The sequence below is a fragment of the Benincasa hispida genome, chromosome 4 (genome assembly GCF_009727055.1).
Source record: "Benincasa hispida cultivar B227 chromosome 4, ASM972705v1, whole genome shotgun sequence".
Classification (NCBI taxonomy): Eukaryota; Viridiplantae; Streptophyta; class Magnoliopsida; order Cucurbitales; family Cucurbitaceae; genus Benincasa; species Benincasa hispida.
The window spans coordinates 23,270,299-23,414,477 of record NC_052352.1 but is presented as its reverse complement, the minus strand read 5'-3'; the positions used below and the strand labels follow the sequence as shown (position 1 = coordinate 23,414,477).

The following is a 144,179-nucleotide window of genomic DNA, read 5'->3' as shown; positions in this document are numbered from 1 at the left end:
CTACAACTTTGCCTGAATTTTTCAGGAATGACTTCGATCCACCTACATGGTCAAACGATAATTTCTCTCTATTCTTCCGGTTCGTCACAGACATTTCCTACATTTGAAGAAAAAAAAATATGTCAATAGTGTGATGTATTAGTAAATGCAGCAAATGATACACGCCATAAATATTGTACCTGAAACGCTTCACTCTCGAAGCGGTCACACAAAAAGTACCAATATTCTGGCCTATTTTTAAACCAACTAGGAAAACTGGCACGTGCTTGCTTAGGATCTCCACATTTTCTGTAATGTCTGTGCAAATCTGCTCTAAATTCTTTGAATGAGTTTTGCATTTAATGTTCTATGAAATGGTTAAGTCGTTGACTGGACAGATCAAGTTCAAAATGAGCCTACAAAAGAGGGAGGGAAGAACTAGCATAGATGATGTTCATAACTGTAAAATAATAAACTTATAATTACTTACCAATAATTGGCTTTTAGCCAATTCTATGAACTCGTTTGGAACCTCAGCAAAAGTACGACAATGTACTGGAAATGCAGATCTCATGGCGACACTGATCGCATTACTAAATCGTACTGAATGTTGAGATATCGGTTTCATCTCCCTCTCATTTATCATGATTGTGATTCTCCCATGTTTTTTGATGTATTTTTCCAACTCGATGTTCCGCGAATGCTCTCGTTTCTTCCGATTAGATGCTGAGCCACTATCCGAAGAATAAAAAATTTAAAACAGTTTATGATGTATTTCAGTTAACAAAATATATTTCAAAATATACTAACCTGAAGTATCACCTACATAAGATATCATGTTGCCTAGATATAACTCCTGGAATTCTTCATTAGCCTCCCGTTGCCTATTAGGGGTTGACATCGTATCTATACAAACACAAAAAAGAGAAAACAATATTAAATTAACAATAAATACGTGTAAGTTAGAGAAAAAGAGAATTGAGTAGATACATCATTACTCATCATCGTAATCTAATTCAAATTATTCATCAGCACTTGAACTGTTATTGGGAGATAATTGTTCTTCATCATCATCATTTATGAAGTCATGATCGCCATGCATAGTAATTGGTCTTTCCACAACTGTAGGATCAACGTCAACTCTATATGAAGTAACCTCTTCAATGGTTTCATCCACTCGGACGCCACCGACAATTTCTAGTAAATCTAGTTGTGCGTTTTCAACATCATCCACTTCCAGTACATCCCATATTCATTTATTTTGGACTACTTGAACAACTTTTCAATTGCTACCATGTTTGATATCATCAATGTAAAAGACTTGTTGTGCTTGGATAGCAAAGATGAAAGGCTCGTCGACGTACCATAAGTGTGATGTATTGATCGATTTGTATCCTAAATCCACATGTGTCCTATTACTTTTGTTGTTATCTATGTCAAACCATCTACACTTCAACAAGAAAACACGTCTTCTGTTCGCATATTGGAAATCTAATACTTCATCTACAACACTGTAGTAATTGTTATCAACACTTGTGTTCTCACTAATCTCCCTGGTCACTAGGACTCCACTATTTTGTGTAGCTCGACGATTATCACACTCTACAGTGTGAAATCGTACCCCATTAACAATGCATCCATTGTAAGAGGGCACCTCAGACGAAGGTCCCATTGCAAGTGAAAAGAAATCATCGGAGATATCTTCTCTCTCGCGCCGTTATAGAACCTGATAATTACTTATGCATTAAAAATGCATACGAAAAATGAATCATCCCTCAACTGTTGCCTATAAAATGACTATGTATACCTGAGATTTGAACCAATCGGGAAATTTGCGTTGATGTTTTATATATAAGTTAGAGGCGCTTTGAGCTTCACGACGAATTAACCTCAAATGTTGCCTACAAATTGATCATTTAACTGTTATATCAAAGGAGATACCCTAGAATTTAGAAAAGGGAAAAGTTTGAAACATACTTGCGATAGTCTGTTATTTCTTTACAATTTTTTAGAATGTACCAATGTGCAATACGCTTTTCCTCCACTGATAGCGTCCGTAAAGTTGACGCCCCTAATGGTCGTACCCTCTGCCTAAATAATTCAAATTCACCAAATATCTCATGATCGGGAATGTTATCATTATTTCGCTCATCTTTATTGAATCTTGTTTCAATCCCACTTAGATATTTCAAGTAGAAGTTCCATGATTCATTCATTGCATATGCTTCCGCTATAGACCCCTCGGGACATGCTTTGTTCCGTACAAATTGTTTTAATGTTTGTAAACTTCTTTCAATAGGATACATCCAACTGTAACTAACTGGACCCACCACTTTGGTTTTATATGGTACATGAACTGCAAGGTGTACCATTACATCGAAAAAGGCAGGTGGGAATATTCTCTCCAATTTACAAAGTATGACTATGATGTCTGCTTGTAGTCTGTTCAAATCACTTATACATATTGTCTTTGCACATAAGTCGCGAAAGAATATACAAAACTCAACAATAGCAGTGGATACGTTCTTCGGTAGGTATGCTCGAATACNTACCCTAGAATTTAGAAAAGGGAAAAGTTTGAAACATACTTGCGATAGTCTGTTATTTCTTTACAATTTTTTAGAATGTACCAATGTGCAATACGCTTTTCCTCCACTGATAGCGTCCGTAAAGTTGACGCCCCTAATGGTCGTACCCTCTGCCTAAATAATTCAAATTCACCAAATATCTCATGATCGGGAATGTTATCATTATTTCGCTCATCTTTATTGAATCTTGTTTCAATCCCACTTAGATATTTCAAGTAGAAGTTCCATGATTCATTCATTGCATATGCTTCCGCTATAGACCCCTCGGGACATGCTTTGTTCCGTACAAATTGTTTTAATGTTTGTAAACTTCTTTCAATAGGATACATCCAACTGTAACTAACTGGACCCACCACTTTGGTTTTATATGGTACATGAACTGCAAGGTGTACCATTACATCGAAAAAGGCAGGTGGGAATATTCTCTCCAATTTACAAAGTATGACTATGATGTCTGCTTGTAGTCTGTTCAAATCACTTATACATATTGTCTTTGCACATAAGTCGCGAAAGAATATACAAAACTCAACAATAGCAGTGGATACGTTCTTCGGTAGGTATGCTCGAATACCAATAGGGAGAAGTCTGTGAAGCAACACATGACAGTCGTGTGTTTTCAGCCCCGATATTTTTCCATCTTTGTCATTGACACATCGTGATATGTTAGATACGAATCCATCAGGGAATTTCACTGAGTTCAAATACTTACAAAACGAAATCCGTTCACCATTTGTTAATGTGTATGCTGCGTGTGGTTTTACAAATCTGTTCTCGACCTGTATCAAGTGTAGGTCCGTTCTTATCTTCAAATCTTGTAAGTCTAATCGAGCGTTCATTGTATCCTGTCTTTCCTTCAATATTTAACAATGTGTCTACCAAATTGTCTATTTTTTTCAATATGCATTACATCCAATTTATGTCGTAACAATAGTCTGGACCAATATGGAAGTTGGAAAAAAAATACTTTTTTTAGTCCAGTTTAGAATTCGCTTTCTTTTTTTTATCTTACTTCGATAGATGTTTGCTAAGCATAGAAAAATTTAGCGTATTTATTTGTTGTAATATCTCTTCTCCATTCATTACAACTGGTGGAAGTCTACATTCAACTTTTCCATCATGTTGTCTACTTCGACGCCAACTATGATTCTTTGGAAGATAACATCGATGTCCCATAAATGATATTTTCCCTCTTATCCCGAAGGACGAGTTATCTTCTTTGCATATTGAACATGCTTGATAACCTTTTGTACTCCACCTAGATAAGTCACTGTACGTAGGGAAGTCATTAATCGTCCATAATAAGGTAGCATATAGTTGAAAAAACTCACCAGGAACAGAATCATAAGTTCGCACACCAATTGTCCACAACTCTTTCAACTCTTCAATCAACAGTTTCAAGTAAACATCAATTTCCTTTCCAGGAGATTTTGGACTAGGTATGAGCAAAGACATGAAGAAGTTTGTTTCCTTCATGCATTTCCAAGGGGGCAAATTATAAGGAATTATCACCACAGGCCACATAGTATAAGAAGTGCTCATATTTTCAAACGAATTGAAGCCATCTAAAGCTAATCCCAAACGAACATTTCGAGGATCTAAAGCGAAATGAGGGAATACACGATCAAAATGTTTCCACCCCCCTACATCAGCTAGATGTCACAATACATCATCCGTTTCAACTCGCTTATCTTTATGCCATCTCATGTCAGAAGCACCTTCTTTTGATGCAAACAATCGTTTTAATCTCGGTATCAATGGAAAATGGTGCAATACCTTATATGGTATTTTATTACCCTTGCCATCATTAACTTTGTACCAAGACTCACCACAAATAGGGCATTGTTGCAAATTTGCAAACTCTTTCCAATACAATACACAATCATATTTGCACGCATGAATAGGCTCATAACCTAGGCCTAAATCATGCAATTTTCGCTTGGCTTCATAAAAGGAAGTAGGTATAGAGGTGCCAGCTGGAAATGCTGCTTTTAACAATTCCAGCAACATGTCAAACGATTTGTTACTCCAGCTGTTCAAAACTTTGATATGCATCAATTTCACTAAAAAGTTTAAGGACGAACATTGCGAACACCCAGGGTATAATTCATTACGTGCTTGGGTCATTAAATTCTCGAATAAGTTCATGATATCTTTTTCTTGATCATTAAACAACATTTTATTATTCTCAATCCTTCCTCCATTTGCATTTTTGTTTTCAATTAGAACTTGTAAATCGTTTATAAGATTCAACATCTCATTTTCTTCGACAACATTACTCTCTATACTATCTACTTCAACATCCTGTATTGAATGACTTGTATGACTTCTAGATAAGTTTACTGGCTCTCCATGATATACCATTCACAATATGAGGGAGATATTCCATATGTTAATAGATGTCGTTCCACAATATCTATCTTTCTCAAAATGAATTCATACAATTCTTGCATGGATATCTTATTCGTCCGGAGATGGGATCCTTGTTTGATCTTATTAATATCCTCTTTCCTTGCCGGTTGGAATGCCAAGTGGCTCGAGATTCTGGGTTGCCGCCCATTAATATGAAACCTTGCCATATCGAAGAACTGTGATACTTCTTCTCTATATTCCACTGATAACTTATTCCTTAGTTTAATCCATTCTTTATTCATCCTTAAAAATAAATATTTTCTGACCAACTTGTAATCCAAAACAATAACCTGGATTAGAGGACAAAACACAAAGTATTATTAAGCATTGAGTTCCATAATTTTCATTTCTTAAGGCAAAATAAACACATAGTCCCTAGACCACTTAAATTGTCTTAAACAACTTTCAAATGTTTTATTTAGTACGTCTCCAAGCTTTCAATTTTGTGTCTAATATAGGTCTTTCATCTATTCAACATCTTATAAAATTTACAAGCCTATTGGACACAAAATTTAAAGTTCAATTAGACACAAAATTTATTTTTATGTCTAGTAGATTCTTTAAACTTTTTTTAAAATATTAAATGCGTTAAGTACCAAATTAGAGGTTTAAAGATTTATTTTATGTTTTTTAGATTAATATAGGCCTTTCATTTATTCAACATCTTCGAAATGTTAAAAATTTTAGATAAGATTTTAATGGGCATAATATTGATGGGCATGATTTGTACAACAATTTCAGAAAATTAACAAAAACAAATACAATATTTAACATATTTTAATGGGCATTTCACATATGATTTAAATAAATATACAAGATAAAATAAAACGAGAAAATTATCCGTGAGGAGACGACGGCGGCGGTGGGCAGTTGACTTAATATATGACGGTGACGGCAGCGACAAAAATTGATGGAAGAAAAGGGAGAAATGGAAGAAGAATTTTATGGGAAAAAATGGAAAGTGTAAAAGGATGGAAGAAATGGGAGAAATGGAACAAAATTTGATTGAAAAAATGGAAGAAAAATTGAATGGGAAAAATGGAGAAAATGGGAGTTAAAGTGTAAAATGATGATAAAATGGGGAGAGGAAGGAAGAATGGTGAAGAAAAAAGAGGAAAATGGGAGAAAGAGGGAAAAAATTTAGAGGAAGAGGAAGATAAACGGGCGGCGGTGGTGGGGGTTAGTGTTTTTTGAGATAGAGAGATAAAAATTTTTGGCGGAGTGGGGAAGAAGAAGGGGTCTGGTTTAAACCAGACCCCTCTCCCGACGCCGCTTTAATGCGTCGGGAGTTACCCGGGAACTCCCGACGATCCTTTACTTCATCGGGAGAGACCGTCTCTCCCGACGACCTAACTCCCGATGCATTAAAACGGCGTCGGGAGTTCTCATTTTTCTTGTAGTGAAAACATATTTTATTCATCAATAAAAGTATTATTGAGTGTTTCATTCAATAAATTGTTATTGATATTGCATTCTATTATAAAAAATCAATAAACGAATGGCTATAATACGAATACTTTAACTTTATGTGGAGACATAAAAGTGAATTTAGTTTTAAATATATAGTCAAAATGGTCTATAGTATGTGAATGAGATTGGGTACCTCATTTGATGACACTATTGGATACGGCCCACTTTGTATATTGATACAAATGATGTGATCCCAACATCATTCATGTGGAGACATGCGAGTGAAGTCATTCTATGCAATGAGTTTGCATAAGACTGGATCTCGAAATAGTCACTTTTCTTTATAACATCCGTTTATTGTTAAAACTGACTATTTCAAATTCAATGACCTAGGGTAACTCGATCTTAATCCTGAGCCAACTATGAACTTCTATTTATTTAATGATTATCCTTTGATCTGCATAGGTGAGAGTAGTCCAACAACATTGCTCAATAAGCCTTCCATTTTGGGGATAAGACTAGATAGATAGCTGGGGACATAGTTCTGCAAGATGGAATTCACTCCTACCCGATTTAGGGTTAGCAGATAGGTTGTTCTCTTAAGTACTGATTTTTGGTCTTGAACAACAGAGCTCTACCCTCTCATGATTGAGAGGGTCATGGTTTATTAGTTGGACTATAAATCAATTGTTCAATAGAGGATCAGTGGGAGCTTAAGGAGCAAGATGTATTATAGAGGTAAAATGGTAATTTTGACCTAGTTGTAAATACGAACAATCTGTGAAAGATTGACTTACTGATTATGATTAAAGTAGAAAAAAATATATCTAAAGTGAGAAGAGTGCAACTATCAAGCTATAGTAGTGTGTCTCGGTAGTTAGCGAATATTTATTAATTCGGTCTAAAGAGTTTAGCCAATTAATCTCATATCATTGGAGCTCATGATCTGTAGATTCATAAGGTCCCTCTAATAAGTCGTTAAATTAAATCTTGGATTAGTAAATTGAGTAAATTTGAAATGTTCAAATCTAGAATTAGGGTTTGAATTTGAAGTATTTAAATTCAATTTAGGTTTTGATTAATTATATTCGATATAATTAAAACGTTTAATTTTTTAAATTGAACGAACTCAGAGAGATTTTAATATTTAAATATTGAATTACATGAATAAGATTTATGTATCAATTAGGTGTTTGATTCATTTAATATTTGATATTAAATTATTATTTAATTAATTAATTAAATTTATTTAATTAATTATCTAAATTAAATATTTTCCATTTTTATAATTCAAATTCAGATTTGAGTTTTATTAATTTTGATTTTGTTAAAATTAAAATTAATTGAAAAATAAAAATAATAAAAAAGAAAGAGCATAGTGGATCAATCCAACTTTTGTTGGATTAATCTACTAATTGAAACACCAAAGCCCATTGTCTTAATGCAATTTGAAATGTCAAATTGTGTTAAGGCCGAGTGCTTGCATGAATTGAGCACATAAAAGGTTCAATTTCTCAAGTTGAGGCAGTCATGCAAATTGAATTTTTGGAAATCCAAAAACTCTCCACTCTCTCTCAAACCCTCTTCATCCTCTTCACAAATTTGAGCTTAATCTGTGTTTCCACCACACAATATGAGTTAGAGGATAGTAGAAAGATCATTTTGGTGGTCTACTATCAATTTGAAGGCCAAATTCGTGAAGAGGAGCAAGAATTTGAATAGTTTTCATCAAAGGTAATATATTCATGAAACCCTATTTTGAATTCTATGTTCATGCATGCTTTTAAATTCAAATTAAGTGTAATTAGAGTGCTTATTAATTCTGATTTCTCCCTATGCGTGTTAGTTTTCTCTATCGATTGATATCATAGCATGATTTAAGCACTCAATTAACGTTAATTTGAGTTTGTTGGGTGAATTTCTACGAATGCATATTTGGTTAACTGATCTAGTTGAAATTCAGCTTTGGCATTAGTTTTCTCTTTGATTATAAATTTTAATTTGTAATTGGCTCTTGATTGATGAGCTTATATGTGTGCTCTAGAGTCTGTAATTTTATTAGAGTCAATAGAGTTGAAGGTTGTAATTGAAGATTGAAGCAAGCATGGACAGCTGCAAAAAAACTGGAGTTAAAGCTATTGCCAAACAGTATTGCAACGTTGCCAATAGAGCGTTGCAACGCTGCTCTTAATGAAGCCCATGGTGTTGCAATGCTGGGATGGAACGTTGCAACGTTGTTCATTCCAACCCAGAAAGGCGTGAGTTCATGAGTCGATTTGCACGGATTGAATTCGATTCGACCAGTTTTGATGGTTTCTAGTCTAGTTATGCCACCTTGGGTCCAGTTCAGCTCGTTTTAGATCGGTTCAACCTCATTTCGAGCATTTAAAGGCCGGTTCAGATGGTTCGGGTTGGTTCGAGTGGTCCAGTTACAACATGAGGCTGTTTTTGGGCTGTTTTTGTAATAATTTTTTTTTTTTTTTTTTACTTGCTTTAGATGCCAAAGTTGAACTATACTGGTGTTGTTTAAATATTTTATGTATGTGATGTATATTATAGTTAAATTAAACATGTTTGTATATATAGTATGCCATGTAGATATAAAATCCCACCATAGGAAAGCATGTTGCATGCATAATCATATATTATAAGTTAATTATAATATATAGTATGCATGATTAGGGTTTCTAACGTTTAATATAAGTGTTATATTAAAGTTTGAATGCCTTTGATGTTTGATGAATACAAAGCATGTCTATATTTTATAATTTGTTATAAAATTGGATTAGACATTTAAAATTCATAACAAAGATAAGAAGCATGCTCATTTAGTTAACAACTTGTTTTAATAGTTAAAATAGGTCATTTTCTTATAAAATTCGGTTACAAACTCAATCGGACCATAATCCTGTCTAAGGATGGAGGTATTTAAGTTAACGGTTTACATAACAACTTCTACCTGGGGATTATAGCTGAAAAGTTGAGCATTGTTAACAGGTTTTATGAGCTTGCACGAGTGGTGTGAGGTAAGAAAATGGTTTTATCACCTAGACATCGTAGATTAAATCTAAATATAAGATTTATGTTTGAAAAATCACATAGATTTAGGATGTTTATTAGCCAAAATATACCTAAATAAAACAATACCCAAACACTGAGAACATTTCAATGAGAGATTAACAATATATACAATATATTGTTTTTAGCTCTCACGTCCCCAAGAGTTCACATCGTGAGATCCATGCTCGGCTTTGTGTCGCTTTTACCACGAATACTCCATTCAGAAAGTGTTTGCATGGGTCAATAACAAGGTGAATGGAGGAAGTAGTTCATAGTAAGTGGGTGAAGGAAACGTGTGAACATATCCTAAGGTCTTCTCAATTAGTTTGAACCGTGAGATTATTATGTTGTACCTACTATCGTTTTTAGGTGGCCCTAGCTAGTCGTTAACCACGAAAATCCCCTTAGAGGGTTGTAACATAAGATTGGGAACAACCTAAACTTTAGAAATGAACAGGGTTTCATAGTTCCGTCTTGAACATCGTCTTCCTTTCCAGGAGCATATTCATACCATTCTATGAAATCTGAAAATTGAGGGTCACATTTACAAAAATTTGAGGAGTTTTCATAAGAGATAATACATACATGAAACCCTATTTTGAATTTTATGTTCATGCATGCTTTTAAACTTAAATTAAGTGTAATTAGAGTGCTTATTAATTCCGATTTCTTCTGTTGCGTATTAATTTACTCTATCACCTACAACAGCAATATCGAGAGAAAAGTTTTAAACAATATTCTGAATTAATTTCATGTCTTCTCGTGGCCAAATAAAATAACGAATTATTGATGAAAAATCATGAATCTTGACCAACTGGAATGACACCATTTTCTAAAGTGAATGCTGTGAATTTTAATAATAATCATGGTCGAGGTTGTGGTCACGGTCGTGATCGTGACCGTGGCATAGGAAGAAATAATTATTATTTTCATGGTGATCGCTTTAATCATTCAAATTTTAAAAGAACCACATAAAATAATGATCAAAGAAAAAGCTCCACAAGATAAGAGTTAAAAAAGTATTGAAAATAAATGCTTTCGATGCAGAATGACTTGGTCATGTACCTTTCGTACGTCAAAACACTTAGTTGACCTCTATTAAGCCTCTCTAAAGGAAAAAAAAAGGGAAATTGTGGAAGCAAATTTTGCATACTAGGATAATGATACATTTGACCCATTCCATATGAAAAAATTGGATGTGGTAGACTTCTTTGAATCTCCTGAAGAGAAGATTGGAGCAGTTGATTAACATCAATTTTTTTTTTATTTTGAGAATATTTAGAATTAATGTTGTTGTTTTCTTTTATCTATCTTTATGTTTTTTTAGTAACTTTTCTATATTTTAAGTGTTTTTTTCTTATTTTAATTATTTTATTTTAATGAAGAAACATGGATCATTTTCATATGTTGGGTGTTTAAAAAATGAGCAAAGAAGATCTATGTTTGGAAGATAGTGCAACTACACACACAATACTTACAAATAAAAAATAATTTTTCAAATTGACAATGCTGAAAGCAAAAGTAAATATAATATCAGGTTCTGCAAACTTGATCGAAGGTTTTGAAAAAGAAAATATTATTTTGCCTAGAGGAACAAAATTTACAATTGAGAATGCATTGTTCTCTAGTCAATCAAAGAGAAATCTTCTAGGTTTTAAAGATATATGTTGCAATGGTTATCATATTGAGACTGATAATAAGAATAATATGAAATATCTATATGTTATCTCTACCGTCTCAAATGAAAAATATATATTGAAAAATTTGTTTGCTTTATCTTCTAGATTGTATTATACTTACATACAAGTAATTGAAATATATGCAACAATGATAATGATAAGGAGAATTATTGAGAATTCAAATAGACACCCATTGAAAAACCAGAAGATTCTTCAATCTAATGAATTATCATGTGATTTTTGCTCTCAAGACAAATTAATAATTAGACTATCACTAGCTAAAGCGAAGACTAAATCACTGTATTTTTAGAACAAATTCATGGTAATATATGTGGACCTATTAATCCAGCAAGTGGACCATTTAGATGTTTTATGGTATTAATAGATGCATCCAGTTGATGGTTACACATATGCTTATTACCAAGTCAAAATCTCGCATTTGTAAGATTACTTGCACAAATAATTAAATTAAGTGCACAATTTTCGATTATACAATTAAGACCATTCGTCTTTCTAATGTTGATGAATTTACATTCCAAGCTTTTGATAATTATTGTATGTCGATTAGGATAAGTGTTGAACATCCTGTAGCTCATGTTCATACACAAAATGGTTTAGCAAAATCATTTATAAAACGTTTGCAATTAATTTTAAGACCATTACTTATGACAACTAAGCTTCCTTCATCTGTATGGGGACATACTATTTTGCATACATCGTCACTTGTACGCATTAGGCCAGTAGCTTATCATAAGTACTCGCTATTACAATTAGCTTATGGTCATGTGCCAAATAATTCCTATCTGAGAATTTTTTTAATGTTCAGTATATGTTCCAATTGCTCCACCACAATGCACTAAGATGACTCAAAGAAGGTTAGGAATTTATGTTGGATATGATTCCCCATCAATTATTAAATATCTTGAACCCCTGACGAATGATTCATTTACTACATGATTTGTTGATTGTCATTTTAATGAGACAAGTTTCCAACATCAGAGGGAGGAATTAAGAAACTGGAAAAAGAAATAATATGGAATGCATTGTTGTTGTCTCATTTAGATCCCCATACAGATCAATGTGGATTTGAAGTTTAGAAAATAATTCATTTGAAAAATATAGAAAATCAATTACCATATGCATTTATAAATGCAAAGAAAGTAACTAAGTCACATATACCAGCTGCAAATGTTCCATAAAAAATTGATATCCCAACATAACAAGTTGTCACAACGAACACAATAAATGGCCAACAACACCTCGAACCCAATCGAGTCACACTCGATTCACGAAATGAGTGAGGACACCACCACAATGGTTACCTTGGTATTCTCGATGTGAGAATCCAGAAGTTGTGGGCTCTATATGATCTTAGTTGAGGAAGAGACTGGAGGACAACGATCGTGTAAACGATCGAGCAAGTGGGAGATAAGATGTTGTCTATCGTATAGACGAAGTGCTCGATCGTTTAGTCAACGACAACCTATCATATAGACTTAGCCACACAATCGTGTAGCTACGATCAGCTAAATGACTATCGTATAGTCAAAGCTCCACGATCGTTTAGTCTTTACACAGGTATTGCTTAATGAAACTATTTCACTTGATAGCTTATCCATGAGTTCTTTTTGAATGAGGTAACCACTAATTATAGGAAAATATTTTTTCTTTTATCTCACGGTTACCATAAAACCACCAATAACCTCCCATTCATTTTGTTATTAGAAAAAAATTAATTAATTATCATATAATTTATTATAAATAAATATGATAACTAACTTACCATATTATATTTATAACCTATAGTTTTTAATATTTCATCTCATGAAACATACAAACCATAGTTCTTTTTCGATTTTATGGTACTTAATATACATCATATTTACATTAATCCTCCAAGTAATGTATCTCATACATCACACCAAATATATCACATATAATTGAATTTCCTCTTGTTAATTTGAACACTTCAAACTAACCCCAAGAACTGATTCTCAACTTGAATCTATTGAGCTACCAATGCGCCTTATGGACCTGTAGCTTGAAGCTCCAACGATACGTGAATAACTGACTAAACTCTTTAGTCACGGAATCTACCATCCGTTAACTGTCCGGCACTCCACTAAAGAGCGACAGCTGCACTCTTCTCACTACAGATATATTTCTGTGTCCATATCAACCAATCAACAGTGTGATAACCCTTCACAGATCGTTCGTAAGTACAGTCGGGCTAATTTACTGTTTCACCCCTGTAGTTACATCTAACTCCTTAAGTACCACTGATTCCTATAATAAACAATAAGTCATAGTCCTATTATGACTGGGTCCCCTCTTCCAAAGAGAGGATGTGACCATTATGTTTAAGACCTAGAATCAGCACTTAAGGGAGCAATCTAACTATTTACCCCTGCTTCAAGGAAGAAGTGAATTCTATTTTGTGCAACTGAGTTCCTAGCTCCCCAATCAGACAAATCCCTAAAAATGTAGGCTTGTTGAGTTGGCAATCTGACCACTCTCACCCATACTAATCAAAGAACTGTCCTCATAGGCAGGAGTTCCCAAAATACTCACGATTAAGGTCATGTCATCTATGGTCGTTTAAGTGAGATGTAAGTCTCAAGTATCAACGGCGTTATATAAAAAGACTAATCATCTTGTGGTCCAGTCTTATACAAACTCTTTGTATAGGACACCCCCGCTCGCATGTCTCCACATGAATGGCCAGGATCAGACCATCTGTTGTTCACAACACTTGTAAACCTCTACAAAGCGGGTCGTATCCGTAGTGTCACCAGGATAAGGTATCCCTCCTTTATCGTTATACTATAGACCTTTTAGGTTATTACTTAAGGCATGATCCACTTATATATCTCATATGCATGCTTAAGTTTACATAAAATAACCACGGATCTTTGTTTATTGGATATGAGTAAATGCAAATAAAATAACTCTTATTTTATTAATAACAATATGTACAAAGTTTACAAACTACGAGACTCCGAGAGAATTAGGACACCAATCTCAACAATTTCCTACTTGTCCTAATGCCTCGAGAGACTAATGTACAATACATGAAAAAAAACAAATATAATATATAATAAACTAGGGCATACTTTATACCCTAGTATCATCTCCCACTTGCCCTAGACAAGATGCCACATGTTCCATAGACTCAGACTTTTCAGATGACCCTCGAACACTTTAGCCGTGAGAGCCTTTGTAAACGGATCAACAACATTATGGTCTGACATGATCTTCATGACTATCACATCACTGCGATGCACAATCTCCCTGATCAAATGATATTTCTGTTCTATACGCTTGCCTCTAAGTTGACTCTGATGTTCCTTTGAATTTGTCACATCCCCACTATTATTAAAATAGAGAGTGAATGCCAAATACATATTTGGAACAACTTCCAAATCTGTAAGGAACTTCCTTAGCCAAATAGCCTTTTTAGCTGCTTCACAAGCGGCTACGTATTTGACTTCCTTAGTGAAGTCTGTGATGTATCCTTCCTTGATGCTTCGAAAAACCACAGCCCCTCCATTCATAGTGAACACTAACCCTGATGTCGATTTCCGAGAATCTCTATCAATCTAAAATTCAGAGTCTATGTATCCTGTAAGGATAAATCCTTATCTCCATACACGAGCATGTAGTCCCTCATTTTCTGAAGATACTTGAAGATCGTCTTGACTACCGTCTAGTGGTCTAATCCTGGATTGGATTGATAACGATCGGCAGTCCTTACTGCATAGCAAATGTCAGGTCTAGTGCATAATATTGCATACATTAAACTTCCAACAACCGAAACATAAGGAATCTTTCTCATGTCCTCAACCTCTTGAGGTGTCTTAGGACACTGATCCTTAGACAAAACAATTCCATGTCGAAAGGGTAATAAACCCTTCTTGGAATCCTGCATCATGTACCTGATCAACATTTGATCAATGTATGACGCCTAAGACAAGGCCAATCACTTGTTCTTACGATCCTAAATGATCTGGATCCTTAGAACATACTGCACCTCTCCCTGTAACGCTCCAAATTTTCAGGTAAAATTTTGTTTAAATTGGAGTTTGTTTTGGTTGAGATTTTGTTTTCCTTAGAATCTAGTTAAATTTTTTCTTTCTTTTTTTGGGAATTAATAAAGCCTGGGGAGTTAGGGTTAAAAGAAATAAATTGTATATATTTATATATAATTACTTAGGGTTATTGGAAAGTGTGCCAAAGGAAAAAGAAAGATAGAAGAAACCCATCCCCTTGTTCCAATCGTGTGACACCATCCCTTCCTCCTTTTTTTGATTTTGCTCGCGCCGTTGTGAAGCTCGGCCATCGATGACTCGCAGCTGCGCCTCCCTACGGTTCGACGTCCACCACATGTCAGATCTCTCCCTCCTCTCAGTTCCATGCGTTCCACCGCAGGTCCCAGCCGCGCGCCTAGCCAGCCGTCTGCATAAGTCAGCACTGCTCGACTCCACCTCCAACAGTCGCGCCGCACGCTAATGCCTCCACTAGCCTCGCCTTGCTAAGTTCGCCAGCCGTCGGCCTAACCCAAGCATCGTTCACCAATTCTAACGTGGATAGTTTCGATTGTTGTCGGAACGTGGTTGGTTCTGTCTGATTCTTCTATTTGGTGTAAGTTTCGGGTTCTTTTGCTAGGCTCATTGTCATTAGTTGTATTGGGCTAAAGCTATTTTTTTACCCATGAAATTTTTTGTGGTTGATTTTAGAATCTAGTCGTGGTGAAAGAAGTTTCCAAGTGGAGTGAAGGTTTATTTGGATCAGTTCAGTACCTTAGGTAAGTGGATGCAGTTTCACTGCATTTTTTGGGAGGGGTTATGCTGCAGTGTTTTATTTCAAACCATTGACATTGTTGTGCGGATAGGTTGGATAGCTTTTTTTGAAGTGTTGGGAGTTGGCTTCGAGTGTGTAGGTTTTCGTGGCTATCGTGTTTGAATTGAACTACCTGGTTGTGTCAAAAACTTAGGTAAGTGATTTACTACCGGTTCGCCCTCAAACCCAAGCATGTATTACATATTGGTCCCTACGTTGTATGAGATGTCTCGATATGCCTGTTGGTCAGTTGAAAATTTTGGTAACTTATGCTTATGTCATGGAATGTTGATGCTATATGTTGTGATAGTGTTTTGCGTATGGATTAATTGTGAACTGTTATGTGATCTTAGCATGATTTAAGACCTCAATTGTATGCTTATGACTTTATGAGATTGCAGTGATGGTTGGCACTTCTATTGGGCTATGCACATCACATGTGAGCCTTCGGGCTCACACTTTATGCTTATGTACGGTGACCCCTTGGGACCACCACTTATGTTTATGTTTGTGCCTTTCGGGATCACTACTTATCAAAGCGTACCTTCAGGTTCACCTCTTATGCCTATGCCTATGCCTACGCCTATGATGCCCTTATGCATTTCTGTCCTAATGGAAAGGCTAACAGATCACTGAGTGGGCCCAGTAGTAGGTTGTTTACTGAGTATATTTTTATACTCATCATTTTTCTTTCATGCTTTTTTTTCAGGTAAGGGTAAAGATAGACTGGCGCATGACAAGAGAGATCCATGACTTGGCCATTTGGATGGATTATTGCTTCTGCACTTATGTTTCAAGTATCTGTGTCTGGTTTAGGAGTCAGGCATTTTAAAATCTTATGAAATATTCCTTGATTTTATTTAACTGTTATTTATTTTAAAGAATGGTTAAGGGTACCCCAAATGGTTTTTTTTTTTTTTTTAGGTTTTCTCTTCTTTGCTTATTTGAGCATTATTTAATAAATAAAAATTTTATCTCTTTTATTTAATTACTCTTTGAGAAAATGTATTGCTAAGCCTATGCATGCATAAAGTAGTGTCCTAGAAAAACTAGAAATTTGGGTCGTTACAGTTGGTATCAGAGCCTAAGTTTTAGGTTCTGTAGACTGACTTACATCGTGAGTCCAAACATTTTCTTATGGCCACGAAGGGATCTCTCATCATCGTCAGGTATGTCGTTTAAAGTTCTTTAGGGAATTATGTATGAAATCTTACCTGTTGTGTAGTCGGTTGATGGTTTACCCTGCTAGCATTTATTAAAGCATTACGTGTGGTTATAAGGTATGGCACCACGAACTAGAGGAAGGGGCAGTCGAGGTAAGAAAGTAGTTGAGGAGCAGGACCTGACATACAAGACTCTGAGGTGCAGAGCCAAGAAGTGTAAGACCCGCCACCTCATGACCCTTCTGGGTTAGCCTGGCAAAGGGTTAGGCCAAGAAGCGAGCCTCGAACTTCAACTGTGCCCCCACCAGATTCGTCATCCTCTGAAATTTCAGTAGAGTATATGGCCATGGCTGCAGCTATTGGGAATGTCGTTACACAGGCCGCAGTAGGACCGCTAAGGGATATGGTGGCTGAGCAGATAGCTCAGCATGCACAGTCGCAGCAAGCACCATCCTCGTCGGTGTCATAACCACAGGTTCAGAATCAAGATAGGGCCACGAACCGGATTGTGGTAGGCCCTTCCTTGGAGGCCGGATATCTATGGGACTTCCAGAAATATGATCCCTGACATTTAACGGGTCCCCGAAAGACCCCACAAATGCAGAGTTATGGTTGTCAACCGTGGAGGGGATTTTTCAGTACATGAGATATCCAGTGGGGGCTAAGCCATATGGGACCACTTCAAGGAGCGGTCTTACGAGAAGTACTTCTCTGCTCACATGAGGTACAACAAGCAGGTTGAGTTTACGAATCTGAAGTAAGGGACCGCGACAGTAGAGGAGTATGAAGAGGAGTTTGACAGGTTGTCTTGCTTTGCCCTTGATCTGGTGTCTACTGAAGCAAAGATGGCTAAAATATTTGTGCAAGGACTCCAAGACGGGAAGCGAGTATTGTGAAAGCTCTGGAGCCTCCCACCTATGTCGCAGCATTCTGAGTGGCAGCACGTGTGGGTTGTTCTTCAGGGATAGAGTTCCTGAAGTCCTTGACGGAGGAACCTGCCCCAGCCTAGAAGAGGAAAACTGAGCAGAAATCTCCGGGACCTCCGCAGAAGGTTCAGAGTATAGACAGGTTGGTAGGGCACGTCTAGCGGCAAGCTACTGCTTCAGGAGGAGTTTGAAGGGAAAGACCGGTGTGCAAGTCGTGCGGGAAACGTCATTGGGGACGCTGTTTGATTGGCACGGGGACTTGTTTCAGATGTAAGCAGGCAGGGCATACGGCAGACCAATGCCCTAGTAGTGGTTCCAAAAGTGCAGGGGGTCAGCCCTCGAGTTCGCTTCAAGGTAGTTCAAACCGACAACAAGAGCAGGGTCGAGTCTATGCCACCAGCCATCGGGAAGCTGAGCATTTAGGAATAGTAGTGACAGGTACGCTCCCAATCTTGGGGCACTATGCCTTGGCATTATTTGACTCTGCCTCATCTCTTTCTTTCATTTCATTTTTATTCGTAAAACGTGCTATATTAGTTTTAGAACTCTTGGGTTATGTTTTATCAGTATCTAGACCATCAGGAGAAATTATGATAGTAAGTGAAAAGATAAAAGCGTGTCAGTTAGAAATAATGAATCGTTCCCTTGATGTGACTCTAATAGTGTTAGACATGCGTGACTTTGATGTAATCCTGGGCATGGATTGGTTGGCTGCCAACCATGCTAGCATAGACTGTTCTCGTGAGGAGGTGATTTTTAACCTTCCTAGGGAAGCCAATTTTAAGTTCAAGGGGGCCAGGAGGGTAGTTTTGCCCAAGGTGATTTCAGTGATAAAGGCCAAAAGGTTGATTAACCAAGGTGTCTGGAATATCTTGCCTAGTGTAGTTGACACAAGAGAAACTGAGATTGCTCTAACCTCTAAGCCAATTGTGAGAGATTATCCCAATGTGTTTCTGAAAGAACTTCCAGGCTTGCCTCCACCAAGGGAGATTGATTTTGCGATCAAGTTGGAGCCGGGCACTATTCCCATATCCAAAACTTCATACAGAATGGCTCCGACCGAATTGATAGAACTAAAGGTTGAGTTGCAGGAACTACTTGATAAAGGGTTCATACGACCCAATGTTTCTCTGTGGGGTGCACCAGTGTTGTTTGTGAAGAAAAAAGATGGATCGTTACGTTTATGCATAGACTACAGAGAGTTGAATAAGGTGACCATCAAGAACAAGTACCTGCTTCCTAGGATCGATGACCTGTTTGATCAGCTACAGAATGCTACTGTATTTTCCAAAATTGACCTACGGTTAGGTTACCATTAGTTGAGGATCAGGGACTGTGATATCCCGAAGACTGCATTTGGATCCAGATACGGGCATTACGAGTTCATTGTAATGTCTTTTGGTTTGACCAATGCTCCAGCGGTATTCATAGATTTGATGAATACGGTGTTCAGGGATTTCCTGAACACATTTGTAATTGTTTTCATTGATGACATCTTGGTCTATTCCAAGACAGAGGCAGAACACGAGGAACATCTTCGTAAAGTCCTAGGAATCCTGAGGGAAAACAAACTGTATGCAAAGTTTTCTAAGTGCGAGTTCTGGCTACGAAAGGTGTCCTTTCTTGGGCATGTGGTGTTGAGGTACGGGGTTTCAGTAGATCCAACTAAGATTGAGGTCATTACAAATTGGCCCCACCCTACAATGGTCAGCAAGGTGCGCAGTTTCCTGGGGTTGGTTGGGTACTATCGTAGGTTTGTAGAGAACTTCTCTAGCATGGCCACACCATTGACTCAGCTAACCCAGAAGGGAGCTTCATTTGTTTGGAGCAAAGCTTGTGAGGATAGTTTTCAGGACCTCAAGCAAAGGTTGGTTTCAGCACCGATTCTCACAGTACTAGAGGGCTCCGGGAATTTCGTGATCTACAGTTATGCTTCTAAGAAGGGTTTGGGTTATGTGCTTATGAACATGGTAGAGTGGTCGTCTATGCCCCCCGTCAATTGAAAAACCATGAGTGAAACTATCCTACTCACGACTTGGAACTGGCAGCGGTGGTGTTTGCCCTGAAGATATAGAGGCACTACTTGTATGGGGAAAAGATCCAAGTTTTCATCGACCACAAGAGTCTGAAATACCCAGAAAGAGTTAAACATGAGGCAACACAGGTGGCTCGAGTTAGTAAAGGATTACGACTGCGAGATCCTCTACCACCCAGGTAAGGCGAATGTGGTAGTCGATGCCCTTATTCAGCCGCCTTGATCACTAAGCAGGTTCAGTTGTATAAGAATCTGGAGCGAGCAGAGATTGCGGTGGCAGTGGGTAAGTCACTTCACAGCTAGCTCAGATGACAATATGACCAACCTTGAGGCAGAGGATTATTGTTGCAAAGCAGGGTAATTCGGACCTGGTTCAGAAATGTCATCAGGTAGGGTCGGGCCAGGCCAGTAATTTTCTGTGTCGGTGGACCAAGGCCTTCTGTATCGAAGACGGTTATGCGTTCTGGCAGATGATGGCCTAAAGGGGGAATTGTTGACAGTAGCTCACAACTCTCCATTCTCAATGCACCCAGGTAGTACTAAAATATACCAAGATTTGAAGCGGTATTACTTGTGGCTCAATATGAAAAGGGAGATAGCCGACTATGTCAGCAAATGATTAGCCTGTCAACAGGTGAAGGCCCCAAGGCAGAAGATAGCAGGCTTGCTACAGCCATTGGATGTGCCAGAATGGAAATGGGAGAACGTGGCTATGGATTTCATTACGGGTTTACCTTGGACAGCGAAGGGCTTCTCAGTGATTTGGGTTTTTATAGACGGGCTCACCAAGATGGTGCATTTTATTCCAAGGAAGCCCACGTATACGGTGAGTAAATGGGCTCGGCTATATATGAAGGAGATAGTAAGATTGCATGGTGTGCCAGTGTCAATTGTGTCCGACAGGGACCCTCGTTTTATCTCCAGCTTTTGGAAGAGCCTCCAGGCAGCATTGGGGATGCAATTAAACTTCAGTAATGCCTTCTAACCCCATATGGATGGGCAAACAGAACGCTTGAATCAGACGTTGGAAGACATGTTGCGCATTGTGCGTTGGAGTTCTCAGGGAGTTGGGACTCTCATTTGCATTTGGCAAAGTTTGCTTATAATAATAGCTATCAGGCTACCATTAGCATGTCACAATTTGAAGCTCTTTACAGTAGAGGTTGAAGGTCTTCTGTTTGTTGGGGTGAGATTGGGGAGAGGAAATTGATGGGAACTAAGTTAATGGAGTTGACAAATGAAGCCATGCAGAAGATCAGGGCTTGAATGGTAGCAGCACAAAGTAGACAGAAAAGTTACACTGATGTTAGGTGTAAAGATCTTGAGTTCGAGGCAGGTGACAAAGTGTTCCTGAAAGTGGCACCAATGAAGGGTGTCCTGAGATTCGGAAAGAAGGGTAAGCTAAGTCCGCATTTTGTAGGGCCATTCGAGATCTTTGAGCGAGTCGGCCTTGTGGCTTACTATTTGGCTTTTCCATCGTCTCTCTCCGCGGTCCATAATGTTTTTCATGTCTCCATGTTGAGAAAGTATTTAACGGACCCGTCTCATGTGGTGGACTTTGATCCCTCGCAGCTGAATGAAAATTTAAGCTATGAAGAGAAGCCTACGCAAATTGTGGCCAGAGAGGTGAAAGTTTTGCGCAACAGGGAGGTGGCACTGGTGAAGGTTCTGTGGCAGAATCATCAGTTTGAGGAAGTAACTTGTGAGCGAGAGGACGAAATGAGAACACTGCATCCAGAGCTCTTCCAGGACTAGAACTTCCGAGGATGAAAGTTTCTTAAGGAGGGAAGGATGTAATGCTCCAAATTTTGGTAAAATTTTGTTTAAATTGGAGTTTGTTTTGGTTGAGATTTTGTTTTCCTTAGAATCTAGTTGAGTTTTTACTTTCTTTTTTTGGAAATTAATAAAGTTAGGGGAGTTATGGTTAAAAGAAATAAATTGTATATATTTATATATAATTACTTAGGGTTATTGGAAAGTGTGCCAGAGGAAAAAGAAAGAGAGAATAAACCCTTCCCCATGTTCCAGCCGTGCGACGCCATCCCCTCCTCCCTTTTTCGATTCCGTTCGTGCCACTGTGAAGCTCGGCCACAGGCAACTTGCAGCTGCGCCTCCCCACCGCCCGACGTCCACCGCACATCAGATCTCTCCCTCCCCCTCAATTCTATGTGTTCATCACAAGTCCCAACCGCACGTCTAGCCGGCCGTCCGCGCAGGTCAGCGCTGCTCGACTCTAACTCCAATCAATTACGTCGCACACCGACGCCTCCCTAGCCGCGCCTTTTCAAGTTCGTCAGCCGTTTGCCTAACCCAAGCGTCGTTCACCAGTTCTGATGTGGATAGTTTCGATTGTCGTCGGATTATTGTTGGTTCTTTTTTATTCTTCTGTTTGGGGTAAGTTTCGGGTTCTTTTGGTAGGCTCATTGTCATTGGTTTTATTGGGCCACAGATATTTTTTACCTATGAAATTTTTGGCTGTTGATTTCAGAATCTAGTAATGGTGAAGGAAGTTGCCAAGCAGAGTGAAGGTTCGTTTGGAATAGTTCAGTACCTTTGGGTAAGTGGATGCAGTTTCACTGGATTTTCCAGGGGTGTTATGCTGTTATGTTTTGTTTCAAACCATTGACACTATTGTGTGGGCAAGTTGGATAGCTTTTTTTTAAGTGTTGGGAGTTCGCTTCGAGTGGCAAGTTTTCGTGGCCGTCGTGCTTGAATTGAACTTCCTGGTTGTGTAAAAAACATAGGTAAGTGATTTACTACTGATTCGCTCTCGAACCCAAGCATGTATTACGTATTGGTCCCTACATTGTATGAGATGTCTCGATATGCCTATTGGTCAGTTGAAAATTTTGGTAACTTACGCTTATGTCGTGGAATGTTGATGTTATGTGTTGTGATTTTGTTTGGCGTATCGATGAATTGTGAACTGTTATATGATCTTAGCATGATTTAAGACCTCGATTGTATGCTTATGACTTTATGAGATTACAGTGATTGTTGGCACTTCTATTGGGCTATGCACATCACATGTTGTGAGCCTTCGGGCCCACACCTTATGCTTATGTATGGTGTCCTCTTGGGACCACCACTTATGTTTATGTTTGTGCCCTTCGAGGTCACTACTTATGAAAGCGTGCCTTCGTGTTCGCCCCTTACGCTTATGCCTATGCCTATGCCTATGCCTACTCCTATGATGCCCTTATGCACTTCTGTCCCTATGGAAAGGCTAACAGATCACTGAGTGGGCCCAGTAGTGGGTCGCTTACTGAGTATACTTTTATACTCATCATTTTCCTTTCATATTTTTTTTCAGGTAAGGGTAAAGATAGACCGGTGCATGACAAGAGAGATCCGTGACCTGGCCATTTGGACGGATTATTGCTTTCGCACTTAGGTTTCAAGTACTAGTGCCTGGTTTAGGAGTCAGACATTTTAAAGTCTTATGAAATATTCCTTGATTTATTTAACTATTATTTATTTTAAAGAATGGCTAGGGGTACCCCAAATTGTGTTTTTTTTTTTTTTAGGTTTTCTCTTCTTTGCTTATTTCAGCATTATTTAATTAAATAAAAATTTTTATCTCTTTTATTTAATTACTCTTTGAGAAAATTTATTTCCAAGCCTATGCATGCATAAAGTAGTGTCCTAGAAACATACTAGAAATTTGAGTCATTACACTCCCAAATCTTTCATTTGGAATTGGCCGGCTAGCCACTTCTTAATGTCAGTCAGAAAACCAACATCATTCCTAATGAGTAGGATATCATCCACATACAGTACCAAGAAAGCTATGAGTTGTTGATGATTTTCTTGTAAACACAAGGCTCATCAACATTTTGATCAAAGTCAAATGACTTGATTGCACTGTCAAATCTAATGTTCCACGATCTAGATGCTTGTTTCAACCCATAAATGGACTTATTAAGCTTGCAAGCTCTTTGCTTTTGATCTGGAACAACAAACCCCTCTTGTAGAGCCATGTAGATGGTCTCCTCAAGATTACCATTCAGAAAGGCAGTCTTGACGTCCATTTTCCATATCTCATAATCATAAAATGTGGCTATGGACATGAGCATCCTGATAGATTTGAGCATGACAACAGGTGAGAGAGTTTCCTTATAGTCCACTCCTTCGACCTGGGTATAACCCTTTGCCACGAGTCTAGCCTTAAAGGTTTACACCATTCCATCTACACCACGCTTTCACTTGTAGATCCATTTACACCCTATAGGTTTTACCCCATCAAGCTGATCCACAAGCTCCCAGACTTGATTGAAGTACATAGACTCCATCTTCTGGTTCATAGCTTAAACCACTCATCTGTGTCAACATCCTCCATTGCTTGCTTAAAAGATAATGGATCCTCGACCCCATCATTAAAAATGATGTCTTGAGCTTTAGTCAAACCCATGTAGCATTCTGTGGGTTCATAACCCTCCCAATACGACGAGGCAGTCTCAACTCTTAAAATGGTTGACTAGATGTACCGACATCAACAACTCTTGTTGATCTATTGGTCTGTTCAACAACCCTTGTTGAAATCTCATGTAAAACAAGCTTGCTTCATCGTTTATGATCCCTGATGTGGTCTTTTTCCAAGAAGATATATTGACACAGACACTTTATTCTCACTCGGATCATAGAAGTATCCACCCCTCGTTTCCTTAGGGTAACCTACAAGCACGTGGGTCGAACATCTGTAAATCCTGAAGTGGCGTAAACTACCTTTACGGCCTTTCCACAGCTCAAAAGGTTTTTCAGAAGCACTTTTTAAGGGAACGTTGTTCAAAATGTAACATGCAGTCTCCACTGCAAATCCCTAAAATTGTTGGATTTTATGTCCTAAAACTCGTAGTTTGTAATACCATATTCTTGTTCAATAAAGCTGTTATTGAAAATCTTTAGTAAATTTAAATTCTATATTCATGAATCCAATAAACTAAGGATCCAAGGCTATTAACTTTAAGTTTGAACTTTATGTAGTGACATAAATGTGGATCAAGTTCAAATATATATAGCCAAAATGGTCTTAGTACATGAATAAGGTTAGACGCCTTATTCTGGGGACACTATAGATGTGGCCCATTTTGTAGTTAGTACAAACGATGTGATCCTAAACCATTCACGTGGAGACATGAAAATGAGGGCATCCTATTTAAAGAGTTTACATAAGACTGAACCATAAAATAGTAATGTATAAAACTGACTATTTCGTTAATTGATGACCTAGGTAACTTAATCTTAATCCTGAGCTAACTATGAACTCCTGTTTACTCAGAATTATCCTTAGATCTGCATAGGTGAGGGCAACTCATTATGCTCCCAATAAGGCTCCCATTTTAGGGGTAAGATCAGGTGGATAGCTGGGAACATAGGGTGCAAGATGAAATTCACTCCTACCCGTTATAAGGATAGTAGATAGGTTGTTCCCTTTAGTACTGAATCTAGGTCTTGAACAAGGGGCTCCACCCTCTCATTGGCCCGAGAGGGGTTCGGTTTATAGGTTGGACCTTAAACAAATTGTTCATTAGACGATCAGTGGAACTTAAGGAATAAGATGTAGTTTCGGGGGTAAAACGGACACAAATATATCTATAGTGAGGGGAGTGCAACTACAAGACTATAGTGGAATGACCTGTTAGTTAACGAATGTTGATTAGATCCGTCTAAAGAGTTTAGCCAGTTAATCTTGGATCGTTGGAGCCCATGATCTATAGGTCCATTAGGTTCCCCTACTAGCTCATATGAAATAAACTTAGAACAGAATAATAGAATAATTCGAATTGTTCAAATTAGATGAAGAGAGAGAAACCGACAAGTATATGTGATATAGTGGTCGGTTTTTTCTATTTAGAGATACAGTTTTAATATTTAAATGTGATTTCATTATCAAGAATATGAATACGTTCATATTCGGAAGCTCGAAAATAATAGAAATGATCAAAGATGTAAAAAGTCAAAGAATTGACTTTTGACTTTGAAAAGTCAAACTTTGACCGACCTTATATTCAAATGTGATTTGAATTTTGAGAAAATTAATGCGGATTTATGCTTGGGAGGTCAAAATTAGTCAACACGAAAAAAATCATAAAAAGTCAAAATGTTGACTTTTTGGTCAAAGTTTGACTTTAACCAAATGACTATTTTGCCCTTTGACTAAAGTTAGTGGGAAAATCAAAAATTTTGTTGGATAATTCCACTAACAAAATAGTGGGCTAGGTGTTGGCTTATAGTGGAGATATTAAACCCACTAAGATAGTGGATTCTAGGTGTTGGGATTTTATGAAGTTATTTCATGCAATTTTGAATGGCCCTTTTCTATAAATATAGGCTTGTGTTTTTGGATTAAAAACTTTTGGATTTTTGCCAAAATAGTTTTCTAAAATTGGGCTAAAAAGAAAAACCCAAACCCGACCAAAAATCCCTTCTTCTATTTCCATCTTTTTTCTCTCTCAGGTTCTTCTTCCATCAGGTCACACAACCCAGTTTTGAGTCTAGAGAATAGTAGGTTGGCTCTAGTGGTGGTCCGTGTGTTCGGGTGGAGATAGACGAGTTTCGGAAGCTTCAAAGGTATTATTTCAAAATAACCCAAATTAATTCTTTTAGGGTTGCATGTCGACTTTTTCATCAAAAACGAGTTTGGAAGATGAGCATAACTCATCATAGACCGAACCATGTCCAATAGGGTTCTGTTTCTCCTTTCGGATACATCATTCTACTAAGGTGTACCTAGGATCGAGAGTTGGGACGTGATTCCATGTCCTATCATATAGTTTTGGAAGTCGAGGTCTATATACTCTCCACCACGATCAGATCATAGTTTTTTTATCTTCTTACCTAACAAGTTTTTAACTTCAGCCTTATACTCCTTGAACTTGTCAAGGACTTCAGACTTACATTGCATTAGGTATAGATACCCGTACCTTGAATAATCATCTATGAAAGAAATGAAATATTCATACCCATCTCAAGCTCTAACACTCATCGGACCACAAAGGTCTGAATGTATAAGCTCCAAGGTTTCCTTGGCTCTGTAACCTTTTCCAATAAAAGGTCGTTTGGTTATCTTAACTTCAAGGCATGATTCACACACCGGCAAGGAGTTTTCTTTTAAACTCTTTAGAAGTCCACATTTCACCAACTGCTCAATCCTATTCGAGTTGATGTGACCTAACCTTAGATGCCAAAGATGGGTGTTTTCCTTAGGAGAAACCTTTGGTCTTTTTGCAGTTGTTGTCATACTAAATATTTCAGTATTAAGCAAGGCTTTTATGACTAACGACCTTAGTACATATAAGTTATTTTCCATTGAACCAAAACCAATCTTATACCATTCTTGAAAATATACACTTTACTCTCAGAAAAGAAGACGGTATAGCCTTGTTCAATGAGACAAGAAACCGAGATTAAGTTTCTCTTGATATGAGGAACTCCAAAAACATTATCCAGTAACAGATAACGTTTCTTGTCCAAAAATTGTTGGGATTGGCATCCTAATTCTCTCGAAGTCTCGTAGTTTGTAAACTGTACACATTTTTATGAGTAAAATAAGAGTTATTTTATTTGGCATTTACTCATATCCAATAAACAAAGCTCCTTGGTTATCTTATGTGAACTTAAGCATGTATATGTGATATACAAGTGGATCATGACTTAAGTGATAACTTATATAGGTCTGTAGTATAAGGATTAAAGAGGGATACCTGATCCTGATGACACTACAGATACGGCCTGTTTTGTAGAGGTTTGAAAGTGTTGTGAACTACTACAAATGGTAGATCTTAACCATTCATGTGGAGACATGCAAGCGAGGGCATCCTATACAAAGAGTTTGTATAAGACTGGACCCAGACAAGATGTTGCATGTCCTGTAGATCCAGACTCTCCAGGTGACCCTTAAACACTTTAGCCATGAGAGCCTTTGTAAATGGATCGGTAACGTTGTGCTCCGACGCAATCTTCGTGACTATCACATCATCGCTATGCACAATCTCCCTGATCAAGTGGTATTTTTGTTCCATATGTTTGCCTCTACATGACTCTGAGGTTCCTTTGAATTTACCATAGTCCCGCTATTATCACAATAGAGAGTGATCGACAAATCCATATTTGGAATAACTTCCAAATCTGTAAGGAATTTCCTCAGCCAAACAGCTTTCTTAGTTGCTTCACAAGCGGCTACATATTAGGCTTCTATAATGGAGTCCGCGATGCATCCTTGCTTGATGCTTTGTCGTACTGCTATGGTTGGCAACGGGACCAGGGTGAGGCGAGGGGGTATCCCCCGTCCCCGGCCCCGTAGGGGAAATTTTCCCCCATCCCCGCCTCTATCCCCGCTATTTGAAGGCAGGGACGGGGGCAGGGATTCCCTATCGGGGAAATGGGGTCCTTGCGGCGCCTCATTCGTGGCAAACTTCAACAAAGGGGAGGGATGAGTGAGAGGAGAGGGATGAGCGAGAGCGATGTAGAGAGTGAGAGGGGAGGGAAGTTTTGTTGCAAATTGCAGAAAGCGAAAGGGGACTGGGGAGGGGATAAAAAAAAATATATATATATATATATAATCGAGGTAAAGGTCGGGGTCGGGGCAAGAATATTGTCCCCATCCTCGAATGGGGCCCCAAATAAATTCCCCGATTTGACCCCATCCCTGGTCAAACTGGGGAATCCCCACGAGGACCCGCCCCGTTGGGTTTTTTTGCCAACCCTAGCACTACAGCCCCTCCATTTAAAGTGAACACTGACTCTAATGTCGATTTGTGAGAATCTCTATCAATCTGAAAGTCAGAGTCTGTTTATCCTATAAGGATCAGATCGTTATCTCCATACACGTGCATGTAGTCCCTCGTTCTCCAAAGATACTAGGGTCGTCTTAACCGCAGTCCAGTGATCTAATCCTGGATTGGACTGATAACGACTAACAATCCCTACTGCATAGCAAATGTCAGGTCTAGTACACAATATTGCATACATTAAGCTTCCAACAGCTGAAGCATAGAGAATCTGTCTCATCTCCTCAACCTCTTGAGGTGTCTTAGAACATTGATCCTTAGACAAAATGATTCCATGCCTGAAGGGTAACAAACTCATCTTGGAATCTTACATCCTGTACCTGATCAACATTTGATCAATGTACGTTGCCTTAGACAAGGCTAACCTCTTGTTCTTACGATCTTGAATGATTTGGATCCCTCGAACATACTGTGCCTCACCCAAATCTTTCATTTGGATCAGGGAAGCTAGCCACTTTTTAATGCCAGTCAGTAACCCTACATCATTCCCAATGAGTAGGTTATCATCCACATACAGTACCAGGAAAGCTACTAAGCTGATTACGATCTTCTTGTAAACAAAAGGCTCACAACATTCTGATCAAAGCCAAACGACTTGATAGTAGTATCAAATCTGATGTTCCACGATCTAGACGTTTGTTTCAACCCATAAATGGATCTATTAAGCTTGCAAACTTTTTGCTCTTGATCGGGAACTACGAATCCCTCTGGTTGAGCCATGTAGATGGTCTCCTCAAGATTACCATTAAGGAAGACAGTCTTGACATCCATTTGCCATATCTCATAACCATAAAATGTGGCTATGGACAAAAGCATCCTGATAGATTTGAGTATGACAACAGGTGCGAAAGTTTCCTTATAGTCCACTCCCTCGACCTGGGTATAATCCTTTGCCACGAGTCTAGCCTTAAAGGTTTGCACCTTTCCATTTATACCTCGCTTTCGCTTGTAGTTCCACTTACACCCTATAGGTTTTACCCCATCAGGTTGATCCACAAGCTTCAGACTTGATTGAAGTACATAGACTCCATCTCCTGGTTCCTGGCCTTAATCCACTCATCTGTGTCAACATCCTCCATTGCTTGCTTAAAAGACAATGGATCCTCAACCCCATCATTAGAAATTATGTTTTGGGCTTCAGTCAAACCCATGTAGTGTTCCGGTGGGTTCATAACCCTCCCACTACATCAAGGTAGTCTCAACTCTTGAGATGGTTGACTAGATGTACCGACCTTAATAACTCTTGTTGATCTATCAGTCTGTTCAACAACTCTTGTTGAACCCTTAGTAGTCTTAGTCTTACTAGAAATCTCACGTAAAACAAGCTTACTTCGTGGTTTATGATCCCTTATATGGTATTCTTCTAAGAAGATAACATTTGTAGAAATAAGCACTTTATTTTTACTCGATTTATAAAAGTATCCACCCCTCGTTTCCCTGGGGTAGCCTACAAAGAGGCAAACTTTCGAACGCAGTTCCAACTTCTTCGGGTTAATCACAAGCACGTGGGTCGGACACCCCCAAATCCTAAAGTGGCATAAACTACCTTTACGGCCTCTCCACAACTCAAAAGGTGTTTCATAAACACTTTTTGAGGGAACGTTGTTCAGAATGTAGCATGCAGTCTCCACTGCAAAACCTTAAAAAAAGTCTGGAAGATGAACATAACTCATCATAGACCAAACTGTGTCCAACAAGATTCTGTTTCTCCTTTCTGATACATCATTCTGCTGAATTGTACCTAGGGCTAAGAGTTTGTACGTAATTCCATGTTTTATCATATAGTTCTAGAATTAGAGGTCCATATACTCTTTACCACGATCAGATCGTACTGCTTTTATCTTCTTACCTAACAATTTTTCAACTTCAGCCTTATACTCCTTGAACTTGTCCAAGGCTTCAGACTTAAGTTGCGTTAGGTAGAGATACTCGTACCTTGAATAATCATCTATGAAAGAGATGAAATATTCATATCCACCTCGAGCCCAAACACTCATCGGACCATAGAGGTCAGAATATACAAGCTCCAAGGCTTCCTGGGCTCTATAACCTTTTCCAGTAAAAGGTCGTTTGGTCATTTTGCCTTCGAGATATGATTCACACACCGATAAAGAGAACCTTTGGTTGTTTAGCTGTATTGAGGTTGATATGACCTAACCTTAGATACCAAAGATGGGTGTTTTCCTTAAGAGAACCTTTGGTTGTTTAGCTGTTGTCGCCCTACTGAACATTTCAGTATTAAACAAGGCTTTTATGACTAACGACCTTAGTACATATAAGTTATTTTCCATTGAACCAAAACCAATCTCTATTCCATTCTTGAAAATAAACACTTTACTCTCAGAAAAAGAGACGATATAACCTTATTCAATGAGACATGAAACCAAGATTAAGTTCCTTTTGATATGAGGAACTACGAAAACATTATCCAGTAATAGATAACGTTTCTTGTCCAAAAATAACTTCAGCCTGCCTAAAGCAACAGCTTAATTCACTAAAAGAAAAACGGGAACTCCCGACGTTGTTTTAAGGCGTCGGGATTTAGGTCGACGGGAGAGACGGTCTCGGAACTCCCGACGCCATAAAGGTTCATTGGGAGTTCGTAGGGAAATCCATAAGCATCCAAACTGACGTGGGAGTTCCCCGGGAACTCTCGACGGTCTCCCAAGCAGCGTTGGGAACCAGACCCCTCTTTTTCTCGTGCACATCGAAAGATTCTTTTCTTTCAAAAAAAACCCTAATAGATTTTGCCGCCCCATTTTCCTTCTTCCCTTCATGCCCCCGCCCCTCTTCACGCCTGCCCTTCCCCCTTCGTGCCATCGTCCACCATCTGTCGCCGCCCCTTTCATTGCTTGCAAATTTGTTGTTTATTTTTAAGCTTTCATCAAGGTTCGTGCACATCTATTTCATTTATTTTCTCATATTTTGCATCTTAATTTAAGCCATTGTTTTTAATTTCTAGAATGTTGGTAATGTTGGTAATGTTTAATTTTTAGCATGTTACTAATGTTGGTAATTAATGTTGCTAATGTTTAATTTCTAGCATGTTGGTAATCTAATGTGAATTATGAATTATGGATTGTTGATGTTATTGTGGATTGAGTTTTTTTTTCTTTTAATTCTTAAGGTTATGGATTACTTAATTTAGAAAAAAATATTGTACTTAACGCATTTAATATTTTAAAAAAGTTTAAAAAATCTACTAGACATAAAACTAAATTTTGTGTCTAATAAAAAATTGAACTTTAAAGTTTGTGTCCAATAGGCTTGTAAATTTTAGAAGATGTTGAATAGATGAAAGGCCTATATTAGACACAAAATTGAAAACTTGGAGACATACTAAATAAAACATTTGAAAGTTGTTAGACAATTTAAGTGGTCTAGGGACCTATGTGTTTATTTTGCCTTAAGAAATGAAAATTATGGAACTCAATGCTTCATAATACTTTGTACTTTGTCCTCTAATCCAGGTTATTGTTTTGGATTACAAGTTGGTCAGAAAATATTTATTTTTAAGGATGAATAAAGAATGGATTAAACTAAGAAATAAGTTATCGGTGGAGTATAGAGAAGGAGTATCACAATTCTTAGATATGGCAAGGTTTCATGTAAATGATTCCGAACGAATAAGATGTCCATGCAAGAATTGTATGAATTCAATTTGGGAAAAGATAGATATCGTGGAATGACATCTATTAACATATGGAATATCTCCCTCATATTGTGAATGGGTATATTATGGAGAGCCAGTAAACTTATCTAGAAGTCATACAAGTCATTCAATAGAGGATGTTGAAGTAGATAGTATAGAGAGTAATGCTATTGAAGAAAATGAGATGTTGAATCTTATAAACGATTTACAAGTTCCAATTGAAAACGAAAATGCAAATGAAGGAAGGATTAAGAATGAAATGTCCTTTAATGGTCAAGAAAGAGATACCACGAACTTATTTGAGGATTTAATGACTGAAGCACGTAATGAATTATACCCTGGGTGTTCGCAATTTTCGTCCTTAAACTTTTTAGTGAAGTTGATGCATATCAAAGTTCTGAACGGCTGGAGTAACAAATTGTTTGACATGTTGCTGGAATTTTTAAAAGAAGCGTTTCCAGCTGGCACCTCTATCCTACTTCCTTTTATGAAGCCAAGAGGAAAATTGCGTGATTTCGGCCTAGGTTATGAGTCTATTCATGCATGGAAATATGATTGTGTATTGTATTGGAAAGAGTTTGCAGATTTGCAACAATGCCCTATTTATGGTGAGTCTCGGTACAAAGTTAATGATGGCAAGGGTAAGAAAATACTACATAAGGTATTGCGCCATTTTCCATTGATACTAAGATTAAAACGATTGTTTGCATCAAAAGAAGGCGCTTCTGACATGAGATGGCATAAAGATAAGCGAGTTGAAACGGATGATGTATTACGACATCCAGCTAATGCAAAGGGTGGAAATATTTTGATCGTGAATTCCCTCATTTCGCTTTAGATCCTCGAAATGTTCATTTGGGATTAGCTTCAGATGGCTTCATTCCGTTTGGAAATACGAGCACTTCTTATAGTATGTGGCCTGTGGTGATAATTCCTTATAATTTGCCCCCTTGGAAATTCATGAAGGAAACAAACTTCTTCATGTCTTTGCTCGTACCTAGTCCAAAATCTCCTGGAAAGGAAATTGATGTTTACTTGCAACCGCTGATTGAAGAATTGAAAGAGTTGTGGACAATAGGTGTGCGAACTTATAATTCTGTTGCTGGTGAGTTTTTTCAACTATATGCTACCTTATTATGGACGATTAATGACTTCCCTGCATATAGTGACTTATCTGGATGGAGTACAAAAGGTTATTAAGCATGTCCAATATGCAAAGAAGATAACTCGTCCTTCGGGATAAGAGGGAAAATATCATTTATGGGGCATTGACGTTATCTTCCAGAGAATCATAGTTGGCGTCGAAGTAGACAACATGATGGAAAAGTTGAACGTAGACCTCCACCAGTTGTAACGAATGGAGAAGAGATACTACAACAAATAAATACACTAAACTTTTCTGTGCTTAGAAAACATCCATCGAAGCAAGATAAAAAAAGAAAGCGAATTCTAAACTGGACTAAAAAAAGTATTTTTTTTCCAACTTCCATATTGGTCCAGACTATTGTTACGACATAAATTGGAAGTAATGCATATTGAAAAAAACATATGCGAAAATTTGGTGGGCACTTTGTTAAATATTGAAGGAAAGACAAAGGATACAACGAACGCTCGATTGGACTTACAAGATTTGAAGATAAGAAAGGACCTACATTTGATACAGGTCAAGAACAAATTTGTAAAACCATACGCAGCATACACATTAACAAATGGTGAATGGATTTCGTTTTGTAAGTATTTGAAATCAGTGAAATTCCCTGATGGATTCGTATCTAACATATCACGATGTGTCAATGACAAAGATGGAAAAATATTGGGGTTGAAAACACACGACTGTCATGTGTTGCTTCACAGACTTCTCCCTATTGGTATTCGAGCATACCTACCGAAGAATGTATCCACTGCTATTGATGAGTTGTGTACATTCTTTCGCGACTTATGTGCAAAGACAATATGTGTAAGTGATTTGAACAGACTACAAGCAGACATCATAGTCATACTTTGTAAATTGGAGAGAATATTCCACCTGCCTTTTTCGATGTAATGGTACACCTTGCAATTCATCTACCATATGAAACCAAAGTCATGGGTCCAGTTAGTTACAGTTGGATGTATCCTACTGAAAGAAGTTTACGAACATTAAAACAATTTGTACAGAACAAAGCACGTCCCGAGGGGTCTATAGCAGAAGCATATGCAATGAATGAATCATGGAACTTCTGCTCGCGATATCTAAATGGGATTCAAACGAGATTCAATAGAGATGAATGAAATGATGATAACATTCCCGATCACGAGATATTTGGTGAATTTGAATTATTTAGGCAGAGGGTACGACCATTAGGGGTGTCAACTTTACGGACGCTATCAACGGAGGAAAAGCGTATTGCACATTGGTACATTCTCAACAATTGTAAAGAAATAACAGACTATCGCAAGTAGGTTTCAAACTTTTTCCTTTTCTAAATTCTACGGTATCTCCTTTGATATAACATTTAAATGATAAATATTGTAGGCAACATTTGAGGTTAATTCGTCATGAAGCTCAAAGCATCTCTGACTTATATATAAAACATCAACGCAAATTTCCCGATTGGTTCAAATCCCAAGTATACATAGTCATTTTATAGGCAACGGTTGAGGGATGATTCATTTTTCGTATTCATTTTTAATGTATACGTAATTATCACGTTCTATAATGGCGCGAGAGAGAAGATATCTCCGATAATTTCTTTTCACTTATAATGGGACCTTCGTCTGAGGTGCGCTCTTACAATGGATGCATTGTTAATGGGGTACGGTTTTACACTGTAGAGCGTGATAATCGTCGAGCTACATAAAATAGTTGAGTCCTAGTGGCCGGGGAGATCAGTGAGAACACAAGTGTGGTTAACAATTTCTACGGTGTTATAGATGAAGTATTAGATTTGCAATATGCAAACAGAAGACGCGTTTTCTTGTTGAAGTGTAGATGGTTTGACACAGATAACAACAAAAGTAATAGGACACATATGGATTTAGGATATAAATCGATCAATACATCACACTTTTGGTATGTCGACAAGCCTTTCATCTTTGCTATCCAAGCATAACAAGTCTTTTACATTGATGACATCAAACATAGTAGCAATTAGAAAGTTGTTCAAGTAGTCCAAAATAAACGAATATGGGATGTACCAGAAGTGGATGATGTTGAAAACGCACAACTAGATTTACTAGAAATTGTTGGTGGCGTCGGAGTGGATGAAACCATTAAGGAGGTTACTTTCTTTATGAAGAGTTGACGTTGATCCTACATTTGTGGAAAGACCAATTATTATACATGGCGATCATGACTTCATAAACGATGATGATGAAGAACAATTATCTCCCAATAACAGTTCAAGTGATGATGAATAATTTAAATTGTTAATTTAATATTGTTTTCTCTCTTTTGTGTTTGTATAGATACGATGTCAACCCCTAATAATAATTTAAATTATATTATGATGATGAGTAATGATGTTTCTACTAAATTCTTTTTTTCTTTAGCTTACACGTATTTATTGTTAATTTAATATTGTTTTCTCTCTTTTGTGTTTGTATAGATACGATGTCAACCCCTAATAATAATTTGAATTAGATTACGATGATGAGTAATGATGTATCTACTACATTCTCTTTTTCTCTAGCTTACACGTATTTATTGTTAATTTAATATTGTTTTCTCTCTTTTGTGTTTGTATCTCACTCTCTCCATGAATGTCACAACACATGTATAACTTCATTTAATCAGCTGCAGATTCAAATATTAGGCTTCAAAAGGGTGTCTTGCTCTGATTTGGTTGTAAATATGTGTCATTTAAAGCTTCAACACTCTCATACAAATTAGATACGCATCCCACCATGCCTTGATGTTTCAAAAGCCCAATCACAGTCCCTCAGTGTCGCTCTCTCCATGTATCTCTCTCTCTCTATATATCTCGCTCTTTCCATGAATCTCGCTCTTTCCATCAGTGTCGCTCTCTCCATATATCTCGCTCTCTCCATGTATCTCGCTTACAAAGATGCCCTCAGCAGCTTCACACCCTGATTGACATCCAAAGTAATAATCGATTCAAAAGGTTTCCATGCCTTGTCATGTCAATAAACTAAAGTTAGGTCACCCAAATCTTATTAGGTTTTTGTTTTTGTTTCTTTCCCCCTTCTAACAATATTTCTTTACTATTATTCTACCCTATTATCCTATGCATGCACTAATATTATTTTGAGATAAGCTAGCCCTTCTTACATAATTCTCATGCAAATTTAATTTTTACTAGATTCTAATCTAAAAGATCATATAGGACTTTTAAAAATTGAAAAATAGAGGAAATTGAATTGTTTATCCATATAACATTTCAATGGTTTTGTTTTTTTGTAGAATGCTGTTCGAAGATGAGCTAGGACAATTGTTGAAGATGCTATATTTGAGAAGTGTTCTAGATGTTGTTCTCATTTTACTTCTTTTATGTATTTCTGAATATAATGGACAAGTGTTCTAGAGTTGGAACAATATTTGGATATTGTAATTTTTTACTTGTTATAAAATGGACTTCATTTTCTTTTATGTGAATCTTTATTTGGTATAATATGTTTCACAGGATTTCAGATCAAATTTTAAAAAATTACAAACGATATATTAAATTTTATCCATGTAGGAAATTAAATTGTTTATCCATATAGGATCCCCCAACACGGCATCGGGAGTTAGGGGGAACTCCTAACGCGGTGTAGCCCGTCAGGAGTTCCAAGAACTACCGACGACGTATACTAAGCATCGGGATTTCCTTACTCCCGACGCCACATAGGCATCCGGATTTCCCCCTTAACTCCCGACGCCGTTCAAAAGTTCGTCGGGAGATCCTCTCCCGACGGATTTCTCCCGACCAAACTCCCGACAACCATTTATATGTCGAGAGATCATCTCCCGACGAAATATGACGTCGGGAGAAGCCAGAATTCCTTTAATTCCATAGAGGTCATAAAATACAAACTCCAAGGCTTCCTTGGCTCTGTAACCTTTTCCAGTAAAAGGTCGTTTGGTCATTTTGCCTTCGAGGCATGATTCACACACCGACAAGGAGTTTTCTTCTAAACTTTTTAGAAGTCCACATTTCATCAACTACTCAATCCTATTGAGGTTGATATGACCTAACCTTAGATACCAAAGATAGGTGTTTTCCTTAGGAGAACCTTTGGTCTTTTAGTTGTTGTCGCCCTACTGAACATTTCAGTATTAAATAAGGCTTTTATGACAAACGACCTTAGTACATATAAGTTATTTTCCATTGAACCAAAACCAATCTCCATTCCATTCTTGAAAATAAACACTTTACTCTCAGAAAAAGAGACGGTATAACCTTGTTCAATGAGACAAGAAACCAAGATTAAGTTCCTTTTGATACGAGAAACTACGAAAACATTATCTAGTAACAGATAACGTTTCTTGTCTAAAAATAACTTCAGCCTGCCTACAGCAACAGCTTAAACAACCTCACCAGTACCGACTCGAAGAGTCAACTCTCCCTATGGCAACATTTTCTAGGAACTAAATCCTTGGTAAGAGGAACAGACGTGATTAGTAACACCCAAATCAAGAATCTAGGCAGAATCATCATTCTCTACCAAACACGTCTCTAAGACCACTAAATCATATTTACTGTCTTTAGACATCCTCCTCTTTTGGAGAGTAGTGGGATCAGTATCAAAACCTAAATAAGCTCCAAGTTCCATTTCAGAGAACACTTCTCGTTGATGAACTTTAACAGAGTCAGCAACAATTGCTTTTTCTTCCTGGAGTTTAACTTGGGAACTGACACTTCTGGTATTTTCATCCATCCTTTTGTGCTCAAAAAATAAGAACTGGCGTTCAAACAATTCTTGCAACGAGTCCATGATCTCGCGTGCAATGACCATGTTCTCAATCATTTTGGCCCAAGCATCAGGTATGCTAGCCAATATGTCAAGTCGGGCCAATGAGTTAGCCTTCATCCACACCTCATATGCATTACGAACACTTCATGGTGCATCAAGGGTCGGGACTTGAGGAAAAATCCTCAACCATGACAAATTCGAGGTTCTTTACCACGAAATATGTTTTATAAGACTCTTTCCAATGTATGTAACCGGCCAAATTAGAGGCATTGAACATAAATCAAACATGTTGCTAAAAACAAAAACACATTGTTCTACATTAGGTTTTAAGCAAATACCCGTTGAAAAAACATACAACATCCCATACGGTTTAGAAAAACTAACATGAACCCCGTGTGACATCTAGTTTCACAATGACGCTTCAAAGGTTTAGGACAAAGCCGCTGAAGGGTGGTCAATTTATCCTCCTCTGAATTGATACATTATCAACCAATCATTAATACCAGAACAACTCTTGCTCCTATAACGGTAGCTGTCATTGATTTGGCCAAGAATCATAACTTACTTAATAATTTTCCGTAAGTGTGACCCATCATTTAGGCCCTAGAGTTCCACCTAAAGCAGCCAATTTAAAGGGAAAAAATACGATTGGGGCAAAAACTAAAGTGACCCTATCCATTTCTGGAGTTCAACCTTGATATTGACCAACTACACAAAATCCATCCGAGGGGACGCTCCCAGGGCACCACGAGGGAGTGCAAGAAGATCTCATGGTGTGAACCAATGAAGGAGACCACAGGATGTGTTGACACACACCTTTCACCCACTTATCATAAACACTCTCTCCGTCCACCTTGATATTGACTCATGTAAACACCATCCAAAAGGGGATGCTCCCAGGGCACCACGAAGCTAAGCATGAATCTCACAGTGTGAACATTCAGGGAGAAACGTGAGTGGAATCATTGACATATCATATACATCTCTTCCTCCCACTGAGTATTTTATAACCTAGGGTTTAGTTTACTTAGAAAAAAACACTACTAAGGATTTAACTAAGTGACTTTTTAGGTTTGCTCAAAAGTAACATTTACTTTGGAAAATTGAACAACTTTTGATCATCATTCATTCAAATCTTTAATGAAGTCTGTGATCAACTGTCGCATGCTTGCAGTAAATCTATCTAATTCACCTTTTCAGGTAGGTTCCCAGGTAGGGGTGCTCCGTTTCCATCAACTTAAGTACCCCAACCTAGACAGAACCCACCTTAGACAAAAGGTCCCTTGATAGATTTAATAAAAATTTAATTTTTTATTCCAATCAATTTAATCCTATTAAACTGATTTAAAAAGATTAACCTTAGGTATCTAATCACATTAGAACCTTGAACTTAGGTCTATCTCAATCCAATTTAAAAACCCTTTTAAAAAATGAGTTCGCCTAAGTCCGAATGTAACTCTTTCTTATCGATTTTAGTTCTAATTTTCATTATAACGATTACAACAAGAAACAACTAAAACTAACACAATGTGAAGCTACATATACAAGACATTCATAACTTTTAAAAATAAGCCTAAGCGTCATGCTTCATGCATTGTTCATTCATTGGTACTTTTATATGACACTTATACAACCAAGCAATGAACCAAGCATACATGCTTCCATACATCCTTATAGTATAATGCTTATAATATAAAGATGATGCATGAATATGCTTACTACATGTATAAATATAACTCTTATATTTTATGATGCATGCACATGCATTTTTGTAATTTCATCATGCCAGAAACTATATTATAACGTTCATAATATATGATGCATGAATAATTGCATAGCCTAAGGTGAGTTTTAACTCTATATGTCATACACCATGGCATATAAACAACATATATCCCATGTACATTAAATAAAAATTGATGAACCGGGATAATTAGCCTCAAATCCTCAAAAACCAAAGCTAACTATTACAAAGAATAATGAGTTTTCGGTTCAAACAAGTGAACTAGGTCCTGAACCTTCCGGGCGAAGAAACGCATCTCCTTGATCATGAACCAAATCCTTGGGATCGCCTACACGAGAGAGTAAATGCTTTACTCAATCGTTTACCACGCTTCTTGAGCTTAAACAATCGTTTAGCAACGATCGTGTAGCTTGACTATGCGATGAAGCATGAAGGCACGCGATCGTGCAGCGCACATTGTCCAATGCAAGCCTTAAATGATCATCTAAACGAGAACAATGCGGTGAAGCACAATTGTCTAAACGATCACTGAGCAAGAGTAAGGTATCGTATACCGCGTGATCGTGTAGTCAGTGACTATGCGATGAGACATGCTAACTACACGATCGTTTAGTGTGCGCACCTTTTATTAAACGATGATCATCAAATGCTCTATATGATCGTTTACCTCCAGCATCCACGCAATCGAGCAACCAACGCTACGCGATAGAGTAAACTCTTTACCCCATCGTTTCACATTAGCTACGATCGTTTAGTAAATACTACATGACCGTGCAAAACTTTTCTACACGACCATTTAGCCAAATATCAACGATCGTTTACCTTAGGCTACAAGATACGACCAACCTTTGGTCTTCTTCCTTAATGAGAACCGCATCTCTATGCTTCGAAACTTCATCATGAACGACTCAACAAACTCAAACACTTTGAATTACATACTTGATTGCTTGTTAATTGTGCCCCGCAAGGGCCCTTACAAATTAACACTTTGTAATCGAAAAGAAAGCTTTAAACAGAAGCAATTCTCCCGTAAACATTCTTCAACATATCCACAAACGCATTTAACATTTAAACACAATGCAGAAACCTTAAAACTCACCATGACTGTAAAAGAAGTTTAAAACAGAAGTGAAATTTGGAATATCATAACAACTTGGCTCTGATACCAATTGAAGGAAATCAAGCATGAGAATTTCCATGAGCAGCGAAAGAAATCGTTCCAAATTCCATTCGAGTGAACACAATCAATTACAGTCTAAGAACAGAAACTAACAGGTCATGCACAACAAGAAATTACAGCATGCTTTAAGATGATACAAGGGATAGAGGATGCATATCTTTGAAGAAACATTCTTCACGAATCCCTCGATCAATCTACAAGCGTCCAAGAATAGTAATGCTCGAACGCAACGACTGGTACACAGCACTAACACAATGAACACAATGAACGACCAACAGCTCCTCGAACCCAATCGAGTCACACTCGATTCACGAAACGAGTGAGGACACCACCACAATGGTTACCTTGGTATTTTTGGTGTGAGAATCCAGAAGTTGTTAGCTTTGTATGATCTTGGCTGGAGGAAGAGACTGGAGGACAACGATCGTGTAGACGATCGAGCAAGTGGGAAATAAGATGTTGTCTATCGTATAGAAGAAGTGCTCGATCGTTTAGTCAACAGAAACCTATCGTACAGACTTAGCCATGCGATCGTGTAGCTACGATCAACTGAATGACTATCATATAGTCAAAGCTCCACGATCGTTTAGTCTCTGCACAACTATCGCTTAGTGAAACTCTTTCACTTGATAGCTTATCCGTGAGTCCTTTCCAAATGATGCAACTACTAATTTTAGGAATCATTTTCCCTTTTATCTCACGGTTACCATAAAACCACCAATAACCTCCCACTCAATTGGTTATTAAAGAAAAAGAAATTAATTGTCATATAATTAATTTATTATAAATAAATATGATAACTAACTTAACATATTATATTTATAACCTATAGTTTTAATATTTCATCTCATGAAACATACAGACCATAGTTCTTTTTCTATTTTATGGTACTTAATGTAAATCATATTTACATTAATCCTCCAAGTAATGTATCTCATACATCACACTAATTATATCACATATAATTGAATTTCCTCTTGTTAATCTGAACACTTCAAACTAACCCCAAGAACTGATTCTCAACTTGAATCCATTGAGCTACCAAGGCGACCTTATGGACCTGTAGCTTGAAGCTCCAACGGTACGTGAATAACTAATTAAACTCTTTAGTCACGGGATCTACCATCCGTTAACTGTCGGACACTTCACTAAAGACTGACAGCTGCACTCTTCTCACTACAGATATATTTTTGTGTCCATATCAACCAATCAACAGGGCGATAACCCTTCACAGATCGCTCGTAAGTACAACTGGACCAATTTACTGTTTTGCCCCTGTAGTTACATCTAACTCCTTAAATACCACTGATTCCTTTAATGAACAATAAGTCATAGTCCTACTATGACTGGGTCCCCTCTTCCAAAGAGAGGATGTGACCAGTATGTTCAAGACCCAGAATCAGCCTTTAAGGGAGCAATCTATCTACTTACCCCTACTTTGGGAAAGGAATGAATTTCGTCTTGTGTAACTGAGTTCCCAGCTCTCCAATCAGACAAATCCCCAAAAACTTAGGCTTGTTGAGTTGGCAATCTAGCCAATCTCACACATACTAATCAAAGGACCACCCTCATAGGCAGAAGTTCCCAAAACACTCAGAATTAAAGTCATGTCATCTATGGTCGTTTAAGTGAGATGTAAGTCTCAAGTATCAATGGCATTATATAAAGAAACTAATCATCTCGTGGTCCGGTCTTATACAAACTCTTTGTATAGGACACCTCCACTTGCATGTCTCCACATGAATAGCCAAGATCAGACCATCTGTAGTAGTTCACAACACTCGTAAACCTCTACAAAGTGGATTGTATCCGTAGTGTCACCAGGATAAGGTATCCCTCTTTTATCCTTATACTACAGACCTTTTAGGTTATTACTTAAGGCATGATCCACTGTATACCTCATATACATGCTTAAGTTTACATAAAATAACCACGAATATTTGTTTATTGGATATGGGTAAATGCAAATAAAATAACTCTTATTTTATTAATAATAATGTGTGTAAAAAGTTTACAAACTACAAGACTCCGAGAGAATTAGGATATCAATCCTAACATAAGGCTAAGGTTAATGACTCAGCACATTCGTGAAACGTGTGGCTTGTCTTCTAATAAAAATCTTCCAACAATATTATACGAAGACAACACAACTTGCATAGCTCAAATCAAAGGATGATATATTAAAGGAGATAGAACAAAGCATATTTCACCGAAGCTTTTCTACACTTATGATCTTGAAGAAAATGGCGACGTCATTGTACAACAAATTTGTTCGAAGGATAACCTGACAGACTTATTTACGAAAGTATTACCAACCACAACTATTGAAAAATTGGTGCACAACATTGAAATGCGGCGACTCGGAGATCTTAAATGATGTTTTTGTGAGGGGGAGTATATATATTGTATTCTTTTAGGAGTATGTATTATATGAAATATGTACTTTTTTTCCTTCACTAGGGTTTTTTTTTCCATTAGATTTTTCCTTGTAAGGTTTTAACGAGGCATATTTCATATATATATATATATATGGGCATCTAAGGGGGAGTATTATAAATATCACAAAAATAGATGCTCAATGCTTAGTGTCCTAAACGCCATGTGACATTTTTCATGTTGTCCATGTACCTTGTAATAATTCATGCTTGGTGTCCATGTAAGTCTATATAAGTCCATATTCTACTTGCAACTTTGCCTATAAATAGTGGCATTTGATGGATCTTAAAATTACGCACATTGGTGAGAATAAAAAGAAATTTTCATATATTTCCTATTTCCATAAAATCATATTTTCTATTTGTATTATTCCTATTTCCGTAAAATTAAAATTTTAGTTATTTTTAATTTAGTTATATTTTATTATTATTATTTTATTTATTTATTTATTTATTTATTTATTTATTATTATTATTATTATTATTATTATTATTATTATTATTATTATTATTATATTTTCTCCATATCCGTTGTACTCCTCAATTTCACAATGAAAAATATTTAAATATTTTTGAGTTTTCAATTTCAATATTGTATGTGGTAAACATTAGGCACAATATTAAATGTATATAGGTTAGTTAGGCACACAACTATAAATTTTAAGGACTTGATAGAAAAATGTTAGTATATTTAGTAGGTAATCTGAAAACAAGGGATTCAACGAAAATAAAGTTATATTTCATGTTTTCAGATATGTGTTTGGTAGTAGATTCACAAAATTAAATTCCAACTTAAATAAAATTTCAAAATGTGATTGAAAATATATTAAGTTATTCACTAAATACTAGGTTGAATGTAAACCATTACTAATTAATCTTTAAACTTGTTTTATGTTAAACTTTTTGTATAATTATTATTTTGTAATATCATATAATATATATAATATATTACATATTTTAAATTTAACAAAAATAATTGATTTTATAACATGAAATAGTATAATTGTTATTTTTTTATCATTTTTAATATAATTCTGTATTATAAAATTTTTAATTCAAAATTTGGATACACTGAAAACTTAAAAATTTTGTTTTCTGAATTTACACTGTTTGGATCACAAAATTCGGAAACAATTTTCGGAAACAGAATTCAGGTTGCTAACCAAACACATATCATTCAACTCAGTGAATCTGAAAACATAAAACAAAATCTGAGTTGCCTACCAAATAAACCCTTATATTATAAAAATTTAATACATACAATTGAAAGCTAAATGACTAAAGTTGCAATTTGACCAATTAACATTTAACTCTAAAACCTTTACGTATTGACTTAGTGGTCATTGGGGTCAATGAATAAAAATCAAGGACTTATTGAAAATGTGACTAAAATCTTACATTGATTAGAAAAAGAGAAGATAACAAGCATACGTAAGTGAGAAACATCTCCATTCATACAAGGCCTTTTGGATAAAAAAAATAATAATAAAATAAAGTCATGAAAAATTATGCTTTAAATGGATATATCACAGCATTGTAGTGATATATGTAGATGAATTTATTAGTGACACATCTTTTCTTTCTTGTGTGGTGTTGTTCAAACATGATATTACATTTTACAAACCATATTGTCTTATCAATATGGAATAATGTATATAGAGATATTAAGAATTATGATTTATTTTTGGAGTTTCACACCATTTGGAATAGGGGCCATCCAACTTATCAAAACTGATCAAATTATATATATATATATATATATTCTTGTTGGCAGCGAGGCGAGGAAAGTGCTTGAGGAGATATAAGGACTACGATCTCTTAGAGCTATTTTTTTCTTATTAGAGGAGAAAAAGAAAAAAAATCCTTGGAAAAGCCGAGAGCCTTTAGAGGCCTCTCTTCCCATATATCTGACTGACAAAGGGAACAGAGCAACCATCTAATCCATTCCTTGACCTTAATTGATGGCGTAGCTGGAAAGCCACCCCCAATCATATTGCTAAGTTCTAGATTTACGCTAGGCACAGAAGTGAAGAGTTCCGAGTCTACTTGAGAGCGATGTAAATGAGTGATTTCGTACATTACATTAAAGGTAGGTTGGGGGAGTTTCGTGCATGATCACGAATTGAAAGATGGGAACACGTTGATCTTCTTCATTGATGCGGCCTCAAAAATCAGTGTGCTTGTCTTCCTAGCTAAATTTATTTTTCATTACACTGTGCATGTCCTCTTGGTTTTCTCAATTTCTATATTTTGTGCTCTCTCTCATAAGTATGGCTCAAGGATTCTACCACTGTGTTCTCTATTGCGATATTTCTTGATCTTTCTACTACTACGCCCTGTCTTATCTTATTTTGGGACCGCGGATTTCTTGACTTTCTTTTTGGGAACCTTCTCTTTTCCGGGATCGTCGAGATGGATAGCTGGTCATGGTAACCAAGGCGACACCTCTTCTGAGTGGTTTACTTATACAGAAGATTTTTCTTATACAGAAGAAGAATCGGCCAGTTCCGGGCGTAGTAGAAGTACCTCGTCGGTCAATCAATCAGAACAAGCTGGGCCTTCCAATGCCGTACCCGCCCCCCAACCCGCCGCTGCCCCAGCAGCTCAACAACGGAATCACCTGGATCAACCAAATGGTGAAGGTGGGAATCCATTGGATGCTGAAAGGGAGGCTAGGGCACAAGAAAAGGACACCCGTATCTATGCCGCGATTGAGGCTATCACGAACGCCTGCGAGAATGAGGAGGCGACCATGGTACGCCGAGCCCACAGGATCTTGCATGAGCGTGGGCTCAGGCTCGAAGATCCGAAGGATGTCAAGTGTGCTCTCTAGTTGGCTCTCCATGATGACTGAGAGCATGATATCGATGACCGTCTGTGCTCCAAGTGTAGTTGCCAGTGTAGCAGTAGTTCCTTTCTTTTCAAGCCTTGCTTGCAGAACTGAGATCCCTTCCAATAGCTACTGTGGCATTTCCATGTGCTCAGATGCGACTTTGAAACATCACGCTGTTCTCGATGGAATATTTTCATTAATGAGCTCAGGGGCTTGGGAAACCCGCAGGTCAACCCCCGACATTATATCGACTAGAAGTAGAAGACGGCCTCTCTCGGGAAACATGGCCTAATTTCTCTTCTTTTTTCGGGGGCCCAGAACGCTAAAAAGTGGGGGAGAAACAATTAGTCATCGGCCCTCTTCAAGCTATCGAATATAGATAGGAGATCCACTTCGATGTTCAAGGCTGGCAGTAAGTGTAAGTGCAATCGCAATCCCCATGAATTTCATTAATTAATATCTCTCCCCTTTGCTTTTCCTGTTAGAGAATGAGTTGTTAGCCTTACTGAATGCGTTGAACATCTATCATTCTATAGTCAGAATGTGGGCTCTCCCGCTGTTGGTGGTTTAGTTGTAGTAAGGGTGGTAGGATTAAGATTAGGAGATTGATTGAGTGAAGTAGGGTTCGATGAAATATTAAATAGAAGTAAAATATCCTTTATAAAGGAAAGTACGACAGCCAATCTAAAGTAAAGTATGCCAGAACTCGTAGCCTTGTTGAAAGAGTCTGGTCTGAATTCTGGCCCAGCTTGCCTGTCTGTTGCTAGGTCCGAGCAAGTGAGCTAATCGAAACTACTAGTAACGGGATTTGACTGATGAGATTGAGAGAGAGGCGGGGGATGATCAAATATGGTTAGACTTCTTTCCATACCCCAAAAGGAAGGCATTTCGGCACCTCAGTCCGTAGCTAAAGTTCTCAAACAAGAGTTCCATTCCGTCCTCTCATCAGGCAAATCCCGTTACTAGTAGTTCCGGTTAGCCAACTTGATCTGGCATGTACAGAATGAAAACTTCATTCTCAATTCTACGAGAATTTTTATGAAAGCCTTTCATTTGCTTCTCTTCGCTGGAAGTTTTATTTTCCTAGAATGTATCCTAATTTTTGGCCTACCATTCCTTTATTCACACAAACCCTTCGATGACTTATCGGCTACCGTGCCACGAGGCACGACCATGGAAGTAATGAAAAAGAAAAAGTTATTTAGTTGGACCATCTGCTCGAGATGTTCGAGTTTCGCTTCTCTAGAGAAATGAGACGCTAAAAATGAAAGTGTTCGGAACGCATACCGAAAAGATATATATATATATATTTATATAGAAAAATGTCAAACTATTTACAAAAATAGTAAAAAAAAAAACACTGAGAGACACTGATAGATTTCTATCAACGTTTATCAGTGATAGATTTGTATCAGTTTATATCACTATAGTATCAATGATAGACTTCTAATAGTTTCTATCACTGACAGACACTGATAGACTTCTATCAGCTTCTATCAATGAAAGATTTCTATCAATTTCTATCATTGATAGTATCAATGATAGATTTCTATTATTTCTATTACTAATAGACATGATAAACTTCTATCAGTTTTAACACCAAAACTTAATAGTGTTCAAGAATCAAACAAAATTAACCCAAAAGACCCAAAATCTTACCTCTAACGGCAAAAAAATCTGGCGAACTCTAGTGTTGGCGGCGACAAGGATTGGTTGCACGGATCTAAAAGTTGGAGGAAAAGGGAGAATGAATCGAGTAGAGAGAGAAAAATTGGCTCAGAAGCAGCGATGTACAACCAAATTTGCGATGCAAACCCAAACGACGATAGATCGACGGTTAGGCATGAGTGTGGTGGTTGCTTGATGTTACAGTGTGAGAGATCAAGATTGAAACGAAGAATAAAAAGAAAATGCATGGGTTAGAGAGAGATACTGAGATGAGACTGAAGAAGAAAAAGAAGAAAGGACGGAAGAGGGGAAGATGATTAATTTTTGGTACTTTGTGTAAATGGTTTCCCTTATTTTTATATTTTCTATAACCCCCTATATATGTGTGTGTATGTATATATGTGTATATATGTGTATATATGTATGTGTACTATATATATGTATATATGTGTGTATATATATGTGTATATGTATATAGGAGCATATGTGTGTATTAATTTTTTTTTTAAAAAAACATAAGTATAAAATCAAGTTCACTACGATCAACCCAAGCCCAACTTATTCTTGATTTATTATTATTATTTTTTGTTGTTGCCTAATTTCTAAATCCACTACATGATTTAAATTTTAAAAAGTTGCAAATTATGTTAACCTAACAATAACACTTAATCAATTCATCTTTCCTTTTTATTCACCTTGGCTTTGCTTGTAAAGGGAAAAAACCCTAAACTGACAAAACCGATCGATCGAACTGATCGACCGTCAATTGGATTTCACTTATTTTTTTTATTGATTTTCGGTGCCAATTTTCTCCCAAAATCGACACCGAAAAATCAATGCACACCTCTCATTTGGAGGGTGGTTTAAAAATCTATTCACCTAGTTGAAAGTCATTTTATGTTAGGTAAATCATCTTTTTCTTTTTTTTTTTTTTTTTGTCAAGTAGAAAGATGAAAGAGGTAGATGTAAATATAGTAATCAGACCCAAAGTATTAGTAGATATAACATAATAAAAAAAATTACAGATATGGCAAAATTTAAATGGCCTATCAGTGATAGACCATATCACTGATAAGAGTCTATCAGCGATAAATCGCTTGTAGACTTTGCTATACTTGTAATTTTTTTTTAAATGATATTATACATTTGGTTATTATCTCTAAAAATATTATACATTGCAATTATTCGAGATAAAAATAGAGAATGCACATGTAAAAACCACAAGCAAGTTTTTCACAGAAAGAGCCAACTAAAAAAGTGGACACAACAAGCTTAATTACCTATCAAAACATATATATTCTACAACCTCAAGCCATTGTCAATGTGTAAATAAGACATGTGAGTATTTGGGTTTAAACATATTTTTAATGACTATCATTTTTATGCTAATAGGTATTTAATGCTTACATTGCTAGATGCTAAGTAGATATAGACTTCAAAATGGAGAAACAAAACTTGTAATCTAACCCAAAGAGAATTGAATGGAGTAAATAAATGAAAAAATGGTAGGTGTTAGAGAAAATAGTATATATGAATTGAATATACTAGAAAACTGATTACATCTCAACTAGAAACAGTACACTCAATGTATAATATTCGAACTCAAACATAAGCCAGATGAAGTAACAAGGCTTAGATATAGAAATAATCAAAGACTTGAAAGAACCTCAAAACCTTTGGAGACTCGAAACATAGTCGAGGTACGCTTCTGATAAGTATTGTTCTGAACACAATTATTCACTCTGCACGGGCTGCAAGTAGACTACAGTGGTTGTCTCAACAGGATACAAGGACTAACTCCGGTAGAACTGCAACTTTGATCTGCTCAAATCTAGCAGAATTCTTGGACACTTGCTCTCAACTCAACTAAAGAACAAAAGAAAGAAGGAAAGAAAGAAAGGAGAGAACTCTCCAATTTGAAGTGGGATGCAACAAATGAAGAGACAAGTTACTATTTATAGGCTAGTAACTTAGTAACTCTGCAAAATTCAAAATAAATCAAATAAATACAAAAAATTGAAACATTTATCAAATTTAACTCTATTGAGTTATTACTTACAAAAATAAAACATAACTAATTCAAATTGAAGAAACTACAAATTTAACTTTAATACATGTTAAATTTGTACGTAAAACATCATCTTAATTTGAAGTTTCAATCCAATTTGAAAGTTTCTAAATAATGAATTTAATCTACACGATTAAATCCATTTTTATGTTTTAACATTCAATTGTTTTACTTTCTTTCACTATATATATATGTTACTGGATATAGTGTATGCTCTAGTTTATTGTATTGAGTACTTTACTTTGATTTATGCTTTGTATTGTACACCCCACTAACTTTAGGACAAGTAGGAGATTGTTGGGATTGGTACCCCAAAACTCATGGGTTTCATAGTTTGTAAATTTTTTGTACACAAATTATTTATTTAATAAAATAAGATGTTATTTTATTCAACATTTAGTTTGCATTAACTCAATCTAATAAACTAAGATTCATTGTTATTTTATGTAATTTATACATGTTTGTGGTTGACATACAAGTGGATCATGTTTAAATAATAACCTAAATGATCTGTAGTATATGGATAAGACTAGGTACCCTATCCTTGTGACACCACGGGTACGACCCATTTTGTAATTGTTACAATAGTTGTAAAGTATTACAAATAATTCGATCTAATCATTCATGTGGAGACATGTGAATGGGGGTACCCTATATAAAGAGTTTGTATAAGACTGAACTGTGAAATGATTAGTCTTTCTTTATAACGTCGTTACTTGAAGAGACTAACATTTCACTATGATGACCATAGATGACTCGACCTTAACACTGAGTTGTGAACTCCTGCTCATGAGAGTAATTCTTTGATCTGTATTGGTGAGAGTGGCCAGATCCGTCGACTCAATAAACCTACCATTGTGGAAATTTATCCGCGTGGGGAGTTGAGAACACAACTACACAAGATGAAATTCACTTCTTCTGAATTGCTCCCAAAATAACTGATTCCGGATCTTGAACAATGAGGCCTCACTTTCTCACTGGCCGAGAGGGATTAGTTTACAGTTGAACTATAAATTGTTCGTTCATTAGAGGGATCAATGGTATTTAAGGAGTTGGATGTAACTACAGGGATAAAATCGTAATTTGACTCATCTATACTTATGAACAACTCATGAAGGGTCGACTTACTGTTGATTGGTTATATCCATGGACACAAAATATATTTATAGTGCGAAGAATGAAAATGTGGGTCTTTAGTGAAGTAGCATGCAGTTAATTAATGTTGATTAATTTAATTAAAGAGTTTAATTAATTAATTTCGTATCATTGGAGCTTCTAATCTATAGATCCATAAGGTCTCCTTACTAGCTCACTAAGGATAAAACAATGAATAATTTTTTTTGGAATAATTTGAAATGTTAAAATTATTTAAGGGAATTAAAGGTATAATTATATTAATGTGATTAATATAAAGTATAATGTACAGTGATACATTATAGTATATAGTTAATTATAAATATAATTTATAATTAAAAAACTATATAATATATGAGAGATAAATATTTGAATAAGATTCAAATATTATTTAAATGAATGAGATTCATATAAATACTATAGGCTAAAATTTAATGTGAATATGATTCATATTAAAACTATAGATTAAAAGAGAGATTTGCATTTTAGTTAATTAATTATTTAAAGTATAGTGTATATTATATTATATGATAATACAATATTTTTATTTTTTTTAACTCCCCATTACGGAGGAATTATTCATTCACGTGGGTGGGAGTTATGTAACTCTCTCCCTCTTCCTCTTAGTTTATATTGGAGAATACAGAAGAAAAAAAAAATCAAAAATTGAATGTATTTTCAATGGAAAATTTTCTCTCTGAAAAAAAGGTTCTCTCTGCATTTTTTTTCTCTCCTTATCCAAAAACTCAAAAGAAGTCCCATCACTTAATTTCTTGCAAGAGAATAGCAAGGTCACTGTGTGGTAGTTTCTTTTCTTTTAGGTTTTGGTGTTTGTGTTTTTGGAGGCATTTCTGTAATCATGCAGAGGAGTGGTTTGTGATCGTGAGAAGAGAAATTTTGTGAAGAAAGTGTTCTACAAGTGTAAGTTCTTCTATTCTTCTTCCTCTCATGTAGATTTGCATGGTTATATAATTTAATTGTTTATCATGTAAAATTATATGTTCCTTCTCTATATTATGATTTTTTTAAAAAAAAATGATAATCAATTGCACGACGTTCACACGCTTCTGCAAGGAATTCCATTCCTTTACACAAGCACACACGCCCACAAAATCCCCCAATATTTCCATGCAAAGGAGAGTAAGGAGACATTGGAAAAACTCTGCAAAAATCTTCAGTTCAAATATTTTGTTCAAGCCCTCGTGAAATCTTGAGTGAAAGCTCAAGAGCTCTCTTAGAGCAGAAGGGAAGCCATATTCTTCAACACAATCCTCAAGAAGCGGTTGTTTAAAGAGTCAGAAGGAGCAAAAAACTGTCACCTACGGCTTGACTTTCTATCTCTATCTCTATATCTTCTTTTTACTATAGTTGTTCATATTGTGCAAAATGTTGAAAAACTCATTTTATCAATATGAATTCATTCATAGTTTATTATTCATCTAACTCTTCATCTTTATCCATGAGTAACTAATTTCTATATAGGTTGAGAATCATTGCAACTAACATGAACTAAATAAAGCTTAATCATGTGTTCAACAAGTTTTATGCATGCTTTGTAAGCTATTTGAATCAGTTAAGAGATTTCTTTAAATAGACTAGATCTATGCTTCAAAAAGTAAAGGATTTAGATTGCATAAAACAAGAAGAGATTACCTTTAGAAATAAAGAAATATCTCTTGCATTAAAAGTTCATCGCATGCATCCTAAAAATAGGACAATGTAGCTAAATACACTAAGAATGGTAGTTATGATTTGCGAGTAATTTGCTTGAACGCATGGTATGTGCATTTACTTAGGGAATGTTAGTGAATATGTGCCTCAACCCTAATTCATCCCTTAGAAAACTGCATCGTATTGGATAAGCAGCTTCTATTACGTTGTAATTTCCAGTGTATTCATCATCTTTCATTTCAACACTTAGGAACATAAACTCATCTCCTTTATTTAACGACAAGTTAGCACTAAAATCAAAACAATAGTGTCATCGCATCAATAGCAAGAAATCTCTGTGTTCGACCCTGGATTCACCAGGTGTCTAGTTAGATTTACACTTGGATTTAATTAGGCAAAACAATGCGTTCTTTATGACATCATTGAGCATTTGACCATCGCATATATCAAAATACATCAATGTAAGTCTCTTCTAGTAATGGTGTTATATAGAGGGACTATTCATTTCATGATCTGGTCTTATATAAACTCTTTATATAAAATATCCCCATTTGCATGTCTCCACATGAACGATCAGGATATGATCATTTGTAGCACTTTACAATAATTGTAACATCTACAAAACAGGTCGTATTCGTAGTGTCAGTAAGATAAGGTTCCTAGCCTTATCCATCTACTATAGACTATTTAGGTTATCACTTAAACATGGTCCACTTGTATGTCTCCACATACATGTTTAAGTTTCATAAAATAACTTTGGATCTTAGTTATTGGGTTGAATTAATGCAATCTAAACATCAATAAAATACCTCTATTTTATTAGATATGTGATTTGTGTTTACAAACATATCGGTCCCTAGGCTCCATTGCTAGAAAGGCTCAGCTACTATAAGACATATGAGATTTAGGACATCAATTGCAATAATCTCTCACTTGTCCTAAAGCGAGTGGGATATACAGTATCAAATACAATGCAGGAAGTGGAGTATAAAATATCAAATATCATAAGCGGGATGTACAATATCAAATATAATATAATAAACTAAGGCATATAATATACCCAACAACATCTCTCACTTTTCCTAAATTAGGTGACTCATATCTCGTAGACCCATGCTCTCCAGGTGACGCTAAAAAACTTTAGTCGTGAGAGCCTTTGTAAATGGATCAGTTGTTGGGTTTGATACCTTAAAATCTCGTATAGTCTTATAGTTTGTAAACCTTGTATGAACAAACTTGTATGTGATTAATAATATTGATATTTTATTCACTTTGTTTATGAAATATGTGATATTTTAGTGCCACAAACCAATAAACTAACATCAAAGGTTATCGTTGTAACTTAAACATGTATGTGGAGACATACAGGTGGATCATGTTTAAGTGATAACCTAAATGGTCTGTAGTATATGTATAAGGTTGAGTACCTTATCCTGATAGCACTACGAGTATGGCCCACTTTATAGATGTTACAAATCTTGTAAAGTGCTATAAATGATCTGATCCTAATCGTTCATGTATTAGACTTGCGAGCGGGGATATTTATACAAAGGAGTTTGTATAAGACTGGACAACGAAATATTTAGTCTCATTATATAACGTTGTTCATAATAGACTTTCATTTCACTAGGATGACCATGGGTAACATGACCTTAATCCTGAGTGAGTTGTGAACTCCTGCCTATGAGGGCGGTCCTTTGATTTGTATAGGTGAGAATGGCCAGATCGTCGACTCAACAAGCCAACCAATTTGAGGATTCGTATGATTGGGGAGTTGGGAACTCAACTACACAAGATGGAATTCACTCCTTCCCCAAGCAGGGGTAAGTAGATAAATTGCTCCTTTTAGGGCTGATTTCGGGTCTTGAACAATGTGGCACCACACCCTCTCCTGGCCGAAGAAGGGTTTAGTCATAGTAGGACTATGATCTATTGTTCATTAGAGCGATCAGTGGTACTTAAGGAGTTAGATGTAACTACATGGGCAAAACGATAATTTGGCACAACTGTACTTACGAGTCATTTATGAATGGTAATCGTACTGTTGATTGGTTATATCCAATGGACACATAAATATATCTGTAGTGCGAAGAATATAGTTGTCGGTCTTTAGTGGAGTGCCCGATAGTTAATGGATGGTGGATAATGTAATTAAATATTTTAATTAACTATTCACATACCATTGAAGCTTCAAGCTACAAGTCCATAAGGTCTCTTTAGTAGCTCAAAAGAATTTAGTTGAAAATCAGTTTTTGGGTTAATTTGAAATGTTCAAATTAATAAGAGGGAATTTAATTATATTGATTCAATTATATATGATATAATTGACATAATGTATTTGATACATTATAGTTTGATTGAAGGAATAAATATTTGAATGTGATTCAAATATATTTTCTATGAATAAGATTCATAGTTGTTAAATTTAATATAAATATGATTTATATTAAATGCCATAAAATAGAGAAAAAGAATTATAGTTTATATTGTATATGATGCAATATTAAAATTATAGGTTATAAATATAATATGATAAGTTGGTTATCATATTTACTTATATTATTTATTATTTTGAATAATAATCCTATTTTCTCTCCAACCATTTTAGTGGGTGGTTAGTTGATTTTCTATGGCAAAAGGAATAAAAAATACCAGTTTTATTTTTCCTTCAACACAATACATCTACACGACAAGGAAAAGAGAGACTACACGATTGAGAAGATTGATATACGATAGTTCTTTCTCAATCTTCTTCCTCCTTCAAACTCACAAAATCCCTCCTAACCAAAATAGTCAGAGCCTACAACTCCTAGGTTCTCACCCAAAGTATACCGAAGGTTCAAAGTGGTCATGTCTGCATTTTTGGTTCGTGATTTTCTTGAAGAGGGTCTTATTTAAAAGTTTATTGTTTGAAGAGTTCTTGACAGTTCAAGGGATTTACAAGAAGAAGTATTCTTCAAAGGTATAATCTCTTGAACTATATTTCTTGTTTAAAAAGCATGTTGTATTAGAATGCATAATCTGTATGTTTACTGTGAATTTGTGTTTTCAAACTAAATGGAATTTGGACGATCCGCTTCTACTCATGGATCTCTTTAAAATTGAGCTCTTTCATCGGTAATGTTGTGCTCTGAGGCAATCTGTGTGACAGTCACATCTCCCCGTTGTACAATCTTCTTAATGAGATTATACTTGCACTCAATGTGCTTTCCTCATTTGTGACTACGAGGCTCCTTAGAGTTTGCCATTGCACTAGTGTTATCATAATAAAGGGTGACAAGCAATGTCATATTTTGAAACACTTCCAAATCTACCAGAAAATTTCTAAGCTATATAGCTTCCTTAGCAGCTTTACAAGCAGCTACATACACAAACATATAGTTTCTCATTCACTTAAGATACTTGAGTATGGATTTAACCGTTGTCTAGTGATCGAGTCCTGGATTAGACTGATATCTAGTGACCACTCCTACTACATGGCTGATATCGGGTCTAGTACACAACATGGCATACATAAGGCTACCTACCGTAGATGCATAAGGAATCTGTCTCATCTCTTTAACGTCTTAAGGTGTCTTACGATGTTGTTTCTTAGATAGAATAATTTCATGCCTAAAAGATAATAAACCTTTCTTCGAATTCTACATCAAATACTTGACAAGCATTTTGTCAATATACGGTACCTGAAACAAGGCTAGCATTTTTTTTTTCTTACTATCTCTTATGATTTGGATCTTTAAAATATATTGTGCTTCACCCAAATCTTTCATTTAAAATTGAGCAGTTAACGATTCCTTAATTTTGGTCAGAAAACCTACATCATTCCTAATGAGTAGGATATTATCCACATACAATACCAAGAATGTTACTAAACTATTAATGATCTTCTTGTAAACATAAGGTTCATTAAAATTTTGATTAAAGCCATAGGTTTTTACCACAGCGTCAAACCTCATATTCCAAGATCGAGATGCTTGTTTCAATCCATAGATGGATCAATTTAGCTTGCAGACCTTTTTCTCTTTACCTTGTACTATGAATCTTTCTTGTTGAGTCATGTAGATTATCTCTTCAAGATTACCATTCAAAAAGACAGTCTTGACATCCATTTGCCATATCTCATAGTCATAATATGTGGTAATAGACAAGAGAATCTGAATAGATTTTATCATATCAACAGGTGAGAAGGTTTCTTCATAATTCACCCCCTCAACCTAGGTATAACCCTTTGCTACTAATTTACCTTGAAGGTTTGCACATTTCTATCTACACCTATTTTCCTCTTGTAGATCCACTTGCAACCTATAGGTTTTACCGCATCAGGTTGGTCTACAAGTTTCCAGACAGAATTGGAGTACATAAACTCTATTTCCAGATTCATGGCCTTAATCCATTCATCCTTGTCAACATCTTATATTGTCTTCTTGTAAGATAATGGATCCTCAACATTATCATCTTGTATGATACTTTGAGTTTCAGTTAAACCCAAATAGTGAGTGGGTTGAGTTCTAACCCTCCCACTACGTTGAGGATCCTTCAACTCTTAAGTAGGATGTGCTTCACTTGATGAAGCAATATCAACAACTCTTGTTGAATTGTTTCCTTCTTCAACAACTCTTGTTGAAGCTTCAGTGTTGTCTTTAATGAGTTCATCTAATCAATCATACTCCATGATTTATTCCCTCTAATTTGGTCTTCCTCCAAAAAGGTTATACTTGTTGATGCAAAGACCTTATTCTCTTTTGGATAAAAAACTTGTAACGTTCGGATCCTTACACATTATGATCCGACCGCTACGACAAGCATACTTAGACTTTTCTATCATGAGATGAGTTTTGGTGAAAATTTCAAAGAACATATCTAAATTTTATTAATTAGATAGAAATACTATATAAAAAGTTTATTTATCAAAACATCAGGATCCATAAAACATTAGCGTGGTAGTACAAAATGCATGTGCTTATAATAGTGAGTTTGATGGTTGGCCATTTGAGCGACGTCCAATTCTGCCATCTACGCTGTGTCCTTACCTACAAAGTCTATAAAAATATAGGATGAGTATATGATATACCCAGTAAGTAGTTCTCACGTAAGGGAGTGACCAAATGCATAATCACAAGCATCATGTCATGAAAACATATGGTTGAGACCGAAAATGTATAATAACATGTGGTGGTCGGTTATGCTTCCAACATAAATCTCTCCGCCCTGATAGGAAGATGAGGACCTAAGCGAAAACTAACCCATCTGATGATTAGCGGGTCATGTAGTCAGTAGGGCCAGAGTCGCATCCAACATCAACCATTAGCATAAACGTAATATTGGACTAGAGGGGTGCAACCATACATACCCTGCTAGTCCCTAACGTAAACATAACGTAAGGTTAGGCCTGAAGGGGTGCAACCATACATGCCCTGCCAGCCCTGGAAGCATAAATTTCTCCACCCTAATAGGAAGATGAGGACTTAAGCGGAAACTAACCCATCTGATGATTAGCGGGTCATGCAGTCAATAGGGTCAAAGTCGCATCCAACATCAACCATTAACATAAACGTAAGATTAGACTGGAAGCATAACTTACACCTAATTAAAACTTGATTTTAACGTAATCGTCAACAAACATAATGCATGGGGTCCCTTGTAGAGAAACATGTTCTAAACATGTAATGCAAATAATTGATCAGTAGAGCTTTCCCTTTTTAAACTAGAAGGAAATTTGGGAAGAATTTTGGGCAGCACCTTACCTGAGCTTTTCTCTTTTAACCTCACAGAACTTCCTCACTCACACTTACTTTTTCACACGATTCTTTGTTACTGAGATTTTTTTTTAGAATGGATTAAATCTTCAGGCAAAGGGTCCTATTTATAGTAGTTTTCAGCTCTTCTCAATGTGACAAATCATCCTACAGGTGGCTTCTTTAAAATTACTTAGGGTTTAAGGATTCCTCTCAATAAGACACCTAATCTTCGCTAACGTTTTCCCTTACGTCATCATTCTTTGTTTGCATTCAATTTTTGGGTTTTTCCATGTATAATCTATAAGATCGTGGCCAAATTCAACGCATAATCCACGCTTCTGTCCAAATCTCGCTCTCTTTGTTCTCAGAATCTCGCTCTCTCCAGCTTTCTCGCTGGTTTGGCTCTCGTGACTCTCGCTCTCGCTGGTCGTGCTCCTGCTCTCGCTCCCACTCTCGCTACCGCGTTCTCTCTCGCTTCCACGCTCGCTCTTGCTCCCACTCTCTCCCATTGTCTCGCTGAGAATCTCGCTCTCTTTACTCTCGCTCTCTCCAATTTTCTCTCCAATCTCGCTCTCTCCACTCTCGCTCTCTTCAATTTTCTCTCCAATCTCGCTAGTTTTCACGCATGGTTGCTTTCACTGCTTGTGGATTCCACTTCCTCTTTTTAACTCTTTCAAATTTTAAGAGTATATGAGCAATTAATTCACCTCCAATTCTTCCAATGAGTAGTGCCCAAACAAAAAGTTATCTACTGCCCGTTGTCTCCTGAATTAGCTAGCATCCAACTTCTAATTAATCCTCCCTGATTCTGCTCCCTTATTCATTATTTTTGGATAATGAATAAATTTTCTATTTTTTCCCTTCTAAATTTCCACCCCTTTAAATAAAATTTTGTCCTGCTTAATATTTAATTTCCTGTATGCGTACAAATCTGGGTTGTTACAAAACTAGACCACCTCTCATTTCCTTGGACTAGCCTACAAATAGGCATAATTTTGAACGTGATTCCAACTTCTTTGGGTTTGCCACAAGTACGTGTGCTGGACACCCCCAAATCCTAAGATTTCGTAAACTACTTTTACGACCTCTCCATAACTCAAAAGATGTTTCAGAAACACTCTTTGATGGAACTTGGTTCAAAAGGTATGTTGCAATCTCCATTGCATAACCTCAGAACGAGATGGAAAGAGAAGCTAACTTATCATGGAACGAACCATGTCTAATAGGATTCTGTTTCTCCTTACTGATGCACCATTTTGTTGAGGTGTACGGGACGTTGAGAGTTGATATGTGATTCTATGTTCTATCATATAGTTCTGGAATCCTACATCCATGTACTCTCCACCTCGATCTGATCGAAGTGTTTATATCCTTTTACCTAACAAATTCTCAACCTCAACCTTATACTTCTTGAACTATTCAAGTGTATCAGACTTGTGTTGTATTAGGTAAACATACCCGTATCTAGAATAATCGTCAGTGAAAGTGACAAAGTATTCAAAACCTTCCCGTGCTTTAACATTCATTAAACCACAAAGGTCTGAATGTATAAGCTCCAAGGGTTCTTTGGTTCTATAACATTTTCCAGTAAAAGGTCGTTTTGTCATTTTTCCTTCGAGACAAGACTCACATACCAGTACAGAATTTTCTTCTAACTCGTTTAGAAGTCCATTCTTAACCAATCTCTCAATCCTATTGAGATTAATGTGACCTAGTCTTAGATGCCAAAGATGAGCATTTTTTTTGGAGAAACTTTCCTTCTTTTGGTTTGGTTAGTTGCGGTGTTGAATATTTCAACATTATGGAGTATTTTAGATACTAATAACCTTATTACTTATAAGTGACTTTCATTTTTTGTTGAACATATTTCAACACCATCTTTAAATACAAATGTTTTATCATGAATTACCGACATATTATAAGAATGTTCCAGCAAACAAAATACATATTGTCCAACAATATGAATTTAGAATCAAAAAGTAACTTAATGCTTCTTACTTCTACATCTGAGACAATGTCGCCCGTTCCTACCCTGAGAGTCATCTCCCCAGTCTTAAGTTGCCTCCAAGAACTACTTTTCTGAAAAGAAGTACAAACATGGTCAGTGACTCCTTAATCAAGTATCCAGGTATTGTTATCATGTTCCACTAAGCACATTTCGAAAAAAAGTAAATCATATTTCCCTTCTTCTTCTCGGCCAAATAAACTGGGCAGTTCCGTTTCCAACCCATTCCGGTTGCAGTGGAAACAATTTCTTTTTACACCCTTTCTAGGTGGCAACAAATGGATTATCTTTATTCTTTCCTTTACCGCCATTCTTCTTCTTCCACTTCTTGGAGGAAGAGGAGGAAGGCACTGACTTGGTCCCAGAGATTGAACCTCTATAGAAATTTTTCGAGGAAGTGGCAACGTTTGCCTCTTTGTCATTTCCCTTGACTTTCATCAAGGACTCATAAGTCTGCAGCTCGTTTAGTAGAGTGTTAAGGTTGTATTGAATCTTATTCATAACCGCATTGCAGAACTGGAGATAACTCCTCGAAAAAGTCTCAAGTATAAAGCTAATTTGATTGGCTTTGTCTTTAATAGTGCCATTTATTTTTGCCACGTTGAAGTAGACCATCATGTCAAGGACATGCTCCCTAACAAACGCCCCTTCTAGCATACGGGCATTAAAAATGAACTTTAAAGTATCATGCCTAAGATGAGTGGTCGGTTGGCCAAATATCCCCCACAATAACTCCATAATCTCCCAAGCAGAAACCATGGCTTCATGCTTCTTAGCCAATACTTTAGATAACCTAGCCAGAATGTAGACCTTGGCCTTTTCATTGACCTTGGTCTACCTGTCATAACCCTCACGAATAGTTCGTGAGGCAGTAAGTCCGGGAGTTGGAGGGCATTCTTCCAACAAGACGAATTTCAAGTCATCAATCACCAAAACCGTATTGATTATATATTTTTCTATTGTGCATAGTTATCACCATTTAATTTAGCGGTTCCAAGCAAGGAGATTATTGCACTAGTCATATTTGTTGATATAAAACAAATCACTTATTTTAGACACTTATGCAAAAATCATTTTTCTTCAATCAGTTTAGCAAAAACTAAATAATGAACCTAAACCCTAAACCCTAAAACCCTAAACCCTAAAACCGTAAACCCCAAAACCTTAAACCTTGCAATGATACTTCAGTGAGGTAGAATAAGTTCTAACTCGGGGTGAACAATTACTCCTTTACTGAATTGAGACATTCTCAATCAAACATTACACCGGAATAACTCTTATTCCTATAATATTTTATTATCATTTATTTGGTCCAAAAATCATTAACTGCCTTAATTTTTTCTTGTAACTGTAACCCTTCATTTCAACCTTATAACCCCACCCCAACCAGTTTGTCTCAAGGAAGAAAATAATTGGTGCAATTAATTATAGCGATCTTATCCATTTTTGGAGTTTGATATGTCCCTTTCCATGCAAACACCTTCCTAAAGGGGATACTCCCAGGGCGCCACGAGGTCGAGCATAGAAATGACATTTCAAACCAATGAAGGAGATCACAGGATGTGCACGTCCTTCTCCCACTTACTATAGACACTTTCTCCAGACACCTTGATATTGACTCATGCGAATACTTAAGGGAGGGTGCGCCCAGGGCACCACGAGGTCAAGCATGAATCTCACCTTGTGAATTTTTAGGGAGTATGTGAGTGGAAAAACGACATATCATATATATCTTTTTCATCCCATTAAATGTTTTGCAAAAGATGGGTTTATTAACTTAGTAAAATCCGGGTAATTTATTTTAACTAAGTCCTTGTTAATTTGCTCAACATAACACTTATATTTATTATTTTAACAATATGTGATTTCATTTATTAAACTCTTTAAAAAATCAACCATTTATTGCATGCTTATAAGATATTTGCCCAATTCACCTTCTATGTCAGTATCCAGGTGGAGTGTTCCATTTTCGTCAACTAAAATACTCATTCCTAAACAGAACGTTCCTAAGATAAAGGTCCTTTATGGACAATTATTTTATAAATTTAATCTTTTAACGCAGTTCATTTTGATCCTATTAAAATAAATTGAAAGTTTAACTTATTTCTAATCTCATTAGAAATGCGTTGAACATAAGTCTAGGGAATTAACTTTAAACCATTTAAAATTAACTTGGACTTATATTTGCATGCAACTCTTGATTATAGATTTTAATTCTAACTTTATTATATTTATAACCATTATAAAATAATGAAAAATAAAATCTATAAATTTTCATTTTGTGACATTGATTAAATATAACATTTATATTAACCTAAGTAATGTCACGCTCAATGCAAAGTTCATTTTCATTTTGATTAAACAATATAACAATTATATTATCCCTAATGAAATCAATTCATGTGATATCTTACTATATAACAATTATATTCTAGTATGATGCATGAGCATGCTTAATTAATCATGCAACCATAATAAAACACTTATATTAAAAGGATGCATGAAACATGTTTTTCCTAATGTGGGATTTTAAATCTATATGCCATACAATATGCAACATATAAATCATATAATATAAACATACATCTCATGCCCATTCAATTATATAAAAAGTATTAATAGACTACTATTTGACACCATATAAATAATTAAATTAACATAATCGAATTATACTAATTTAATTATAAATAAATAACATCTAAAACTCTAGATTTAGAAAATTCTAAAACAAAACAGGGAAAAAAATCCTATTTCTGCTTGGCGACAACGGCGGACAACCAAAACTCAAAAAGAAGATCTAACCATTCAAAATGATACCTTAGGTGTCCTAAACATATTTACCAAATTTTAGCACGATCCAACGGTTAGAAATCTAAATATCAACAAATTTGTAAAAGTTGTCCCTGAAAAATCGAATTGCATTGCATATCTTCTCTCCGTTTTTTTTTTCGCCTTTGTTTCCCCAGGTTCTTTTCACAACAACTTTTTCCACGAACGACATAAATTTACAGACTCAATTTACAATAAAATTCCCAAAAACAACGAGTCCTTACAAGATCGAATAAAGTAAAATGAGTCTATATGCCAAATACCAAAAACATCCATTGAGCTAAAAATACCCAAATAAAATTTACAATACTCATCTCATGAAAACATTGTACAAAAGCACCCACTACGTTTATTTTTTTTCTAAAAACTAAAAAAAATATATACAAAAATTGACTCTGATACCAATTGAAGGGAATCAAATTCCCACGGAAGAGTGAGATCGCCTTTCATTTTGTTTTCCAATTTTTAAGAAAACAAAAAGGAAAAAGAAAACAAAAATAATAATGGATAAACATTATAGGAAGCATGCTTTAAAAGAAAGAAACAAAGGGATAAAGCAATAAATCTTTGTCGAATCTCGAACTCTTCACATTTTCCTCTATGTCTTCTCACGAACGTTTCTTCAGCGAACAAGGGACGCCAATACAACTGTAACCTTGTTATTCTCTAGGAATCCAAGGGTAGAAGAATAGTCTTTATCACCTTAGAGGAGGAGGAATAATAGAGAATGGTTGAAAGGAAAAGTTTGAGGGGAAATCTAGATTGGAGACTAGGGTTTTTCACAATAAAATTTGATCCCCTAAATTGTCTACAAAGGATATTTATATGGAAAAGGGTTTAACCCTTCTCCAAGTCTTTCCCAATTTACCCTTAAGCTCAATTAATTAAATAATATTTATTCAATTAATTAACATGCCAATTAAATAATCATATATATTAAATCTAGTTTAATATATATAGTTAATTAATTAATAAATAAACATCACATGTTTATTTGTCTTCACATCTCAAAATTAATTAATTCTTCTTCATGAATCTAACTCATAAGAATTTAATATTTGAATTTTAATCATATATTTTTCTCTTAATTATATATCACATCTATAATTAACCATATCATATTAATCTCATTAATATGTTATTCCATCAATTGACTTGAACAATTCAAATCATTCCTCTTATGTATCCTTTAATGAGCTAATAAAGAGACCTTATAAACCTACAGATTAGAAGCTCTAATGATATGAGATTAATTAATTAAACTCTTTAATTAAATTAATCGATCTTCATTAACTATCGGTCACTCCACTAAAGACCGATAGCTACACACTTTGTACTATAGATATATTTATGTATCCACGGATATAACCAATCAACTGTTGGTCGACCTTTCACAACTTTTTCATAACTATAGTTGGGTCATATTACCATTTTACTCCTATAGTTACCTCTAACTCCTTAAATACCACTGATTCCTCTAATGAATAAACAGTTTATAGTCCAACTATAAACTAACATCTCTCAGGCCGTTCAAGACCCCAGAATCAGCTACTAAGGGAACAATTTATCTATTTTTCCTAAGGACAGGAAAGAGTAAATTCCATTATAGTTATGTTCCTAGCTTCCTACTCGAACAGATCCCCAAAATGGTAGGCTTGTTGAGTCGGCTAACAAAGCCACTCTCACCCATGCAAATCAAATGACTGCCCTCATAAATAGGAGTTCACAAATTACTCAAGATTAAGTTCAAGTCACCTATGGTCATCCTAGTGAAATGTAAGTCTCTTCTAGTAACGGTGTTATATAGAGAGTTATTTATTTTGTGGTCCGGTTTTATACAAACTCTTTGTATAGAAAAATCCGCTCGCATGTCTCCACATGAACAATCAAGATCTGATCATTTGTAGCACTTTACAACAATTATAACATCTACAAAGTGGGTCGTATTCGTAGTGTCACCAGGATAAGGTATCCAGCCTTATCCATCTACTAGAGACCATTTAGGTTATCACTTAAACATCTTGTATGTCTTCACATACATGTTTAAGTTCCATTAAATAACCTTGGATCTTAGTTTATTAGATTGAATTAATGCAGACTAAACATCAATAAAATACCTCTTATTTTATTAGATATGTGATTCATATTTACAAACTACAAGACATGAGATTTAGGACATCAACTCCAACAGTAAACACATGAATGCATAGTAGGATTATTTGTTATGAATTTCATATCAACTTAACACATTTTCCTCTATATTTTCCTAATTATTTTGAAGAAAGAGATACAATAACTTGTATTTCTACAAGTTATCAGTTACATAGCCTATAAAAATACAGTCAATTATCTTAGTTCCAAGTTTGGTCCTTTTTGGTAAAGGAACTTGTACCTTTGTCAAACACCCCCACGCTTTCAACATTTTATATGCGAGTAATTTTCCATTCCACACTTCATAAGGTAACTCATTAGTCTTCTTATGTGTAATTTTATTTATTATAAAAAATTTTGTCAGCAAAGCTTCTCCCCACAAATTATGAGTAACCTGAACTATTTAACATGCAATTAACCCTGTCCTTTAAAGTTTGGTTCTTTCTTTCATCTACATTATTTTGTTGCGGTGTATAAGGTGTTGTAGTTTGATGGATTATACTATTAACTTCACATAACTCATAAAGTGATGATGATTCATTTCACCATCTTTATTTGATCTAAGCACCTTTACTTTCTTTTTAAGTTGATTTTCAGTTTCTGCCTTATATGTTTTAAAAACAATAAAAAGGTTTCATCTTTATTATGTAAGAATTATACATAATAATTTTACTACAGTCATCAATAAATGTGACAAAGTATCTCTTACCATCTCTTTTGGGAGTACTTTTCATGTCCCATACATCTCTGTGGATTAAATCAAGTAACTCATTACTTCTTTCCACGGATGAAAATAACTTTCTAGTAAACTTTGATTCAACACAAACTTCACATTTGTGTCTTTTATCAACGTTAAAATCCGACAATAGTCCTAAGCTTACCATTTTATTTAAAGAACAATAATTTGCTTAATCCAGAATGCCAAGCATCACACAACTCAGCAATATAAGCAAAAGAGTTGATTTTATTATTATTCTTTGACATTTTTACTAGTACATTCAGTTTGAACATGTCATCACTTAAATAGTCTTTTTCCACATACATACCCTCTTTTGTCAAAATAAATTTATCTGTCTCGAATACAAGTTTGAACCATTTTTGTTAAGTAGATTCCTAACACTAAATACTTTCGAATCTTTGGCATGCTACACATCATCGAGGGTAAGTATCTTTTCATAATTTCATTTCAGTAGAATCTTCCTTTTGCTTTCTACAGAGGCAGTTGAAGCATTTCCTTATGAACAATTTATCACTACTATCTAGCTTCTCATACATAATGACAAATGACTTGTCCTTACAAATGTGCCTAGTAACACCGGTATCAATCCACCGACTTTTGCTATCTGAAATCATATTTACATTAAAAATGACGACAACCAAATCGTCATTTTCCATGACGTTGGCCTCATATTGGAACTTTGTCTCTTCTCATATTTTCACATTGAAGCAGTATGTCCAATCTTACCTCAAACCCAATAATTTCCTCGATTGCGCTTTCTAGCATCATTTCTTGACCCATGATTCACATTTTTCTTTTTGAAATTATGTTTCTTGGGTTTATGTTTCGAAGCTTCAACAATGTGAATCTTGGCTTTAACTTCCAGTGGAATTTTATCTCCCTTTCTATTATCCTCCTCTACACAGAGTTTCACTGTAAGGATCTTCATGGATAAATCCTTTCGTTTGTGCTTGAGATAACATTTGAAATCCTTCCAGGAATGAGGTAGCTTCTCAATCACAGTAGCAACTTGGAATGGTTCACTAATTTCCACTTTGCAAATCATTGATGATAATTTGTAATTCTTCTATCTGATTGACTACCTAAAAATTTTCCCATAAGAAATTTCTTTATACCAGCATCTTCCAACTTGTACTTCTTGTCTAATTTCTCCCACAATAATTTTGATATATTGTAGGTATTGCAATAGACATTATAAAAGTGTCCTCAAGACCACTAAGTATATAATTACAGCATAATAAGTTTGAATGCATCCATGCCTGCTTCGCAACTTCTGTTTCTAAAGGTATAGCTTCTTGTGGGATAATTGGGAAATTCTCTTTTTGAATATGAGCAAGATTCGACGTGGTGAGGTAGAAGATCATCTTCTATCGCCATCTTTTGAAGTTGTCTCCTTTGAACTTTTCTGGTATTTCAGTTTGAGGTTTGACAATGAGCGGTCCCATCATGGCAGAAGTAGCGACATTGGTGGAAGAGTTTGTAGCCATCAGTTCATATATTAATTGTCTTCGGATTGTTGGAGAAAATGGTATATATGAACTGAACACACTAGCAAACTGATTACACCTCAACTAAAAACAGTACACTCAATGTATAATATTCAACCTCAAAATCTTTGGAGATTCAAAATGTAGTTGAGGCATGCTTCTGATAACCGTTATCTTGAAAATAATTATTTGCTCTACAAGGGCTACAAGCAGACTATGGCAATCATCTCAACAGGAGACAATGACTAAATCTGGTAGAACTGCAACCTCAAACTACTCATATCTAGCAGAACTCTTGGATACTTTCTCTCAACTCAACTCAAGAATAAGAGAAAAAAGAAAGAAAGAAAGAAAGAAAGAAAGAAATGAGAGAACTCTCCAATTTGAAGTCAGATGCAACAAATGAAGAAACAAGTTTCTATTTATAAACGTATTAGCAACTTAGTAACTCTCCAAAATACAAAATAAATCAAATAAATACAAAAATTGATACATTTATCAAATTTAACTCAATTGAGTTGTTACTTTGATAGGGATGTCACTCAAGAATATATTCATTGGTATAATAATATCACAAGGCGCTACGTCACTCGTCCGAGAGTAGCTGTGAGACAAAAATCAAACATAACTCATTCAAATTAAAGAAACTACTAATTTAAATTTCATACATGTTAAATTTGTACATGAAACAACATTTGAAGTTTCAATCCTATTTGAAAGTTTCTTAATAATGAATTAAACCTACACAATTAAATCCATTTTTATGTTTCAATATTCAATTGTTTCACTTTCTTTCACTATATATACATATATGTATAAGTTTAAATATTATTTTGGTATTTTTAGCTTTGGTTTATTTGGTCTATGCATTTTTAAAATATTCAGTTTGGTTTCTATATTTTCAATTTTAATTTATTTTGGTCCTTAGAATGTTTAACAAGTGATCAATGGTCCCTTAAAAATAAAATGAAAATGAAAATAAATTGAACAAAATGATTACTTTTTAAAAGGTCTACATCTAAAATAACATTTCAAAATATAGAAATGGTCCTAAACAATGTAAGGATATAGAGACCAATGTAAAGAAATAATTGTACAATAGAACCAATCTTAAACTCCAAAATAGTTATTGTCCCACTTTTTCAAACTTAAGAATTTTACCATCTTGCTTACATCATCATCAACCAAAATTTAAAAACTACCTTTAATTTTCTTTTTTTCTCTTCTTTTTCTTCTCAATTTTCCTTCCTCCATTTGTGTCAACCATTCTCAATTTTTTCTTTCTTCATTTGTCGTTGACTATCAAAATGTTGCATAATTTTCATTCCTTGCCATCGAAACGCTACTTGGAATGTCATGTATTGGAGCGAGAGAGTGAGAGAAGATCAACAGTGAGTGAGAAAGAGGAGACTAAGAAGTGAGAGTGAGAGCGAAACAACGAGAAAGAGAAGAGTGAGATAGCCTACCAACGAGAGAGGAGATTAAGAGAAATAGGAAATTGAGAGGGTGAGGAAAGCGAGATAATGAAGAGTGAGAGCATCGTGAAAGCCAATCTGTGTGTCGATGTTCCGTTTTTGATAATTTCATGCAAATATGACTTAAGCAAAAAGTCAAAACCCTTTAAGTAGGACATATTTTATTTTTTCTTCAATTTTAGGTCATCTATATGTTGTATCATACTCCAACATAATTTATAACAAAAAATATAGAATTAATATAATTCAAACTAATATTTAAACTTAGAGAATTATACTTTTTTTGTCCCTAGGTTTTTACTCTAGTTTCTATTTGGTCCCTAGGTTTAAAATGTTATAAGTTTAGTCCTTGAGTTTTGAATTTTGTTTCAATTTAGTTTCTAAATTTCAAAATATTTCAATTTTACCATTAAGATTTTAGTTTTGTTTCAATTTTGTCCATGGATTTCAAGATTTTATATTTTTAATCTTAATTTTTTATTAAATACTCGCTTTAATCATTAACGTCAATTTCTATTCATTAATTCAAAATAATTATGAAGTGGAATTTTAAAGTGATAAAAATCGTGAAACTTAATTAATTATAATTCTTCTAACATTTTTTTTTATTAACATAAATTAACTCTAAAGACAAAAAATGAATAGTTAGTGAAAAATTGAAATATAAATCTTAAAATATAGGAATCAAATTGAAAGCAAAACTCAAATGTCAAAGGTAAGATTATAGCATTTTTGAAACTAAGGACTAAATTAAAATAAAACTCAAAATTTAAGATAATGTCTACCATTTTGAAACCTAACGGACTAAATAGATACTTTTCTTTTCTTTTTTTTTATTGGACAATAGTATTTAAGCCTTTTAAAAACTTAAACTAGCGTGTGGTTCCAAGAAGAAGGGTAAAGAGAATAGAAGGTCAGAGTCAAACGAAGTGAAGAATGTAATGGAGAGGCAGTCGCATTAGGGCATCCCGTTCTTCCTTAGACCCACCGCTGCCGCCGCCGCCCTTTCTTCTTCAACGCGTAAATATAAGCTTCTGCGACCCCACCTTCTTCCTCTTTATATAAATTCATTTCTTTACTTCATCCATTACCATTACTTCACTTCTCAATTCTCCTAACTACTTTCTTCTTCTTCTTCCTCAATCTCAATTTCAGTCTGAAAATGGGTTTCAAGGGATTTGTCGAAGGAGGGATTGCTTCCATTGTTGCCGGATGCTCCACTCACCCACTTGATCTCATCAAAGTTCGGATGCAATTGGACGGCGAGAAACCGCCGCTTCCAAATCTCCGCCCCGCCCTAGCTTTCAATGCTTCTCGTTCCGTTGTCGCGCCGGAATCTTTCCACATCCCGCCGCCCCAACCTCCGCGTGTCGGACCCATCTCGGTTGGCGTTAGAATTGTCCAGTCCGAAGGTGTTACCGCGCTGTTTTCCGGCGTCTCTGCCACTGTTCTCCGGCAGACTCTTTACTCCACCACTCGGATGGGTCTCTACGACATCCTCAAGACTAAATGGTCCGACCCGAATTCTGGCAGCATGCCTCTGACCCGGAAAATCACGGCGGGGTTAATCGCCGGCGGGATTGGCGCGGCGGTGGGGAACCCGGCCGACGTCGCAATGGTGAGAATGCAGGCTGACGGCCGGCTTCCGATGGCCCAGCGGCGGAATTACGCCGGCGTGGTGGACGCCATCACAAGAATGTCGAAGCAAGAAGGGATTACTAGCCTCTGGCGCGGGTCGTCACTTACGGTGAACCGGGCGATGATTGTGACGGCGGCGCAGTTGGCATCGTACGATCAGATGAAAGAGACGATATTGGAAAAGGGTGTGATGAAGGACGGACTGGGGACTCACGTGACGGCGAGTTTCGCGGCGGGGTTTGTGGCAGCAGTGGCGTCGAATCCGGTGGATGTCATAAAGACGAGAGTTATGAATATGAAGGTGGAGGCCGGGGCGGCGCCGCCGTACAGTGGGGCGTTAGACTGTGCAATGAAGACGGTGAAGGCTGAAGGGCCGATGGCTCTTTACAAAGGATTTATTCCGACGATTTCACGGCAGGGGCCTTTCACGGTGGTCTTGTTTGTCACACTTGAACAAGTCCGAAAGATTTTCAACCAATTTTGACTTTTAATTTTACAAATTACAGATGAGAATTTAAAGTTTGTAATTCTTTTGATTTTATTAAAAGAAATGAGTGTAAAATAATTTAATGTCTATGAGAGAATTGAACCTCTCAATTCATCAGAGGTGCATATTTAGAAGTTTACACAAACAAAGATGAGAGAATTTGAAAAAAAATTTAAAAATATATACCATCTCAACTTTTAATCATAAGAAAAGTCTAAAAGGGCCCAAACAATCGATAAAATAGAAAAAGTAAAATTTTCAACTATTCAGGTTGGAAAATGAAAGGTGTTATTTCTGGCGATTTTTCTATTTTATATTATAAATTGTTCCCAAATTCTTTTCTATTCAATTTAATAAATATAATATTACATTTCAGAAACACTATTACATTTAAGGTGAATTAAATTACATAGTTTTAATTACCACGTATAGCTTGTTTCTTCTTCGCTTTCAGATGAATCGTAATATAACAGTTGGGACTGTTTTGATTCATATTTGTAAAAAATTAACATAAGCTTTTAATTAAAAAAAAACTTTTAATACAAATTTATGACTACATTTAAAAAAAAATTATTGAAGAAAAGTAATTTTAAAGAATCAATTGAAAAAAAAAAATAGAATAAAGGGACTACAATGAATAAAATAGAAAGAAGAAAGACCAATTATATGATATAATATCTTGCTTAACTAGTAAAGGCGAACACTAGTAGGATCAAATGGGTTTCCATTCTACTTATTGGAATCTCCCCTGTAGGCATATATATAAGTTCAAACAGTAACTTATAATTAATTTAAAATGGAATCTCACCTATGCTGAAGGCATAGCAACAATCCTTCTTCCTATACAAGCTTTGAGCTATTCACTGAACAAGAAAAAGAATTAGAAACCAACAATAAGTCAAATAATTCAGCAGTTTTGATCAAGAAACTGGCTCTTCATCTGTACATCTTGCCATTTTCATTCAGAAGTGAAGGATTCTTCACTCCACTGTTTGCAACCTCAGAATGAATATATCATCAAATCCCATCCATTTTCAAAAGGCCATAGTTTAGTAACTCACAACTCTTGAAGATTTTATCTTAAAACACCCCACCAGTATCATCTAGTAATCGTTCTTGGAGTCGCCCTGCCGCTATCCTGTCCAGTACCTTTTTCAGTATTAATGATCAGATGATTCTCTGATCTTCCTCTATCCAGAGTGTTCTGGCTTTGGCCTCCTGCTCTTGTTCCTTTATCTGCTTCTGATTTTCGAGGCTGGCTGGTGTTATCAGTTCCTGCTCTCTTATCTGAGTCCTGAATGGATTGGAGATTGTTGGCTACCCTACTTGTTTCTGGATTTCGCATCAATTGAACATCGAACGACCCTTGAGTCTCATCTGAATTTTGGAGTGAGCGTTGAGATTCAGGTCCTCTTCCCTTTTCCAAATTATCGAATGGCTGACTTGAAACTCGCCCACGATCCATATTCTGGAGTTCATTTGCTATCTGGCTGCGACGCTCTTTCAAAAAGTTGAGTCTGGTAGTCAGTTTCGTCAATGCTGAAGAAGTATGATTTGAACCCTGCAGTATATATTAGATGAGACATTAGAATAGCTACATCTGATCACATTTGTCTACAGAAAAAGTTATAGGGTATCTAACCATTATGAAAGAATAAATGATGTGACAAGGACATCAAGATAAATTGTTCGTGTTATGACCAAGGTCTTAAATTTCTACCAACATTTCGACAATTCAACTTCGACAATGAGGGGTGAATCGACTAATATTTGACATCATTCCTGCTATACACTAATCCAGCAAACACTTAAAAATTCAACTCGCACAAATGAGACTGTTATCATTATTTACAAAGCAATAATCGACTTATATAATGTGAGCAAAACAATCTTTATTTTGCAGAACAACGTACAAGGAACTATGTTTCAACTTTCAACGTGGCACTCCAAAGCCCCAAATGATTAAGTAATGATGGTAACACAAGAAGTTCTAAAAATGGGGCAACAGTAGACTTCACAACAACCTACCTCAACCCGCGCACCAGGCCTCTTAGGATTCGTTAGAGCCGTTGGCCTTGCTGGTAATGCCTCTGAAGCAGATAAATTGGTCGGCAACCCAACTGATCTGACACTGGCATTACGAGAATCTGGATGCTGGTTGAGAGAGGAATATTTACTAGCGGAAGATGATGATTCCATCTTCTTTTCATTGTCATTTTCCGCTTGACCTGAAAGAACGTCCTGCAAAAACACAACAGCAGACTTCATATGAACATCAATTTGTTGAAAAGCTAGATAGCATAAATTGATCCGAGCATCCTGCAATGCTCCTCGAGGCCCAAAATAGTAACTAAAATGCATGATTCTTGACTTCGGCATGATCAAAATAGTTATTATAATGCATACCCATGGTTCATGGCTTCAACAGGATCATAGCATTCTAGTGAAGAAACAAGGCATTATTAAAAATATGGAAATATAGCTATTGCACAATTGAATTCACATGAGGTGTCTAATAAAAAAAATTAGGAAAGTGAGGATTATCCTTTATCAGGTAAGTTCAATCTTGAAAGAAAGAAAGAAAGAAAATAAAAAGTGATTTACCTTATTTCTGGAGTGTTCAGAATGCAAAGGGGCAAAAGCTCCAGCATCCTTCTTCTTGTCCTTCCTGTACCCATTGAATCGTTAATCTCACATGCATTAATTACTATCCACATCAGAAAAGGTTGAAAAAGTTATGAACATTGACCTGTGCGAAAAATATTATTATGATATGATTATGCAAAAAACATTAACTTACAGAAAAGAGAAACCTACGATTTTGTTTGATGATTCTGTTCTTGTTGGGAGACATTACGTGCATCGGATGACAAATTATTTTTCTGATCACGTAGCCTATCAAGCTGTCCTCCAAAGTCATCCACCATGTTGTTTAAATTAGCAATGTCTTTCTCTGCTTGATCTATTTCTTCAAGATCTGCCTTTGTCTAAACGAATAGCTAACACATTATAGCATTGGTAATCTGTCACGTAATCTTATTAAATAAAATAGAGGCATTAGACAAACTGACCTTCACACTAATATTAGCTAAATTCGGTAAGGGACCTTGAGAAATTTTAAGTCCTGCTTCAAGAGCCATCCTCAGATCTCTCTCCTTTTGCAACTGTTCTTTTAGTCTTGCCACCTGAACATTCAATTCATAGTCATGATTAAGTGTTTATCTCATCAGTTGACTTTGCAACTTTGATAACCACTAATAAGTCCCATAAACATGCTAAACTTCTTGATATACAGTGAGTGTCCAAAATGTCCACCTTGAATAATCCACAGAACAAAAATTAGATCTAATAACATTTGAAATAATAAAAATCTCAATACTAATTATCTTTTATGCTGCCATAACTTGAATTATAGCCTTAAAGGGCACCCAAATTAACAACTTGGTTCTTCAACCATTGAGTAAACCTATGGTAGTTAGTAGAAACAAAGGCAAGGAAAATTATTATCTTAGATAGGTTACCATCATAACTTGAACTATACCGTAAAAGGCCTCCAAACTAACATGTTTTGTGGACTCTTGGATCCTAATTTGCACAAACGCAAGAATAAATTACATAATTAAATAAAGTGGCATTATTGCGAACCAAATAACAAAATGAAAGGTGGAACATTTTGAAAGAATCATAAGGGTTCCAATTTTCAGTTCCATCAACTTGGACACATTAACCACATTATGGAGAATGAAGAAAATAAAACTAAAAGCAGCGGGATTAATGGCCCATGAAGAGTTTACTTCTTGCTCGAGAGTTAGACGACGCTCCTGCAAGGCCTTCTTTCGGTTTTCCAGACTGGATTGCAAAGCTGCATTTTCTTTAGCCTGAATAAGAAACATAGAATTAATCTAAAGATCAAAGAACCAGAAATGAGACTCCTAGAGAAAAGGCACTGAGAACCTTTACCTCCTCCAAAATTTTATTTTGGAGTTCAGATTTAGTGGCCTCAAGTCTCTGGATTTCAACCCTGAAATAAGTACAAAATGTTGTCAAAGCAAATTTACAAGACACGGGATAATAAAAAAATGTGCAAAAATAATCATATACCTAAGTTCAAGGTCACGAAAACTGATACTGTAATTATTTGAAGAGATTAATTTAATATCTCATGATATAATAGATGATTTAGCAAATATATAAATACAAAGGAAAAATTTCGGAATATAAACACTCAATCCAAACGAAATCACCTGCCCCACAGCATTTTCAGTTCATATCTTTCGACTCGACTTAAAAAGTTCAGTTAACGAAGTCATTAAGAATTATAAGAATCTGTAAACCAGAAATGGAATAATCAGGAAGTTTCATGCACAGTCCTTAAATGGAAAACTATTCAAGAATAAATAAACCCAGGTTATTTTTTATTCAAACTATTTACAGGAAAATGTAAGCACCAATCCACATTCCTCAATTTGGTTTTTGATACTTGACAATAAACTTAAAACTGTTAAAAAACCGACCCATATAATCTTGATATTCACCCTATACCAAATTGCAAAATTTTCAATGGAAGAATTGACTGCAGTAACCATTTCCCTCTAGGTAAATAGGAAACAATCAATTTATTTAACCTCCATTTCAATATATTTTATTGTCCAAATGTAAAACTAGGGAGAAAAGGGAAAACAACATTAGTCCTCCACTTCCCTCTCAACCCATTTGGAAGTTTAGAGCACCAAAGAAGTCAAACTCTTCATTTGATCTGTGTTTTACAGAATCATTAATACGGTAGACGAGACCTGGTCTTCTATAATGGACTAACTGTGATTTAAAAGATTTGTTTCCACCAGAATCTCGACCATTGGCTGGCTTTGTGAGGCGCTTGGGGGGATTGTCTTTCAAAGGTAAAAGCTAATGTTCTTTAAAATTGTGCGGTTAGAGCTCTCCTTTGGCACCTACGGAAGGAACCAAATAATTTTTTTAAGATAAGTCAGTCATCTTTTGGCTCTTTTGTTGCCAATGTACAATATACTACTTCTTGGTGGTATCCAAAGGACAATTATTTTGTAATCATAGCCTCTTCATAATAGTCAATATTGGAAGATTCTTCTTTTGTACTTCCTCAAGTGGGAGTTTTCTTCCGCACCCCTTTAGATGTCTTCTCTTTTGTGATTAATATATTTCTCTGATTCTTTTTCCAATTTTTTTCAGGAAAAAAAAAAGGAAAAAAACCCTGCCCCATAGCGAAAAGAAATGGGAAAAAAAACAATCTAGGGAAGATTAATTATCACTTACTCTTCGTCGGAATCATAATCCATGGATTCCATGGAGAGGTTCTTCTTTGCCTGCGCTTGTATCAAAAAATAAAAGCTAGTTAAACTACCTGCTGCAGGAACATGAAAAAATAAAATGCCTACAATTAAAGAAAAAAATGAAGAAAAAAATTTATACAAAACTATTATGATGCACTTTTGAAGAAGATGATGAGGGTTAAGTGAAATTGAATGCAGAACGCTTGCCCGAAATGGGGAAGAAAAAAGAGAATTATTGTTAATGAAATGTTTTACTCACAGGTGTGCGTCCCCAAACGGTGAGACGCCTTGTCATGTGGTTACTTTTATTAGACGTAGTTGGAGAACCTTCAAAGCTTGAAGATGGACAAGGATCCAACTTGTTCATCATATTTGCTTCTTCAGATGCACATTCAACTTCACAAGGCTTTTCATCCTTGATTGGTGAATTACCTCTACCTGGATCTGCTTTGTCCTGAATGCTCTCCTTCCTTTGAACTTCTCCACGTTGAGGCAAAGAAGTTTTGGGGGAACTGGAGGAAAAGTTTGGCTTCGTTCCATTTACCGCACACACGTCAGAATTCTTCGAACTACCACTTGATACTTCAGAACCCTGTAGGGTAATAAGACCAAGTATTGACATCTTTTCCGGCTGGTACTTGAGTAAACTTTATCAATGGACCCAGCAAATTGGAAAATTTAAAAATTTTAAAATCCATGAACTCATTCTTAACCATTCTAAAATCAAGAGAGATTTCAAGACAGGACAAATTTAAATTTGGGATTGAATCATTATGCATCTGAATCAAGTTATTTTATATGATGAGTCAACTGAGCCTCTAGAGTGATTTACGGAGATTGGATTTTAAAACATTTCTCCCCCGACCCCTCGGGGGAATTTAAACAGAAGCACAATATTTGTATATTTCTTAAACGTTACCCCTAGACCCTCGGACAGTACACTTCATGTGTGATTATTAAAGAAAAGGTCTGACTGTCTTAAGAGGGAGCAGCGGATGAAGTGAGGTTTAAAAGGGCATTTCGGTCCTGTGCAGGAATGTTCTGAGTGTATCAATAAAGGAAACCAGTAGCCATGAAGGAAGGGGATTGGCTAGAAGGCTAGGTTTAAGGAAAATACTGAATAAAAATATCATGTAGTGAGGGAGAGAGGGATGTCGAAAACTAGTATGTGATGCGGGGCTCTTGAATTTCTTCCTTATTGTGCGTCTAATAAGATGTTCTGTCCTATTCTTAACAAAGAAATTGACAAAATTTCTAATTTGATTGTCCAGCATGGAACCTCCCCCAATGATAGAGCGGAAAATAAACGTTTGAATAAAACAAAAGATTGTCATGCAATATGGCCAGATAGGTCAATAGTACAAGAGGATTAAAGTGATATTACCATTTTGTCATATTTTTATAGGATGATGGCGATACTACCATTATATGAAATAAATACGTAACTCAATTGAGAAAGTACAGAGACATGCCTTATCATCATATACGCGCTCCTCAGAGTCAACACTCCCGCTACAGGTTCCAGTTGATTCAAGCTCATCATCTGTTACTACATCAGAACCAGTGGCATCATCTTGTTCTTCATCATCGTAAGACATATCATCATCAGTTGCCTCCTCGCTCTCACTTCCACTCTCTTCCGAATCCGAGTACATCATAGGAGACATAGAACCTTCCTGCAATCACACTAGTAACTTATGGATCTCAAATTACAAGGTAATTAATCTTCAAAGTGTTTTGAACTATGACAACGAAATCCATAATATTAAATTCCTCGGATAATTTCAAGTTTTTACTCTTTTTTTTTTTTTTTTTTTTTTTTTTTTTTGTCATGCATGTTGTTGTAAGGAAGAGAGAACATTTCTAAATAATATACCTAATTCTGAAAGAAGAAAAAGAATGCCCTCTTTGGAGCAACCATAAAAATCCTTAGTAGTCGGTAAATAAAACTCACAACTAGGGCAAGAGATATGCGCACAAACTCCTCATAACAGTCAAAAATCTAGTCAAAGTAGACTAAAAAGGGCCTTTTCTAGCTTTCTCAGCATGTGTGCATCATACTAGAAAATTTGAAATATAAGAACAAATATATAATAGTTACCCCAAAAATTTTGCCATACTCCTCCAGTAAAGTAATAACTATGGCTTGAGCATGGTTTGCTGCGGCAGCTGCACGAAGAAGTTGAATAGAACCATCGCCCCCCACGTCAAAATCAGTTTCAATTTCACAATCACCAGCTAAAAGAGGACGAAGGAGTAAGGGGGCCATGCAAGCTGCCACAGCTGAAGAGCTCATTCGATTCTCAGCTTTATGGGAAGCTACAGTTTGCATCATCATAAGAATTCTGTTGCAGGAATAAAAGAAAGAATTTTTAAATAAAAAAAAATGCAACTAAAAGCTAAAACAATAAAAAGGGTGGATGGAACAAAGAATAATGACTAAATTTCATTATGGGATATAAACATGTGGACATGCAATAGGGGCACGGTTAGAAGTATATTGTTGATCTCCAAAAAATAATAGGAGCGTGACACGAGACAATCATGAAGAAAATGCCCCACCAACATCTACCCAATGAAATCTTTAATATTTCAATGTCAATAGCATTGGTAATCAAGGATAGCAAAACATCCCTCTAAAAAATCATAATTGAAGAACGAATGGTCCTGGTCCTCGTGACCGTTGCAGCTTTTGACATCAGTATATCCCTTGTCATAACCTACTCCTCCAAAGATGCATTCAACAATACAATATCATAACCTTAATAGATCCCTTTTGTGTTCATGTACAATATACGGCCTCCATTTGGGGTGCCACCCACAAATCTTTTTCTATTATTCCCTTTCTTCTCATCAACCTAAATCGTAGGCTTTTGTTAATACATCTCCCCCTTAGGCTTAGAGATTCCACATCCCCAAGGCCGATGTCTCTTTTATCTCTGTATCTCTGTTTTTTAAAAAAAATAAATTAATTAATTAAAAACCATTGTAAGAGTCTCTTATGTGGTCAAAACTACAGGATTATTAAGTAGTTTTAGAACAATATACTTCCGAGCACTGCATGACTTGTGTATCACTCATCACCATCGTGTGTATCCAATGTTCAAGTTAATGCGCGATTGTACAAACTAACGTCACAACTAGTCTTGTCTGACAAATACTCTGTCAGAGAGAACTCGCAAGATGACTATACGTCATAAACCTAAACAATGTAAATAGTCGGCTCCAAATAAACTGCAATAGCTCTGGGCACTTGCTGATATATATTATAAAGTGGCACATAGACAATTGTTATTGAAAACACCATACGGTGGATTCAAACAAATTATAAATATAAGTTATACTGCTAATAATAAAAGTTGTTATTCATCACCAGGGTTGACTTCCTCTCTATCAACTTCTAAATTTAAAATAGAAAACAATTGCAAAATAGACAAAGCAGGGGATATAGCTACCTCTGCAGTAGACGGCGATTTGGTTCCGGAAAGGTTTCATATATTGCAGATCGCATGGCATTTACTCTGATACCTCGATCAGTTTCTAATATGCATACAAAAATAAGGGGGGGAAAGTAAATATTTTAAACAACTGTTTTTAAGAATTAAAAACAGAAAGGAGATGGTTAGGAAATACATAAACCTCATTGAAAAGATGATAGAAAATAAAGAATAGAGTATCCAAACTTACAAATAACCTACAGAGAGAGATATAGAGAGATTCCAAAGAAAACAAAAACAACACTAATAGACCTCTGATGACTAAAAATTACATTAGAAAGGGGAGAAAGAATAAGGATGCAACTCCTAGTCAGTTTTGGGTTAGTCAATAACTGTATAAAGATGATAATTGCAAGTGGGCTTATGCAGAATATATTTGGTGGGTGGGGGCCAAGGACAATTAGCTCAGTGTGGTCTATTTGGTGAGTTCTGCACTTCGGGAGAGAAGTTGACCTCTCAAATTGGCCTGCAGTATATACGTTGTAATCTTTGTGTTTATCGTGTTGTTGCCCTCTCTCCTATTCTATTGAAAGCATCCTTACCCTCCTAGTTGTAACTTTGTACAATCTGGTTTTATAGTTAATTCAAATTGTGCTTCTCATAGTGTGTGAGTACGTATGTGCTTGTGCACACCAGTGATTTGATCCACACAAGGCATATAATAAAATATCGGGAAAATTTCGAAAAATATGATCGACATTGTTTCCAGCTAGTTAGCTACTTCAATAGTTTAACATCACAAAGTGCCTTTATTTCAAGTTTTAGAAACTCATTTAGAAACAAACCCAAACTTCCTTTATTGTTGTAAAGTAATCTTCTTTTCCTCGTATCAGACTCAAGACCTCCAGCTTCATTAACTTCATCGGAACTCTCAAGTTTATGCAAACTCTAAATTTCACTGGAGGCTTTTTAGCTGCTCGGCACATTACCAAATCTTTAGATTGGAGCTTCTAAAAGGTAACTAAATACGACCAACTTCTAACACTTTTAACTTGAGCATACATACATGCTCATGCCGCCATTGAGGATCAGAACTTTTCCAACAAGATTCTAGCGAAGGAATAAAACAGTAATGATTATCGCTTGTATGATAGAACCTACTGGAGGAACATCCCAAGCTGAAATGCAAAGCTTCAAGGAAACTAGGAAAATGTGAAAATGTTAAGATGTGATTCTTTTAAGTCCATGTGCTTTACGGTTGGCAAATTCGTCCAATCACACCTCAACCACTAGAAATCTACCAATGCAACAAAAAACCACCTCCTTTCAGAAGTTGGACAAGGTAAAAGCAACTACTGGACAGATGAAGATCGCTCAAAGAAAGACCTCCAGGCCCAATTAACTTAGAAAAGCTTGAGAAACCACAGCCAGCCTAGGTGCAAATTTAGTGTAATTATGTTTGAAAAGAAAATTTGAGGGAGTCAATACCCACCTCAGTTTCTTAGAGCAACGTCAACTTCCTTGCCTTTTCTTCTCACCGATTTTTCGTGTAAATGTTTTTATGTTTTTGTTAGAAATAAGGGGCTTTGTTTATAGTTTATAACCTTGATGGTATTTTACCCTAGGTTTATGTCTTTTTTGTATTAGGACTTGCTAGAGTCTATAATTAAGGCTTCTTTTGTAACTTTTATTTTATGTTAAAATAATAAAAAAAAACTCTCTATCGTGGTTTTTTCTCCTTGTTCAAGGATTTTCCACGTAAACTTAGTGTTCTCTATTTTCTATCTTTTATCATGGTTTCAGAGCATGGTGACGAAATCCTAACCGCCATCGACGAGAACCAACCGGTGCAAGATAACCTTAGTTCTACACCAGCCCCACTTCTGCCACAACTGCCGACAGGGCCTCCGACCACCACCGCTAGTGCCGCCGCCGTCGACACCACCACTACTACAGCCGTCCAAGCCGCCGTTGATCGATATCTTCAGTCCTTGCATATCCGTCCAACTCTAACACCGCCGCAACTCTTTGATAGAAACCCTAGTGCCGCCGCCCTTTTTCACAATGATGTCAGTGTTCCCCCTTCGTTATCGAGTGTCACTGCTATCTATCTCTCCAAACTTGTTGCCAGTAGCCAAAACATACACCTTGAAGCCGAGATTGGTGAGTCATCCGCCTACCACAGAGGTACATTCCCTGCCGCGGCAACAAGCCCCTCGCAGCCACCGGGAATCCCCGGCTCCTTTCCCTTCCAGCCGCAAGCAATCTACCTGCAGTTGTCGAGCCTTCCTCATCATGCACCACCTAGTTATGAACATCAAGGTTCGATTGGTTTATCTCCGATAATGGTTCAACAATAGTTGGCTAATCTTCAGGCAAGTTTTCAGCAACAAATCGCCGCTCTTAGGGCAGCCTTAGGTGCTTCCACAAACTTAAATTCCAGTACAGTGACTTCTAATATTCCTTCCGGTCTACCGATGTATCCAGAGAATCCGGTAACCTCTTTCCCTGCTTTAACTACTACAAACTATTTGTCTGGATCTATGAAAAATTCCTCAGGGTCAATTGCAGGAGAAAAGTTAAATGGTCAGAACTATTTCTCCTGGTCTCAGTCCATTAAAATGGCTCTTGAGGGCCATCACAAGTTTGGGTATCTAACTGGTGAGATATCAAAACGTAGGCCAGGGGATCCTCAAGAGCGCATTTGGAAAGGAGAAGACTCCCTGCATCGATCACTGTTGATTAATAGTACGGAACCTCAGATAAGGAAACTGTTGTTGTATGTTGCGACTGCTCGAGATATCTGGGATGCAGTTCATAAATTATATTCTAAGAGGCAGAATGCATCTCGTCTTTACACTGTGCGTAAATAGGCTCACGAGTGCAAACAGGGGACGATGGATGTCACTTCATACTTTAACAAATTGTCCCTAATCTGGTAGGAGATGGACCTATGTCGTGAAATTATCTGGGATTGTCCTTGTAGAGGTGTCCAGTATCCCAAGATTGAGGAAGTCGATCGTGTTTATGATTTCCTAGCTGGTTTGAACTCCAAGTTCAATGTAGTACGGGGTCGTATACTAGGACAGAGGCATATACCTTCTCTTATGGAAGTGTGCTCTGAGGTTTGTCTAGAGAAAGACAGAGTCAGTGCTATGAATATCACAATTGTATTTGTTGTTGATTCTGCTGCTTTCAATGTGAAATTATCTCGTTCTAATAGTGACAAGCAAAATGAGAAACAAATCCCAATATGTGAACATTGCAAGAAACCCTAGCATACAAAAGATCAGTGCTGGAAGTTACATGGTAGACCACCGAATGGCAGAAGACGTCCTCCAACTGACAAGCCCAATCCTGGTCGGGCTCTTATGAAGGAATCTGCGAGTGCCTCCCAGTCACAACCTCAGGTGAATTGTCAAAGTGACCCTGGTGGCTCTTCTCTAAGGGTCGTTGCTCAATCAGGTACCTCTTAATCCTTACATTTCCTCAACATAAATGGTAAGAAGCCATGGATACTTGATTCAGGGGCTACAAATCATTTGGTTGGATCTTCTAATAATTTTCTATCATATCTTCCGAGCCCGCAGTAGGAGCAAAGGATCCATCTGCAATCCGGATTCATAACCAACACTCGAAAGATATGAATGTGTTGCATGTACCCAAAATATCTTACAATTTACTATCTATTAGTACGATAACTAGAGATCTGAATTGTTAAGTTGCCTTCTCACCAAATAATGTTTTCTTTCAAGACTTAAGCTTGGGAAAGACGATTGACACTGCCTGGCACAATAGGGGACTCTATTTCCTTGATGATGATGCTTCCTTTAGGAACTTTTATAGGACTAGTTTATTGTCTTCTTATTTTTTAACTTCAGAAAAAGGGTGTATGTTGTGGTATTTTTACCTTGGTCACCCAAATTTTCAATATATGAAATATTTATTTCCTCATTTATTCAGTAAAGTTGATGTCTCTTCTCTGTCTTGTGATGTGCACATTCATGCAAAACAGCATAGGTCACCTTTCCATCATAACCTTACAAACCTTCTTAGCCCTTCACCCTTATTCATAGTGATGTTTATGGTCCCTCGAGTATTACCACCTCATCGGGGAAACGTTGGTTTGTGACCTTTATTGATGATCATACCCGTCTTACATGGGTTTTTCTCCTTACTGATAAATTTGAGGTTTCATCGATATTTCAACAATTTTACACTACTGTTGAGACTCAGTTCAACACCAAAATTGTTATTCTTCGTAGTGATAATGGCCGTGAGTTCTTTAATCATACCTTTCGTGATTTTTTGTCCTCTAAAGGCATTATCCACCAAAGCTCGTGTGCTTATACCCCTCAACAGAATGGGATGGCTAAAAGGAAAAATCGTCACCTCCTCGAGGTTGCACGATCTCTCATGTTGTCTATTTCACTTCCATCTTACTTATAGGGGGATGCAGTTCTAATTGTAGCTCACCTTATTAATCGAATGTCTTCCCATGTCCTCCAACTTTAAATCCTTCTCGAATGCCTCAAGGAGTCATACCCTACCACGTGGCTTATTCCTGATGTCCCTCTCTGGGTTTTTGGGTGCACTACTTTTGTCCATAGTCATGGCCCTAACCAAACTAAGTTTACCCCTCGTGCTCAAAAATGTGTCTTCGTAGAGTATCCCCTTCACCAACGAGGTTATAAATGCTTCCACCCTTCTTCCCGAAAATACTTCATCTCTATGGATGTAACGTTCCTTGAAGATCAACCTTTCTTCCCCGTTAAGTCATCTTCAAAGGGAGAGTACTAGTGAAGAGACTAACTTGTCCACATCTTCAGTCCCATCTTCAATCCCTACTGACCTTCCTGAACTCCTTCCTGAACCCATCCTGAGTGCCCATGACTCAGTTCTACTCACTAAACAAGTCCCTTGGATAACTTGCTACAGAAAGAATCTCAAAAAGGAAATGGTGTCCCCTACTACTCCGCTGACTCCGATCCATGAATCTAAACCAACACAAGCTCAAGGTACTACTGGCTCTGATAATACTAACTTGTGTGTTGAGGATGATATTATTGATTTGGCTGAGAATGACAGGACTGATATGTTAGTTCCAAAGAATAACAAGGTTGCAAGCAGTGATGAGACTTCAACGGAAACACAAGGTGAGACTCTTCCACAAGCTGAAAAATGTAATCAAAATTGCATTATAGATGAGGATTCAGACAAACCAAGGGATTATGATATCTCTCTTGACATGCCCATTGCATTGAGAAAGAGCACCAGGTCCTGCACCAAGTACCACATGCATAACTTTCTATCTTATAGTAATCTGTCTTCTGAATTCTGGTGTCCACTGCCAACCTTGATACAGCAACAATATCGAAAAACATACATATGGCTATGGAAATTCCTGAGTGGAAGACTGTCGTCATGAAAGAAATGAGAGCTCTTGAAAAGAATAATACGTGGGACCTTGTAGCTCTTCCTAAAGGGTATAAAACAGTTAGGTGCAAGTGGGTGTTCACTCTGAAGTATAAATCAGATGGAACTCTAGATACAAGGCCAGACTTGTAGTAAAAGGGTTTACTCAAACTTATGGAATAAATCATTTTGAGACTTTCTCCCCTGTAGCGAAGTTAAACACGGTCCGGGTCCTTTCTGTTGCAGTTAATAAAGACTAATTTCTCCATCAACTTGATGTAAAAAATACATTTTTGAATAGTGAATTAGAAGAAGAGGTTTATATGAGTCCTCCCCCAGGTTTTGAAACTCAGTTTGATCATCAAGTTTGTAAACTCAGGAAGTCTTTATATGGTTTGAAACAGTCCCCGAGAGCGTGGTTCGACAAGTTTACTACCTTTGTTAAGTCCCAAGGTTTTTCACTCAAAGACACTCTAATCACACGTTGTTTACTAAAAGGTCAGTATCTGGGAATATTGTTATTCTAATTGTGTATGTAGATGATATTGTCTTGTCATGAGATGATACTGCTAAGATCACCAGGCTAAAAAAGAAAATGGCTGACAAGTTTGAGATCAAAGATCTAGGGAATCTAAAGTATTTCCTTGGAATGGAGGTGGCAAGATCAAGGGAAGGGATCTCTGTCTCACAACGAAAATACACTTTTGACCTATTAAAAGAAACAGGTATGACTAGATGTAGACTAGCTGACACTCCTATTAAATTCAATGTGAAACTGGAAGATTCTATTGATAAAGCAAGGCATCAGCATCTAGTGGAAAAGCTGATTTATTTATCTCCCACCAGACCAGATATTTCCTATGTTGTCAATGTTGTTAGTCAATTTATGCAGGCACCCTACAAAGAACATATGGAAGCTATGAATCGTATATTGAGATATTTGAAAAGCTCACCGGTAAAGGTCTAATGTTCAGGAAAACTGACCGGAAATGCATTGAGGCTTATACCGACTCTGATTGGGCAGGATCAAATATTGACAGAAAGTATACCTCTGGATACTGTGCTTTTGTGTGGGGTAACCTAGTTACTTGGAGAAGTAAGAAACAAAATGTTGTTGCTAGAAGCAGTGCTGAAGCTGAATACAGAGTTATGCGTTTGGAAATCTGTGAAGAAATCTGGTTGAAGAAAGTTCTATCTGATCTTCACCAAAATAGTATTTTACCTACGAAGCTCTATTGTGATAATAAAGCGGCTATAAGCATAGCCCATAATCCTATACAACATAATAAAACGAAACATGTGGAGATTGAAGACACTTTATAAAAGAGAAACTGGACAATGGCAGTATCTGTATTCCGTATATCTCATCTAGTCAACCAGCTGCTAATGTTCTCACCAGAGGGTTACTCTGACAAGTTTTGACTCATGTGTTAGCAAGTTGGGTTTGGTTGACATCTACCCCCCAACTTGAGGGGGAGTGTTAAAAATAAGGGGTTTTGTTGATAGTTTATAGTCCCGAGGGTATTTTAGTATTTTACTTTACCCTAGGTTTATTTCCTTTTTTGTATTAGGACTTGCTAGAGCCTCTAGCTTCTCTTGTAACTTTCATTTTATGTTAAAATAATAAAAAGAGACTCACTATCGTGGTTTTTTTTCCTCCTGTTCTAGGGTTTTCCACGTAAACTTAGTGTTCTCTATTTTCTATCTTTTAACAGTTTTAAATTGTGATAATATATTTTTTTAATCTCAATTATATTATGTTGCACAAGAAAGGAAATGAAGTATATGTCATACGGACCTTGTTAAAAAAAAGTGTCATTTCATCTACGCATTACATTTAAGAAGTGTGAATTAAAGGCTAGAAAATGACAGTGCGTCACTCCATAGAAACTATAAAATTTGGCTTTCGAAACCGACAATTCATGCATATGTACGTAAAAGGCTCCCAGTATACTTCACTTGTTAAAGAAGGAAAACTGCGCCGAGGTCCAAATAGAGTAGAAGTGAAGCCATGTTGGCATGGGAGAGGGAAGATTAGCTAATTATTGGGATTTAGGCACTGCAAAACTGGGATTTAGCCGTTGTAAAAGAAGAGAAAGGTTGTAGGGGCATTATTTTTATGTATGGGTGTTGGAAGAATGTGCCGCTCGAATACTCCTAATAGTATTCTTTTCTTCTTTTGATCAATGAAATTCAGAGGCTGGGTCGTATCAGTTTGTAAATGTCTATTTCTTCTCTCCAAAGCATAGCTAAAAAGGCAAAAAATCTCATGAATCAAAATTAATATAATCATTAGAATGTAACAGTATAAACAAATACGTTTTCAAGCAATATATTTTACTCCACATCCTAGTTCTAAAAAAATGTCTCGTTGAATACTTTTCATTTGCGTCTGTGTTTCTATACTTTCATCATTTCTAGTATACACGTCATGATTTTTCGAGTGAGAAGGTATTCGGTCCACCTGGTAAATTAAATTATTTAAGATACTAAAATTAGGTGCTCCAATGACTTACTGCATGCTTCTAGTAACGCGTTACAGCAAGATGCCGGAACTGGAGATGATGGTAACTCCCGGATGACATACTAAAATAGAGCATAAAAAACGTAAGATAGAAGAAAACTTCAACAGCAGGCAACAACTATTTTTGAAGATTTGCTATCAGTAGTATTCAAATTCTGAATAACTTTTCTACCTTCACGCAGTCGGCCACTACATGTGCATCTTCTTCTGGAGAAAACTCGTTTCTTCCTGCAGTATAAAAAAGGCATGAATAAACAATATTTCTGATAAGGAATCGGCTCGTTATCGGACCATTTTAATTCTTAATTTATAAGATTTCAATCATAGGAACCAATATGTTGACATGCATTTCAAAAGTCAAATTAAAAGGAATGGACAGTAATTAAAGTCAGTAAATAACTCTTACAATCATGAATTACTAATGGAAAGAAAAGACTCCAAAGGTCACAGTTAGCAACAACCACCTACTCTTTTGTGCGTAGTTTGAAAAGAGGAAGGTTCGTGAACAATTCATCTCCCATCAGTAGGTGAGAAAATAATTTTGTTAGTCGCTATGGACTGAAACATAATTACAACAGAAAACTAGCAACACCATAATGGATATTAATCTAGATTATCATTATAATAATCAAATAACTGACCCTGTTCATAATCCCGCACACGACGTTCAACATCATCAACATCTGCAGCTTGTCGCAAAATTCCTTCAACTTTGACTCCTATTATTTATTAACTCAGATCTATTAGCTCTAACATAAAATAATAGAAAATTTTTTACAGAAAGATATACTCATATTAGAATCTAGACTAATCTACCATGGTCCTCTATAAACCTAAGGGCTTTCTCCAGAAAAGAGGGAGTTCCATCCACATCTTCCAAAGCAAGCAAAATTGGCCTGCCAAGGACTCTTGGCCTTACGGTCTGTGGTTGGCTATCCTTCACTAGAAAAGACAAATAGAGAACATCAATAAATCAATGAGGCGAAAAATGAAGAACAGCATGCCAGTTATTGAAGTTGAAGCATATTACAAGCAGGCCCAATTTGGTGAAAATCCAGGTGTCAAAGGAGAATGAGACAAAACTAACCATACTTATTCAATGTTTAGATGAAGTTCCAAATAAAGAACTACAAGAGAGATAAATAGATCATGAATGCATCACATAAATATCAAACATGATAAAGTTTTCTTTACCAAATTTTTAGCAAGTATTATCAATTTAATAAGAAATAACAATTGTTCCAGCACCAAGTTTTAAAATTTTGGCACTTTTGCCATACATCATCCAAACAGGACTGTGCAGGTTCACGCCTATGCGAGAGTAGAATACATATTCTTCACTAATCCAAAAGGCAAAGCTTATAACAAATGCAACCATGTGAAGGATATATAGTCTTGTACATTTCAAAGAAACTAAACGTCTGAAATATAGCTTCATCCAAACAGGACTGTGCAAGTTCACACCTATGCCAGAGTAGAATACATGTTCTTCACTAATACAAAAGGCAAAGCTTCTGACAAATGCAACCATGTGAAGGATATAGTCTGGTACATTTCAAAGAAACTAAACATCTGAAATATAGCTTAATCACATTTCTCTTATAAAGCATATAAGGTTAACCTAACAGGACAAATATAAAGAGAATTGCATAAACATGGGTGCTAGAAATACAATAAAATAAGTGGTATCTAAAAAGAACTAGATGAAAAAGGCATACACGTCTCTGAAGACCCATCATTTGATTCGATCTTATCATTCTTCAAGATACCATTAGCATGGGCAGTACTAGGTGCCTGTGCCAAAGCATTTTCCAGTGCGGCCTTCCACTCATAGAGATCCTCCAATGTTTCAGCCTGCAACATTAGATAACATACAGTGCAGTAGGCTGTGAGGTACATACTAGATGAAAATACCCTTTTTTAAGTTTTCAGAATTCTCACTCTTCATCCGATCCAAAAACATCAGAGAACGATGCAAGCTATGCTTAGAGTTCTTTTTAAGAACGATTATTTCAGAAAGGAAATCTAAGAATGCAATTCAAGACTTAAACACCAGAGTAGCTTCAAAGGAAGTTCCCAAAGTGGTCCCTCTCTCCCTCCATATGCTGTCTTTGTCTTTGTCTTAGAGAGATGGAAATTGTAGATCACTTGTTTTTGCATCGAGTTTGCTTGAGGGTGGCGTAATCTCTTTAGTATTTTTTGGATGGCTAGCTGTCTTCCTAAGAAGATTGATGAATGGATGATGGAAGGTCTTGATGGTGGACGTTTATGTGGAAAAGGAAAAATCTTTTGGAGATGTGTTACTCGTGCTTTGTTGTGGTGCCTTTGGAAAGAAAGGAATGTCAGGATGTTTGAAGATAAAGTTGCTTCTTTTGATTCTTTTTTGGCTTTTATTCAGCATACAACCTCTTCGTGATATACAAATTACACCAAATTCTTTTGTAATTATATTCTTCGAATGATTATTAACAATTGGGGGCTCTTCTTTATTCGTTCTGTTGGAGGGGGTTTCCTCTACCCCTGCCATTAAGCTGTTCTTTTGGCACTTTCGATGAATATACATCTCTGTTTTTATTTAATGATAATTTAAAAATAAAAGAAATAAAAAAAATCAACATCAGTTTCATAACACCAATCTCCTTGATGAACTTAGGATTTTTAGAAACTAGTATTTAAGATAAATTAAATGACAGAAGCTAAAAACTTTGTATGATGAGCGAACACAAGTTTGTATGCCGAACCTCTGAAAGTGAACAAAATGATAAAACAAACAGCCACAAAATGAAGAACCTAAACACTTATAAAGGTCAAAACAAAAGTGTCACTTCAGCTAAAGAAATTTAGAATGCAAAAGAAGGTAGAGAGGGAGAGCACCTTGAGTGTGAATGCCCGTCCTTCTCGACCATCAGGAAAGAGCACGGTCAAGAGTTTTTTTTCACTTTTCACAACAACACTTGAAAATGTATGTAAACGGTAATACCACTAAATTAGTTTGCTGCCTTACTTTCCTTGTAGAGATAAAGCAAGTACCATCTAAATTCAGAAAACAAGCTAACCTGCCTGAATTGTTGAGATCAATGCCACCGAGAGTCAAATTCACCTCACCCCCTTTCTGAGGAACGGCATTCTGAAAGGTGCAACAATCGACTAAAAATTCAACTCAAAAATTCAAAATGAAATTAAAATGATAAATAATCAATCATAACATATAACAAACAATATACATGTGCCTTGCGCCTATATAATATAAAGAAAAAGTGATAATAAAATAGCTTTAGCTTGTTTTTATGTGACAGACAAACTACTAAGTACCAACTCCAAGTGCCTTGTCCTCCTGCTTAAAACAAGGCCAAGACACTAGCTTAAAGCACCAAAAGTTAAATGAAATTTAAAACCAAACTCGGGCCAAAATCACCAAATAAATCTACGCCTGAGGTAAAGCTTCAAGCTCTTCAAGTTCAAAAGAAATAAGTTGAAATCCAATTGTTGGCCCTCAAAAGCATTATTTTCAAAGATAACAAAAGCAGGCTGTTAGGTACATAAAAGGATATCCAAATATGAAAATAACAAAATTGGTAAAGCTCACCATGCACATAACCCAACCATTTGTGAGGAGTGCAACTCTCCTCATTCTTGGTCGTTACCCAACATGATAACAAACCATCCCTATCCACAATTTCCTCCCATATAATCTCAGCACCAAGCTACTAACTGACGACAGTACAATAGCACACAAGCATTTGGTCCTAAGTTCTAACACAAGCAAGGTCAAATATAAAAAAGAAAAACCACTTACTGGATCACTTCGAAAGAAAACTAGTGAGGTACGTGTTAGAATGAACCATCTCTTTTTCCAGGACGTCCATCCAATTCCTGTTTTTTTTTTTTTTTTTTTTTTTTTGGAGGGGGGAGAAAGAACTTGATTGGTGAGCTAACAACTTTTCCATTTTCTAGGAATAAAAATCAAATAAACACACCTTTAGATGATAAGAAAAGTGGTCCACTCTTGAAAACCTGCAATACAGTTAAATACTTTAGGTATGTAGCCTAAAATTTTACCCCACGATTGATGAAAATATAATAATATTATTTACATGAGACACCAAAGTAACCAGAAAAATATTCATGAGAAAAAAATAAGATGCTACACGTGATAAATAGATAACTATATATATTGCTTATTAAGGGATGGGCCTTCATTTTGAATATTTTCGGCTTGGTTTGGTGCCCTCCAAAGGATGTTACTGTCAGTCTTTGTGAATTGCCGTCAAGCTAGAACTTTGTGGTGCAATGCGAGCAGGGCTCTTTTGTGGTTATCTGGAATGAAAGGAATAGGCAGGTGATTTCAGATAAACCTTTCTCTAATAATCTTTTTTTGTGAAAATATACAATTTACTGCCTCTACACAGTGTGCTTTAACACGATTCTTTCTGTAATACACAACGTTACCTTATTCACTTAGATTGAAGGGCTTTCTTTGCCATTCCCTCAGCTTAGGGACCTCTCGTCCCTAAAGGCTTTAGGCTGTATTTCCCTCTTTTGATCAATATTTTTCTGTCTTTTCAACATGTTTTCTCCTCCCTTACCTTCTTTCTAGACAATTTCTCTATGAGGTCCCCCACCATCAGATTGTTCCAAGCAAACATATTAACTTTAGAAGTCTTAGTGCGTCATCAAATTGTTCCAAGCAAAGCCTTTCTCAACCAGGCGTCTGTAGCCGTAGAGGATATTCTTATTTTCCTTGCAGTGTTGATTTGTTAATGTACTCCTCTGCTTTGGAACCACACCAACACTCGAGGCATTGCTGCATAGATATTATACTTAGCAGCTCTTAGAAATCTTGATCTTCAAAGAAACCAAAATGTGGTGGATAGAACAGGTACGGAGTAAATTTTATGCTCTTACAAATACTTTTCTAAAGCTCAGGCGGTTGTTTTCTTTCCAGCATGGAATTTAATTCCTCTTCCCTTTTATGTTCCAGCTGAAAGAGTTTTCAGTAGCTTCTATTAATTTTGAATAGATTCTTTGGTCCTCCAAAAAATATATGAAATAAAACGAAATAATAATAACAATCCAAGTCCCTCTTTCTGAAGCACCGGTTATATGATGTGACAACATAGGAACAAATGCTCTGGCTTCAAATACAGTGTTCCGCGTTTCCACTACACATATCCAATTGACATCCATTTGGTTTGTGATTGAACGTTGCAAAACAAGTCCAACTTCAGTACGTCCCCTTGTTGAATCAGGTTTCCAACTGCTTAACAAAAACTACCCTCTCATCCTCGGGTAGTGTTCTTGTATGTCCAACTAGCAGTCGTTGCACTCACCCTTCTCTTAAGGTAGGATGTTAAAGCAGTTTCTATACACTGTCGTTCCAGGAAATAAAAAAACCACCAAATGATAATTCCTAGAGTTGCTTTGCAAGGATTCCCAGAGCTTTATTTTCCATCTAGCACTAAAATTGCATCACAAGTAATCCCAAATCAAGTGCATTCGTCATTTTCGTTATTTTAGCTATGAAGTTAATTCTCAGTGCGCAGACTGAGCGAGATCGGAAGCCTTTAAATGAAATCTCAACATCGAGCAATTGACGAAATAAGACGACCACTGGAGATACAAAATCACGTCCATCCAAAGTGCAAAAAAAAAATACAGAAATTAACAAGCCTTTAAAAAAAAAAAAAAAATCACCGTATTGCCAGCACGAGAACCAGCAGAAGGATCGTGCGGAGGAGGAGGTGGTGGAGGCGGAGGAGCACCGCATTCTACCTATAACACAACATCAAACGATATATTTCAAGTCCCTCACATACTACCCCTTCCAACAACCCGTACGCATAATCTCAACACAAATGCCAGGAATACATCGGAATCCAAAAAAAAAAAAAAAAAAAAGCAAAACCGGTCAAAACCTCGGCATGCTTAATGCTAAAACAACAAGTTAACCAAGCCATTAGATAAACACAAAACAAAACCTGGTCGGCGTTTCGGTTAGTCATCGTCGTATCCTCAAATCAGAGCACCATATCAATTAATCAACCGAAAATTGCAACGAAGAATGATGATCATTATCAAAATGCAGCTGAAACATCCACAGATAAAGCAGAGAAGAGAATCAAGGTTTTCCACAGAATGCGTTTCATTCAACGAAAGGAAAAGAACAATGTAGGATTATAATAATTATCAAAACTGTTCCAAAAGCACAACCGAATCAGGAAAAAGGAAATACCTCGTGTAGTGAATTGAAAAGAGCAAAAGAAAGAGGGAAAGAATTTTTTTCCTCCAAGAAGCGTAAAGTGAAACAGAGACTTGTGGCTTTCTCGTCGTTCTTCTGTTTTCTTTCTCTCTCTTCCTGTGATGGATTGAACCAGAGAAATGTTCCTCAACGGAAGTCCGGAGGTCAAGCAAGCGCCGTTCGGAGCGGAGGTCTCCGAATGGGGCGGCAGTTGTACACGTCACCTCAATTCCTGGTCCTTCTCTGCGGGCGCTACGAACGTGTTGGAGGGAAAGAGAAGAAGGGCTTTTCTGTAATTTTAACCTTCTGACTTTTTTTTTTTTTTCTTTTGCGTTCATCTCTCTTCTGCCCTTACTTTGGGAGGTTTGTCCGGTGTGGTCGTTTTATTCCTATGTTTGAGGGAGCATAGGAAGGGATAATGTGGGACCCCCACTTGGCCAGGTCTGACGTGGACGGCTGTGATTCGATCTGTTCTAGGGCATAATAATTGGCAAGACATCATGATGATTTTCGGAAAAAGGTAAAAATTAAAAATTAGAATCATTCGTGTTACACCATACAACATTAATCATTTCTACTTTTTGTTTTTTTAGTTCGAATAGTATTAGCGCATCAATAATTTAAATTAATTAAGACATGTCATTTACTAAAAGATAATGAATTTAAATCTTTTTCGTTTTTAGAATTTTTTTTTAAATAATATTTTTTAATAAATAATGATAAAAATAGGGTTGGAGGAAAATATTCCCAAAAATAGGTGTTTAAATCGTGTACTGGGTACACGATAAGGCATAAATCGTGTATCGGGTACACGAGTACCTGGCCACCTGGCACGCCCAGTCTGGCATGGCAGTCATGTAGGTTTGACTGAGGGAATCATGTACCGGGTACACGATTACCCTAAGTCGTGTACTGGGTACACGACTTCCTCGCATTAAAACCTCCGTCCGACCTTTCTTCTTCCTCACCGAAACGCCCATTCTTCTTCCTCACTGAGACTGTCGATTATTCTTCCTCACCGAGACCAACAATTCCTTCCTCTCACCGATTTTTTGCTTTCGATTTCTTCTTCTATTTTGCTTTTTACTTACCAAAATCTCGTTGATTTTTCTCACCGAGACCTCTATTTCACCGAAATCTTCCAAAATTTTGATTTTGCTCGATTTTCAGTCCTCCATTTGATCCTCACTAAATCCTCCATTGTAGTGGTCGTGTTGCTCGATTTTCATACCTTTTTAGCTGTCAATTTTTGCTCGTTTCTGTGGTATACTGTATTTATATGTATGTTTTTGCATGTTTTTGGGCTGAGTTTATGTATAGTTTATGTATGATTTAGTTTATGTTTAGTTTATGTATGATTTAGTTTATGTATTATTTAGTTTACGTATAGTTTATGTATAGTTTATATATGATTTAGTTTGTGTATTATTTAGTTTTATGTATAGTTTATGTATGATTTAGTTTATGTATTATTTAGTTTTATGTATAGTTTATGTATGATTTAGTTTATGTATNTGTATTATTTAGTTTTATGTATAGTTTATGTATGATTTAGTTTATGTATTATTTAGTTTTATGTATAGTTTATGTATGATTTAGTTTATGTATAGTTTATGTATGTTTTTGGGCTGATCTTACAATTTTTTTATTTGTTTGGATTGATTTAAACTTAGAAATCTTATATGTATAGTTTATGTATAATTTAGTTTATGTATGATTGATTTAAACTTAGAAAACTTAGAAATTAGAGTTTGTTGGGTTGACGTATTAACATATTTTTTATTAATTATAACAGTTGAAAAAAACATAATAAATATGTCGATGCGTTATGAAGATTTAGTAATTCTTGAACCTGGAAATGATGGAGATAGTGACATTGACGTTGAAGTTAATTTATGTATTTATATTTTTCATGTAGTTATATATTTCATGTATTTGTATTCTTTATGTATTTATATTTTTCATGTAATTGTATATTTCATGTATTTGTATTCTTTATGTATTTATAAAGAATTTATGTAATAAACTTATTTCATGTAATTGTATTTTTTATGTATCTTTTATGTCATGGATTCTATTGTCTAATATAATTTGAACTTTTTAGGTAATGGAGTCTGATCCTCTAATCCTATACAATTGTACCAACAAAACATGCATCATTCACAGACAGTATGAGATAGTTCTTCCATTATAGTGTTGAGTTGTCGGAGGAGGGAGGTGACTGCATAACATACTATCCTATTTGATCACCGCATTATTCCATATGTTCAGGAGGCAGGTTTTCTTGGGGTTGCATAGATTAGTTTCATCCAGCTTGATTGGCACCTGATTACTACTCTAGTTGAGCGTTGGAGACCAGAGACCCACACATTTCACCTGTGGGGAATGTACGATTACGCTACACGATGTTGTCGTACGATTTGGGTTACGAGTGGATGGGCAACCACTGACAGGCTCACTACAAAATGACTGGAAGAACATTTGTAAAGAGCTCTTAGGCGTTTTACCAGAGGATCTGAAGGGATCAAGATTGAGTATCCCTTGGTTGGCATCCCAGATTCCGAATTACCTCACGATACCGACGACATGAGCGTACGTAAGTACGCACGAGCATACATCCTGTAGCTTATTGGAGGATTTTTATTTGCTGACAAGTCAAATACTCTGGTGCATCTCATGTTCCTCCCATTATTGTCTGATTTCGAGCACACTGGTACGTACTCGTGGGGTGGTGCATGTCTTGCATGGTTGTACAGAGAACTTTGTCGGGCTTCTAATGCACAAGCGTTGGAAATAGCGAGGCCACTGATAATATTACAAGTATGGGCTTATAATCGATTTCCAAATATAGCACCACAAGTCCAACTACAGGCCTCAGATTATCATCCACTTAGTGCCATGTATTATTTTATTTATATATCTATTTCGTTACCATTTTATGTAAGAATATAAATCAATTGTATTTTTTTATAATTTGAGATGGAGTAGTGTATTAGTTGCCTCTGAACAATCAGCTCGTGTACAGAAATATATTCGCATGCTGATGCCCAATCAGGTAGTAAATATGTATATAAATGAATATTTAAAAAATTTTATATGTATACTTATTATTATTATTTGTCAGGTTATTTGGATGCTGTGCACACAGATTTGGTCATCCTTACCTGATTATTGTCATGATGGTGAAGACATCTGATTGACTGTTAGACCTTTTATATGCTTCCATATAGTAGAATGACATCATCCAGATCGTGTGCTGGACAAACGATACCTTCGTTGTCCTATACACTCCCAACACTACACCAGATCAATTTAAGAGGTAAGCATGACCAAGACTGGCGTCGAATCCATGCGGAATATTTATTCTACTGGCATGGACGATGTGATCGTTGTGCACAGGGAGAATTAACAAATGGGCCAGCTGTATCAGACGATTACTTTTCCTGGTACAATTCGATCATGAGGCGATTTATCTCACATGACGGCACTTACTATTACTGCATGGTAAGAGATTTAAAATCAGACATTTTCTATATATAATATGAATACTGTTTAATATTTTTTTTATTCTACTGAATAATTTTATTGGCGATGTTCAACAATATTCAGTGCAGAACAACTTACCAGAATTGGGTTCAATGTGTCAACAAACATAGGTCAACGTAGACAGTATTATTCAACAAACAAAACGACTCAATGTTGCTGACACCGATCGAAGACATATTCGTCATAGACGACAGCGACAATGGGGTGAACCTAATTTAGAGGGACACAAAGACAACCCCATAAGGATTCAGGGCCAGGGGGTCGTTTTTAAATCCCACATTGTATCATTTCAAATTGTAAATTAAAGAACTAATTGTAAATATTCTTTAATATCATTTTTTTTAATATGAGTGCAAGATGTTTTCACTGTAGATCAAATATATAATTAAGTTTAATAATGAAATAATTAAGTTTAACAATTAAAAAAACAATTATAAACAATAATGAAGGAATTAAGTTATATAATTAAGTTTAACAATTAACGTTTTTTTTAAAAAAAAAAAAAAAAAAAATTTACAAGTGAATCGTGTACCAGGTACACGAGTTCGCTTAACGGGTCAATCAGTCAGCTGACTGGATTAAATAGTGCTCATGTACCGGATACACGAGTATGACACATGGAAATCGTGTACCCGGTACACGATTCCACTACCCTAATTTTGTCAATACTTTTTCAAAACACCTATTTTTGGAAATTCTTTCCCCCAACCCTATTTTTGTCATTATTTATTAAAAAAAATCTCATTTTTACTCTATTTGTTGATTTCAAAAAAGAAATATACTTAAAGTTACTGTGAATATTATAAAAAAAAAAATAGACGTTCATTGCTTGGTGTCCCGGAGGTCATGTGTTACCATTCATGTTATCTATATGTCTTTTAGTAACTCATGCTTGCATGTAAATCCACTTCTTACTTGTCACTTTGTCTATAAATAGTGGTCTTTGGTGGATCTTAAAATAATATTCCCATTGGTGCACACCAAATTTCACTAAAATTTCTCATGGTCCAATTTTATAATTTTAGTTTTTATTTATTTATTATTATATTATATTTTTTTCATATCTGTATTTTCATTGTGCTCCTTAATTTTATAACACGTTATCGGTACGAGCTCTTATCGTTTTATTCGCTAAAGATAGGTCCTAAAGGTATGTCGGTTTTTTTCTCTTCGTTATAATTAATAAATTAAATTTTATTTTGCATATTTAGTACATATTAAATTTATAATATAAATATAATATTTTGTGATAGTGTCGTCATGATAAATCTTACAAAATTAGAATTCGCAGCCTTGACATTAATGAAAATAATTATTTATCATGGGTGCGATGCTGAAATTCATCTGGATGCTATGAACTTAGGGGAAACAATTAAAGAAGGAAATACGACATCCAGTTAGGACAAAAGCAAGAGTTATGAATATGATTTTCCTTTGTCATCATCTCCACAAATGATTGAAATGGATTATCTTACAATAAAAGATCCCTGTATCTTGTGAAAAAATTTGAAATAGATGTATGATCATAAAAAAACAGTTATTCTTCCTAAAGCTCGTCATGAGTGGATGCACTTGAGGCTACAAGATTTCAAATCAGTAAGTGATTACAACTCCGCATTATTTAAAATCAGTTCAAAATTGTAGTTATGCGGAGAGAAAATTACTTATGCTGATATGTTAGGGAAGACATTTTTTACATTTCATGTCTCAAATATGCTTCTACAGCAGCAATATCGAGAGAAATATTTTAAACAGTATTTTGGAATCTCGTGACCGAACAAAATAACGAGTTATTGATGAAAAATCATGAATCTCGACCAACCGGGACAACATTATTCCCTGTAGTGAATGTTGTGAATTTTAATAATAATCGTGGTCGAGGTCGAGGTTGTGATCGTGGCAGAGGAATAACTGATTATTATTTTCGTAGTAGTTGTTCTAATCATTTAAATTTCAAAAGAACCACACAAAATAATGATCATAGAGGAAAAGCTCCAAAGATAAAAGTTCAAAGAGTGTTGAAAATAAATGTTTCCGATGCGGAATGACTAGGCATTAGTCACGTACCTATCGTACGTCAAAACACTTGGTTAACCTCTATCGAGTCTCCCTAAAGGAAAAAGAGAAAAATGTGGAAGCAAATTTTGCATACCAGGATAATGACATATTTGACCCATCCCACACAATAATTTTGGATGTGGCGGACTTCTTTTAATCTCACGACTATAGTGTTTGAGGGTCACCTGCAGAGTATGGGTCTATAAGATAGACCACGGCTGAACTAGGGCAAGTGGGAGATCTTGTACTGGGCGTGTTGTGCCATAGTTTATTGTTTTGTGTACTTGTAATTTGATTATCTTGTATACCCCACTAGCTTTAGGACAAGTGGAAGATTATTGGGGTTGATGGCCAAAATCTCGTAGGGTCTTATAATTTGTAAACCGTGTATGAACAAACATTTTTGTGATTGATAATATTTGATATTTTATTCATTTCGTCTATGAAATATATGATATTTTAGTTGCATTAACCACAAACCAATAAACTAACATCCAAGGTTAACATTGTAACTTAAACATGTATGTGGAGACATACAAGTGGATCATGTTTAAGCAATAACCTAAATGGTCTGTGGTATATGGATAAGGCTGAGTACCTTATCCTTGTGACACTACGAGTATGGCCCTCTTTGTAGGTGTTATAAATATTGTAAAGTGCTATAAATAATTCGATCCTAATCATTCATGTATTAAAGATGCGAGCAAGAAATACGAGGAAGTTTATATAAGACCGAACCACGAAATGTTTGGTCTCGTTATATAACGTGTTTTATAATAAAAACTTTCATTTCACTAGGATGACCATAGGTAACATGACCTTAATCCTGAGTGAGTTATGAACTCCTGCCTATGAGGGCGGTCATTTGATTTGTATGGGTGAGAGCAGTCAAATCATCTACTCAACAAGCCTACCATTTTTGGGTTTTATCTGATTGGGGAGCTGTGAACTCAACTACACAATATAGAATTCACCCCTCCCTCAAAGCAAGAGTAAGTAGATAAATTTCTCCCTTAAGGGCTGATTCTGGGTCTTGAACAATGTGGCACCACACACTCTCTTATTTATTAAAGGGATAAGTGGTACTTAAAGAGTTATATGTAACTATATGGGCAAGGGTTGTACTTACGAGAAATTTGTGAAGGGTCATCGTACTATAGATTGATTATATCCAATTGGCACCTAAATATATTTGTAGTATGAAGAGTGCAGTTGTTGGTCTTTAGTGGAGTGCCCAACAGTTAACAGATGGTGGATAATGTGATTAAAAAGTTTAATTATTTATTCATGTACCGTTGAAGCTTCAAGCTACAGGTCCATAAGGTCCCCTTGGTAGCACAAAGGATTTAGTTGAGAATCAGTTTTTTGGTTAATTTGAAATGTTCAAATTAATAAGAGGGAAATTAATTATATATATGATATAATTGACCTAGTGTCTTTGATACATTATAGTTTGTTTGGAAGAATGAATATTTGAATGTGATTCAAATATATTTTCTATGAATAATATTCGTAGTTGTTAATTTAATATAAATATGATTTGTATTAAATGTCATAAAATAGAGAAAAAGAACTATAGTTTATATATTGTATATGATGCAATATTAAAACTATAGGTTATCAATATAATATGATAAGTTGGTTATCATATTTATTGATAATTATTGATTATTTGATAATTATCCTCTTTTTCTCTCTAACCACCTTAGTGGGAAGTTGTGGTTTTATGGCAAAATAGGATAAATAAAAATGATTTTATTATTCCATATCTAAGGCACACGATTAGCAAGTAATCTACATGATTTGCTTGGAGAGCCTATGCAATAGACTCAGTTCTCTAGACGATCAAAACTTTTCTCTATGCGATAGAGATTGTCTTCCTCGATCGTCTTCCTCCTTTAACTCCTAAAACCCTCCTAACCAAAATAGTCAGAATCCATCACTCTTGGGTTTTCACCTCGAGAATACTCAGGAAACTAAGTGGTAGTGTCCTCTTTTGGTTCGAGTTCTTGCTGCTGTTTGGAGTGTTTGTGTCGTTCGAAGTGTTCATGGTGTAAGATTGTATCAACAACAACGGAAGAACAAGGATCATCTAAGCATTCAAATTCACTAATTTTGGTATAATATAAAGCATGCTTCTGCAGGAAAAATGGGTTTCAAGACATACCTCTTGTAAAACTTCTTCAAAGATCCATCTCCAGTTGCTATCTTCTCCATATCTTATTGTAGACTACCTCAAGATCTTCCCCACTATTCTATTGGTGCTCTAGATTGAGTTGTGGGACTCAAAACAAACTTGAATCAAGGGATGAAGGAGAAAAGCTCACTGTAGCAACCTATGTTGAAGAACCTTTCTTCAAACCGAATTTTCTCTCAAAACTCTGTAGGATTGCATGCCCGATTTTCACTCCAATCTTCTCATTATATTGCAGATCAACATGCAAAGATAAGAGTTGTATGAGTTGCAGCTCATGCTTGGAGAAGACAAGGCAAATATATTGCTTTATGTGTGAGCTAGTTCAAAGATGGATAATGGAAAAACCCATTTTTCCATTTTGTGTTTAGTTTTCTTTTTCTTTTCAATTTTATCTAAAAATCAAAATTTGATTTTATAAAATCTATTTTGATTTTAAAAAATGAAAAACTTAATTAATTTTATAAATTAATTATTAAATAAAACTTAATTAATTTAATTTCAAACATTAAATTAATTTTAACACATATCCATCTTTATATATTTAAATCATATTTAAATATAAAAATTCTCCTATCTCGTTTAATTCCAAAATTAAACATATAATTATATCTCATATAATTACTAATTCCCTTCATTCTAATTTGAACGTTTCAAATTAACTTATCACGCTATTCTAGAGCTAGTAGGGGGACCTCACGGACCTACAGATCATGGGCTCCAACGATCCAAGATTAATTGGCTAAACTCATTAGACCAAATTAATCCCCATTCGTTAACTAAATGGTCATTCCACCAAAGCCCATAGTTGCACTCCCGTCACTGTAGATATATTATGTCCACATGATTTAACCATAATCAGCAAATCGACCCTTCACAGGTTGTTCGTAATAACGGTTGGGTCAAATATCTGTTTTACCCCTGAGATTACATCTTATTCCTCAAGTCTCTACTGATTCTCTAATGAACAACTGGTTTGTGATTCAATCACCAAACCAAACTCTCTCAGCCCAGTGAGAGGGTGGAGCCTTTTGTTTAAGACCTGGATTCAGTACTTCAACCTTTTTCCTATCCTTAAATCGGGTAGGTGTGAACTCCATCTTGCACCCTATGTCCCCAGCTATCTATCTGGTCTTACCCCTAAAATGGGAGTCTTATTGAGCCGGTGTTGTTGAGCCAACCCTCAACTATGCAAATCTAAGGGCAATCCCGAATAAACAAAAGTTCATAGTTACCTCGGGATTAAGATCGAGTTACCTAGGTCATCTAGGTGAAATAGTCAGTCTTAAAAAATAAACAACGTTATAAAGTAAGAGTGACTTATTTCTTGGTCCGGATCTTATGCAAACTTATTGAGGACGCCCCCACTCATCATGTCATAACATGTACGAATTAGGATAACATTGTATGTAGCATTTTACAACTCTTTGTAACAACTACAGAGTAGGCCGCATCCAATGGTGTTACCAGAATAAAGTACCTAATCTCATTCATGTACCATAGATCATTTTGACTATTTACTCGAACCCGATCCACTCTTATGTCTCCATATAAAGTTTAAGTACTCATACAATAGTCATGGGTCTTAGTTTATAGGATTTAGACCTTCATACAATTTATGAGATCAATAACAAGTAAATTGATAAAAGAAAATGTTTATCATTTTACAAACTACGAGTTTTAGGACATAAAACCCAACATATGGAAGTACGAGAGATTTATTTGAAGAAAAGTTCTTTAAACGTATAATCTCTTTAACCCTTTTTATTGTTGAAAAATATGTTGTAATCTATATTATTGTGCATAATTTGTTCTGTTTACTGTAAATGTTTATGTTAAATCGAAATGGGATTTGGACGATCTACTTCCAACCCACCAGGTGGATCATTTAGATATTTTATGGTATTAATAGATGCATCCAGCAAATCATCAAGCATGTGCTTATTATCAAGTCGAAATCTTGCATTTGCAAGATTATTTGCTCAAATAAATAAGTTAAAAGCACAATTTCCTGATTATACAATCAAGACCATTCGTCTTGATAATGCTGGTGAATTTACATTCCAAGCTTTTGATAATCATTGTATGTCAATTAAGATAAGTATTGAACATCCTGTAGCTCATGTTCATACACAAAATGGTTTAGCATAATCATTTATAAAACGTTTGCAATTAATTGCAAGACCATTACTTATGAGAGCTAAGCTTCCTTCATCTGTATGGGACATGCTATTTTTCATACAACATCACTTATATGCATTAGGCCAGTAGCTTATCATAAGTACTCACCATTACAATTAGCTTATGGTCGTGAGCCAACTATTCCCCATCTGAGAATTTTTTGATATACAGTATATGTTCTAATTGCTCTATCATAACACACTAAGATGGGTCCTCAAAAGAGGTTAGGAATATATGTTGGATATGATTCCCCATCAATTATTAAATATCTCAAGCCTCCGATGGGTGATGTATTTACTACACAATTTACTGATTGTCATTTTAATGAGAAAAATTTTCCAACATTAGGGGGAGAAATTAAGAAGTTGGAAAAAGAAATTAGCTGAAATGCATCATTGTTATCTCATTTAGATCCCCTACAGATCAATGTGAACTTGAAGTTCATAAAATAATTCATTTGCAAAATACAGCAAATCAATTACCATATGCATTTATAGAAGCAAATAAAGTAACTAAGTCACATATATTAGTTGCAAATGTTCCATAAAAAACTGATATCCCAACACAACAAGTTGTCATTAATGAGCATGGAACACGCCATAAGCGTGGTAGACCAGTGGGTTCCAAAGATAGAAATTCTCGAAAACGAAAAATAATTAATAGTGAAAAAGACTTGGTTGAGAATGTAAATACCCATAAAGAAATCCTCGACATGACTAGTGAGGAATGTGAAATACCTAAAGATAATAATGAAATTTCAATAAACTATGTCACGACAGGAAAAAAATAGAATCGAACTAATGTAATTATTGACAACATTTTTGCATATAATGTCGCTTTTGATATTATATTTAAAAATGAGGATCCTGAATTAAAATCTGTTGAAGAACGTTGACATAAAAAAGATTGGCTTTAGTGCAAAGAAGCAATCGAGGCAGAATTAAACTCACTTTCAAAACGTCAAGTTTTTTTTACCAGTAGTCCGAATACTAGAAGGTGTTTAACCTATGGGATACAAATGAGTATTTGTGAGGAAAAGAAATGAAAATAATGAGGTCACAAGATATAAAGCAAGATTAGTTACACAAGGTTTTTCACAAGGACCTAGTATTGATTTTGAGGAGACATATTCTCCGGTAATGGATGCAATTACATTAAGATATTTATTGGCTTAACTGTGTATAAAAGTTTGAATATGCATCTTATGGATGTAGTCATGACATATTTATTTGGATCTCTTGATAATGATATTTATATGAGAATCCCTTAAGGATTTAAGGTACCTGAAACGTATACATCAAATTCCCGGAAATGGTATTCAATAAAGTTACAAAGATCATTATATGGATTGAAACAATCAGGATGGATGTGGTACAATCGCCTTAGTAGATATTTATTGAAAGAAAGATATCAAAACAATCCAATATATCCACGTGTTTTTATAAAGAAATCACAATCAGAATTTGCTATTTTAACTGTATATATTGACGACTTGAATATAATTGGAATTCCTTAAGAGCTTTCAAAGGCAATAGAATATCTTAAGAGAGAATTTGATATGAAAGATCTCGGAAAAACAAAATTTTGTCTTGCTTTGCAAATTGAGCATTTAGTAGATTGAATATTTATTTATCAATCAATTTATACGGGAATTGTTTTTTTTAAAGATTTTATATGGATAAAGTACATTCATTAAATATTCCAATGGAAGTCTGTTCATAGATATAAAGAAAGATATATTTCGACCTTTATAAGATACTGAATAACTTTTTGGTCCTGAAGTATCTTATCTTAGTGCAATTGGTGCACTAATGTATCTTGCTAATAATACAAGACCAGATATTGCATTTTTAGTAGATTTATTAGCTGGATAGAATTCTTCTCCTACAAAAAGACATTGGAACGAAATTAAGCATATACTATATTATCTCCGAGGAACAATCGATATGGATTTGTTTTGTTCAAGTAAATAAACTTTTGATCTAGTTAGTCATGCAGATTATGGATATTTATCTTATTCATACAAAGCTAGATCTCAAACAGGTCATTTGTTCACATATGGAGGAACTACTATATTATGGCGATCGGTGAAACAGATTATAACGACCACTTCCTTAAATCATGTTGAAATTCGTGCAATTCACGAGGCTAGTTGAGAATGTGTATGGCTAAGGTCAATGACTCAATACATTCATGAAACGTGTGGCTTGTCTTCTAATAAAAATCTTCCAACAATATTATATGAAGAAAACACAGCTTGCATGGCCAAAATCCAAAGAGAATATATTAAAGAAGATAGAACAAAACATATTTCATGAAGAAAATGGCGATATCACTGTACAAATAATCTGATAGACTTATTTATAAAGGCATTACCAACCACAATTTTTGAAAATTTCGGTGCACAACATTAGAATGCGGCGACTCAGAGATCTTAATTGATATTTTCGTAAGGGGAGTAAATATATTGTATTCTTTTAGGAATATGTATTATATGAAATATGTACTATTTTTTCTTCGCTAGGGTTTTTTCCCATTGGATTTTTCCAATAAGATTTTAACGAAACATATTTCACACATATATATATGAGCATTTAAGGGGAGTATTATGAATATTATAAAAATAAAATAAATGCCTATTGCTTAGTATCCTAAAGATCATGTGTCACAATTCATGTTGTCTATGTGCCTTGTACTAATTCATGTTTGGTATCCAGGTAAATTCACATCTTATTTGCCACTTTGCCTATAAATAGTGGTATTTGGTAGATTTTAAAATAATATACCCATTAGTGAGAAATCTACACCAAATTCTACCAAAATTTTCCATTGTTCAATTTTGTAATTTTAACAATTTTATAATTTTAGTTTTTATTTAGTTATTGTTATTCTATAAAAATATTATTATATATATATTTTTTTTATATCCGTATTCTGGTTGTGCTTCCCAATTTCATAACAAAAGTTAGTTTTTTTATTTGTTAACTTTTTTCATCATTTAGACAATAAAAAATTGATAAAAACAAACCAAATAACACTATATTTTTCTAATTAAACATTAGTACCATCGGGCATATTCCTGTACAGGTCAGGAGGGACACAAATTATTATGTCTTTTAATATATATTAATTATGGTTTCCTTTTATATTAATGAAAAGACTCCATTAGCGTGTCTATATTGGGCATAAATGTTGTTGAAGAGTGCCCAAGTTTGAGACACATTCGACATGTGAAACCATCACAATGTACCATGACTTACATGTCATGTTTAAAACTATATAACTTTTTTAATTAAAATATCACCTTAATCTTAAAAATCATAACAAACATATTTGAATGTTCGCAATTGTTTATATAATATATAGGGCTGGCAATAGGATTGGGTCGAGGTGGGAGGATTCCTCATCCCCATCCTTACACGGTATTTCTCCTATCTCTGTTGGGGAAACGGGTCCATGTTCATATATATTAAAAAATAAAAAAGTTAATCGAAGACGGGACAAAGATACCATTCTTGTCCCTGCTTCGTCTCCGATCGGGGATTAATCTCCGGTTTGACCCTTCTCCAGTCAAATCGGGACTAGGACGGGGACCCGACTGCACATAGATTTTTGTCAACCCTAATAATATATACATAGAGGAAGTCGACCTCTATTTTATGTAGTCATTCCACTAAAGAATCAATAGTTGATTCGAGTACAACGTAAGTAATTAAAGTAAATTTGATAGATAATTTCTTACTATATAAGTTTGTTTTAGTAAGTCTCTACCTATATAGGGAAAATGAAAAATGTTCCAATATAAAAGAATAGACGAAAATAGCTTATAAATTCGGTCAAGTAATAACTCAAGTGATGAAAAATGTTCCAATATAGAGGAATAGATGAATAAGAAAAAGTTGCACAATAGTAAGTAGTACTTTATGGAGCCGATTATCCATACTCACCCATATCAAATATTACTGCATGGACGGCAATCTTTCACCCACGTTTTTCCTTTGCAAAACTTATAATTTTAAGAGATTGAACCCAAAAAAAAATAATAAATAAAAATAAATAAATAAATAAATCCAACATTGTAGACTCCGTTTGATAATATTTTTATTATTTATTTTTAAAAACTAATTTTTTTTCTTCTAATTTCTTATAATAATTTGTATCTTTTTTAAATACAATGACTGAAATATCAAATTCTAAAAATAAAAAAATTAAAAATTAAAAAAAAAAACAACTTTTTAAAAGCTATTTTTTTAAGTTTTCAAAAATTGGCTTGGTTTTTAAACCATTGATACAAAATAGATAACAAAAGAAAAATTTGGAGGTGGAAATAGTGTTTACAAGTTTAATTTTCAAAAATGAAAAATAAAAAAAAATGGTTACCAAACGAGATCGTATAAATCAATAAAAGTCAAAATCTTTGAACTAGAAAATTACAAATGGTTACCAAACGAGATCGTATAAATCAATAAAAGTCAAAATCTTTGAACTAGAAAATTACAAATGGTTATCAAACGAGATCGTATAAATCAATAAAAGTCAAAATCTTTGAACTAGAAAATTTTGACTTATAGATCTGAGTTAGCATAATATAAACATATCAAATTGATCTTCAAAAAACTGTTTTTATCCCTCTTGATCTTTCTTTAGAGGTTGATTAGGTGTGGTTGATGGAGAGAAAAATCCATTTGATGGAACAGAACTAATACTAGATTTTATTTGTATATGTACATCTTTTATCAAACTATTTAATTAGTAAGAAATATGGACGATCTACTAAGGGGCAATGGGGCACGTGAATTTTAAATTTATATATTATATATATAATTACATTCATTTTGTTCTTTTCATTTGATTTTTCTCTCAATGAATTTAAGTTCATCTATAAATTCAAAAAAGGTAAAAAAAAAATTGACGTTTAAAAATTATTCTATTATGATTTTTATGCTTTCAAATATTCAATTTAATCAGAGCAGTATGAACTAATTTAAGGGCTAATTATTTATTTGAATTTATATCAACTGCGCATGGAAACATTGTCATATTTTTTTAGTATCTGTATTTTAACAAATGGTATCATACATAATGGTTTATTATAGAGCAATCATCGATAGATTAGATTAAAAATTTAGTCTCTAAACCAAATTTATTTTTAATCTCTAAGCCAAATCTAGTCTCAAGCTTTAATTTAAGGGTTATGTCTACTTAGTCATTAAACTTAAAAAAATTAATAGATTCCTTAATTTTTAATTGAATTTTATGTTTAATGTGATTTTAAGCTTTCAATTTTGTGTAAGTTTATGAAAGTTGAAAAATGTCAATAAATCTTATGACCTATAAAATTAATACTTCGTTTAGTAATCATTTTGTTTTCTGTTTTTGTTTTTGAAAATTAAGTCTATAGATATTATTTCCACATTTCTTTCTTTGTTATCCAATTTTTCAATTATTTTAAAAAAATTTAAAAATAGTATTTAATTTTTTTAAAAAAATTTGGCTAAGAATTCAACGATTGTACTTGAAAAAATTGCAAATTATTGTAAAAAGTGTGGATGAAATAAACTTAATTTAAAAAAAAAAAAAAACAAATGGTTACCACATTTAATATTATATGTTTAAATTCGTTTTTAAATTTTGAACTAAATACATATAAATTCGAAGGTTTAGAGACACTAAACTCTAATTTAACTTGATCAATATTACTTAATGTGAATACTGTATCAACTGATCTAAAGTTACATGTATATACTCGTGGACATAAAATCCTGAATCTATAATATTAAATTTAAATTAAATCTTGGACCTTATTCTCCAAGCGAAATTTATGGCTAATCCCTTCAAAGGCGATCATTTTTCATTATTCTCTTTGTATCCTAAATCATCAATTGAAGAATGTTGCATATTAATTTTGTACATGACTGTAAACAACGATCAAATGTATGTTTTTCTTCCACTTTTGTTGCTAAATGGCATTTGAAAATCAATCTTCGATGATGAACTCCTTTGTAAAACTTATAACCACGACAGTGCATACCGTGAAAATTATATATATAAACATACATTTTTCAACAAATATAAAATTTTTAATATAATTCGGATCAATATATAATATAAGTTTAACATTTCATAAGAATTCGTAACAAAGAGTAACGCAAATGTACCTAGAAGATGTTCTGGCCACTTCAAAGCTACACTTCAACGTAAGCATAACTCAGATTAGTTATCATAAATTTGATGTTGATCTTATTTAAACATCATCTATTATAGATATGATCTAAGCAAAATTGGAGCAACCACGATGAATTTGATATTATGAATGATTTGCGGCTCAAGATGAAAGTTTTTTCGAATTGTTAATATAATGTTGTACACTGTGAAAATGATTAAGCATTGTAAAAAGAAATTAAATGGGTACACAATTTTCTATATTTAACTAGAAAAATAAATGTAGAGAAAAATATATTTTTTGTCCTTAAATTTTTGGGTAACCCTTATGTTTCGAAATTTCACATTTTTAGCTCTTACGTTTTGAGTTTGATTTCAATTTAATCTCTAACTTTTAAGATGTTATAATTTTATTTTTGAGATTTAAGTTTTGTTTCAATTTTGTCTTTAAAGATTTACATTTATAACCTCAAATTTTCACTAAATATTTGTTTTCAATATATGATATTAATGTCGATCACTTAATTTAAAATGAAAGGAGATTCATGACTAAAATTATATTTTAACCTTCTTTTTTCTAAAACTTTGCCTTTATTAGAATTAATAAAATTGCTAAAGAACGAAGGAAATTGATCAATGCGTTTCTTACTAAAGTGGGAGTTCTAGTTCACGTTTTGATTGATTTGGTCGAGTTTAACATTAAAACAAAAATGAGAATGCCCTTGGTTCACATAAATTGACTTTTCAACCTCTCCACAATGAAACTCTATTCAAATTTCTTTTAGATCTTTTGTTTAGTTGGAAGAGGAAATTTTGATTGTATAAATGCAAACACCATGAAAAGAAACTATATAATATTACAAGGACAAAAGGTAAATAATATCTGTCCATTATATTAATGAAATGGGGAGAGAAGTATTTATACACGTGGTTAAACGAGTAACCAATTGACAACTCATTAACAAAGATAAATACAACATATTCTAATATATTCTAATATCCTGCTTGGAGATGGACTATGAAGATTGAAAACGCCCATCTTGAACATGAAATTCTTCAAAAGAGATATTGCCAAAGCCTTGGTAAACATATCAGCCAGCTGCATATTAGAATGAATGGCAGTAACTTCAATAGTTCTTTATCGATTTGATCATGAACAAAGCGACCATCAATTTCGATGTGCTTAGTCCATTCATGAAATATTGGATTAGATGCAATAAAAATAGTTGTCTAATTATCACAATAAATCAAAGCTAGAATAGGAGAATCAATATGCAAATATTTGAGAATATTAAAAATCCATGTTAACTCATTAGAGACAGTAGTAAGAGCCATATATTCTGCTTCAATTGAAGAACGAGAAACAGTAGCTTGCTTATTAGTCTTCCATGAAATGAGAGATTCTCCAAAAAAAAAAAAATAATAATAATAATAATACAAGAACCAATCACTGATTTTCGTGTGTCCAAATAGGAACCCCAATTAGAATCAACAAAATCCTTAAGCTAGAAATTAACAACCTTTTTTAGCAAAACGCCTTACCCTACAGTATCTTTAAGATACCGATGAACAACCTACAAGTGATCAGAGAAAGGAGCAACCAACTGACTCAATTTATGCATGGCAAAGGAAATATATGATCAAGAAATCTAAAGGTATAAAATAGGCGTCCTATCAAATGTCTATAATTAGAAGCATCAATTGCTGACAACAAAGTTCCTAAAGAAGCATAAAACTTAATACCAGGAAGCATAGGAGTAGAAACTGGTTTGGAGGCCAAAAAATCACAATCCTTTAGAATCTGCAAACAGTACTTTCTTTGAGACAAAAAAAATGCCAGGAGAAGACCGAGAAAGTTCAAGGCCGAGGAAATATTTTGTAGCACCAAGGTCTTTTAATATAAGAAAGTTGTGCTCAACAATATTTTGACAAAATCAATCTCAGAAGATGATGGACAAGTGATAAGAATATCATCCACATACACTAATAAAGCAACAAAAGTAGTATATGTTCCTTTAGTAAAAATAGAGTAATCTGTCTTGGACTGAATTAAACCATTAGAAAGTAATACCCTATAAAATTTAAGAAACCATTATCGCAAAGCTTGTTTCAAATCATAGATAGATTTATGGAGTTTGCAGAATAAATGATTAGTAGATATATTACGGTCAGAATAATATCCTAAAGGTAGGGACATATAAACTTCTTCAAGCAAATCACCACTTAAGAAGGCGTTGTTAATATCCATTTGAACAATAGGCCATCCAAAGGAAGCAGTAACGGATAATACTAATTTGACAGTTACAATTTTAGCAACATGAGAAGGTATTCGTAAAATCAATGCCTTCTTGCTAACTATACCCTTTAGCGACGAGGCCTATCTTATAGCGATCCACAATCACATCAGCTTTGTATTTGACACGGTAAACCCATTTACAACTAATGACATGATGACCAACGAGTAAAAGAACAATGCTCTAAGTATTAGTATGTTTCATAGCGGCAACTTCTACATCCATGGCTTGTTTCCAGTGAGGAAATTTTATGGCCTCATGGAAAAAAGAAGGCTCGAAAACTGTGGAATTAGTAAGCACAAAATGTTTATGATAAGTACTAAGCTGATCATAGGACAAGTATTTATGAAAAGAATGAGTAAATGAAAAATGTTCCTGAGAAGGCCTTTGTAACAGTAAGCTACAATGACATTCTTGAAGAAATGCATGAGGCTTATGAAGCCTTATGGATCGATGTAAAACAATCTGAAAATCACTAGAAATACTAACTCCATGATCGTCAATAGGTATTGACTCAGAAACATCAATAATCATATCGGCATTAGCAAAATTAGCTTGCATGGCAGAAGAAGGTAAGAACTCATTAACCACATGTTCCAAAGATATATATCAACAATAGCATCGTCAATAGGTTGTAACACATCATGGGAAATAAGTTGATTGGTTTCACAACGGGGAACAAAGCTAGAAGCTGAAACTAGTAACACAAAATAAAAAAAATAATGAGAATTGTCTGAATCAACAATAGTATGAAAAGGAAAAGAGCCTTTAAAGTATATAACATCTCGAGATATGAAAACCAATCTTTTTGCATCATTGTACAACTTGTAACCTTCTACACCCGAAGATAACCAATGAAAATGCTGAAGGAAATCAGACATGAGGATTTCTATGAATAGCAGAAGGATCGTTCCAAATTTCAATCGTATATGAACATTAATAATTATAGTACACAAACGGAAACAACAGGTTATGCGTAAAACAAAATTACAGCATGATTTTCTAAAGATCAAAGGATAGAGTTAACATACCTTTGAAGACTCGTCCTCAACGCCCTTGATCACAAACGCTTGAACAACCAGCAAGACTGCAACACTCGAACGCTCGTACACCACGACCGCTATACTGCACGATCACAGCAAACTCGAACACAGGGATCTCCAAGATCACGAACACAATGGACTCCATACGAACACCACGAACGACCTCCAAAGAACCTCGACTATGTCGAGTTGAGTATGACACCACCACAATGGCTACCTTGGTATTCTCGATGTGAGAATCTAGAAGTGTGCACTCTGTGTGGACTTGTTTAGAGGCGAGACTGGAGGAAGAAAAATCGTATAAACGATTGAGCAAATGGGAGATGACAATGTCTATCGTATAGATGATGCCCAATCGTTTAACAAATGCTATGCGATCGTTTAGCTCATCGGCCAGCTGAGTGTCTATCGTATAGAAACACTCCATGATCGTCTAGTCTCTCTAAGTTTTCATTTAGCAAATCTTATTTACTTGACAGTCTTTCCATGAGAACTTTTTCAAGAATGGAAATCTCAAAACAACAACTAAAATTAAGAAAACATTTTTCCTTTTATCTCACGGTTACCATAAAACCACCAATAACCTCTCACTCAATTGGTTATTAGAGAAAAAGAGATAATTATCCAATAATTAATATTATTATAAATATACATGATAACCAACTTACCATAGAATACTTATAACCTATAGTTTTAATATTTCATCTCATGAAACATATAAACCATAGCTCTTTTTATATTTCATGGTTCTTAATGTAAATCTCATTTACATTAATCCTCCACTTGATGTATCTCATATATCATATCGATCATATCATATATAATCGAATTACCTCTTGTCAATTTGAACATTTCAAATCAACACCAAGAATAATTCTCAACTTGAATCCATTGAGCTACCAAGAGGACCTTATGGACTTGTAGCTCGAAGCTCCAACGGTATGTGAATAACTGACTAAACTCTTTAATCACGGGATCCACCATCCGTTAACTGCTAGGCACTCCACGAAAGACCGACAACTGAACTCTCCTTACTACAGATATATTATGTGTCCATCTTAATAAATCAACAGTGCGATAACCCTTCACAGACCGCTCGTAAGTACAACTCGGCCAATAATCGTTATGCCCCTGTAGTTACATCTAACTCCTTAAGTACCACTGATCCCTCTAATGAACACAAGTTATAGTCCTACTATGACTGAGTCCTCTCTTCCAAAGAGAAGTTGTGGCCATTATATTCAAGCCTCGGAATCAGCCCTCAAGGGAGCAATCTATCTACTTACCCCTGCTTCGGGGAAGGAGTGAATTCCATTTTGTATAACTAAGTTCCCAACTCCCAAATCAAACAAGTCCTAAAAAAGGTAGGCATGTTGGGTTGGTAATTTGGCCACTCTCACCCATACTAATCAAAGGATCGCCCTAAAAGGCAGGAGTTCCCAAAACATTCAAGATTGAGGTCATGTCACCTATGATCGTTTAGCTGAGATGTAAGTCTCCAGTATCAACTTCATTATATACAGAGACGAATCATCTCGTGGTCTAGTCTTATACTAACTCTTTGTATAAGATACCCCCATTCTCATGTCTTCACATGAATGGTCAGGATCTACCATCTATAGTAGTTCACAATAGTTTCAAACCTCTACAAAGCGGGTCGTATCCGTAGTATCACCAGGATTAGGTATCCCAGCTTAATCCTTATACTACAAACCTACTTAGGTTATCACTTAAGGCATGATCTACTTGTATATCTTATATACATGTTTAAGTTTATATACAATAACCATGGAGCTTTGTTTATTGGATATGAGTAAATGTCAGAATGAAATAACTCTTATTTTATTCATAAACAATGTGTATAAATTACAAACAACGAGACTCTCTAGTGACCCTCAAACACTTTAGCCGTGAAAACCTTTATAAAGGTATCAACAACGTTGTGCTTCGATGCGATCTTTGTATCGATCACATCACCGTGATGCACAATCTCCCTAATCAAGTGGTATTTTCGCTCTATATGCTTGCCCCATCGATGACTCCGAGGCTCTTTCGAATTTGCTACAGCCCCACTGTTATCACAATAAAGAGTAATAGACAAATCCATATTTGGAACAACTTCCAAATTTGAAAGGAATTTCCTAAGCCAAACAAGATCCTTAGCTACTTCACAAATGGCTACGTATTCGGCTTCTTAAGTGGAGTCCGCAATGCATCCTTGCTTGATGCTTCGCCACACTACAACCTCTCCATTTAGAGTGAAAACTGACCCCGATGTCTATTTACGAGAATCTCTATCGGTCTGAAAGTCAGAGTCTGTGTATCCTGTAAGGATCATATCCTTATCTCTATATACGAGCATGTAGTCTCTCGTTCTCCATAGATACTTGAGGATCGTCTTGACCGTCGTCCAGTGATCAAATCCTAAATTAGACTGATATCGACTGACAACCCCTATTACATAGCAAATGTCGGGTCTGGTACACAATATTGCATACATTAAGCTTCCTACAGTTGAAGTATAGGAAATCTGTCTCATCTTCTCAACCTCTTAGGACATCGATCCCTAGATAAAACGATTCCATGCCTGAAGGGTAACAAACCCCTATTGGAATCCTACATCATGTACTTGATCAACATTTGATCGATATACGATGCTTGAGACAAGGCTAACCTCTTGTTCTTACGATTCCGAATGATCTGGATCCCTAGAACATATTGAGCCTCACCCAAATCGTTCATTTGAAATTGGGTAGCTAGCTACTTTTTAATGTTAGTCAGATACCCTACATCATTCCCAATGAGTAGAATGTCATCCACATACAGTACTAGGAAAGCTACTGAGCTGTTGATGATCTTCTTGTAAACACAAGGCTCATCAACGTTCTGATCAAAGCCAAACGACTTGACCGCAGTGTCAAATCTAATGTTCTATGATCTAGATGTTTGCTTCAACCCATAAATGGATCTATTAAGCTTGTAAACCCTTTGCTCTTGAACTGGAACTATGAACCCTTTTGGTTGAGTCATATAGATGGTCTCCTCAAGATTACCATTAAGAAAGGTAGTCTTGACATCCGTTTTCCATATCCCATAATCATAAAATGTGGCTATGGACATGAGTATCCTGATAGACTTGAGCATGACAATAGGTGAGAAAGTTTCCTTATAGTCAACTCCCTCGACCTGGGTATAACCTTTTGCCACGAGTCTAGCCTTAAAGGTATGCACCTTTCCATCTACACCTCTCTTTCTCCTATAAATCCACTTACACCCTATAGGTCTTACCCCATCAAGTGGATCCACAAGCTTCTAGACGTTATTGAAGTACATAGACTCCATCTTCTGGTTCATAGTTTTAATCCATTCATCCTTGTCAACATCCTCCATTGTTTTCTTAAAAGACAATGGATCCTCGACCCTATCATTAGAAATGACGTTCTGGGCTTCAGTTAAACTCATGTAGTGTTTCGATGGGTTCATAACCCTCTCACTACGTCGAGGCAGTCTCAACTCTTGAGCTAGTTAACTAGATACACCGACCTCAACAACTCTTGTTGATCTGTCGACTTGTTCAAAAACTCTTATTGAACCCTCAGTAGTCTCAGTCTCACTAGAAATCTCACGTAAAACAAGTTTACTTCGTGGCTTATGATCCCTTATGTGGTCTCCTTCCAAGAAGATAGCATTTGTAGAAATAGACATTTTATTCTCACTCGGATTATAAAAGTATTCACCCCTCGTTTCCTTAGGGTAGCCTACAAAGAGGCAAACTTTTGAACGCGATTCTAACTTCTTCTGGATAGTCACAAACACATGTATCGGATACCCCCAAATCCGAAAGTGACGTAAACTATCTTTACGGCCTCTCTACAACTGTGTCTCATATGCACTTTTCGAGGAAACATTATTCAGAATGTAGCATGCAGTCTCCACTGCAAAACCCCAAAACGAGTTTAGAAGATGAACATAACTCATCATAAACCGAACCATATCCAACAAGGTTCCGTTTCTCATTTCTGATATACCATTCCACTGAGGTGTACCTGGGGCCGAGAGTTGGGATGAAATCCTATGTTCTATCATATAATTCTGGAATTGGAGGTCCATATACTCTCCATCACGATCAGATTATAGTGTTTTTATCTTCTTACCTAACAAGTTTTCAACTTCAGCCTTGTACTCCTTGAACTTGTCAAGGGCTTCAGACTTACGTTGCATTAGGTAGAGATACCCATACCTTGAATAATCATCTATGAAAGAGATGAAATATTCATGCCCATCTTCAAGCTCTAACATTCATCGGTCCACAGAGGTCAGAATGTACAAGCTCCAAGGCTTCTTTGGCTCTGTAACTTTTTCCAGTAAAAGGTCGTTTGGTCATCTTGCCTTTGAGGCATGATTCACACATCGATAAAGAATTTTCTTCTAAACTCTTTAGAAGTCAACTTTTCACCAACTGCTCAATCCTATTGAGGTTGATGTGACCTAACTTTAGATGCTAAAGATGGGCATTTTTTTTAGGAGAAACCTTTGGCCTTTTAGTTGTCGTTGCCGTACTGAATATTTCAGTATTAAACAAGGCTTTTTTGACTAACGACCTTAGTATAAATAAGTTAATTTTTATTGAACCAAAATCAATCTTCATTCCATTCTTGAAAATAAACACTTTATTCTCAGAAAAGAAGACAGTATATCCTTGTTCAATGGGACAAGAAACCGAGATTAAGTTCCTCTTGATATGAGAAACTACGAAAACATTATCCAATAATAGATAACGTTTCTTGTCCAAAAATAACTTCAGCCTGCCTACAGCAACAGTTGAAACAACCTCACCAGTACCAATTGGAAGAGTCATCTCTCCCTGTGGCAACGTTTGCCAGAAACTGAATCCTTGGTAAGAGGAACTGACATGGTTGGTAGCGCCCGAATCAACCACTTACTATAAACATTCTCTCCGTCCACCTTATATTGACTCATGCAAACACCATACGAAGGGGGATACTCCCAGGGAACCACGAGGCCAAGCATGAATCTCACGGTATGAACAATCAAGGAGAAACGTGGGTGGAATCATTGACATATCAGATACATCTCTTCCTCTCACTGAGTATTTTATAACCTAGGCTTTAGTTTACTTAGAAAAAACATGACAAATAATTTTAACTAAGTGATTGTTTAGGTTTGCCCAAGAGTAACTTTTACCTTGGATAGTTGAAACAACTTTTGATCATCATCCATTAAACTCTTTAACGGATTTTTTGACCAACTGTCACATGCTTGCAGAAAATCTATCTAATTCATCTTTTTAGGTAGGTTCCCATGTAGGGGTGTTCGTTTCCGTCAACTTAAATATCCCAGCCTAGACAGAATCCACCTTAGACAAAAGGTCCCTTATAGATAAATTTAATACAATTTTAATCTTTTATGTCAATCAATTTAATTTATTAAACCGATTTAAAAAGATTAAACTAGGTTGCTAATCCCATTAGAACCTCTGAACTTAGGTCTATCTCAATCCAATTTTAAAACTCTTTTAAAACATGAGTTCACCCTAAGTCCACATGCAACATTTTCTTATCGATTTTAGTTCTAATTTCCTTTATAACACTTATAACGAAAACAACCAAAACCACAACGTAAAGCTAACACATACAAGGCATTCATAACGCTTATAAACAACCTAAGTGTCATGCTCCATGCATTGTTCATTCATTGTTATCTTTTTATATAACTCTTATACAAACATGAGCAACAAACCAAGCAAATCATGCTTCCATTCACCCTTATACTATAACGTTTATAATATAAAGATAATGCATGAATATGCTCACTACATGCACAAATATAACTCTTATATTTTCATGATGCATGCACATGCTTTCGTGTAATTTCTTCATGCAATATTATAACTCTTATAATATGTGATGCATGAATAATTGCACAACCTAAAGTGGGTTTCAAACTATACATCAAACACTTTGCCATATAAATTACATACATCACATGTATAATAAACAAATGTTGATGAACTGGGTAAAATTGTCTCAAATCCTCAAAACTACAAGCTAACTATTACAAAAACAAGGAGTCTTCGGTTCAAACAGGCGAATCGGGTCTTGAACCATTCGGGCGAAGTAACGCGTCTCCACTGATCGTATACCAAATTTCCTTGCGATCGTCTACACGAAAGAACAAACGCTTTGCTCAATCGTTTATTTACACTTCCAGAGCTAAATGATCGTTTAGCAATGATCGTGTACCTTTACTAACGCAAGCCTTATACGATCTTTTAAACAACTATGATGCAATGAACCACGATTGTCTAAACGATCGTTGAGCGTGTGCCTTCGTATCGTATACCGCGTGATCGTGTAGTCAGTGACGATGCGATGAGGCATGCTACCTACACAATCGTTTAGCGTGCACCTTTTTCTAAACGACGAACATCAAATGCTCTTACTACGATCGTCTACCTCCAACGTCTATGCGATCGGGCAACCAACTCTACACGATAGAGTAAATGATTTACCCCATTGTTTACCATTAGCTAAACGATCGTTTAGTAAATACTAAACGATCACATAGAAAAATCTACACGATCATTTAGTTAAATCCCAACGATCGTTTACCTGAGGCTACACGACAACGACTAACTCTTGGTCTTCTTCTTCACTGAGATTTGTATCTCCATGCTTTGAAACTTCATCACGAATGACTCGACTAACTCAAACACTTTGAATTACAGCCTAGATAACATATTAATTATGCCCAAAAACACAGGGTCCCTTACAAATTAACACTTTGTAATTTAAAGAAAGCTTGAAACATAGGGCAATTAAACCCGTAAACATTCATCAACGCCATCTGCAAACGTACTTAACAATTAAATGCAACGCAGAAAACCCACCACAACTGTAAAAGAAGTTCAAAACAGAAGTGAAATTTGGAATATCCAAACAACCTGACTCTGATACCAATTGAAGGAAATCAGACGTGAGGATTTCAATGAGCAGCGGAAAGATCATTTCAAATTTTAATCGTATATGAACATTAATAATTACAGTACACAAACAAAAACAAGAGGTTATGTGTAAAACAAAATTACAGCATGATTTTCTAAAGATTAAGGGATAGAATTAACATACCTTTGAAGACTCGTCTTCAACACCCTTGATCACGAACGCTTGAACAACCAACAAGACTGCAACACTCGAACGCTCGTACACCACGACCTCTACACTGCACAATCACAGCGATCTCCAAGATCATGAACACAATAGACTCCATACGAACATCACGAACGGCCTCCAAAGAACCTGGACTATGTCGAGTTGAGTATGACACCACCACAATGGCTACCTTGGTATTCTCGGTGTGAGAATCCAGAAGTGTGGACTCTGTGTGAACTTGGTTAGAGGTGAGACTGGAGGCAGAAAAATCGTGTAAACGATTGAGCAAATGGGAGAAGACAATGTCTATCGTATCAATGATGCCCAATCGTTTAACAAAGGCTATGCGATCGTTTAGCTCATCGGCCAGCTGAGTGTCTATTGTATAGAAACACTCCATGATTGTCTAGTCTCTCAAAGCTGTCATTTAGCAAATCTTATTTACTTGACAGTCTTTCTATGAGAACCTTTTCGAGAATGGAAATCTCAAAACAACAATTAAAATTAAGAAAACATTTTTTCTTTTATCTCACCGTTACCATGAAACCACCAATAACCTCCCACTCAATTGGTTATTAAAGAAAAATAGATAATTATCCAATAATTAATATTATTATAAATATACATGATAACCAACTTACCATAGTATACTTATAACCTATAGTTTTAATATTTCATCTCATGAAACATACAAACCATAGCTCTTTTTATATTCCATGGTTCTTAATGTAAATTTCATTTACATTAATCCTCCACTTAATGTATCTCATATATCATACCGATCATATCATATATAATTGAATTACCTCTTGTCAATTTGAACATTTCAAATCAACACCAAGAACTAATTCTCAATATCTCAACTCTCTATCCTATTATGAGTTACAAAGAACCTTATGGACCTGTAGCTCAAAGCTCAACGGTACGTGAATAACTGACTAAAACTCTTTAATCATCGGATCTACCATCCATTAACTGTCAGCACTCCACTAAAGACCGACGACTGAACTCTCCTTACACAGATATATTATGTGTCCATCTTAACAATCAACAATGCGATAACCCTTCATAGACTCGCTCATAAGTACAGCTCGACCACATAACGTTATGCCCCTGTAGTTACATCTAACTCTTTAAGTACCACTGATCCCTCTAATAAACATAAGTCATGATCCTACTATGACTGAGTCCTCTCTTTCAAAGAGAAGTTGTGGCCACTATATTCAAGCCCGGAATCAGTCCTTAAGGAAGCAATCTATCTACTTACCCCTGCTTTGGGGAAGGCATGAATTCCATCTTGTGACACTGAGTTCCTAGCTCCCAAATCAAACGAGTACCAAAAAAGGTAAGCATGTTGGAGTTGATAATCTGGTCACTCTCACCAATACTAATTTAATGACTGCCCTCAAAGGTAGAAGTTTCCAAAATACTTGGGATTGAGGTCATGTCACCTATGGTCGTTTAGGTGAGATGTAAGTCTCCAGTATCAACGACGTTATATACAGAGACGAATCATCTTGTTGACCGGTCTTATACAAACTTTTTGTGTAGGATACTCCCGCTCGCGTGTCTTCACATGAATGGTTAGGATTTACTATCTGTAGTAGTTCACAACACTTACAAACCTCTACAAAACGGGCCATATCCGTAGTATCACTGGGATCAGGTATCTCACCTTAATCCTTTACTACAGACCTATTTAGGTTATCACTTAAGGCATGATCTATTTGTATATCTCATATACATGCTTAAGTTTACATACAATAACCATGAAGCTTTGTTTATTGGATGTGAATAAATGCCAAAATGAAATAACTCTTATTTTATTCATAAACAATGTGTATAAATTACAAACAATGAGACTCCGGGAGAATTAGGACACCAATCCCAACAAATGCATGCGAGGATCAAATTTAGACCAATGAGCATGCAATGTGGAAGCATATCAAAGACAACCAAACAACCTCATCAAAGTGTTGGGGTTGATGCCCTAAATCTCATAGGGTCCTATAGTTTGTAAACATTGTTGATTAAACTCTTTATGTATTTAATAAAATATTTGATATTTTATTCATTGTCTATAAAATATATGATATTTTAGTTGCATTAACCACGAACCAATAAATTAACATCCAAGGTTATCTTTGTAACTTAAACATGTATATGGAGACATACGGGTGGATCATGTTTAAGTGATAATCTAAATAGTCTGTAGTAGATGGATAAGGCTGGGTACCTTATCCTGGTGACACTATGAGTATGACCCGCTTTGTAAGTGTTACAATTGTTGTAAAGTGCTACAAATGATCTGATCATGATCATTCATGTATGAGACATGGGAGCTGGAATATTCTATATAAAGAAGTTTGTATAAGACCAGACCACGTAATGTTTAGTCTCATTATATAACGTCATTCATAATAGAGACTTACATTTCACCAGGATGACCATAGGTAACATGATCTGAATCTTGAGTGAGTTTGAACTCCTGCCTATAAGGGCGGTCCTTTAATTTGTTTAAGTAAGAGTGGCCAGATTGCCGACTCAACATGCCTACCATTTTTGGGGATTCGTCTAATTGGGGAGCTGGAAACACGACTACACAAGAGGAATTCACTCCTTCCCTGAGGCAGGGGTAAGTAGATAAATTGCTCTCTTAAGGATTAATTCCGGATCTTGAACAATGTGGTGCCACACCCTCTTCTGGTTCGAGAGGGGTTTAATCATAGTAGGATTATGATCTATTGTTCATTAGAGGGATCAGTGGTACTTAAGGAGTTAGATGTAACTATAGGGGCAAAACGGTAATTTAGCCTAGTTGTACTTACAAGCAATTTGTGAAGGGTCATCGTATTGTTGATTGGTTATATCCAATGGATACAAAAATATATTTGTAGTGTGAAGAATGCAGCTGTCAATCTTTGGTGGAGTGCTCGACAGCTAACGGATGGTGAATAATATAATTAAAGAATTTAATTAATTATTCAAGAACCATTGGAGCTTCAAGCTACAGGTCCATGAGGTCCTCTTGATAGCTCAATAGAAGTTAGTTGAGAATCAATTTTTGTATTAATTTGAATTGTTCAAATTAACAGAGGGATTTACTTATATATGATATAATTAAATTGTTTCAATTATATATGATATAATTGTCATAATATATTTGATACATTATACCTTAATGGGAGAAAATAAATATTTGAATGAGATTCGAATATATTATCTATGAATGGAATTCATAGTTGTTAAATTTAATATAAATGAGATTTATATTAAATGCCATATAATAGAAAAAAGAAGCTATAGTTTATATTGTATGTGATACAATATTAAAACTATAGGTTATATATTATATTTAATATAACATATATATATATATATATATAATATGATAAGTTAGTTATATCAAATTTATTTATATTATATTATTATTATTATTTGAATAATAAGGAAGAGAGTTACAACTTCCTTCCCCATCTTTTCTCTCCACCCATATTAGTGAGTGGTGATTATCTTTTATGGCAAGAAGAATAAAGGAAAAATGGTTTTTCTCTTCTTCCTCTACGTTTTGCAAGTGTGCTGAACGATTGAGAGAAGACAAAAGTGTTATATATCTTTGATTGTTCTTGTAAAGTTCTCAATCTTCTTCTTCCTCTACATTAACCTTATCCTCTTAACCAAAATAGTCAGAGCCCACCAATCCTAAGTTTTCACCCTGAGAATACCAAGGTTTTTATCACGATAGCGTCCGGATTTTTGGTTCGAGGATTATCTTAAAGAAGGTCTTCAAGTTGTTCGTGTTTGCTCGAGGGAGAATCATGAAGAAAATGTTCTACAAAGGTGATATTTCTTCAAACATTTTCTTGATATTGTAATTTAGACTTAAATGCATATCTTAATGTCTTTTTACTGTAAACTTTGTATTCAATAATCAATGGAATTTGGTCGATCCACTTCCACTCAAGGTTCTCCTCATACGAGTTTTTTCACAAAGAATAATCAACAACATGTTGGTGTAAGATAGAATATGGAGATTCATTACATATAAGAGGCATGGGAATGCGGCTGATGATATAAGTAGTAGTTAGAATACAATCACCCCAAAACCTCAAAGGAACATGAGACTAAAAAAACAATGCATGAGCCACATTCAATAGGTGTTGATATTTTCTTTTGGCGACAAAATTCTCCTATGGTCTTTCAACATAGGAAAATTAATGTATTGTTCCAGTTTTAGCAAAAAAAAAATCAGCAAACTGAAGCTCAGGAGCGTTATCAGATATGGAAACTTTGATAACCTTAAAAAACTGAGTCTCGACAAGCTTAAAAAAACGTGGAATAATATGCAAAACATTAGACTTAGCACACATAAGATAAACGTATGTATACCTTGAACAATCATCAACCACGGTTAGGAAATAACAAAATTCAGCATAAGAAGAAACCTTGAATGGTCCCCAAATATCACAATACACTAGATCAAACACAGTAGAAGCAACACTATTATTAAAAGGAAAAGATAAACGTCTTTGCTTGGCTAAAGGACAAATATGACAAGGCAAAGAACTAGATTCAGACAACCTTAAAATAAATTTCATCGAAGATAAGCGTTTAGAAGACAAAAGCCCTAAACGATTATGCCAAATAGTAGAGGAAACTGAACAAACAAAGGCATTGAATTAAACATCTGAAGTCAACAAATATAATCCATGGTGACACTCAGCCCTGCCAATCATCCTCAATTGGGTGTTGTCTTATATGATATAACATCCACCGAAAAAGTTAAAAGGTCACATTTGCATACTAAAGCAAACCACTTACCGATATAAGATTGTAGGTGAACAGAGGCACGTATAACACATCAAATAATAACAAAGTATTAGAAACTCTTACGTCCTCAATATATTCGACAGTAACTCAATAAGAAGTAGGCAATAGAACATCAATATCATGAATAAAATGAAGATTGTGAAACAATTCTTGACAATGAGAGATATGTCTAGAAGCACCCGAATCTATAATCCAAACACTGGATGAAGAAACAACGGGAGATGTAGCAAGAGAACAAATACCTGCTGAATGTATTATGGTAGAAACAACAACAATCAAATCATTGTGAGCTTTCAAAAGATGAGATTGAAGCATTTCCAAAAGTCGAGCTTATCGGTTCGAAGTAAGGCTGCAAAAGAAGACAGACTGAGATGGTTGAGTAACAACATTAGCACGACTGCCTTTGAATTGACATTGCTCGTATCTCCATTAGAAATTTGATTACGAAACTTTTAACCAGAAGGAAAACCATAAAGTTTGTAGCGACAATTAGGGGTGAGCATGATAGACCGAAAAACCGAGGTTCAGTCAGAGAAGAAGAATGAAGGAAATTGAATTCCCGCAGAAGCATGAGATCGCCTTTCATTTTGTTTTTCTATTTAATAGAAACAAAATCACAACAGTCCGTACAAGAAGAATAGAGGATAAACATTATATTCAACATGCTATAGTAGAAGAAGAAAAAAGATAGAAGGATTTTTGTTGAATCTCGTTCTTCTTGTAAATTCCTCTTACTTGTCTCACGAACACCTCTTCAGCGATCAAGGATACCATCATAAGAATAACCTTGTTATTCTCTAGGACTCCAAGGGTTAGAAGTGGGGTTTCTAACACTTGGAAGAGAAAGAGGTAGGGAGAATTTGTCGAGAGAGTATAGAGAAATTTGGTGAAGGCTAGGGTTTTTCTTTTGCACAATGAAAATCCTTGCCCTAAATGAGCTGTAAGAATATATTTATATAGAGAAAGTTTAACCTTTTTTCTAAGTATTTTCCTTTCCACCCTTAATGTTAATTAATAAATAACTCTTATTTAATTAATTGGCGTACTAATTAAATAAGCATATATTAAATTCTATTTAATATATAGTTAATTAATTAACATATAAACATCACATATTTATATGTATCCACCTCTCTAACACTATAATTTATTAATTCTTCATGATTCACGTGAATTTAATATTTGAATCTCATTCAAATATTTCTCTGTTACATAATTTGGATTATAGATCACATCTATAATTAACTATTATATATTAATCTCATTAATATAACATTCCCTCAATTCATTTGAACAATTCAAATCATTCCTCATTATCATCCTTTAGCGAGTTAACAAGGGAACCTTATGGACCTATAGATTAGAAGTTCCAACGATACGAGACTAATTAATTAAACTCTTTGATTAATTTAATCAATATTCATAACTACCAGTTACTCCACTAAAGATCGATAGTTGCACTCTTCGCACTACAAATATATTTCTGTGTCCAAGAATATTCTCAATCAACAGTGAATTGACCTTTCACAAATCGCTCATAACTACACTTGGGTCAAATTACCATTTTACTTGTAGTTACATCTAACTCCTTAAGTACCACTGATTCATCTAATGAACAAACAACTTATAGTCCAACTATAAAATGATACCTCCCGGGTCGGTGAGAGGTTGAGGTCTCATTGTTCAAGACCCGGAATCAGCTATTAAGGAAGCAATTTATCTACTTTCTCTAATGTCGGGAAGGAGTGAATTCCATTTTGTATAGTTGTGTTCCCAACTCTTTACTCGGACAAATCCCCAAAATGATAGGTTTGTTGAGTCGGCTAACATAATCACTCTCACCCATACAGATCAAAGAATTGCCCTCATAAACAATAGTTCACAACTCACTCAGAATTAAGGTCAAGTCACCTATGGTCATCCTAGTAAAATGTAAGTCTCTTCTAGTAACGGTGTTATGTAGAGAGACTATTCATTTCATGATCTGGTCTTATATAAACTCTTTGTATAGAATACCCCCGCTCATATACTACATGAACAATCAAGATCAGATCATTTGTAGCACTTTACAACAATTGTAACAACTACAAAGCAGTTTGTATTCATAGTGTCACCAAGATAAGGTACCCAATATTATCCATCTACTATAAACCGTTTAGGTTATCACTTAAATATGATCCACCTGTATGTCAACACATACATGTTTTAAGTTACATAAAATAACCTTAGATCTTAGTTTATTGGATTGAATTAATATAATCTAAATGTTAATAAAATACCTCTTATTTTATTAAATATATGATTTGTATTTACAAACTACAAGATACATGAGATTTAGGACACCAAATCCAATTGAGAAGGGTCGATTGGTGTCGGTTTGAAAAAATTTCAAATCAGCAAATTAAAAAAAAAAAAAGTTAAAGAATAAAACCAACCAAATTGATCGAATGATCGACCAAAATCGATGGACCAAACAACTTTTACTCCTCGACGGTCAAGGTCGATTTAATCATTTACTAACCGACCATAGTCAGTTTGGTGGCAGTTTGTTCGGAAAATCGACTTTAACTGACCAATGCTCACTTCTAATGGTGATCTATCATGTGACCTTTAATTCCACAATTCGCACAAACAGGTTTCGAAGCATCATTCTTACGATTTGAAGCAGGAAAAGGTGTTTTTCCTTTAGAATTGTTTATGACGGCATTGAAAGCAATAGCTTCAATAGAAGAAAGAAGATTAACTGCTGCTTGTTGATGCTCTTCTTGCATAACAAGAGAGAAAACTTTGGTAATTGAGGAAATTGGGTCCATTAACAAAATTTGAGCCCCAATTATAGTGTAAGTATCATTTAGTCCCATGAGAAATGTCATTACATATTCAAAATGAAGATGCGCGAGGAAAGACTCCAGGCCACCACAATTACACTCATTAATCGGACGAAAATTGCTCAAATCTTGCCAAATCTTAATTTGGTGTGATAAGCGACCACGCTCAAATTACCCTGTCACATTGTCATCGATTCTTTTAGCAATTGATAGATCTTAGGTCCATTACTTGGCTTGAATTGATCACGAAGCTCATCCTTATAGGGATCAAAGCCTTAACACAGTGGAAGAAAATACATAACCTTTTCTTGAAATTAATTTAGGAATTTTGAAATACGCATACACTAGGAAATTAAAAAAATCACATAGACCAAAAATAAATACAGCCTACTGTATTATTCCTAGGTTAAACACGCTTAAAAATACAATTCTACTGATAAAGGAACATAAATTCTTACTTTCGTTGACGACTCAGACGAAAGGTTCAAATCTCCTTTAGATTGAAGACCAATACACTACTTAAAGGGCTTCCTTCCTATTCTATCCTTTGATATTGGTTTGTGGGATCGTAAATCAATTGGGAAGAAGGAATAATTTTTTAGAGATTGGTAGGTTTCTTTGTATACATAACGCTTTTGTAGAATATCAGACACCTTTCCGTGTATACATTTTGCAGGTATTTGATCAAAGGAGAAAGATTGTTAACTCCCTACATGGGAGTTAAGTTTAATTTAGAATTAAATAAATAACTTTGAAAGGTTGTTAACTCCCTACATGGGAGTTAAGTTTAATTTAGAATTAAATAAATAACTTTAGTTACTTAATAATTGATTAAATCTTATTTAATTAATGATTGCATTTAAATCATATTTAAATGGAACATGTCTCACATAACCTATAGTTTTAATTAAATTAAATTAAATAATTACTTAATTCTCCAATTAAATATGAACAATTATTTTAAAAGACAAATATTTCGCTATTATTTGTAAATATTTTGGTTCATTTTTCTATTAAATATGAACAAATATCACAGTCTATATGTGATAAACAACGATAAACTACTATCTAATAAATAGACACAGATAGTAGTCTATCGCGGTCTATTATAGATAAACTGTGATATTTTGCTATTATTTGTAAATATTTTAGATAATTTTCCTATATGAAAAACAAACCATTAAATAATTACTAAATTAAATATCAAATATTTAATTTAACCTAAAAATGAATCATATTAAGTTGTATTTCTCTTATAACCTATAGTTTTAATGTGCATCAAATACACATTAATTTTAACCTATTGTTTTAATATGAATCTAATTCATATTAAATTAATATTTGAACTCCTTCAAATATTTAATTCGCTCATAAACTAATTTTGAATCATATTCAAAATTTAATTTATATTATAGAATTTAATTAAAATATAAACTTTATATTATAATTTATCATTATAAATTATAAATTTTCCAAAGTGAATTCGAACATTTCAAACTCTATTCAAGACATAGTTACCTCAATTCCTTTTACGAGCTAAAAATGGGACCTTATGAATCAACAGATCAGAAGCTCCAATGATACGAGATTAATTGGCTAAACTCAATTAACCACATTAATCAATATTCGTTAATTGTGGGTACACTCCACTAAAGACTCACAACTACACTTTTCTCACTGCAGATATATTTTATGTGTCCATGGATATAGACCAATAATAGCAAGTTAGTCCTTCACGAGTGTTCGTAACATCATGTGGGTCAAATTATTGTTTTACCCCTAGGTTACCTCTGTATCCTTAAGTATCAATACTCTTCTAATGAACAACATGTTTATGGTCTAACCATTAAATAGAAACCTCTATTGGACCAATGAGATGGTAGGGTCCTTTGTTCAAGTCTCGGAGACACTAGTTAAGGGAACACTCATCTACTTACCCTAAAGTCAGGAATGAGTGAAATCCATTTTGTATTATTATGTTCCCAGCTCCTCACTCGGTTTTGTCCCTAAAATGGTAGGCTTATTGAGTCGGCGAACTGACCATTCTCACTCATACAAATCAAATGACAACTCCTCGTGAATAGAAGTTCATAATAGACTTTGGGTTAAGACTAAGTAGCCTGAGTCATCCTATTGAAATAGAAACCCAACTAGTTAAGAAGTTACATCTAGTGGTTACTATTTCACAGTCCGATCTAATGCAAACTCATCGTATAAGATACCTCCACTCTCATGTCATCTACACGAGTGCGTTGGATCATTGTATTTGTATCAAATACAAAGTGGGTCGTGTCCATAGTGTCACCCGAATAAGATACCCAATCTTATCTCTATACTATAGGCCCTTTAGGTCGTATTTTAAACACCGATCCCTGTATGTCTCCACATACAGTTCAAGACTCATAAGACAGCCTAAGATGTTAGTTTATTGGATTTAGGGTTATTAAGACAAAATGAATACAACACAATCAATAACACTTATTGAAATAACATCGATAATTTTTTATTGATAACAATCAATTATTTATATTTACTATCTACGAGTTTTAAGACATAAAACCCAACAATCACAAACATCTTTTACATAACCTCATAAACGATACTTGCTGCAATTCATCGAGTTGAGAATCCATAACGCTATAATTGTTACATTTCCATACAGTCGAAGATCGTTTAGGTTTCTTGATGGATCTACCTACAAATCATGCTTTGTTATTTCCAGAAAGAGCGATAAACATTGCACAACTCTATGAAATATAATTATTAACCTCTGATAACGGTTGTATGACAAGAACATTTGTTGGTTCAAAGAAATGATGCAAAAGAAAATGATTCAATTGTGCATCGATAGCCTTAAGATTAATATCTTCTTCGGAATCATCATTGGATGTGTCAACTTAAGTCTCATTGTTAGCCATGAGAGAAACTTCAAGAAGAAGCGGACACGAAGGAAGATTGTGGAGGAAGAAATCGAAGAGTTAGAAAGAGAGAGAGAAAGCCGCTCTGATACAATTTCAAGGATAAAAAGTAAATAATATTTGTCCATTGTATTAATGAAATGGGGAGAAAAGTATCTATACATGTGGCTAAACCAGTAACCAATTGGCAGCTCATTACAAAGATAAATACAAAATATTCTAATACACTCTGATATAATAAGATTGGAACAATGTGACAGATAATTTTACATTATTGAATATATCAAAGAACTATAAAAGTATCTCGAATTTGTATCAAGTGATTATTAGAAAGATGATATGTAGATTTTTTAACATATATCCAACCATTATTTAGATGTAGTCACCGAGCCACGTTGTGACATACTTATTAAATAATATTTTTTAAAATAATTTAATCTTAACATTGTAAAAAAAAAAGAAAGAAAGAAAGAAAGAAAGAAAAATTCCACGTTCCAATATTCATATGGGCATTCTTCAATTCATTTCGTTCATCACAAGTTTATGAGTTGTGTAACGAAGAAAAAGCGTACGAGTTTGAAAATACATACCGTGGGTCATTAGTCAACGGTGTGATGAAAAAGTACAATGTAAATTTTAATTTTCTTTTTAAAATAATAAAAAACATAATTATACATTTAAATTTACAGTCAAATATTATGCATCATTTCACTAATCGAGGAGGATTGAACCATAAGATAAAAATCCACAAAATGCAAAAACCCATCACCGGTTTTTAGTTTCTATACTTTAATACTTAACGATTTAAATCTCATTGGATAATTATTTGATTTTTTATTTTTATTTTAAAAATTAAGTCTATAAATACTATTTATACCTCCAAATATTTTCATTTATTATCTACTTCTTATTAATGGTTTAAAAGACTAAGCCAAAATTTGAAAATTAAAAGAAGTAGTTTTTAAAATTTTGATATTGTTTTTTAAATTTTGCTAAGAATTCAACCATTTTACTTAAAGAAAAATGCAAAAACATTGTAATAAATGGAGATGAAATATTCTTAATTTTCAAAAATAAAAAATAAAATATGAAAGGGTCATCAAACGGGGCCTTAGTCTTTGTACTTCTAAACTTATATAAATTTAGTTTGTAAATTTTAATAAGTATCAATTTAGTTCTTGTACTTTGTGGTTTTTAACAAATTTTGTCCATATTGTGAAAATATTATTAAATTTTTTTTAACAAAGTTATAAAATTAAGTCGTTACATAATCAAATTTGATAATTGAGTTGGATGAGATATTTTATGATAAGAACTAAATGGTTACATATTAAATTTCAAGGACTAAATTATTAAAAATTTAAAAGTAGAATGATGAAATCGTTACAAATCGATATTTATATACTAAAGTCACGTTTACTCCATGTGAAAGGTAATAGTAACGTTAAAGGTGGGCCATAATTGATTATTTTTGTTTTTGTTTAAATGCATTATGTAATCGTAGTGAGTTAAGGATTAACTCACCTCGAAATTTATAATCAAATCCTATAATCTAATTGATGAATTGAGGGTACTCAATCTGATTGTGATTAAAAATTATGCGAGATCCATTATTTTTACAACGTTATAGATACTATTAATGAAAATTATGAATCTATCACATTTATTGTTATTGTTGTCTTTACCGTCACCATTAGGGTCAACGATAATGACAATAATAAGCAGTAAAATGTGATAGCTTCATAATTATGTTTGCGATTCAAACTTATTATGATTCATACATCAATAAAATCTCATTTCGATTATACTAATTTTCATCGTGATTTGATAAATGTAGCCTTTATTACTTCTATAAAAAGTTCAAGAATAACTTAAAGTGGTTTTAACCTACTCTACTAAATTATAAATTAGTCTAGAAGAAAGTTAGGTTCCTATTTTATTTTAAAAGTTAAAATTTTGTCACTATTATTTTTAGATTGATAAATACTTCCTGCCGTTGTCAATCACAAGCGGATTGAGTAAGTGATAACTAACCATCCATGAAGTGATTTTTTGTATTTAACTGATTTGACTAAAACTTTATTTGATATAAAATGAATTTGGGTGGATCTTCATCGTTAACTTAGATTGTAATCATGTTGGCCCTCAAATGTTTTGACTTTTCTACATCTTTATCTTCGATTTGGAAATAGTTTAATCATTTTAAAATCAATTTAATATTTTTTTTATATTTTAATTATAATATTTATAAAAGTTATTTTTAAATATAAAAAAATGAATCAAAATATTTTCAAAACATAGAAAATTTTAGAACTATCAATTATAAACGCTGACATTGATAGACTCTTATCAGTATCTATAGTGACATTGTTAGACATTGATAGAAGTCTATCAGTGACATTGTTAGACACTAATAGAAATCTATTAGTGTCTATCAACATCTATCATTCATAGTTTCGAAATTTTACTATATTTTGTAAATATTTTTAGTAGTTTTACCATTTGAAATAATTTCCTTATTTATAATATAAAAATTGGTCTTAAATTACATACTTTAATTATTAAAAATATAATTTTGAATATGTTAATAAATATTGAGTTGTTTGAAATTTCCAATAAGGTAAATCAGTTGTTCATCAATTTCAAAAAAGTTGTTCATCGACAAAAGGCCACATATATGGACAACAATTACAACTTAGCACAATCATATTGCCATACAAAATCAAACTTCACAAAACAAGTTCTTATACCCAATAATAATAATAATAATAATAATAATAATAAATAAATAAATAAATAAATAAACAATGAAAGAAGAATAAAGATATAAATAGGCATATAAGACTATGTTTGATTTGTAATACTTTTACTATTTTATTTTGTTTTTCATTTTCGGTGCCCTCCCCTAAGTAGCAACTCTCGTTTCAAGTTCTTTCCAACAACACAGAGTGAATGAACACAAATTTGAAAGGAAACACTTATTATATTTGAATAGAACTGTTTCTAAAAAAATTTATACAAATATTGCAAAAATATTTTGTGATTGATATTTAACATATATGCCTAAAGACAGACAATTCAGGTGCATGAAATACAAACAAACAAAAAAAATTGAGAGAATGATTTAGATGGACTAGAAGTATAACTTTTAGCGAAAATAAAAAAGTTGTATCTTTAGTCCTCGTGAACCATAATTCATTAAAAAAAATATATTCAAATAAGAAGGGAGTTTGAAAAAGATCTGAAACTTTCACGGATAAAAAATATCAAATTATTTACATAAATAATAAAAAAAAAACTGATAAACATCAATAAATTTCTATCAGCGTCTATCATGATATAATTCTATTAATTTCTATTACTGATAGACACTTTAGACTTTCATTTGCCTCTACCCATCCCTATAAGAAAAGATTAAATTTTACTATTTTATATATAAATAGTTTCTTTATTTTTATATTTTTGAAAACCAATTTGACAAGTGATATGAGGAGCCTATTGTGTGAGTACTATCCATTCAACTTGGCCAATGAAAGACTTAAATTATAAACTAGTACTCTCTTAGTGGTTTATATTTTAATATTATTTGATAACATCCAACATTAAAAAGGGTACAAGTTAATTGTTCTTTCATAGCTAATAAATTTTTAAAAAGTATATCAATTTATACCCATTTTAGGATTTAAATCCCAAACTAATAGTTATATCAATATAAATCCTAAACTTTTGTATCAATTCAAACTTCGAAATTTCATTGGTGTATCAATTTAAGTTTCATAAGTGCATCCAACTAAACATCGTGAGTTTAACTTGATACACTTATGAAAGTTTAGGGTTTGAATTGATACACTTACGAAAGTTTAACGTTTAAATTGATACAATTATTAATTTAGGGTTTAAATTCATATAACTCCTAAAGTTTATAGTTTAAATTGATACAATTATTAGTTTAGGATTTAAATTGATACCACACTCAAAATTTATGAGTATAAATTGATTTTTGCACTAAATTAAATTTACACATTTATTAAGACTAAATGTGCAAAGTTCTTAATCTTCATATTTTAGTATTGACTTAAAAGTACTAAAATACCCGAAAGGACTGAAAGAATTTTGAAAACAACCCCGACCAACACCATTCCATGATTGTTATGCATAGCCAATAGGTGAAAATTTAAATACAAGAATTAGGTGAGTTTCGTTTAACTTCTCAAAATCTAATTTTGAAAATAAGTGATTTTAGAAAAAAAAAAATGATATATTTGACCATCATTAAAAATCATTCGAATTATTGATTGAAATAGTTTAAATAAAAATGATTTTTTTAAAAACATTTTTTTTTCTAATCCATTCAAAGAGACCTTAAATTTATTAATCCAATTGATTTACTAGGAGTTAATGCAAATTGATGATTGAATTTATATTTAAATTAATAGATACATTTTATTTACATTATACACAATTTGAATAAAAAAATCCTCACATGCAAAACTTAAAAGGATTTCTTTTGAGAATCATCGATATATTTATTTTAGTCCTCCATTTTGCAAATCTGAAATTTGAAAGAGTTTATGTACATTTGAGAATAAATAGAGGGATGATTTTCAAAGGTAATTATAATTTAATGTTTAAATTAATTAGCTTGTGAAAAAATGAGAGTTTAATTGACTCAAAAGTTTCACACAATCCAGGTTGAACAATTATTAGTTTAGGCTTAGTTTATGCAACCCAAAAATTTAGAGGTATAGATTTATATTTGTCATTTCTTCTACTAAAGAGTGAGGATTCGTACCACATACTTTTAGTCACTAACCTATCATATAAATTAGGTGAGTTATGTTCACTTTTTAACTTTTCTAACTTAGTCGTTTTTTAGTACAACAATTATAATTAGGGTTGGGGGATTAACTTTTTTTTCCTTTAAATTAGGTCCGACTCTATACTATGGTGTAATAAAAAAAACCTCATTTTTATTAATGCAAAGTAACATAGATTAACATATTATTTTTCAACCTAGGGGGCTCGAGATGTCCCTTAGACTAGAGTTGGCAAAATTTCTCGCGGAATCCCCGGTTTGACTGGGGATGGGATCAAATCGGGAAAAATTTTCGGGGCTCCTATCCCCGCCCCGACCTCGACCCTAATTAATCTCTGACCCCCGATTTGATATGTTTATAATGTATAGTGTTGGATTGAAGCCCAATATTAAATATCCAAATTCTAACTCTAAGTCCAAGAAGCCAAGCCCAAATTTAAAAACTTAAATAAAATCAAATTTTAATTAAAAAATGGGAATCCTAGTAGGGGAATCCCTGCGAAATGGGGAATTGGGCCTTGCGGGGACCCGTTTCCCCGATAGGAATCCACGCCCCCATCCCCACCTTCAAATGGCAGGGACAGGGGTGGGGATAGGGGAGAATTTTTCCTACATGGCCGGGGACGGGGGACGCCTCCCCTGGCCTGGCCCGGCCTCGTTGCCAACCTTACGTTAGACCTATTGTCGTTGGTTATCTGTTTAGTTTCTTATTACTATTTTTTTTAAATGCGTTTGTGGAATCTTTAAAAACAAAATCAAATTTTTGATAACGACTATTTAAAAATACTTCGAAAAAATTATTTTAAAATAAACATATAAACAGAAAATAAAAAACAAAAAAAAATTATTATCCATTAAATTTTAAATCTTTTGCAATTGAATTAATATAATTTAATAATTAAATATATCTAACAGTTATTTACCTTAGACAAAAATGTACTAATTGCCCATGTAACAGGCTTAAATGAATTTTGAGATCTTTTAAAACTTAAATTTTATAACTTTTGGTTGCTTTTATCATGAAGTGAAATTATGGAATTGCTTTGTTGGATACATGCATTGATACTCGACTCTGGCTCTCGTTATTCATTGAATTTTCTTTCATTTTTTCCATTCGTAATCCTTCTAAACACAACGAGTAGAGAGCAATGATAGTTTCTTTCTTTTTTTTAAAAAAAAAAACAAGCATTATATTAATGATGTATAAAAAAGAAAAAAGAAAATTAAAAAAGGGAGCATGAGGCAAGAATCAAACACCAACGCGGTTCATGAGTACACAGTAGAGTCAATTTCTTAATTTTACTTTGTGGCGTTGGTGGAAGCAAAAAGTTATAAAAGTAAAAAATCTATTTTCAATTTTTCAAAAGTAAAAATCTATTCCCTATTATAAATATCATAAAAATAGATGTTCAATGTTTAGTTTCTTAAAAATCATATGTCATTTTTCATATTATCCATGTGCCTTGTAATAATTGATGATTGGTGTCCATGCAAGTTCACATCTTGTCACTTTGCCTAGCATTCGGTGGATCTAAAAAGAATGTACATTGGTGAGAAATCCACTTCAAATTCCATTAATTTTCATATTATTCAATTTTATAATTTTAGTTATTTTATTTTATATTATATTATATTTATTCATTATTATTATATTATATTTTCTCTATATCCGTATTCCCGTCGTGCTCCTCAATTTCACAACACGTTATCAATACGAGCTTCTGTTGCTTCCATCGTTGAAGGTGGGTTCTAAAGATAGGTCGGTTTTTTCATTATTATAATTAATAAATTAAACGTTATTTTGCATATTTAGTACATATTAAATTTCTAATATAAATATAATATTTTGTGATAGTGTTGTCATAACGAACCTTACAAAATTATAGCTCACAATCCTTGAAATTAATGGCAATAATTATTTGTCATGGGTGCTCGATGCCGAAATTCATTTGGATGCTATGAACTTAGGAGAAACAATTAAAGAAAGAACTACGAAATCTAGTCAGGACAAAGCAAAAGTTATGATTTTCCTTCATTGTCATTTCCACGATGGATTAAAAATGGAATATCTTACAATACAAGATCCTCGTATCTTGTAGAAAAATCTAGGTATGATCATCAAAAGACAGATATTCTTCATAAAGTCCGTTATGAATGGGTGCATTCGAGGCTACAAGATTTTAAATCTTAAGTGATTACAATTCCGCATTATTCAAAATTGTTGTTACGCAGATAAAAAATTTCTAATATTGATATGTTAGAAAAGACATTTTCTAGCTTTCATGCCTCCAATATACTCCTGCAGTAGCAATATCGAGAGAAAGGTTTTAAATAATATTCTGAACTAATTTCGTGCCTTCTCGTGGCCAAACAAAATAACGAGTTTTTAATGAAAAACCACAAATCTCGACCAACTGGAACAACACCATTCTCTAAAGTGAATGTTGTGAATATTAATAATCATGGTCGAGGTCGTGACCGTGGTAGAGGAAGAAATAATTATTATTTTCGTGGTGGTCGTTCTAATCATTTAAATTTCAAAAGAACCACACAAAATGATGATCACAAAGGAAAGTTTCACAAGATAAAAGTTCAAAAAGTATTGAAAATAAAAGCTTCGGATGCGGAATGACTTGGCATTTTAGTTGACCTCTAACAAACTTCCCTAAAAGAAAAAGAGAAAAACATGGAAGCAAATTTTGCATAACGATGACATATTTGACCCATTGTTTAAGCTAAAATAGGTGTCGTAAATTCTATCTTACCCAATATAAATGAAATTTATAATACTCTAACTACAACTAAAACTAGCACGTGGCAATAGTGGAGTAAGAGGTTAATTGAATTCCAAAATGCTAAAGATTAAATAGAGGGGAGGGGAGTTGTTTGTTTTAAAGAACTAGAAACTAAGTGAAAATGTAGGAATTGATATAGGAATTTTAGCAATGAGAGAAGTAAGAGATTATGAGATAAGATTCAATTGAAAATGAAATCTTGGAGATTTTATGTAAATTAGGCAATTTTATCATTGACTAAACAAACAATCATGTAGTTAGATTATTCAATAGTTCATTAAGAATCAATTCCTAACACCATAATTAGCTAATTTGACAATTAAACCCTAATCTATGTCTTAATTGCTTCTCCTAATGACATTTCACAATTAATCCTTAAATTGCATTAAACTCATGGATTTTCTTAACCATGCCAAATCTTGAAATCAAAAGACTAAAAATTCAAGATTGATTGTATGAATGTTCTAGGTTATTTAAAGAAAAGAGAAAAAGAAGTCAACATTTTCTATCAAAACTATTAATTCTTGCAACCCTGATTACAAATTTGTTATAAAATTATGTAATTTTTGCATACAAAAATGGATTGATCTTGAGTTGTCAATTCATTCTTAATCAATTTTATTCTAAATTTCAGCAAGAACATTCAAAAGAAAGTAATTACATGAAAGAAATTTTAAGGAAAAGTCTCAGGAAAGTGTCAATCTATATAATTCTCTGAGAAAAAGGATTACCTACGCATGGATGATAAAATTCTTCAATAAATCCATTGATAGTTGCATAATTGGTACAAGGATTGAATACAAGTTGATTGAATCTCTCCAAAATTTACAAGAATAGCTCTGTAAATTCAAAGTCTCTCTTTAAAAGTTTAAGTTTTTCTTCCCTCCCTCGTTGAAAATAAAACAACGAAATTTATATCAGCAGGTGTAGTGTCACAATGTCAAGGCCAGCGTTGCAACGCTAAATCGTAAAAAAGTTAAGAAGCGTTGGGCTAACGTTGCAACACTGCACTGATGCTCGATTGTGCAAGGCGCACGCGCGCGTGCAGACTATTCCGTGAATATTCGGAGCATTGTGACCCTAGGTCAAGTGTTGCGACGCTACCCTGTTTTGCAACAAATAGATGCATTATGTCTCCAAGCATCGAGCTAGCGTCAGGTCCAGTGTTGCATTGTTGAAGTGTGTTGAATTGTTTCTCTTGAGGGGCAAAGTGGTAGTTCATCATGGATCTTCTTATTAAGTGATCTTTTGGTATTATTTGACTCGAATTAGCTTCAAATCTTCTGAAATAGCTTTGTTGAGTTGGGATTGGAGTTTACCTACAAAAATAGACACCAGCAAATAATTATAATAGAATTTAGGGTTTTATCATAGAAAAGATAGTCTTTTACAAGACCTATCACCCATCCCACATGACAACTTTTGATGTGACTTCTTTGAATCTCCTAAAGAAAAGATTGGCAGGGTTAATAGAACATCAAGTGTTTTTTTTTTTTTTAACTTTGAGGATATATAGACTTGATGTTGTTGTTTTCTTTTATCTATCTTCATGTTTTTCTAGTAGCTTTTATATATTTTAAGTGTTGTTTTTCTTATTGTAATTATTTTCTTTTAATGAAAAATATCGATCATTTTCATATATTGAGTGTTTAAAAAATGAGCAAAGAATATATATGTTTGGCAGACAGTGCAACTACACATACAATACTTACAAATAAAAAATACTTTTCCAAATTGACAATGCTGAAAGAAAAAGTAAATACAATATTAGGTTCTGCAAACTTGATCAAAGGTTTTAGAAAAGCAAATATTATTTTGCCTAAAAGAACAAAATTTACAATTGATAATGCATTGTTCTCTAGTTAATCAAAGAGAAATCTTCTAAGTTTTAAAGATATACGTTGCAATGGTTATGATATTGAGACTGATAGTAAGAATTATGTGGAATATCTATATATTATCTCTACTATCTCAAATGAAAAATGTATATTGGAAAAAATGTCTGCTTTATCTTATGGATTGTATTATACTTGTATACGAATAATCGAAACATATGCAAAAATGAACTTGAAGTTCATGAATCCAGACATATTTACAATTTGAGTCATTCAGAATCTATAATGATTAGGAGAATTATTGAGAATTCAAATGGACACCCATTGAAGAACCATAAGATTCTTCAATCAAATGAACTATCATGTGATGCTTGCTCTCAAGGCAAATTAATAATTAGACCATTACTAGCTAAAGTGGAGACTGAATCACCTGCATTTTTAGAACGAATTCATGGTGATATATATGGACTTATTAACCCACCAAGTGGACCATTTAGATATTTTATGGTATTAACAAATGCATCCAGTATATGGTCACACATGTGCTTATTATCAAGTCGAAATTTTGCATTTGAAATATTATTTGCTCAAATAATTAAGCTAAAAGTACAATTTCCTGATTATACAATTAGGACTATCCGTCTTGATAATGTTGGTGAATTTACATCCCAAGTTTTTTATAATTATTGTATGTCAACTGGGGTAAGTGTTGAACATCCTTAACTCATATTCATACACAAAATGGTTTAGCAGAATCATTCATAAAACGTTTACAATTAATTGCAAGACCACTACTTATGAGAGTTAAGCTTCCTTCATCTGTAAAGTGACATGTTATTTTGCATGCAACATCACTTGTACGCATTAGACTGACTTACCATAAGTACTCGCCATTACAATTAGCTTATGGTTATGAGTCAAATATTTCTCATATGAGAATTCTTGGGTGTGCAGTATATGTTCCAGTTGCTCCATCACAACACACTAAGATGGGTCTTCAAAGAAGGTTACAAATATATGTTGGATATGATTCCCCATCAATTATTAAATATCTTAAACCCCTGACGGGTGATGTATTTATTGCACAATTTGTTGATTGCCATTTTAATGAGACATTTTCCAATATTAGGGGGAGGAATTAGGAATTTGGAAAAGGGAATTACATGGAATGTATCGTTATTGTCTCATTTAGATCCTCGTACAGATCAATGTGAACTTGAAGTACAGAAAATAATTCATTTGCAAAATATAGCAAATCAATTACCAGATGCATTTATAAATGCAAAGAAAGTAAATAAGTCACACATACCAGCTGCAAATGTTCCATAACAAATTGATATCCTAACACAACAAGTTGTCGCTAATGAGTCTAGAACACGCAAGAAATGTGGTAGACCAGTGGGTTGCAAAGATAAAAATCCTAGAAAACGAAAAATAATTAATAGTAAAAAATACTTGGTTGATGATATAATACCCATGAAAAAAATCCTCGACATGACTAACGAGGAAAGTGAAATACTTAAAGATAATAATTAGATTTCAATAAATTATGTCATGACAGGAAAAATATGAAATCAAACTAATGTAGTTATTGATAATATTTTTGCATATAATGTTGCTCTTGATATATATATGAAAATGAGGATCTTAAATCAAAATCTATTGAAGAATGTCGACATAGAAAATATTAGCTTCAGTGGAAAGAAACAATCAAGACAGAATTAAACTCACTTTCAAAACGACAGGTTTTTGGACCAGTAGTTCAAACACGAACCTGTGGGATATAAATGGGTATTTGTGAGAAAAAAAAACGAGGTCACGAGATACAAAGCAAAACTAATTGCATAAGGTTTTTCTCAAATATCTGGTATTGATATGAGGAGACATATTCTCCAATGGTAGATACAATTACACTAAGATATCTAATTGGTTTGACTGTGTATAAAAGTTTGGATATGCATCTTATGGATGTAGTCACAATATATTTATATGGATCTCTTGATAATGATATTTATATGTGAATCCCATAAGGATCTAAGGTACCTGAAACATATACATCAAATTTTCAAGAATGATATTCAATAAAGTTACAAATATCACTATATGGAATAAAACAATCAGAACGGATGTGGTACAAATCGCCTGAGTGGATATTTATTGAAAGAAGAATATCAAAATAATCCAATATATCTGTGTGTTTTTATAAATAAATAACAATCAGGATTTGCTATTATAATTGTATATGTTGATGACTTGAATATAATTGGAACTCCTGAAGAGCGTTTAAATGAAATAAAATATCTTAAAAAGGAATTCGAAATGAAAGATCTCGGAAAAACAAAATTTTGCTTTGGTTTGTGAATTGAGCATAATAGAAGGAGTATTTATTCACCAGTCGATTTATATAGAATTTTTTTTAAAAGACTTTATATGGATAGAGCACATCCGTTAAATATTCCAATGGAAGTCCGTTCATTGCATATAAAGAAAGATATATTTTGACCTTGAAAAGATAATGAAGAACTTCTTGGTCCTAAAGTACCATATCTTAGGGCAATTGGTGTACTTATATATCTTGCTAATAATACAAAATTAGATATTGCATTTTCAGTAAATTTAATAGCTAGATATAGTTCTTAAAGACACTGGAACGAAATTAAGCATATACTCCGTTATCTTCGAAGAACAATCAATAAGGGGTTGTTTTATTCAAATAAATCAAATTTTGATCTAGCTGGTTATGCAGAAAACTATATCTCAAACAGGTTATCTGTTCACATGTGGAGGAACTGCTATATCATGGCAATCGGTGAAACACCATAATGACCACTTCCTCAAATCATGCTAAAATTCTTGCAATTCACGAGGCTAGTTGAGAATG

General features: G+C 34.8%; 2 protein-coding genes, 1 long non-coding RNA gene and 1 pseudogene across 3 annotated transcripts; 3 read left to right on the top strand and 1 right to left on the bottom strand.

Moving 5' to 3' along the window:
* Positions 1-22,585: 22,585 nt before the first annotated feature.
* LOC120076133 lies at positions 22,586-46,871 on the top strand (annotated as a pseudogene).
* A 23,592-nt stretch (positions 46,872-70,463) lies between these two features.
* On the top strand, positions 70,464-71,910 carry LOC120074978 (mitochondrial uncoupling protein 5-like). The gene is made up of 2 exons (XM_039028103.1): positions 70,464-70,601; positions 70,737-71,910. Exon 2 carries the CDS (start codon positions 70,744-70,746, stop codon positions 71,701-71,703), a length of 960 nt encoding a protein of 319 aa, XP_038884031.1. The 5' UTR covers positions 70,464-70,601; positions 70,737-70,743; the 3' UTR covers positions 71,704-71,910.
* A 503-nt stretch (positions 71,911-72,413) lies between these two features.
* LOC120075460 (rho GTPase-activating protein REN1) lies at positions 72,414-94,990 on the bottom strand. The gene is made up of 24 exons (XM_039028871.1): positions 94,621-94,990; positions 94,367-94,473; positions 94,083-94,160; positions 92,366-92,402; positions 92,185-92,261; positions 91,445-91,515; positions 91,263-91,341; positions 90,107-90,242; positions 89,205-89,330; positions 89,030-89,107; positions 88,561-88,616; positions 88,381-88,450; positions 80,468-80,552; positions 79,114-79,357; positions 78,485-78,688; positions 77,272-77,604; positions 76,996-77,045; positions 75,667-75,727; positions 75,501-75,584; positions 74,778-74,891; positions 74,524-74,693; positions 74,311-74,374; positions 73,735-73,947; positions 72,414-73,267 (listed from the first exon to the last, which is right to left on the bottom strand). The coding sequence occupies exons 2-24, from the start codon at positions 94,388-94,390 to the stop codon at positions 72,806-72,808; spliced, it is 2,916 nt and encodes a 971-aa protein (XP_038884799.1). The 5' UTR covers positions 94,391-94,473; positions 94,621-94,990; the 3' UTR covers positions 72,414-72,805.
* A 1,746-nt stretch (positions 94,991-96,736) lies between these two features.
* On the top strand, positions 96,737-98,393 carry LOC120076835. The gene is made up of 3 exons (XR_005481655.1): positions 96,737-97,681; positions 97,751-98,130; positions 98,236-98,393. It is a non-coding gene; the product is annotated as an uncharacterized LOC120076835 (long non-coding RNA).
* Positions 98,394-144,179: the final 45,786 nt, after the last annotated feature.

Excerpts from the sequence above, each read along its gene's own strand:
- LOC120075460 (XM_039028871.1), bottom strand. The coding sequence starts at position 94,390 with ATGACTAACCGAAACGCCGACCAG. Across the intron at positions 75,728-76,995 it reads GATTATGATTCCGACGAAGA|GGTTGAAATCCAGAGACTTG; the intron begins GTAAGTGATAAT and ends TACTTATTTCAG. Across the intron at positions 73,268-73,734 it reads GGCCTGGTGCGCGGGTTGAG|GGTTCAAATCATACTTCTTC; the intron begins GTAGGTTGTTGT and ends TATATACTGCAG.
- LOC120074978 (XM_039028103.1), top strand. The coding sequence starts at position 70,744 with ATGGGTTTCAAGGGATTTGTCGAAGGAGGGATTGCTTCCATTGTTGCC.